This window comes from Tauraco erythrolophus, chromosome 2 (assembly GCF_009769465.1).
Source record: "Tauraco erythrolophus isolate bTauEry1 chromosome 2, bTauEry1.pri, whole genome shotgun sequence".
NCBI lineage: Eukaryota > Metazoa > Chordata > Aves > Musophagiformes > Musophagidae > Tauraco > Tauraco erythrolophus.
This window is the reverse complement of record NC_141466.1, coordinates 127,203,485-127,347,663: the sequence shown is the minus strand read 5'-3', so window position 1 is coordinate 127,347,663 and position 144,179 is coordinate 127,203,485. Positions and strand designations below refer to the sequence as shown.

General features: G+C 39.8%; 2 protein-coding genes across 5 annotated transcripts; both read left to right on the top strand.

Annotated features, from left to right (window-relative positions):
- The first annotated feature begins 32,953 nt into the window (after nt 1–32,953).
- On the top strand, nt 32,954–123,374 carry PLCB4 (phospholipase C beta 4). Of its 4 annotated transcripts, XM_009985044.2 has the most exons (37): nt 32,954–33,040; nt 36,938–37,018; nt 37,307–37,366; nt 38,720–38,863; nt 48,171–48,250; nt 48,810–48,863; nt 54,244–54,325; nt 55,464–55,564; nt 56,179–56,236; nt 61,092–61,200; nt 64,808–65,018; nt 65,664–65,757; nt 66,407–66,486; nt 66,935–67,019; nt 69,573–69,663; nt 70,570–70,665; nt 71,587–71,687; nt 73,405–73,440; nt 76,078–76,219; nt 76,853–76,937; nt 77,153–77,277; nt 79,279–79,330; nt 81,692–81,794; nt 83,536–83,700; nt 86,520–86,724; nt 91,036–91,124; nt 91,572–91,722; nt 94,526–94,575; nt 94,694–94,759; nt 100,664–100,779; nt 105,215–105,290; nt 111,012–111,187; nt 115,859–115,960; nt 117,718–117,775; nt 118,185–118,271; nt 120,358–120,394; nt 123,177–123,374. In XM_009985044.2, exons 1-37 carry the CDS (start codon nt 32,957–32,959, stop codon nt 123,263–123,265), a joined length of 3,621 nt encoding a protein of 1,206 aa, XP_009983346.2. In that variant the 5' UTR covers nt 32,954–32,956; the 3' UTR covers nt 123,266–123,374. The 4 variants fall into 4 exon arrangements, with proteins under 4 accessions (XP_009983346.2, XP_009983347.2, XP_009983348.2 ...); XM_009985045.2 differs by lacking the exon at nt 73,405–73,440 and having other exon boundaries at nt 32,957–33,040; XM_009985046.2 differs by lacking the exon at nt 120,358–120,394 and having other exon boundaries at nt 32,957–33,040.
- Nucleotides 123,375–126,894: 3,520 nt separating this feature from the next.
- Nucleotides 126,895–138,986, top strand: LAMP5 (lysosome associated membrane protein 5). The gene is made up of 7 exons (XM_086631123.1): nt 126,895–126,906; nt 129,552–129,648; nt 129,911–130,083; nt 130,335–130,466; nt 130,548–130,653; nt 132,180–132,368; nt 138,808–138,986. Exons 2-7 carry the CDS (start codon nt 129,609–129,611, stop codon nt 138,984–138,986), a joined length of 819 nt encoding a protein of 272 aa, XP_086487249.1. The 5' UTR covers nt 126,895–126,906; nt 129,552–129,608.
- Nucleotides 138,987–144,179: the final 5,193 nt, after the last annotated feature.

The following is a 144,179-nucleotide window of genomic DNA, read 5'->3' as shown; positions in this document are numbered from 1 at the left end:
AACTCTTAAGGATTTGAAAACTGTTACCATTGCGTGCAGTTTTCTAAAGATTAAAATACCACTCCAGTGTGGAGAGATTACTGGCCAAGGGACTGAATGTGTTGGAATCAGTAGTGAAGGCGTAGCGTTTTTGCAAAGGGAGGGATTAGAAAATGTGAAGGTGCCTTAATCCCACTGAAATTTTGTAGCTTTTTAGCAATTCCTAAATGGGAAGCAGGCACTGCAGGCAGTGCTGATTCCCTAATATTACCTGGGTTTTTTTTTCAGTTCCACAACTGCAGTTTTGCCATGCATTTATTTGAGGGGTTCTTGTAAAGTTAAGTTTATAAAAAATAAAAATCAACAAGAAGTACTTAAATTTGACCAATTTTTCAGATTTGGGCAGAAAATGGGGAAAAAACATCTTAAGATTTTATGCTTAAGTTGAAATCAGTTTTATTACTAAGCCACTTGTTGCTTCTGGGTAACACTGCCTATGGAAAGGTGCTCGTGCATACACGTACTGAAGAACAGTCTAAATAACAGTAATGATGGTAAATGATGTCAACTCTCTGCTTTGCCTTATTTTCTCAGAAGATTGTTAAACAGAGAACAGTGTTTTCTGGAGCATCTCCTATGCTTCAGTTACCATGCTTGGCTCTTGTTTCTTAACTGTAGGTGTAACAAACGTCTTTTGTGTAGAGGGAAGCACCAGACTCTGTAAACTTGCTTTTATGACTTGTGCAAATTATCAAAATGCACTCATGTTTTACAGAAGTTATTTTTTAGAAAGAAAAGTGGCAAAGAAACTCTGAGCACACAGCCTTTTGTATCTGAGTTCAGCAGAAAAGGAATTATTTTTTCCCCTCAGGCCAGTTCCTAAATTCCTGAAATGCAAAGCTTACACAGGGAGAGAATGGCCTACTCTTGTACAAACCAACTGACAGTTCCTCCTGAAAATCAGGACAAGTTAATACATTCCACATGTTCTCTGCCCCAGTTTTTCAAATTGATTATTTTGAAAAGCTAAGTAAGCCTATCTTTATTTTGCAGGAAATGTTTGGTGCCATTAGGCAGCAATGCTGTTGAAAAGAACAAAGCTGGAACAGCTTTTGATAATGTCATCTGAGAAATGGCCAATTGCTGTACAAGTGATACGAACAGGACTGTTTGTTCTCACTGAGTGCTGAGCACTTGAAAATTCACACGCTTCACTCATGAGCCTAAAAAGGAGTGAAACTCTTTTGAAGCCTTAAATATTGAGCCGTTTTGAAAATCCCTTCCTGTGTGTGTGAGACCAACGTATGCGATGTGACATGGTCATTACAGTAAGGCAGTTATAAGTGTCTGACCATTGCTTGGAGGGTTGAAGCTTTTGTGTGTTACTTGATTTTAAAAAAAGGGGAAAATCTGTTATGGGATTATTTCCCATGAAGCAATACAGTCTTTTTGCAGGTCTGGGCTTAGTGGGTTAGAGTTTCCTACTTGGATAGCAGGAGTTATGTCAGTGTGGTAAGTGGAGCCTGGGTGAAACGGTTACAGGCTGCAGTCTTGTTATTTCCTGGGAGAGACGAAGGTTTAATGAAATGTTCTGTAATCCATAACAGTGTTGAAGCACCTTTGTGTTTGTTAAATGGACAGAGGAAGCGCAGCGTACAGGAAAGTTATGGAGAAAGAATATTGTTCCATATGTTTTTAAGCACATTACTTCAGAAGAATAATTTTTCATATTTACTGAATCACGCAGATGGTTGCATAATTGATTGATGTTTTATAGGCAAGTATCCTCCCATCCATCTAAGTTCTTCCCTTCAAACAATGCCTTTTGACTCAATTCTGTTACTAGCATACCATGTTTGGCAATGTTTTGGTATGCTGAGTTTACTTAACCAAATATAAAGTCATGGCCTGACGAATACAGAGATAGAAATCACTAAGGTTGCAGCAAAGCACAGCATATTTTTTTGTATATTGCTGTTTTTTTTTACATTTTACTATAAAAAAGAATAATCAGATGTCTGTTTCCACTTCCTCATCTTCTCCTGGACTGTCAGCTTTGCCCATCATGCCAGTGACTTTGGCATTGATAGAGACTTTTGAAGGTACTGACCTCCACACCTTTACTGGTGAACTGTTTGCTAGTGGGAGGCACCACACCTGTTGGGAACAACTGATCTTGGACAGAAAAAGAAGAGAAAAGGGGGAACCCTCTGCCTAGGCCACATTTAGTGAATCCTTCAATGCTTTTTATTGTTGTTTTTAAGAACTGATTTCTCTTTCCTCCGAGAAGCAAGAGGGAGTTTTTGTACGGTAACCTCACAAAACTGGTACTGGAAAGGCAGATGCATAAAGCACAAACTAAAAAGAACATCAGACTGTCTGCATTAAACTGTAGCCATATCAGACCTTGGTTGGCAGGAATAAGGAGAGGCTCTAATCATATAGAAACGAGAGCAAGGACTTCTGGTGTTGGATGTCTCACGTGGATAGTCCGCAATATGAGGCTCGTAATTTAACTTTTTCACTTTAGAGGCGTGAATGTTGTGTTCAAGTGCAGCATTTGTACATGGAAGTGAACATTTGTAAGGCACGCTCTGCAAATAGCTGCATGGCTGACGACTTGTTTACCCTCAGCATGAATGTCTGCATGCAGAGTTTCGCAGGTGCAGCCAACACACAAACATTTTTCCCACGCTCTTGAGCTATCCCATCCTTTTAGATCAGGGCCCTGTAAATTGATATCTGATACTCTTGAGTTTTTTTAATTAACTTTGCAATGCCACCATAATACTGTTTGTTTGTTGCAGGAGTTTCCACTTTTAGGATCAAGTAACTCACTTAGTCCAAGAGTTTCACATTGCCTACATCATGAAGAATACCAAAAACTAAGAAGACACCAGTTCTTTACATACTCTTAAGAAGCGAGCATTTTTAATTGAGTGTTGATTTGTGTTTTTGTAGAGTAGAATAAAAACCCTGATGTGCCTGTAAGTTCTTCAGTTTATAAAAATGACTGTTGTGCTTCTGCAAGGGGAAAAAACCCACTGAAGTTAGTAAAAAAGTTACCTTTTGTAATTTGTTCCATGTTACGAGCCTTGATGGTGCTCTAAAGCATGCAGAATGAACAGTCTTTGGCTCTTATAGTTTGTCCTCAGTAAGGCAGTAAAAGTGGTATTGAGCAGTGATGGCCCTTTCTGTACATAAAATCACCCAAGTTTGACAGAGTTTCAGACTTTAAAAGACTATTCCTTGTGTACTCAGAGTTTTACGCCTAAATTCTCCAAAGATTTTGAATCATTGAGCATGCTGTCACCACTCCCTCTCTTTCTTTATCCTCGGAGTGTTAATATTGAGGTAGGAAGATGTTAACTCTGTATTTCTGCTGTAGAACTGCAGCATAAGCAGGGTTGCCTGGGGTGGCACAGGACCTCCAGTTAAACTGGGAATTAAACCAAGATTTGAACTGAATATTGGTAGGCATTACCTGTGAAAGGAGCCTCCCTGCCTGATAAACAAGTTTTACATGGCTCATGAGCAGTCAAAAATGAGAGGTGGGAAGAAGTTGGAATAAATGGTGGAGTCAGAATTTGAAGGACACAACTCATATTTGGAGAAAGGAGAAAAGGAATGAAGAAAGTACAATGATACAGGAAAGCAAAAAAGGAGATGGGTATGAGAGTTTGGAAAGGAGGTAAAGTGGCTTGAATAACAGCAGAGGAACTCACCAGTTCAGCAAAACAGGGAATCTGTGAAGAGCTGGGGGATGTCTGAACATGGAGGAGAGAACGAGCAGAAGAGGGAGATGTTTTGGGGAGTGTGTGGAAGGTACAGAGAGGGCTCCAGGGCTTTACACATACAGATCTTGGGAATAGGAGAGCTGCCTCACTTAGTGATGTCATTGAAAATAATGAGTGAAAACTAATTTCCGTCTAGTTGGAATTGTGATTTATCATAGAAGAGTCCCAACAGTAAAGCCAGTACTTTCTTCTGTGCCTCTGTTATTGCTGCTCTAGAGAATTGCTGCCTCCATCCTAGGGATGTGAGGTATGGCTGCAAATGTCAGAAAGATCAGCAGAAGGTCAAGGGCAAAAAAAGCTCAAATATAACTAGCATTTAGCTTCAACTCTGCTATTTCTGTTTCAGTCCTGAAAATATGACTTCTGTGTCTAAAGCTTGTCTGTTTTCTTTTGAGCTAGTTTCAGTTAAAGTTACTGGGCAATATCTGCAAACTTCATCTCACCTAAAGCACTATACTGGCTTTATCAGTGTACCTCATGCAGATAATTTAAAACCTTAAAAACCTGGTAGGAATATATAGCTTTTTTTTTCCTTCTGCAATGTAAGTGTTTTATTTCTTTAAAATCCATGTGTAGACTTCTCTTTTTGAAGTCTATGGGAAAACAGTGAAGAAAACAGCAGGGTCACATGAGGGAATTCCATATTTATTTTTGGCATTTAATTTCCATGAAGAGGAGGATGCTGTTGACGCAGAGCATCTTTCTTTTTTTTTTTTTTGTCTTTCCAACTTGCAAATGTTACAGAAGCATTAAGAGTTAGTTCCTTGTTGTCAAGATTCCAAAACAGATGTTTGCGTAGTAGATTAGATGTAATATTTGTTTCACTTAGAAAACAGCTTTTGGGCTGGTGTTTCATAAGCAAGATATGAAGCTGTATCATCAGAAAGTGCCACTTCTCAAATGCGTGTTGCGTATACAGAACTGATCAGCTTATAGACAGATCAGATACAGTGATTGAAGAGCTATGTGCAGGTCATTAGTAGTATAAAAACAGAGATACATGCAGTTGTAACTGTTCTTCTCTTTGTAAAGTATGGTTCGTTGTAGCTAAGGTCTCATGCTTGACTTACCATGCTTGTACCATTGCAAACCTCGGGAGGAAATGGCCTAAAACTGGAGAGTTAGAGCTTGGAAAGATAAAACATCGTATACAGGGAAGGTAACTGTTGTATTTCAAAATAAAACCCTCACCTGCACCATCTGAAAAATCTGCAGAGATGTAATTTACCACCTGTAGGAAATGACTCCAAAATACTCGTTCTCAAAGAAAATTGACTGAAGAAATGCTTTGGCTTCAACCTCCTATTTCTTTTAAAGGAAAATATCAAAGCAACAAATAAGCTGTAAGAGATCCCTTAGATTGCAGGGTCACTTTCTTCTTTTCCAATTGGTGATTAAGTTAGCAAAGTGGTGGAAGTAGTGGGGAGAGGGGAGGAGGAGTGTTAAAAATGTGCTGTCCTTTCAAATGCAGAACTTTTGGGGGACAGATCAATACTTGTTACCTGGTATTTCTGAGTTACAGGGCTAGGTGTTCGTGTTCCTTGATAGAGAAGTCTGTGATATTTCCAAGGGCTATCACAGCATCCGTAGAGCCTGTGTGCTACTCCGTAGCACCTAAAGCCGTTCTCATGAGTTCAGCTTTGACTGACCTCCTACTTTTCCTGGTCACTATCACAGAGATAGTTGGATAAACCCAAGAACAACGCCTGTTTTCCTACAGAGAATTGGAATGAGGGTTGGATTCATTGCTTCTCTTGATCCAGCTTTTGCAGGCCACTTAAATGGGAGTCTGATTAGACTCTTTGTGAGGAAATTACATATTTAACTGTAAAAGTGCAGATGTAGCTATTTTCAGAAGTCTACCCGCCCATCCTTGTACAGCTAAAAATGGCTTGTCTTGCCTCAGACAGAGGGATGACAAGATATGCAAGCTAGCTAGCCAGTCGGGCCAGGCTGTCTTGCCCCTTAAAGATTATACTGCTGGAATTCTTTTAAATACTCTTCTGCACAGAGTTCATGCAAATTAGCTAATTACCAGCCTCTACACAGGCTTCCCTGAGTGCTGAATAGTGGAACAGAATGATTTAATTTCTCTAACATATTCTCTCGGCGCTTTTGCATGCAGAATATGTTGCTCTAAAATATCCCTTGATACTAGATCCTTGGCAGTGTTCCAAAAGGAGTTCAAGTTAAAAACCACTGAGCATAATTCAAGGGTTGGTAAACCCAGATTTGTCACCTTCCCTGCATTGTCTAATTTTACTGTCTGTAATGCAGGCTTTCCTCGTCTCTCGCAGAGGTAGAGAGATGATCTTACGTAAGTGTTTAAACTGTGAATCAGGGATCATAGCTGGCACTGGTTATGCATGTGGTATTCTCTTGGGAGAGTAATTAAACTGAGGTGAAATGATCATATGAACCTTAATTTTTGCAAATTCAGTATGTTTAAAAAAAAAGGCTACGTAGAGTTCTTAGTAAATGAGTGTGATTGTCCTTTTTGCGCAGTGCTTACTCTGAAATGCATGCTGCTGTCGGAGACAGTAGTAGCGTACTTTAATTTCCCATTGAAATTCTTGCAAAAGAGTTTGTGTATAGGGTACAGGAACATTTTGACTGGCCGAGTGTAAATTATTTAAATCACACACAGTTTTGGGATGTGGCCAGATTTAAGCTAACAGGAAAAGGAATTTGGTCAAGAGGTTCTGTTTCTCCTCAGTAGTTGGGTCTGAATCCTAGAAACACTCTCAGTATGTGTTAAATCATTAATTTTACTGCAACTATCAAATAAATGTAAATACAGGCATGAGCACTGGCAAGTATTAGCCAACTAGTTCTATTAATTGAAGCATGCTGATGTCATTCAAGATTCCTTTAAGAGTAGTTGCATTCTTTAGGTGTCTAGGTACTTTAAAAAAAAATAAAACAAAAAAAGAATGCCTCGGGCAGGGAGGAGTAGTGTCTACACGTTACTTATGATAATATTCCTCTTGGCAATCAAGAGGAAGTTGTAGGTCAACTAATGATACGTTGTTGGTTGCCTGTCTGTCATCTTATTACAGTGTTTCAATGACCAGAGATGCCACTATTTCAAATTGAGAAAATTGATTTCATTTTCATGATATTTCATAGCTAAACAAAAACGGTAAACATAGAACAAAAGCATGTATTGGAAGTTCAGAAGATCAGTGTATTGTGTGTGTTTCTTTGCGTAGTAGAGGTTCCCTTTGGTGTCTTTCAAAAATTGTGGATTAAGGCCCCGTTTCAATTTATTTCAACGGCATCCAGAATCTCAGAAATACCAACACAAGCAGAATACTACCCTCCTCCCCAAAACAGAGTAGTTGCTAAGTGAAACTAGCTGTAATACGTGTAGTTAACCCTTTGTAAGTATTTCTAGATCACAGTAGTGACATCATAGTTGGACCTTGCTAATTGCATGTAGATCTGCCTCAAAAAGCTCCTGTATTCTCATTCTTCCTTAATTCCTTGCGTCTTTTTAATCCAGACTGAAGCTGGAATGAAAATTTTAGGTAGTAAATCTCATGCAAATACTGTAATTTATTTCAGTGACCTAAACATACTAATAAGGATTGTATGGAAAAGCTTTGGTCCCTACTTGGTTTTCTATTTTAAGCAGCTAAAAGCAGCAGTCTGGCACTAAGCTAAAATGAAGTGTATTTTGCAGCCCCTAAAGAAACCCCTAAAGAATTGTGTTCCTATTTTTCGGGCATCCTTATTTTTATAATAATTCATTTCAAATCAGTTAGACTAAATTTAAAAAGGAAAAGTATTTCAAAATTATGTAAACTGGAAACTATGTAGCAAAAACATCTGACAGTTTTCTTTCAAACTTGTAACGGCTTACTCTTTAAGCAAAATATTCCTAGTCAAGTTGCATGAACTGGGATGCTGGCCTTTCAAGATCACTTCTGTCCACTGGCTCAGCATGTGCTGATATCTTAGCTGTCACAGCATGCATGTTTTGTCATTTCAGAGCCTGCACATCTGAATTCGTCATTATAGGTCATACTGGAAATCAGTATTTTTAATTACAGCTTGTATTTCAGTGGGAGAAAAAAAATTGTTTAAAGTACTGTTAACTTGCTGGAATTCTCAAATTAATATCTACTGCTGGGTTTGCAAAGAGCCTGAAGGGAACGTAGCTTCTCTAGGTGTCCTCAAGAAATTGAGACAGGGCATTAATGCAAGTCCAGTACTAAAGCTAACAATCATGCCTGCTTTGGTTTTTGGTTTTGTTTTGGATTGTTTTGTTTCATTGTAGTCCTCCCCATGACTTCTGAATGAATGGTAATTACTGGAGTTTGTTTGATTCTTAATTGATTATGGTAAAAAAATTCTAGGAAGGATTTATTGGAGTACCCGGTGTTGGGCACAGTACCTCAGAGGAAGTATGGTCCCTGGACAGAGAGTTGAAAGGAGAGATGGTATGATTACAGTATGAGAAAAGGGGGAAAGACTGAATGAACTGGGATTCAGTACTAGAAACGGTAAAGTCTTCATGTTCAGATTACCACTTGAATTTTTGATTGCATCCAGTCATCAGTTAGAGATGATAGCAGCTTATCTGTGTCTGGTGCTACTTTTGTCTTTTGACATTAAGCATACTTGTGTGTGCTCTGAGATTGCCAAGACACAATACCCATGGAGTAGCAGTAAACTTGCACTAAGCAGTCGTGTTCGTTGCCTGGTTTCATCTGTGGTACATCTACAGTGTGACTCCTGTGAAGGGCAGCACCAACCAGCAGTGCGTCTGTGCAGAGACTGCTTTTAGATGGAAACTGAAAAACTTCATTGCCTCAAGAATTTGTTTCAAATTTGTCATTCAAAAATGCATGTAATTTCAAACAAAAAACACTAGCCATTCTAAAAGCGAGGTAGTCATTAGCCATTAGATATTATCTTTTAAGTAGTGTACCACCTTGTTTTGCCTGGGTTTTTTTTAAGGTTTCTTTTCCTTGAGCCTGGCCTCATAACTGTTCATTTCCTCAGTGGCCATTAGATGCAAAACTGTACTGATCCATTGGATATCAGCTGTACACTTATTTTACCGATGGCCATTGCTGCCACTTGTTGCGAATGTAGGGCATGGGAGAGCAAATGATGATTGCTCACGCTGCACCAAAACTGATGTTCTCACTGTTATCCTACCCGAGACCTCGCTGAGACATCCTGTTTGTTACATTGTGCAGCAGACATTTGATGTATGTTTACAAGCTCATATAGACCATGTCCAGTTTTGGTGCCTCTCTGTGCTGTGAGGTAGGTTGTAGGTTGCCAGACTTGTCCAGATATCTGCTGTACTTCGGGATAGTGCCAGTGGGATCTGCAGTTCTCTTCTGCAGATGCGTGAACAAACGTCCCATGGGAATGTTTTCTCTACCATCAGCCATCTGGAGCTTTTGTAGGCAGACTTGAAGAATTGCATCAGACAGGTAAAAATACCTATGCTTCCATGAGCAGTATGGAAGTACCTTGCCAACGTGCCACTTCCTGATTGTCTACCTACTTGTCTCCCAGCAAAGGTGTGGACTATGTCTGGGGCCCCAAAGGATCATTCAGTTTTGGATGCTAAACTCTGATGAGATGCCAGCACTCTACAACAAAAGCACAGACAGGAAAATTCACTCCAGCATCTTACCCTGAGTACTTAAAAGCATTGTGAGGCGTTGTCTGCTATGTTTCCTTGCTTTCCGCAAGGTGCTTCCAAGTTTCCAACTGATATTATTATTATTATTATTATTATTATTATTATTATTATTATTATTATTATTATTATTATTATTATTATTATTATTATTATTATTATTATTATTATTACCTTTGTAAGTTGTCACATTAATTTTTCCATACAGTGACAACCAGGCTATGAGGCAGATGAAGCTGCCTGTCCTAAACACTGTGTGGAGTGAGCATGTTGTCCACCGTCTTTCTGATTAGCTTTTAGACAGTTTACAGTCTCTCAAAATCATCATGGGTTAACCATGGGTTTTAAATACTCGAGAGGTTTCTGCAGAGAGAAAAGGAAAAATCCATCCACCATAGTGTCTAGAGTAAGAAATATGGAAATCTGAAGTGATGATTATTTAAACTAGGAAAGACTTTTCCAGGGTAAAGGATAGTGAAGCACTGGAATAGGTTGCCTGCGGAGCTTGTTGTCCTTGGAGCACTGAAGGTGTTTATGTGAAAGTTATTCTCATCTATCAGAATGGGGTGGGTTTGGCCCTTCCAGGGGCTGATTAGTGGAGTAGATGACTTTTCCAAATCTTCTCCAGAACAAGGACTTAATATTTTTTTGTTGTTTTTGTTTTGGGTTTGGGTGTCGGGTTATTTTGAGGTTTTTTGGGAGGAAGAGGTATTCTGATGAAAACTTTCTTTTAAAGACACATTCAAAAGACGTGCATTTCGCATCAATTTAGTACTGCAGAATTTGGTGGCTTGCTGTCTGAAAAGATGCACATTCCCTTTAAAAGCATATTTCATGATGCTAAAGTTATTATGTAGGTTAACAAAAAATGTTGAAGTTGTTATACATTAACCTTCAGAGATCTGCAAAACTGCCTGAAATCAGGTATTTACTGACTTATTGTGATTTAGTGTCAGTCATTTATTAATACTAACAGCTGTGTCCCATTGCCCAAGATTTGCACAAAAATTTTGGTGTAGCTTACTGACAAAGTAACAAGGTATCTCAAAACAATCTCTGTGCATTGAATAATGCAGGTTGTTTTATACATATATATGTGTGTGTGAAATCTGTATGTATATGTATGCGTGTATATATGTCAAATGTTTAAAAGTGCTGTTAAGACACAGGCCATTTCAAATGTGGTTGGCAGCACATCGGGAGATAAATATTCCTGATTGCTTTGGACCTTTTAGTCACTAAATGTTGAATTTAGAAAAGCTTACTCATTTTATAGAGAGAAATAATTTGAAGTAAACCTACTCAAAAGCTAAGATCTTACCTGGTAGCAGAAGCTGTACTTGTTAATTTTTTCAAGCATTTAGAGGACAGCAAGAGTTTATGCTGGGAAAAAAAAAAAAAAAAAAGATTAAAATGAAGCTTGTGTTTATTCTTCATAATTGTAGTTTACCACTAGTCACATCTTTTGCAGCTGATGCCGCTCACTTTGATATGCTGCTGTGCTTCCTGACCTCTTCCTATTGATTTTAGTCTGTCGTTTTAAGACTGCCCAATCTATTTGTGATGTTTTTCCTATGTTAAGGGATCACTGCAAATAGGAGTAGGAGACTTGCTACTGGTAATATGACTGGAGCCATATTTTCAAGCAATGACCATTCTGGTAAAGCACTCACAGTAAGAGTATCTAATAAAAGTGATTTAATATAGAGGCAATTACAAAGCTAAGCAAAAATTAAACTCTTACTATAAATTACAGATTCCTCTGAAGCATTTAGATTGTGAATATTTGGAATGTATCTTGGGAAAATGTTTTGGATCCAAGCATATTCAAAGCATGGAATATAAGAATGAATGAGAAATCTGCAAATTAACATGAAAATGGTGCAGATCCAACGTGATGAAGTTGTGAATTTTACTTTGACTCAACTATTAGAAATGACAATTTTACTAGCTGTGGTTGAAGAGTACCAAAATGAAGTAGAAGCAGGCTGCTTATTTCATCTTTAATTTGTATGATGTTCCGTGGGGATAATTCTTAAAATAGATTGGGATAAATCCCATGATGACAAGAACCAAAAATGTATGCTTTATACTTGGAAAGAGCTTCCAGGCTGTCCTAGAAGATTTGTTAGGTACTGTGGCAGCATGTGACATTCAGAAAGTTGACCTTACAAGCAAGTCAAAACTCATAGGAGAATTATTAGCAAGCATTTGTGATGTTCAGAGGAGCAGACCAGGGGATCCAGGTGAAAATTTGACCCCAGGAAGAAAATGGCAATGTCCTCAGTACCTTCAGGGGAAATAGACTTTCAGCCACCTAGCTCTGCTTTGATGTGGTTTTGACTTCACACGTTCCTTGGACCAGATTTGCAAGCATATTTAAACACGTAGCAGTGCAAGTAATGGAGTTTACTGGAGTGGACAGAAGGGTGTGAGTTTGCTGAGTCTCACAGGTGATTCTGGCCATTTCACTAAACTTATTTATGATGATGATTATTGTTATTATTTCCCCGTGCTCCTGTGGAAGTGTAGTCCGTGGTTTCCAAACCTGGAGATGAAGTAGCTGTATACCTCTAAATGAGCAGATTTCTCCCATTTGGCTATTTGGGAATGTAGATGTTTAACTGAAAGCACAAATGCAGTAGTTGTGCAATGTCTGATTAGGTGTTCTGGTGCAAAATGAACCCTCTGGTATATAAAATTAATACCATTGCACATCTGGTGGATGATAAATAAAATTATTCTCTGAGATCATCTCTGTTTTCTGCCATTCATAGCCTTTTTGTTGTCTGTGAGGGGGTCTGTTTTGCTGCGAGTTTTCTGACCATCTAATGAATAATGCTGTATATAGTCAAGTTTATTACTGTAGTAGAATTTGATTTTTAAATCCTGAAGAGATTTAAAGAGGAGTTTACAAAAAACCACTTTTTTTTTTTTTAAGGAGGAGTAGATGGTATATATAATATGCTGAAAATTAAGGTAAAAATCTAAAATCGGGCTTTTTTAATGTAAGATTATTGATTCCTCCTGCTGTATACATAAATCTTAACTTCAAGAAGCTGATTAAGTGTATGTTAGCATATGTTAAAAAAATAAGATTAGCAGTCTGTGAAAAAGATAAAGTTGTACTATTTATTGCAAGATTTGGGCAGAGAAAATATCTTGAAATTCACTACACTACATTCTTTAATCCTGAAATGTTTTTCTTTTGTAAGATACAAAGAAACAAGATTCTGTAATGTTAAAATGGGGTGAATGTATAATGTATCCAAGAATGTATTCGTGTTATTAATTATCTTTAATCAAGTTTGTCCTGATGTTGTCCACAATGCACAGAAACCTTCTTTAAGTACTACCACTTTCAGTTCATTCCTTGCTGTTCTTCTGGTTTTCTGCTTGTTATATCTGGATCATATTGATATTTAGCAAAATGTATTCCTGTTGCTTATTCTTTATTAATGGTTATGTACAAGAAAATAGTCCCCATGATTTGGTTTAGCAAAAATTGCATCTCTAGTGTTCTGTATGTTTTGAGGTAACATTTGTTGTATTCATCGTACACGAAACAGGCAACGCCATTCAGTGAGACTTGCTAGTAAGGCATAAATTCCATTTCATTAAGCAAGTGGGGCTGTCCTGGGAGGAAAATCTAAGGTTAAACCAGATCATATGGTTCTTCATCAAGGTATATGTCCACTGGGTTTTCAGTGTCTATGCCTTTTACAACTACGTTTTCTTGTCATACGTGTCTTGTTCAGCATCAGAACACTATTTTAAAAAATACTTTTTGACTGTATTCACATGGAAACTGTATTGAAGACCTTATAGATGGTAGATAATTAAGAGCTGAGCAAAATTTTCACAGCCAAACCAAATGATATTGGCTAATCTTTGCCTGGAGATTTCCCAGGTTAGTGATTCTGAATCCAACATGCCTCTGTCCTTCTGACTAGGTCTATATTCTTTTTTGAATCTTTTTTTAACCTATAAGATGTCTTCTATGAGATTCATTCTGCACCCATCTCAAATGCTTGGCAAGCAACTTCTTTTCCTCTTCCTCCTCTTCCATCAGAAGATGAAGAAAATATAATTCTACTGATGCTTCAGATGGCTCGTATCACTTGAGACATGCAAGGTACCTCAGAGAACATTATGCTGATGAGAAACATCTGTTACTGCTAGAGCTTCAAACTCTTTGTGCATCCAGAGCTGTATGAAACCATGCAACTGCCCAAGAAGTATCCAGAAGGAGTAACTAAAATTTGTGTGTATGTTTGCATTCATTTATTTGTCTCTGATCTTCATGATATTTCAGAGACAATGAAGTCACGTTTCCAAGTTTTATTTGCAACCATGTGGAAGCTGGATGCAAAGATTCTTGTTTAATCATGTGGTATCAAGGCCTTTGGGAGAAGCAGAAAATGTGAAAATTGTGATGAAATTGAGTATCTCACAATGGGTGTTACTAGTGATCCTCTGCCAGCAGGATGATCAGGACTTGCGTCCTTTGCACCTCCCAGGTGTCCCACCGTCCCACTTCTCTCTCACATTGTTTATGACGGAGGCACTGACCTCTTCCCTGAAGTTGACTGAGCAGTTTTATTTCATCTCTGTGTGTTGGCTGTTACCATTTATAATTGTTTGCTTACGTCTTTTACAGAATGAGAAAAAAATAGGTTTGACATGCCGTTCTAGAGGTTCTTGAGATGGGTCACTTGAATCTAGCAAGCAAGTTGCTTACATTGAAACATTGCCTTATGGGGTTCTCTTGGATCCTTCCTAAGAAGTGGTATGCAAGCTGAACACAGGTCAGAGTCAGTGGGGAAAAATGCATACTTTTTCACAGTTGAATTTGCTTCGGTTTCCTGAGTTTCAGTTTCAACTTAAACAATGGTTTTATTAAAGTCAACTTTCAATTTTAAAGGCTAGAGTACAAACCTGGGGTTTGGATTTCACCTGTGCTCTGCTGAAGTAATCTTACCTTGTAGTACCCCTGCCTGGAGAGGCTTACAGTTAGACAGAAATCTGAGACACCTGTGTTTTCACCATCTTGATGTGTTACATAGGAGCAGGGACTGTTTATACGTTGTGAAAATGAGTTTTTCATCAATACTGCCTGCACGGAGTAATTTATGGAGGATTCAGGAACGGCAAGCTGTTATTCTCAACAAAGACAAGCGTTCCCGAAGAGGCTTTGAGAATATTAGTGCAGTCTAAAAATCATCTCTGATTGCTTCAAAGATTGCTTTGTGATATTTTGAGGCTTTCAGCCAGCCTGTTTAGAGCTACTGCAAATGTACTGCGAACCAGCATTCACAGTAGAGTGCTGCAGCAGAAGGAATGTTTGCCCTACATACTGTAATGGGTAGAAATCCCCGAGATCCCTGGGCAAGCACTAAATGAGCTGGAAGCAGCCTGGCTGTAGCAGGATGGACCTCTGTGGGGCTGGGAAGCGGATCAAATTAACCAGCACAGTGAGGTTGCTTCTAGCACCTCAGAAAGCACTGCAGAACACCGCCAGCTCCAAGCCAACTCGCACATTGACGTGTTGCGCCGCCCGGCATACGTGTGCCCACTGTAGACCTGAATGAAACATTCATGAGCTGTTGTGGTTGAGCTGCTGCTTCTCTGTTACCAGCTTGTGGATCAGATATACCTGATCTTTGACCAGTCTTACCGCTGAGGGGCACTGCCTAGTTCTGGTTGGAAACATCGCTTAGTTCCTGCCAGATGATTTTTTTTGTGTGTGAACAAAATGGTGAACTGAGGCATCACGTTTTCTGAGAATCCTCTACTCTTGATGCAGGAAAAAAGGGATGTCTCTTAATACCCATGTGCAGGGAGGGAGGGGAATCTTCATTTTTATATTTTTTTTGTTTCATTTTTTAACATTGAGTAAAATTTTAAAGATGTAGCACACATTTTTCAATAATATTTTATAAACAACATTGAAAAAATTGATCTTATGACATGTCATCTCTAAAGCAGGCCTGTGGGGGCATGTTTTAATTTCATCCACAGGGATGATTACGGAGTGGATGGCTTTGCTCTCTGGTGTAGTATTTCTGATTAGACTTTGTGTTCCTCAAATTCAAGTTGTGGCACATGCCAGAGACCATAGTCATAGGGGTTCAGGTGGCATGGCTGGAGCTCTTATTTATAGTTGTGCCTTTTTTTAGCTTTGGATCTTGTGGTGGTTTTTTATCCTGATATGTAAACCTGGTTTATATCCTGGTTTCATACTTCTGCTCCAAAAAAAAGCCACACCTTCTAAGAGAGACAGGTTTGGATAGAAATGATGTTACCATGTGCCTATAAGAACTCAGTCTGAAAGCCAAAGGAAGTCCAATTTCTGTAATTGTAACTGAGTACTGTCCATTATAGAAGCTTGAAAAGAGCGGCCTTTGTTTCCTAGATCTGATAGTTCTGCCACAGTGATGGGTTTGAGTAACTTATTCCTTCTTATCTTGTGTGTGAATTTGGATTTCCGATGGGAGAGTGCACTTTTTCTGCTTATCACATCCAGCACCTGCATGATCTTATATTCAACTTGATTTTCCAGTATTGCCATCTTGGACTTTAAAATCAGTTTCTGCTTTAACCATAGCTTCAGAAACAGAAGTAAGAATAAATTTTGTCTGGTTTTGTTCTGCTTAGTAGTTCTGCTGTTTCTTTTTGTTCACACAGGGTTTATTAAAAAAAAATAAATATTGTAACTCTTGAAAATATGTTTCAATTTAGCAGCTATGGTAGGTGTAGCAGTGGGCTGTGGGTTTGCTTTTTTACATTACAGTAAGCAAGTTCTTAAATCCCACTATAAGCAGGAACATTTCTACTTAAAGCAGAGTTTGCAGCCTGTAAAATTTACAGAAATAGCAAACTTATTTGACAATTGGTAGATCAGACCAACACTCCTGAAAAAATGGACTGCAGAAAATGGATCACAGTGGTCTTTCCTAGTAGAGTGGGTGGGACCAGCTTGTCTGGCCCAGAACAGCAGTTCGCTGCCACCAGAAAAGCTGATGCTCTCGCTTCTCAGCCACACACTGCTGGTCTTTCCTTTATGCTGGTTCTGGTGACAACTCCTTTGTGACTGGGATACAGTGCACAAAGCTGGCAGAAAATAACAAGTGAATAGCTTTCCACTGCCTTATGGAGATAAACTGGCTGAGCTGGGATCACTTGGGCTAGCAGGAATGGGATCATCCAAAAGGAAGCAGAAGCGAGGGGTTAGGACTGCTCTTTTCAGTGAGAAGGAGTTGGATCAGCTCCTTTTATCATCCCTAATCACTCCGAAAGGGCTTGTTTTTTGCTGGCACGCTGAACAAGCAGCTGTGTGTTGTGTTTTCTTGGGTTTTCTGCAGTTAGGTTACTCTGGTCACCTCTGATAAGTGATTGTCTCCAGCACCCACTGGTAACAATTAACTTAGGGACAGTGGTGTGCACTGCTCTGCCTGTTTACAAAGCTATTAAGTATCTGTGCCCTTAATGTGATTAACTAAGGATAGTGAGGTGGGCACACTCAGTTCACACTTTCTTACACACAAATCTTTCTGCATGTTAGTTTCATACCACAGTGAACAATGTTATTGATTAACCCTCAATTAGCCCACGCTATCAACATTTGGGAGAAAACAGTAGAAATGCAACTTTGGAAGGGAAAGCTGTAACTGTAAAATCTGTTCTTTTCTGTGCCAGCCACTTCTGTTTCAGGAGAAGCAGTAGCCTCTCTGTTCCCCGTGCTGCTTTGGTTTCCCATCCAAAAACGCCTTGCCAACAGCCTGATATCTCAGTAAGTGCAGGCTGGGTGCCTGCCTTCAGGAGGCTTCTGCCAGCTGCTCAGCATAAAAAAACTTGCAGGCCACTCTGTATTGCTCGGGATGGCATGGGGCTTTCCAGAGAAACACCAGCTGGGCCGACTCCCTTTTCCCTAAATGTGCCATTTCACTCAGATGCCCAAAGGAACTTTGCATGTATGGAGCAAAGAAGGGATTTAATTCAGCAGTGCCATGATTGTGCACCCTCTGACACGGATAGGAACTGTACAGAAACAAAGATTGCAGGAGAGTGTGTTGACAAAAGGAAAGCTTTATTGATCTAAAACCTATATTTATTTTAAGAAAATAAGCAAACCCAAAAAAAACCCTGGCCTGCAACCTTCCTGCTCCAAGCTTTCAACTTGTATGATAGTTATTTCACAGAAGACTAATTTTAGATGTTGGCACCTTATTTGATCTGTTCTCCATTGTATAGTGTAGTTGTATAGTATCTTCAGCAATAAAATCACCTGCCCTCATGATGCTGAAAAACTCCATTCTTGCTTTTAACAGAGGGGAACATTGTGACTTGTTCAGGAAAAATAGTATTTTAGAGAGAATGGAAACCAGAAGTGCTCAGTGCTGGGCCGGTACCTTTACCGTACAGATCTTTCTGTGCAGAGTTTTTTAGTGTAGAAAAGCTGTCGTTTCCTTCCCTTGAAACAACCTTCCCATAGGTATTCCCAAGCCCTTAGTTGTTTTCCTGTGGAGTGATCAGTTGTCTCTTCTTCAACTCCTCTGACTGGGAGGGCGCTTTATGGTCCGATCGCAGAGAACAAGAATTAGTGAGGATTTTAGATGGGCATGAAGAGAGTTTTAAACAAAAAATTATCCTCAGGATGTTAAGATTGCTCTGGGAACAAATGGGGTACAGGAAGATAGGAAGTGGGACTTTGATACATGATTTGGCAGTCCAGTTGTGACTGTGCCAAAGTGATGTTTCTGTCACGTCACACTGTCATTCATTCTTTTGGCAAGTTGTATTTCCTTTGGGAGTCAGCTACAATGAGTGATGTCTGGGGATATAGTGTTTCTTCTCAAGCTTTTTCCATGGTATGCAACTTAGTTTCCAACATGCAAGTCGCACATGCTGAGGAGAATCAGATGCACCTGTTCCTTGACCATGACCCGTTCCACAGATGCAGATTTATAGAGCCTAAAAAGAAAGGGCTGAAGGGTGTGTACCAGTTGAGCTGGGTAATTTTACTGCCAGACATATTTTTAGTATAAATTGTGTACTTACATCTAAGTTTAGACTGATTGTAATTATATTAGAAGCTTTGTTACACAAAATTAAGCACCTGCTAAAGACTGAGGGCAACTAGGGACCACAAAGCATGGAATGCACTTATTCACTTGTGGTAACACTTCTTCTAATGTGCCCATAGGCATTTCTTGCCTAAACTCTGTCTTTACTGCCCGTTTCAGCAAAGCATCTTGCTCTTTATCAAACTTAACAGAGCTTCTTCGCTTTTTTTTTTTTGCTTTTCTTGTTCACTGGTCTGTGAGAGATGTTCTTTCATCTTCTTTTCCTCAACATCATCTGCACTTTCGTTATAAGCTCCAGATTTTTCCTTGCAAAGCAACCCTATATAGTATTGTATGTATGTACTGCGTGTATGTTCTTCATGTTTCCCTGGGCTCATCTCTAAAATGCCAGAAGATTTATAAAGATACTAGAAATTAATTTATTGTTTGTATGCAGAAAATGTGGTCTGCAGAAGTACAGCATGCACATTATTGTGCTTACCAAGAAAGATGCAAAGGAGTTTGCTAGCCAAGGGCAAAGAAGTCTCTTGTTTAAGCTTTCAGTCAAAAAACAGTCTAGACATTTTTATCACATTAAACAGTCTGGAGCATTTAATAGGTGTGTGACAAGAAGAAAAGCAGTCTGAACTAGCTGACCAGTTTTCTTATGGGAAAAGTCGTCTGGGCCCAGGTTTGTATTCTTTGCAGTGGTAATTATTATGCTGGAAGTGTTTAATGGTGATATATGAAGCAAAGCTGGTTTTAGACATGTAAAAAGGTTACCCTCACTTTTTATGGGGTCTGCTGTGCTTTGTGTGTGACACTGCTTTTGATTTTGATGGGTACTGTACTTGCTGAGTGTGTCTGCTACTTGTTCTGAAGCTGTAGGAGGCCAGAGTGGGTAGTGGCTGTGTTAGTTAAGCACCACAGAACACTTCAGCACGTACAGTTAGTGCAAATGACAAAACATTTGCTTTCTGTCTCTGCCAGGGTCTCTTTATCAATTTTTATAGTGTAACAAGTTGCATCTGTTGCTTTCCATTGCATCTGATGGCTTCCAAACAGGCTCCTCTGCCTTTAACCTCCACCCTCTCATGTAGAATCAATTCTTTCACCTTCTCAGGCATTTCACCCACGTGTCCCTCGATTTGTCTGCAGCATGGGGGAATGCTGAACTCCTTGTCTCTGGGAGCCCTGCCATCCCCACACCCAAGCTGTCACAGTAAATAACCCCATTCTGCTATTGTCTGGAATGTTGGCACTGTTCTTGCCACTTCTTTCTTCTTTACCCCACACACAGAGACACCAACAATTTGTTTTGTTGGTCTTCCTTAGTGTATATTCCACTCTGTTCCTTCATTTCCAGCCTTATTGCAGTAACCCTGCTTCATACTTGGAATAATCTCTAAAAATAGCTTTGCTTGTGCTGTCCCCAAACGTTTCCATTTCAGCTATTCCACACTACTCAAAGGTCTTTTCTAGCATTCTCAAAAAGGCTACCACCTTCCCTTTTCATTTTAGCTGTGTTGTCCTGCTCAGGCACTTCATCGTTCTGTCGAAGCCCACATCAGTGGCAGACATCCCATGCTTGCTTTCTGCGTTTTTTCTGTTGTTAATTCCTTCCTCCTTTTTTCAGTTCTTGTGCTCTTCCCCACACATCTGTTTCATTTCTTTCTTCTCTAATGATTGTCCAGAATCATATTCCAGCATGATGTGCATTCTCTCACCTTTCCAGGGAGAGAAGAGAAAGTGCTGCTTATCTTCCTACCTATATGAGCATATTCTATTATATACCTGTCTTGACATGAGAGCATAGGTATTCTCTGCTCATGCTACATGTGTCCCTTTCCACCTCAGTAGAAGTGGGTCCCAGCAGCAGGTGACAATAAACTGCGATGAGGAGGCTTGGAGAGGAAACAGCTCCCCTTGTTGTTTCCTGCTGTTCAACACTGAATTGCATCTTAATGTTAGGAATTTAGAGAAGGTGAGTCCCCAGACTCTGGTGTCTCCAGCTGGTCCAGAAAAATCTGAACAAATTGAACCTCTCAGTATGCTGTAAGGCCTGCTGTTTATTATGAGATGTCAAATAAATGTTCAAAATGGGCTGTGTATGCCAGCATGCCATACCAGCACTCCTGACTGGCAGACCAGCGCTCTTTTTTGTCTCCATACTGGACAAATAGGTTACATACCAACACTCTTATTTTTACCCCTTTTGGAATACTGTGTCAAATCATCCATTTGGAGCAGTACAAAAATTGAAATGCCTTTCTTCCAGAAAATGTCATATATACTATGAGTAGTTGAACAAGCCAAAATACACCCAGCAGGAAAATTTGGAGAAGCTGCTGGCTTGGAACGTTCACCCACTCCTCTGTTTAACAGTTGGCATGCTTGGTTTTACTCGATTTTTTTAAACAAAAGATACATTAATATTCGGAAAGATATTTTAGGGACATTGTTCTCAAGTAATGTAAACAACTGAATACCTCAATAATGAGTGTATTAATACTCTGAACTGTTTTATCAGATAAACTTATCTCGGATGTCTCACACAGTCTCATTTTACCCCAAAGAGACACCAGCTGTCAATTCGATAATGACTGATATGGCAGGAAACATAGCACAATGTCAAGAGAGTTGTTTCAATATTTGATTTGTAGAAACATATTGGCAGATTACACTGTTTCTCTGAGGCAGGGATTGGTGAAAGAGACTGATGCCACGTTTTATGCATCCTCATCTTCTGTTTATAGTTAACTACGAACTTATCAGCTAAAGCATTGGTGAAATTTTTTTTTTATCCTTGGTCCCATTGCCTGCACAATCTTTCTTATTCTGTCTACATTGCTTTTAGAGCTTCTGGGCAGTGGCACAACAGCCATTTAAAAAGAAGTCTGGCTGAACTGAATTTACAAGAAATGCTTATTCTGCCACCTACCTACAATAATGAATAACAATAATAATTTAGAGTTTAGAACTAGTTTATTTTCCTCTTGAATTTCTAGGAAATTAAAGCTATGAATAGCTGATAACCTGGTACATATCAGACATGAGTGTCCATGTTTGGACAGCTGTCCTGCTGTAAAGAAGGCTTCTAGATTTCCAAGTTATAGACTGCGTTTTATTTTTAGCCTTGCCTAGTTGTGATACATTCTTTAGAACTGTGGCAACCTCATCTTCAGAAAAATGACCAGTTATTTATTAGTGAGTTAACACTGGATGTTATTGGTGATTAAAGGTGTGTAGCATTAATAACTTCTAGCTCTGGAACACCTTACTGTCCGTGCTTTCAAACTCTTTATATAGATAACTAATTGGCATCACTAAGTGTGTAATTAAGATGAGTCTTGCTCTCCTGATTTTTTGGAGGGAAAACAGGAAATGGCAGAGTGTCCTTCCAGGACTCCAGAGCAGTCTGGCTGAACATCACCTGTAACCCAGATGCCTTGACTCCCAGCTAGCCCAAGGGGCTGTGTTTTTCCTGAACAATCAGTAATGGATGTTGTTTCTGCATACAACAGGTAGAATGTTTGGGAGTGAGGAAAATAGTCAAGTTGAGCCTATACAACGGTGTTTAATCCAGGCAGTTCATGATTATTTTTTCCCTGTTAGATGTCATTCCGATTCCTAGATGTACTTTTTACACAGTAACGTTGAAGTGCACACCATGAGCACTACGTGTGTTTATTTTCCTGATACTGACTGGGAGGAATCAGAGAAAGAGCCTTTATTAAAGACAATTAGTATGCTCTGTTTCTTTATGTGGTGGGTTGTTTTTTTGGTGTTTTTTTGTGTGTGTGTGTGTGGTTTTTTTTCTGTGTTTTGGACCTGAAATCTTGGCAGAAGAACAAAATGAAACCAACCAACCAGTAACACCAAGGCTCCGAGGGAGCTGCAGTCTGCTCCAGCCACGCATTAGCTAGGGCAGGTTACAGCTACTCTGCTGCTGCTCTTACTTGAGCTCCAAGTTGTGACACACAACTGAGGAAGGAAGAAAGGCTGCACCTACAAATCTCTGCTACCCAGGATTTGGGTTTACTGCAGCCACTGAGACTGGGTGGTCATAAGGGTGATGGATAATTTCCATTCCAACCAGCTGATTAGGCTGTGCCTGCATTCCCCTACCTCCTAGCTGAGACTTGGTTCAGGGCATGAGCCACCATGGGAGTGAGCAGGATAAACAGGGGAAGTAAAGGCTGATGAAAACAAGAAAAAGGATATCAGGTGCAAGGAAGGAGCGAGCATACTGATCAAATGCAGATACTAGGTCTATGATTCTTGCTTTTCATTCCATATTATCTTCTCTTGTTTAAAGAAGGGGATGCAAGACTCGCTATCTCCAGGGTGTAAGGTGGGTGCTGAGATGAAATCTGAGCAGCATTATGACTTCTAAAACAGATAACAAAAGTTTTCTGACCAGTGCCATGGGTTAAATTGCATCATGACAATCTCACCTAAAAAGTATAAAACGCCCTTTGTTTTCATGGTGAGTTTAGTTTGTAGGCTTTATTCAGGGTAACAAGAAATTTGTAATTGATTTAAACTTTCAACAAATGTCTGCTTTTAACACGCTCCCAACTGTCAAATAATGAATGCAGCTTTTTGATATTAATGCATTTTAGAGCACGGGAACGATTGCAAAAGATCACCTTAGCTTTATCTGAAACTTTAAACCAGCAATGTGGTGCTCTCCTGTTTTTTCAGAAATCATCTAGAAAGTCAGTTGGAATTGAACCCTGCAAATTATAATGTCACTTTCCTAATTTTAGATTTTAAAGTAACGTCTATGTTCCTCACAGCTTATTAGTTTTTAAAATATCTGTATGTTTTGAGCAAACTCATATTAAGTCATGTCAAAACTTTAATAAAGTTTGATTTGAACTAAAGTGTCTGACCATAAAAGGGATTATTTCAAACACACGGAGATTTAGAAGTTATTACAAAAATGTGATCTTGACCTTTCATTACATTTTTATTAATCCAAGGTCGGAGTCTGTGTCATTGTTTGAAAGCAGACAACCGTGTCCTCAGGATGTGGTCAAGGAGCAGCTGATATTTGTAGTTTGTTTTATTTTCGTTTGAGGTGCTAGGTTGTGTCATTTCCAAAACTTTTCCTTGCTCTTAAAAATGAAAGACTGTCGATATTAATCTAATTTGGAAGTTTATGTTGCCTTTTCTATGACATTTGTAGTTAATAATTCAGTCTCAAGAGTTTTGTGGTGGTTTTATGTCCTAGAATCCCTGAACTCTTGCGTTCATAACAGGAATGGTGCTTCCTTAAGGTTATTTGGTGTTTATCTGTACTCCCACCTGAATTCTTCTTAGGATTTTAATTTCAAACATTTCGTTATGTCTCCCTATCACATTAAAATGCACGAATCACTTCTGCTTGAGATCTTTTAGAGCACTAAGGCTCAGAAGGAGGTTAAAAAGAAGAAACCAAAGTTCAGAATGTCATAATCATTCATGATTTTCGTTAAAGTAATCAACACAAATACTTCGTACAGATGTACCTAAAGGGGAGTAACGCTACTCACTGACTGAAAAGATGTGTTATCTGTCAGCTACAGATTCAATAACAACAGTAAAAATTAAGTATGGTATTAATTGCCCAAAGAGCATATTGAAGACTGGTTTTTTAATAAATCTGATAAATGCCTTTCCTTTAGGGCTCATTGCTGTGATTATACAAGATGTCAGTTTTACAAGACTGTAATTTGGGTTTAAGTAATACAGAAGATACTTGAGATGTTTTACAAGTGCTACATATTTGTAATTTTTTTTAATTATTCCATGAAGTAGCCTTTGTTTTAACACTGACTTCAATTGAAAGCCAGAGTGAAGTGATTAAATGCAATAAAAGTCACTACTGGTTAAATCAAGAATTGTTGTATATATACATCACATGCTATAGCAATTTGGAAGAGATCTCAGCAACTATTACACAAACCATTGCTTTCATCAAAGTCCGATTTGTTCTCTATTACTACCTGGGGAGGAGATGGCTTCCAGGATATAGGATGCTTGACATTATACTAAAAGTAAATCTTGAACACCTCTTAACGCTTCTGCTTAACTAAAGATAAAACTGTAGCATCTTCCACATTCTGAGGCAATTTAATTTTGTATATGGTTAGTGTTTATTGCAGGAATGAGACAAAACAGGGAAAGTTCTAGGGAAAGGTTCTCATATGCTCACGTTGCGAAATGAAGTTCACTTGACAGGTCAAAAGCAAAAAGTTACTGTTAGGTGGATACTGATTAATCCGTGTAAATTCAAGTAAATTGTCATTTATTGTGTCTTTTGATGAGTCACATTGCTGAATTCTCTGTGAAATTGACAGCATTATGAGTGCGTGCCCTCCTGAAGTCATCCCTTGGGAAGATGAAGGCCTTTTCCTTTGCCTTTCACCTTTACTGTTACAAAATTGAAAGTGTGAACACCAAATTTTCTATTACCAAAAGGAAAGAACAACAATAAAAATAACTTTACTTATTCAGTAAAGGTTATCTTTTTGTATATATGGTTCATTATTTTTTTAACACTTAAGTTTTTACTACCTTCCAGTTATGATAGCTTTGCATTTTGGCTTACTATTCAAATCATACTTTTCCTAAGAATGTTTATAGATGAGTTTCTGTTACGCCATAGGAGTTTCCTTGTAGACTATGCATAAAAACTTAGTGTTTTATTTTAACACTTTGCTGTTGAAATTGCCAAGTTGCTTTTGATTTTTCCAGGTGTTTCAAGTGGCACCTATCTAAAGGCTAATTTTGGTCAACAAGTGAAGCTATTAGCCTTAGTTGCCAATAGTGGCACAGCAGGAGCAATCCTGTCAGAAGCTGTGTGATGGGTCCAGATGACTTCAGAGATCAATCCAAAAGGGAAAATATGTTCGAGTGACTCTGTGGTGCTGCTAAGCGTAGAAATAATTTGCCTTCTTGGGACTACAAGCATTTGTTCTGAGGATGAGATGGGTTAATTGTCATTCTGTTTTTCAGTGGAGTGATGTTCATGCCATTGAATTTAGGCTCCTTGATAGAGTGGAAAGAAAGGCGTTTAATTTAGGTTCAGATGATTGAGCTCCATTGATGAGAGAGGCAACCATGATCAGTAGGATTAGCATTTAAGCAGGTGACAAAATTAGATGGTTTTGTTGTTACTGGTATTGGTTTGTTTTCTCTTTTGGGGGGAATTTGATATTTATTCCACTACATATAAACATTTCTCTTGTTTGATTTTTCTGCTGATTCTGTGTTGGTATTAGTCTGATTAAGCTGTCTTTTAGCCTTATGACCATAATCGATGCTTTTTATTTTTTCTGTACAACATAAAAGATTATATAATTTATACAAAATAAATAGTCTATTTCTTGCATCAACTTTATTGAGTATGTAATGTCTGTTGTATCACATTTATTTTTGAGAATTAATGAACTTTGAGTTTGTAGTGCCTTCTATGGAAGTCGATTCTCTCAGAGTATTTGGAAATTTTCTTTTTTTCTGAAATGTTTCTGGTGCTGCTGTAAACACTTGCTTAAGATTATTTTGTATGAGGTTTGTGTGTGTGCACCGAGTTAAATTGTTGGTCTGCGCTGTGTAAGCCAAGGTGATGATGCCCTCCAAATTTTTTGCCCCAGTCTCTGTTAGGCAGGCTCCCACTAAATCAATTGATTTAGAAGTTTGTGAGGAATTAGGCCTGAGTGAATCATCTGACTGAGAAGCTTTCCTTAATGGCTTGATTTAAATATATATTTCTAATTGTCAGCACATGGTCTTGTTAACACTGTTGCAAATGTACCTTACCCAGAATGTTTACATAACCAGTATGACTCTTTACATACTGTTCACTTCTCAGAAAGTGGAATGCCCTTCCGGGAAAGCATGGGTGGTAAATGCTCATGGCAGCTAACGAGAGGTTTAGAACAAACGGGAAGGCTGGGACAAGCTGTAAATTAATAAACTGGGAAGGTCTTAGAACAAAAAGAAAAACACCTAGAGAAGCTGAGAGGTCATGTTTGGGTTCTGTGGTCTTCCCTAAGAATTCTACTTGTTAGAGATAACGGCCATCATCAGAGGTGATGACTGAACCCCAGTTTGGACCTTCAGTTAAGGCAGGAGCATCTCACGTTCAGCACTATGGCGTGAGCAGCTGTTGTTTTCTGCTGTCAGCAACAGCCAACGCTCCTTTCTTAGCCTGGAGCAGAGCTGTGCAGTGGGCAGCCTGGCCAAACTTGTGGGAAATGCTGAAGAAGGGGTGAGTTAAGAACAGAGCACTTCTAGTTTCGGACTAACTTCTTAGCTGCCCCCGCATGCCAATGCATTCCAGCAATTAAAAAGAAATGGAAAATGAGACCAAATGGAAAATGAGACCAGTATTAGCTAACACGGGTTGAAGCGCCTGAGGTCTGTTGTAGCTTCTGGGCCTTGTTTTTGGGAGAACTGTTTTAAGTTGCTTGCATTAGTTGTGGGAATAATGTGTTTTAAAATAACCTGCTGAAAAAAACCCACTCTTTTTAAAAAAGAGAAAAAAAGAAACAACAAAATTTGACCGTGGTAGAGCCTGGAGAGCTGTGAAATCTTGGAATTGCTTTACAATATAGTGTGGATACTGCAGAAATTCAGCAGTGTGGCTCTCACCATTGCTTTTGACAAATGACAAATGACTCGCACTGTAGTGGTTTTTATTTTCTAAATTTCTTAAAACTTACTCTGATGAAAGTTCTAGTGTAGAAACCAAAGGTTTGTGTTTAAAAAACCACCTTGTGCCTGCATTTTGCATATGGTAGTGCGGGTACACTTAAGACCAAATAAATTTGATGCTGAGGAGTAAAAGTGTGAAGATCTGAGGGTTTTTGCTGCAAATCTCTAGAAACAATTGTAGTACTTGCATATGAAAGTGCTTCAGAGACTTGTTAAAAAATAAAGGGGGCATTTTTAGAAGAATTTCAGTGTTGCATTGCCTGTTTAGCCTTGGACAGCTAGTTTCTCACTATAGTCCACAACACTGCAGGCTACTGATGTAGGTCTGGTTGTCTTTGCTTTGAAGAATCTTATTACCAAAGAGTGGTGGTGAAGAATATGTGTACTTCAAGGGGAGAAAGAGTGGGAAATGTGTTAGGTTTATTTTTTTTTAAATTGCTTCCTTGTATCTGTAAGAAAAATATATATGCCTGGGTGAGGTTACTAAACTCAGCATAGTGTTCTGTAGGTACTTATACTTCACCCTCAAAACCCATTCAGACAGTAACTGGTGCAGGTTTAGGTGGTGTGATTCGAAAAGTGGCAAAATGGAAAACACAAGAGTGTGGAGCCTCCTCACTTTTCACTCAGTAAATAGTGATTCATTCCAGAGGCAAAAGTAATAATTACAAAAAAAAATAATAATAAATCAAGTGTTGTTTTAATATTCAGGTCTAAGCAAACTGCGGAAATTGTGAGTTACTGTGTTTTAGACTGGGGGTATCAGCTCTAAGGAATACTGCCGTCCTTTCCAACAGTGTCTCAACAGTGACAGGATGTTTATGGGATCCGAGGAGTATCCTATCCATCACGCTAGCCAGCCCTGTGGGTTAGTTTAGAATATCACCTCTTTCCCCAAACATTTGTCTGCTTTGTATTAACAGAATCCTTTCCTCCTCCTGTTCAGCCACACCTTGTCCTTCTTTTGGTCGAAGAATGAAAAAAAACCACAGGATTTATAGTCCCTGCACCCCAGATTTAGCTTAGTACAAGCAAGCTTACAGAAGAGGAAGACTTCTGTTTTAAATAGTGCTATTCTGGCTGTGGTTAATTTTGTGTCCTCACTCTTTTGAGTACTCCAGATGAATCAAAAGGTTCTTTTTTTCCATGTGATCCAAATCATGTCTTCAGGCATAAATCCGTGTCTAAAGAAAGGGAGAGACCTCAAAAGGCACTTAACTACTGCACTTGAGAGACTTCACCTACTTCTCTCTTGTGGTCATTAAGTCCTGAAGTGTATTTTATATGAGTGTTCCTTCTGCTTTTGTGAATGATATGTATTCAGAGGCATTTTTATACTTAAGAAACCTAAATTGGTTAGAAGATTTTGATTTTAAAGGCTATTTAAAAGGTTTAAAATTAAAATTTTACTGTCTTTAAATTTAGTTCCTAAATCTTCTATCTCTCCCAGTGGAATCTTCACACATTTCATTGTCATTAAATTTCTTTAAAGAGAGTAGTTCTTGATTCTCATCATAGTGAGAGTATATACATGCATATATTTGGAACCATGCAAACATTAGAATGTCGTGTTTGTTCAGGTTGGATGGGTGGGGTTCTTTTTGGTTTTTACTTTCTTTGAACTGCTTAAAAATTGATGAAGATTAACAGAGCTCCAAAGGGTGACAGGGGAGTATTTTGTATTTTATTTTGATGATCTTAAAAGCTAACAGGGTTATGGTAGAATGGATTTTTAAGAGTGTAAGAAATGTGAGAGACTGAAAAGAGCTTTTCGAAAGGCAGAGAGTCTTTTCCTCACCTTCTGTACAGCTGCCAAAGCATATGGCTTGAAAATCCTTTTTGTTACAACTCGTATGACTCCTTGCTACATGTACTCAAGCTGTCTTTCCTCACACTTCATCTGTCTCTGTTCATCTGTAAACTATATTGACCTGTGAGAGAGCAGAGCTTAGAGAAGAGATTGGTAAGATGTAAATAACAATGAGCTTGAATCCCTGAGACAGAACTTGATTGCTTGATAAATTATGAGCAATCAAGCGTGTTTTCTTGCAGCTAAATGCAAGGTTATGCAAATAAGAAGAAAGACTGTAATTCTGGTTTGTATGACAGAGGGCCGTGCTGGGCTACTGTGTCCTGGTCCAGACCCCTGACTTCAGAATGGCAGCTGGAAAAGTGGAGAGGGCTTAGGCTGACTCCAAGATTTTAAAAATGTGCATTGCAGAAGAAACTGAAGAGCTCGATGTCTTTAATTTATTAGCGATGAAGTAATGAGATAACTTCATCATACAGTGCAAGTACTGTAAGGACGTGGAGCTGCTGGAATGGGTCCAGAGGAGGCCACAAAGATGATCCGAGGGCTGGAGCACCTCTCCTATGAAGACAGGCTGAGAGAGTTGGGGCTGTTCAGCCTGCAGAAGAGAAGGCTCTGGGGTGATTTTATTGCAGCCTTCCAGTACTTAAAGGGGGCCTACAGGAAAGCTGGAGAGGGACTTTTTACAAGGGCATGTAGTGACAGGATAAGGGGCAATGGCTTTAAACTGAAAGGGGGGAGATTTAGATTAGATGTAAGGAAGAAATTTTTCACTCAGAGGGTGGTGAGGCACTGGAACAGGTTGCCCAGAGAAGTTGTGGATGCCCCATCCCTGGAAGTGTTCAAGGCCAGGTTGGATGAGGCTTTGGGCAACCTGGTGTAGTGGAGGGTTTCTCTGCCCATGGCAGGGGGGTTGGAACTAGATGATCTTTGAGGTCCCTTCCAACCCTAACCATTCTATGATTCTATGATACCCAGACGAGGAGAAGATGTCTGTAAAGAAGGAATTTTTACGGAGCTGTATTTCTGTGACTGGCTGATGAAGTTAGGGAAGTTCAAATTGGTAATAAAGTGCATTTTTGTAGTTTTAAGGTAATTAGTCTTTCTGAAAGATAAGTGTCTGTTCAAGCACTCTTAACATCCAGGATTCAGAGTGCCAGATGCTGGACGAAATGTTACGATATGTCTTACACAAGAGTTCAGAGCAGTTGCGGAGCTTGTAAGTTTTAAAATCTGTGTGTGTATGGAGTGCAATGTCAGTAAAAAGGGGTAAAGGCTGTGTGTATAGGCTGGGGAAATAGTATTCTTCACAGTCTTAAAAGTGTCATCACATTTCTTATGTTTTAGCACAGAATGCATCTGCTTTTCCCAGAAGGGCTTCACATACTGGCAGCATGTATTGCTGCATGAACTACCTGTCATATTTGAAGTCACTTTTCTTCTTGGGAACATTCTCATAGTAAAAGCCCTTTAAACAGATAAGAGAATGGTCAATATGCCATAAAAATGGAGTGTTTATCACTTCAGGTATGTATGGTTTAAGTTTCCCTTAAATCTAAGGGATATTTTTCCAAGACCTTTGTGGATTTGTTGTATAGTATGGGTTTTTGTTGTTTCTGGTTTCAACTTTGTCGTTAACAAAGCCTGTGAAGTCGGAAAACAGGTTTCTGAAGCTGTGTTCCTCCAAGTGTAGCTTTGCTCCAAGAGCAAGCACTAGGTTTTCAAGGTGGTGTGATTACGCTGAGCTACTGTGTGAAGTCTGTGAGCTGTGTAGGACAAGATGTCATCGTGCCACTGCAATGGGATGGCTGTCCTATTACACAGCTTCTTCCATGGAGTGAGGAAGAACCAGCTCTATGCTGATCTAAACTGGAAGAGACCCTAAAATTATAAGTGTGTTTTGAAAACATAATATCCCATGGTCCTCATGAAGAAGATATTATTACTCCTTTACAGAGTGGTAAGAGCCAAATGCACAGGGCTGGCAAAAAGAAAAGGGGCTTTTGATAAGATACTGAATGGAACTGATCACTTCTTGGCCCTAGTTCCTTGTTCTCTGTTTTATTCAAAGCATCTCTTCATCGCAAGGAAAAAAAAAAAGTACAGCTGAGTAGTCTTAAATATTGTTTAGCCTTTTTTTTTTTAATTGGACAGTGCAGATATGTTGATTTAAGTTTTCATCCCATTTTCAACAAAAGTGAACGCTTAATGGTGAAATATATACAACTGTCAATTTGTATTTTTGATAGTTATGGAGAATGAATTAATTTATGTTATTCCTAAGGCTTGGAAACATGGTAATGTATTTTTGATACTCCTGTATCAATGACCAAAAAAGAACAGAAGATAGAGATGGGCATCATCAAAATGTATTTTGAATTTTTTTTTACTAGTAAGGGTATTTTTTTGGTAAAAACCTATCAAAAGTAACTGTTCTTAAAGCCCCTGTTGGATAGAGTCTTTTAACAGTATCTTCTGAATTCTTTTGTTCTTGTTCTTTTTCTTGATAGAATATTTTTGATACAAATGAAAATAAGACAAAGAGGGAGAATACTACAATTTTATTTTTTTTTTAAACACTTCCATCTATTCTAGGTTTAAAGTTCAGTCAAAGTAGAAATTTCCATCTAAGAACATTGTGGAAGCGTTGTTACCTCGTTGGTCAGATTTTAGACTGCTATTCAGACTTCTGGCATACACAAACACTACAAAGATGATTTGCTTTGCATGGATTACACAGACTGTCACGCTCTCCCTTGAATTTTATGTATGCTTTTGCTTCTTCTCACTTAGACTTTGCTTGGGCTGGGCGCCTGCATTGTAACGGAGTAAGAACCGTACTGATTGCGCTGAGCCCTGTCTCGTGCTGCTAGAGATGGTCAATAGTAGATGAACGTGGTCAGTTGTCAGAGGAAGGCTGGGGCAAGCAGACAAGAACAGGGTAACGTGGTGTTCACCTGTGAGACCAGCAGTACCGTGTGAGGTCAGATTATGGTGACCGTGTGCTGTGTTCATCCTCAATATACCATTTCACAGAACGATTTGCTGACATCTGTGAGTCAGGTCTTACCTTGCTGCTGCTAAGTGTATTCTTTCTCATGCAAGACTTTCTGGTCTGGAACAATGCAGATAAAATGAAGTTCAGTATTTCAGAGTACGTAGTTGGGACGTTTTCTGGTGTAAAGCAGCATAACCTACAAGGCACCAAGGTGTTGGAAAGGACACTGAATACTTTGACAGTCTTTATTGTAAGGTCTATATGTTATGACTTATGTATTATATAAATTGTTTTGTTCACATTCCTAAATGCACAGAAACACGCAGTACTACTGGCTAATTTTATGTAATGGCCTATATCCCTAAACTGTTTTTTCCCCTATGAATTTTCATCTCTTGAGTTATGTATAAAATACCACTGAAAATACCCAGGACTTTATTAAATATAAATGAATTTTGAAATACAAAACACAGAGGAAAAATATGTTTTGCCTATGCAGGCAATTTAAAATGTTAAAAAAAAAAAAAAATCTGTTTATGTAGGATCTGATGCTTTCCTGTAAAAAAGAAGCACTCATGTATATTGCAGGTTGCAGTATTCCGTGTCACCTAGGGCTGCATTAATCCCAGCCTCCTTATTCTCTGGAAGTGATGTAGCAGATACTTAAGTGAAAGCAATGTTACAGTGCAAGTGTTTTTTCAAATAATTAGGTCCAGACGCACATTTTACAAGTCTTTTATTTTAAAATTATTAAACAAAAATACTCTTACGAGGAAACATCTTGATTCGGAAATGCACTGAGACTTTTTAATAGTTCTGTGGGAAAAGAAAAGCTAAAAGTCACTTTTTTCTTGCTTAGACTTTGAAATACTACTTGTAAGAGACAGTAATTGAATTCTGTTCTTTCATTCCATTTCAGGTTTTTCTTCTATAATCATGGCCAAACCTTATGAATTTAACTGGCAGAAGCCAGTTCCCTCTTTTATGCAAGATGGAGCTGTGTTTGATAGATATGAAGAGGTAAGAGGCCACTTTCATTTGATTTCCTATTCTCTTTTAAATATGTAGATGTTACAGAATATTTCATGTTTTACTTTAATTGTACACAAGTAGACTTTCAAAGAACTCCAGAAATGTGTGAGGGGAGGAAATACCAACACGCTTTTTTGCTGCTGCACAGATTTTTGCTTTTAAAAGAAATAACTTTAAAATAGATTTAATCCCACTGATTTGAAATAAACCCTGAGGAAGGGAAAAGGAGATTTGTATCAAAATATCTGTAACAGGCATAAAGCTCTCATCTTTGCAGATTCATAAAGCAGATTACTGAACAAAGTGAATCTTTCCTTTTTTGTACATTTGTCAAATGGAGGGGGGGAATATATCTTTTTTTTTAATATATAGACTGAAGACCTGCATCTCACGAGGGAAGGTAAGACAGCACAAAACATTTATATTCTGATTCAAATGCATCATTTGAGATCTGTAGTGGTTTTATCTACTTTAGAAAATCAACCTGTACTCTATCTGAAATATGATTACTATGATCCCGCTTTCAGCTGTGCTTTAATCCAAATTTACTAAAGGAATGCAAAACAGGACGTTTTACACAGACAGCTGAAATAAAGTGCTGAGACATTTATCTTATACTCGGCACTGATATGCTTGTGAGAATAATTTTATCAGGGTCTATTTTTAATCTTGTTTGGACAGGAAATCCCTAAAAGTTGCAGGTATCTCAGTAAATGCCTTCAGGGATATTAGTATTTTCCTCTTACCTTTTGAAATGTAAGTAAAAGGTATTTTTTTATCAGAGGCCTGCCAAGATAGGGATGGTTGTTTTACCCTGTGTTTTCAGTTTTGGAGACAGATAAACTAAGGTGATAGTAGTGGACATTGAATTCCTTAGAAAGGAGGTTCATCTAAGCTTTGTTTTCTTCAGCAAATATTGTTGCAGAAACTCAGCCTGTGAGGATCCAAGTGAGGGGTTATGGCCCATGGTTGTTCTCTTGCACCTTAGATGAGAAACAGACAATGGGCAGATAGAGAAAAGAGTTTAAGTGCTCAAAATTTGGTGTGAGACCAAGAATGCTCGGTGAGGCACCTGGGTCCTTGATGTAGTGAGAGGGAGAATGAGACATCTCGAAAAGTAATACTTTAGCACTGTAGGTCAGTGTACCCAGCAGCACCTGTGCGAGACTAGATAATGCTGGGCAGATGAGGGGTGGGATGGCAACCCCTGGAGTCCTGCTCCTTGCAGCTGAATTTACTGCCCTCCAAAACCCTGTGGAACGGGAGTCCTCCTTGCCACCTATGGAGCAAAATATTGATTGTCCAGCCACGTGACGTTCTCTACCTGCATTGCTTGCTGTAAGTTTTGCTACGGTTTACTCCAGGTTTGCTGTGCTACTGTTGGAAGCCTGGTTTATTTTCTTGAAGGAGACTCTTCTGGAAACAATAAAAGGCTTTCACTTAGGTAACAGTGTGGTTTATCTGCAATTTTACAGGAATCATCAAGGGCTGTAAAAAAAACAGTGACTCAGAAGTTAAGATCTGTAGCCTGTAAACAGTGAGAACTTGATAGTGTGGCTGTTTGATATTATCAGATTTATGATATACATAGGCTATTATTTAATTGTGTTGTGGTAGTAACTAGATAGCCTACCTGAGAGAGAGACCATTGTATTCGCTATGCTAAGTGAACTAAGGTCATACAGCTGGTCAGTGCAGAACTGGGGCTCAGGAATCCTGGTACAGGGTCTGGGTGGCTGAACGGTTCCAGGACAGCATGAGAGGTCTTTTATGTGCCCAAGTTTCATTGAGTGGCTAGAAAAATCTGGGTCATTGTCATGTGGAGCAGTGCCTTGATCCATCTTTTGCTGATAGATGAGTCCCTTAACCAGAAGCATTACAAAATTATGGGAATATGCTTTGAACCAAGCATTATGATGTTTGACTGCTGAAAAATCTGAGCCTAGAACAGAGTTATCTCAGCAGAATATTGAAAATAAAAATCAATCATGATTAGGAATCTTACTGGTCATGGTGCATCTACGTGGACTGATGGTAGATGCTTTTTTTACCATAAAAGAAGACAAATTGCAGAAAGAGTAATTTGATAGAGTCAAGGCTGGGGTGGAAGATCAGCATAAGTGCAGTTTACATAGATACCTTTGTGAAAACATTTTTGGTATATCAAGAGCTTTTTGATAGACGGGGACACAATAAATGCCAGAACATTGCCTGCCTTTTGTTGTGTGAGTAGTCTTTCTGGGAAATGCAAGAGACACTTATTTTGATTGGTAGCTAGCTAGCTGTATTTTTATATGAAACAGTACTCCAAGGCCTGTAAAACTAGTAAATCTGAGGTGTCTGGCAACAAGTAGGTTTCATGAGGGATGAGCGCTAGGGCGAAGGCAGGAAAATAGAACTTATGGTGAAGAAAGATGGGCAGAGTGGTGCATGCTGGAAGCTCATGCATAGTGATGTTAGCTCAGACTAAGCTGCATCAACTTTATGCTTTCTGTCTCAGCTCCCTTGCCTGTAAAATTAACATAGTTGTTTGCTACTTGCCTGGAAAATTGCAGTGTGTCAGTCTGTAAAACCTGTAAATCTCCTTTGAGGACCTAAAATATTGTCCAGAAGTGGTAGACACCATTCAATATTTAATATGTTCAGGAAAAAGGAGCAATTATCCTGAACACAGCATATCCCCTTTGGCTGCACCCATCTAGGAGGGCTAAAGGACAATACCCAACTGTGGATCCAGGAAATTGCTTGCCTTCATGCCCAGTGTCAAGTTGGGATAAGACCTGACCGGAATGTGACCATTCCTTAGCCCATCCGATGCCCTTGTTCCATGGCAGAGGCCAAAAAGGCACCTGTGGCTGCCCCCCGATGTCCTGCATCCCAGGTCAGGCTGAGGGGCTGCTTGGAGTAACCCAGTGAGGACAAACTGCCCTGGGTAGACTTACTGACTTAAAAGCATGCTCCATGGATTGAAGGCATTGGAGTTTTTGCCTGGTTTTGTTACCTAAATTCAAATTGTCCTGTATGCAAGACTGTGAAAACAGCTGTGTATATTCATGTGCTTGCTGCCTGTGAGGACATGGCGTTTCAGAAAGGTGCCTCAGTCTTTAACACAGAACAAAGCACTGATCTCTGAAGCAGTAAGCAGTGCTGTAGCCTGCACACATGCTTATTGCTTTGTAATTAAGGATGTCAGGAAGTCCTGGATCCTTTTTTTTCTTCAAAAAGTGATTGATTCTGCACAGTGTTATCCTGCATTTTAGCTTAATTTATGGTGCGTTAGTTGAGGCTGGAGGTGTGTGGAGGAAATTTCTTTTTTAATTCAGATAATCTGATTTTTTGCCTTGTCTAGTCTCTTTGGTATTCCATTCTTTCTTGATTTCTCTGCAAATCAATATCTTTCCAACTCTGCTTGCCAGATACTCTGGCTACAAAATGCTCACAGCATGCATACTGTCATAGTCTAACAGAAAAGTGCTTCCCAAATTCTGTATGTTAAAATGAAATGTGGTCATTTGATCCTGAAGGTGTTATTGGCAAATTATGTATTTTTAACCTTTACGTAATGTGAAGCATTTAAATTTCAGTAATTTTTTTAAAGTTCCATCTTGTTAAGGTTTTTTATTAGGAAAGAATCATTGCTTTTATTAAACAAAACAAATCTTCATAGTTGCAAAGAAGTAGGAAAATATGAATTAAGTGCATCTCAATGTCTCAAATGGGAGCATAAATACAAATCATTAAACATGATCGTTACTTCGGGAATAGCAAATTGTCCAGGAAGGTATTTGGGGAGAAATGTAACAATCTTTTATTTTTGAACAATAAATAAATTTATTACATTTGTCAAACTGACTAAAATAATGGTCTATGTTTTCTTTTCTATAGGAATCTTTTGTCTTTGAAAGCAACTGTCTCTTCCAAGTGGATGAATTCGGCTTTTTTCTGAGCTGGAAAAGTGAAGGAAAGGTATATTACAATTATGTCAGGAATGTATGTTAGATACTATTGCTCCTGCTTTATATTCTGGCTAGTTTTTTAAGATCTAAAATACTTTGTTAGTTTTAGTCTTATTCTTTTAGAATTGACAAAAGTGAAGTATTTAAGAGGGAATTAATTGATATAAAAGAGAAGTATACCATTTAGTGTTAATTAACAGTGTTTGCAAATAAGATTCATTGTTTATTTTTGCTGCAATTCCTAATGGAGCCATATGTCAACAGACCTTTGAACTTGTACCTTTTTTTGCCATTTCAGGAAGGACAGGTATTAGAATGCTCCCTGATCAACAGTGTTCGCTTTGGACCTGTACCAAAGGTACTCTATAGTTAGTTTATACTCCTCGTTTAAACAAAGAATATTTAAACTGAAGGTGAAATGTAGGATGAAGTTCACTTCTTTAAAAAAAAAAAAAACAACAGCAACATAGCTTTTATTTTGCAATCACAGTCTAAAATTCTAAGTTTTGAAGTCAAGTAATTTGGTGTGATTGCAGTGGGAAGGTTCTATCATCTGATCTTTCTGATGTAGTGCAGTGCTCAGATTTCAGGGTGCGGTGAAAGCTCAACATCGGACATTAAGAGTATATATCAGGAGTTTTTACTTATTTTATAACAGTGTATTGTGATACTTGTTTTAGAGATCTGGAAAAAAATGTTTCATATTCCAAATTTTGTTCTTATTTGTTTAAAATTTTTGGTATCTTCTTGCTATATTGACATAAAACATAGAAAGTTTTATTTGCATCCCTCTCTATAGCGTTAGATGGTCAGAGAGGGCAGTTGGTCACTGTCTGCCATTTTGAAGAATATCAATAGAAGTACTAGCTAAGAGTTCTGGAGAAACCCAAAACTTTGGAAATATTTTCAGTGGTATTATTCAGAAGGAATATGTAGAATTTTCTGAGGTGAATTGTGGGGTTGCCTCTTCCTGACCTTTAGATTAGAAGATCTGTTCTGAAGCAAGATATCTGTTAACACCTCTGCATTTCCACTTCCATATGTTAAAAGTGTTTCTGTGTTAACTGTAGATAACTCTCTCTTAGTAGTTCTCTTGGGAATCCATAGACTAAAATCTTTCCCCTGTAGAGAAGGGGCATGAGGAGTGGTGGTGCAGACAACTCCCTGCTGCATGTGCCGACAACCATACCAATATACTTCAGATTTCACCTCTGTCTTTACATAGGTGATTTACTCTTTATGCCCATTAAATCTATAGCCCTTGACCCTCAGCAGAGGTACCAGCTTGTATGACGTGTCATTAAGAAACATCCAAAAAGTCACAAAGATCATAACTCTCAGTAACTGTGGACTTAACTAGATTGAAATGATTTACTGAGAGATTGATACTGTTCCTCTATTTCCAGTCTTCGGAGTGATTATATATTTTTTCTTTTTTGTGATGAAAATATATGTAATTTCTAATTTAATTTTCTAAAATATATTTAAAGTACTTCATTTAGTTTTGAGGTCTCACAATTGTCTTCCTAATTGTTAGAATATATTGTTTTTCAGGTTTACACACAGTAATTCTAAGTGAAAGCACTCATTTAAGACGATTGGCAAAGGTTTAAAGGTGTTATGTATATGGAGATGAAAATGCATCTTTACCATAGTGTGTTGCATAACAAAAGTATTGCAAATGTAACAAGTTGTTTGTTCTGTTTAACAGGATCCCAAAATACTAACTGCACTTGAGGCTGTTGGAAAATCAGAAAATGAGTTGGAAGGACGGATAGTATGTGTTTGCAGTGGCACAGATCTGGTGAACATCAGCTTCACTTACATGGTAGCGGAAAACACAGAAATAGCCAAGGTATTTCACAATTAAACAGTGTGTGGGAGTTGAAAATAAAAAGGAGAGCTCCTCAGCCGTACTCAATCGTTTTTCCTGAGTAAGTCAGCCTGCTTGGCTGACTGAAATACTTGTTTTAATGCCTGCTGCCGCACTCTACAAAAGGACAGCAAACATCCATTTGGAGCGTTCCGTAACATGTCTGTGTGCTGTGGCGAAAGAAAATAGTGACTTTATCACCTTCTGCGTGCATGGTGATTTATCAAAAGTAGACACTGAGACCGTTAAATATAGGACACAGCATTCCCTCAGCTGTTTAGTATCTTTGTGTGGGGCTTGTGCAGCAGACTGTGACGATTATGCAGTGGGTCTGTAACACACAGGCAAGTGCAATTGCTTTCGTTTTCCTGGTGGATGGAGCTCAGCCCTCCAAAATCGTGTTCAGTGATAACCTAATTGTATTGTGTGGTTCGTATTATTTGAAAAGACAAAAGCAGGAAAGGAAATTCTCTATAGCCAAGGGGATTCCAGTGTACCCAGGTTCTTTTCTGTTTCCCGCTGACATGGAACAATCTTAAGAAAACAATGGTGCTTTTTTACACGTCATCTTTTCTGAGAGCTTGAGATTGCAGTTCACAATGCAAGTTCTGTGGCTCCACCAAGGCCTGGTACTCAATCTTTCTGCTGTAAAATGCTCTGAGAAACTTGATCCAGAGTACTGATAGTGTGCTACTAGCTTAGATCCAGAGATTCAAGGGATTTTAAGAATACACATTTTTTACTTTTCAAATTGTATGTGCTTACAGTGTATTATAATGTGGTTTGCCTATGAGATAAACATGGGTTAGTGATAAGTAACACAGACCTGCTAAGTATTTGTTTGCTGAATGCAGCATCACTTAACCCCTTGGCGGACCTCGTTGATTTTTCATTTCTTTGGATCCATATCTCTTTAAACACTGGCAGTACTGAGCAAACTCCATGATAAGAGAAATATTTGTCTAACTTACGTGAGTACACTAAATTGATTTTACTGTGTATATTTTCAGCAGGCTTTCAGGGAAATAACGTGCCACAGTTATGTTTTGAAAACATTTAAGAAGCAAAGAAAAGGAGATGCTAGCAGCATTCACTTTTATATTTAACGCAGCAGTGTCTCTGATTTATTCTGAAAACAGAAAATTGGAGTTAAGTTTCTTAGCCACCCTAGATCTCAATAAACTGTATTAGACTAATGGGTTTGTGAGGAGTGTGTTGGCCAGTTACATAGCCTGTTGCAACAGGTGAGCTAATTATATTGTCTAAAAGATCTACTGCTTCATTAACCACCAAGGTGCTTAGCAAAACTGGTGTGTCATGCTGTGGTCAGCTTGTGGGGAGACTCTGAGAGGCCCATAAGTGTAAGAGTCCTGCATTTGGGAGTCTTTCACCAAAATGTATATCCAGAACTTGTAACAATGGTGATCCACCTGATGTGATACGTTTGAAGCACCAGAGAGAGGGTAAATAGATCAAGCCAAAAACAATGTAGAGCTTTCTGAGTTGCCTTTGCTGAGGATATGAGAAGTAATTTGGCCTGTACTGTGTTGGCCTTTTGTACGTAGCAAGTTCATCAACTTGTTACTGTACTTCTGTGTGAAAAGAAATTTTTCATAGAATCATAGAATCGTTAGGGTTGGAAGGGACCAACCCTTTTCTAGGAGTTGTCTGCACATAGAGCTGTTCCTGCTTAATTCTTCCTGGTTTGTTCATGACAAGGCATCTTTCTTCTGGGACATAGTAAATCTCCTCTAGAAATGAGTCTTTGCATGCCATTAAGTAGCTATGCAGCTACTAACTGCAGTTTAAAATAGGCTTTGAATTAATCTACGTTCAAAAGTAAGCCCCCCATGTGAAATGACAGAGGCAAAAGTTTGGAGAAGGGACAAGGAGTGTATCTTAAGCAGCCCAGGTATGTGGAAGTGATGCATCTGTAGTGATTTCTGCTGTTTCCCTCCCTGTTGCTATGAGGAAGGGGAACATCACTTGCTGTAGATCTTTTGTTCCTCCCTCGGATAAACTGAGGTCAGCATTGGTTGGCACCTGATTGGGATACTTTAAAACAAGGGAATTTAGTGACAGATCCAAATAGAAAAACCCAGAACCTTTCTGCCCAGAAAGATGACAAAAAGTTTTTCTGCTTCCGTAGATAATAATTTAGAATTGGAAAAAAAAAAGTAATTGTTACTTGGTGAAGGCTGGGTTATACTGGCACTGAGTAACCATGACAAAGAGGAGAATTAATGCAAGTTCTTGGCTTCTCCAGGCTACCCATGTGAGGAGTGATATCCATGGGATGGAGATTCTGCCAGGTGCCATAGGACAGGGTGGCAGAGTGTGGGGCAGTCCCTTAGGGGTGCCCCGACGGTGGCAGGTGGACATGTGCAGAGCTGCTGCCTGCTGTGGACAGAGCTGAACCCTCCCCTCCAGTCAGGGCTCGTCACAGGCTGTCCGTCATGATCTGCCATCGTCTCTGCTCTGGGGCAGCCCCACATTCCTCTGCCTCTTGTGGCGATGTGCTCAGCAGGTCTGGCCAAGTCATCGCTGAGCTTCCAGTACAGCTATTCCAACAACAAGAGTGTGTTTATTATCTCTCCACTTGTCTCCAAGCTCCAACTCTGGTATTTACATTCTATCTACTTAAATTTTATTGGTGTTTTCAGCTGAGAAATTGGTTTTCCTTTCCACTCTTAAAACAAAACAACCACAAAACTGGGTGTACTCTGTCTCTGATTGCAAGCAGCTGTCATGGTCCACTTCTAAAGCAAGTCCACTGTGGTAGTCAAGAGTGACTGTAAAAGGTGGAATTTAAAACCTAATGTTTGGAATCCTGATAAAATCAGGTTATATAAATTGCTGTGAGCTAAAATTAAAACACACGCACATATTAGAGGTGTGAGCATATGTGTGTATTTTTCTTTTTTGCTTCCCAGATAAACTTTCTATGGCCTAGTAATCTGATAATCTGCTTTCCTCAATGTAGGACATTTGAAAAAGCCAGTGAGTGTTTGTGGGCAAATATCCTTGGGGCAGAAGCGATGTAGTGCTGGTGTGAGGCCTTAGCACATGGCAAGTGGGCTGCCTATCCAAAGTTGGCGTAAGTCCGATAGAGCTGTTGTAGTTCTGCAACCCAAAACACGGACTTCTTGTTGTCTTTGCTCATCTACTTTGGCAATTATTAAGGAGTTTAACCTTAAAGATTAACCTACGTGAAGTCAGCTTTTTTTACATTCTTCTGCATATCAGGCAGATGTGTCTTGGCAGTTGTTCTTTCCCAGAACCAGCTGTGTTGTTGGGAAGGACCATCTTTCCAGCTGATAGTTTCTGCCCTTCTGCCAGAAAGTACTGTTCCCACTGCCGTGCTGGCAGAGGACTTTATGTGAACACTCCTAATTCACTTCAGGGAAGAGCCATAGCATTAAGCTCATGGTGCCTATTTAGGGACAAAGCTCACACTGGTGTTTAAGATAACTTGGCTCTGAGAGGTACTGATGCATACCACTCCTCTGGTGGTAGGTAGGAATGGGAACTACCACAGGGGAGACAGAGCGGGAAAGAAAATGGAGTAACCTTTTACACTGGCATAGCTGGATTTGGCAGAAAATAGATATTTTCTACAAGTATGTTCCTGAGATAGTGAATCACACATTGATGGCGAACCTGTGAGGCACCAGAATGAACAGCACGTGCTGAAATGCTTTATAACTCATATGTTGACAAACAACATAAAGGTAAAATTCAAGCTTTATCATACAACTAATGTTATGGCATTGAAGATGACAGCAGTTGAAAGCATTTCGTTTTGACATTCTTAAACTTCTCAGCTTTTCGGTTGGAAGAGTATTTTTTCATTTTTAAATTTATTTGTTTGTTTAAAATGGTTAAATGGACCATTGTGGTTTTGGTAGGATGAAACACTTAAGGCCAATCGTTTCTGCCACTGTCTCTGCTATATGGCTCTTTTTGACTTACAAAAAAATTTGTTTCAGTTGACTCTGATTTTTCTTCCATGAAACAAGCTATTAAAAATTTGCTGAAATCATATTGCTAGGAGGGCAACTGGAAGGTAACAGAAGATTCCCACAGGAATATCCCACAGCCGCATAACAGAAAAGTTCTCTTTTCCCATAGCTTTGGTTTGTTTTTATGTTTCAAAGCAAAACTTACCAAGGAACCAGCAGAACATGCTTGAACAGAGCTCTAGAACTAGTCTACTAGCGTCCTCTGTGTCCCTTTATGTTAGTGTATGCCTTGTGTCTCAGCCTACGTGACAAACATTTCTTAACTATGACCGACTTAAATATATGACCACTACTATCACGTTCAGGTAGCCCTGTGTCAACTATGCCATAACATGTTCTCTAGAGAAATCTTTATATCCCAGCCAGCCCGCAGTTGAGCGTCTGTGATTTCGATGTGCTCGCTTTTCTGCTTTTCCATGCTCTTTCTTGGCTACACCACTGCAGAATTATCAGTAAATTGAAAAACTTCAGTCCTGGTTCTCCATAGTCAGGAGGTTGGTTTCACTGTGTAAAACTCCACTATGTTTGTCTAAGTTTGTGTACAAAAGAGCCAAAGTGAGTTTTCCAACTTCTTTCAGAGTAGACCCCACCAATGCTGAAAATCTCATTCCAGGGTGGAAGGCTTTGTTGAAGGGTGGTAGCAGTCTGGACACATCAGGCAGCTCCCAGTGCAGAACGTTTGTGTGAGCCTCAGTTTTCCTGATGAAATGGAAGTCGGAAGAGTCCCTTTTATCTTTGTAACAGAATTTTCACAGCACTGTCCTGCAAGTCTGAGCTGCAGTTGGTAGGGAAAGGGGATAGGTTTTCTGCTGTCAATAGTCTAGTCTCCTTGGTTTTGCTGTCTTACGTTAGAGGTAAGGTAATTTTCGTGGAACAGGAATTGTTTCTGACACATATGCATTGAGAGAAGAGGGACATCTACTGGTCACAGCGTCGCTGAGTGAGGGCAGAGTACCAGGAATCCTGCCAGGCCGTATCTGCCTTGGTAAGAATTGGGAAACGTGGTTCTGTTCTCTGTGGCTTTCCTGAACCTTCAAGCTACCAAGCCTTTGGCTCTGACAGCCAGTCACAGGCACTGAATACCAAAATCCGAGGGCAATGTCTCCTTGCATCCCCAGCTTTCTCGATGCGTGAATTAAGTAGAGTGCAACTGTGGAGAGACTGCACTGAAAAAGTGAAGGTAAAATCATCTGAAGAGGTCTGGATAATATTAACCTCATCTATAAACAAGCCATGGATGACCTTGTCTAGAATTTCATGAGCTGTAGGTTGCAGCAATTTTTAGCCTTTCATAATTTTTGCCCTTTTTAACCCTCCTGAATGAAAGGTTGATGGCTAAAAGAGAGCTGAGAGGTCAAATTTATCTGTGAGCCCTGCCACTGCTGCCTGTGTTTCATCAATGAACCCCAGCTAATGCAAGGTCACCAAGTGCCTCAGAAGCCAAGACTGAGAGTGCTTCTTCAATCAATTTTTCTTGCACCTTCCTCTTATAGAGATGTTCGACAGTGTTGGATCTTGTTAGAGAAAAACAACAGTCTGCTTATTCCAGCCTGCAATGAACTTAGATTTTTGGGGTTTTTTTGGCCTCTTGTGTCAGCCTAAGGGTCTATGTTTAAGGTGTACTTGTCTTTAGCTTTGTTTCATTTCATAGTTGTGTTTCTCTAGGGTTAGATAGCAGGGCCCAGATTCCTCTTTTATATAAATCTGGAATAATTCTTGTTATAGAGAGCCATTGAAGAGTTACATTGACAGATTAAAAGTACTGAGCCATATTTTGAAAATTGAAAAATATTTAGCACTTGCATCAGTAAGAATCAAACATATCCTGTATTTCTATCAAAACCATTTTGTAACCCTACTTTCTGTAAGACCCTAGTGGAGTGTTTCCTATCTACCTCATTTCAGAATTTCACCTTGTTATAGGATTTTCCTTCTTTGGAGAGGTAGTGATTTGGAAATGCTGAGCATGAAAGAAGAGAATTGAGGCTCTTTATCCCTGTTAACTTACATAGATTTACAAGTCTTTCAGCTTCATCTATAAAATAAATATGCCCTGTCATAGCATACAAGCAAGGCTGCTGCTGTATTCTTCATAGCATGTTAGCTGAGAAAAATCTGAACTCTTCTTTCATCCCTCGCACAAGGTCATCAGACAAGTGTACATTAAATCTGGGAACAGTTTGTTGTCAGGAAAGCAATATATTGCCAGCTTGACATTTGTCAGAGTATTCAGACTTTGGGTGTTTTGTGAATATCTGTGCGCCGGATCATGGTGCCTTAAAAGTGATTATGAAGATAGTTGTTATTTGGAGACTGTTCTGGCTCAGAAGGACATAGAGTTTGAATGTGTGTGCTGAGCCTGTATATTAATCTATGAATGAGGAAATTTTTCATTTCAAGCCATTTTGCTCCTATATAATACGATCAGAATCCAGAAGCTTTTTTTTTTTTTCTGAGCTCTCTTATTTCTAGTTAATTTGGGGCCAGCTGGTAATCATGGGGAATATCTGATGAAATGCTCCAGAAACTGCTTTAGCCCCAAACTGAAGTACAAGCAGGCAGATGCTACATTGTGGTGCAGCTGTGTGGTGTGGAACAGATAGGCAAACATGTCTCTTGAACTGCTGTGTCTTGCCCAGGGGACATCATGCCAATGTAAAGATGATTCGTAGATGAGCAGGGGCTCTTAGGTTACTCCCTTGCTTGATGCCAGTAGAGATGTGATGCTTTTGTGGCTTGTCAGTGTTTGACTGTGGTTCTGTGCTCTTTTGGTGTAAAAGAATGCAGTTCGTGATTTGGAATCTGTATCAGGAAAGGACATTATCATTGAAAAAAAGATTAGGAAGTCCTCTAAAGTGGGAATCATCAGAACAATTCCTGCAAAGAAACCACTTGGTAAGTGGTTAGTGTATTGATTTCTGTCTATACTTGTGTTTTTTTCCTAGCAGTGTTCGTTTTTGGCAGCTGTTCTTGATGTACAGAAGTAACTTCAGAGCAGAGTGCTGGGTAACCTTACTTTTAAATGTTAGATTTTGATATCTCAGATGTAGTTGCAATCCATTGCCTTCAAATCAGAATGGATCTCAGTGTGTTTATTTGCTATTGAAATGGTGATGTTGCCAGTACTGCACCGATGGTGCATTTTAGACAGAAAAAAAATGGGAGTTGTGAAAGACTGAAGCTTATTCACAACATACATTTTGCATAATTTAATTTTGCAAGGGTTTTTTGTTTGCAGTGCGTATGCTAATTTACTTTATGGGCCAATGTTGAAAGGTTGAGGAGGTTTTAAGGGACTGCAGACTAATGCAGGTCGTACGAGGATAAGTTTTTATATAGCTGTGACAGTTTCAATGCAGCGGTAATGTTAATTTTACTGTTTTAAAAAACCCAGCCAAACAACAACCAACCAAAAAACCCAAATGACAAAAACCCAAACGTAGATGATTGGTAATAGTTGAATTTGGACAGTTCTAGGAGATTGAAAGTAAGACTTGTTCAGGCATTTATCCTGAAAGTGTCACAAGCACTATTCCTATATCATCTTGGGTGATGGAACATTTGTAGGAAAAGATAAGTGTCCCCTAAGTCTGTCAGTGGCTTCCAGTTACATCAGTTCTAATAAATAATATTATCTCTCCCCGTGAACGTTGCTTTCTTTATATCCCTAGGCAGCACATCCGTACTATGACTACTAAGTCACCTTATTCATGCAGTTGGGAAAAGAGGAATGGGAAGGCAGACTGTTACTGGTGGGTTGTTTTCAAGCACAAAAACATACCTGAGAAAACCCTGAATGCTAGCTTTTCTCATAAGTCAGACTTCTGTTTTCGAATGATTCTCAGATACACCCTTGCTCTATTTGTATATGTATTTTATGCAGTACTTCTTAAAGATGATAATTCAAAAAGGACTATTAAATATTAATAAATGTCTTAATAAATGACTACTTTTCCTAAAGCAAAATAGATTTATAAGGTCCATTTTTAAGGGAGTCCGATTAATGATTTCTTGTTCAAAAGAAGTTTGTGACGTGCTTGTAGTGTGTCATGAGTACAAGGGTCTGTTAAAGTGTGTTTCTCTGCTGAATTGACACCTTAGACATTGTTTTAGCCCATAGGGATTTAATGCCTGTAGTTTACAATATGCCATTTACAAAAGACATTAGTATTCCTTCTATATAAATGATGATTTTTTTATCTGTTTTGCAGATGTACAGCACTCATTCATGAAAAAAAAAAAACAAAACAAACAAAACAACATATACTCATCTGCATCTATTTATAAGTGTCAAATTCTGGATCCTGCCCAAGTCAGTTCAAGCTGCATGCACAGAATTTGGCCGGAAGCAAGAAGCTTCTTTATTCATAAGGTTAATGTTAAGCAGTGGACCAAATCCCATCTCAGTTCCACCAGTGTAAATTATCTGTTGAGTAATCCTGGCATTACAATGGCATAATTGAGATTGAACTTGGCTCGCAGTTCTTCCTATAGCTTTATCCTGCCAGGATTCTTGCCGAAATCGATGAGTGTTCATGTTAGGGCCTAATCCTTAAGCTTCTTCTATACAGTACTGCAAAGTCTAGATACAAGCTATAGTAGAAAAATATATCCGTAAAAAGCAATTAGATAAGTGCATGCTGTAATGCTGCGGTTGGCTGGACTTCATCCCAATGATTACCGAAATGTTTTGCTTTTTAAGGATGAAAGCCAGAAAGCAAGCAGGACTTGAATATATAACAGTGTTAGATGAGGTCAGCATCACAGAACAATTGTGTTTCCCTGTCGTTTGCTCTAGCTTATTAATATTTTGTTTCATTCCTTTTCTAAAACTGGGCCAGCTAAATATGTCATCACATTTTGTATAATGTTGCTTAGTAATAGCAAATATTGCCAGTCGCAACTGAAAGGGAGGCATATGTTTATCCAGGCTATAAATAGAAGGCTTAACAAATCAATCAATGAACTGCTTGCCTTTGCTGGCAGTAAACTGTTTTAATAGCACCACTGATGCTACATGGAGTACTTGGAAGAAGAGAAAACACAATCACTTTGTTTAGTGAAGGATGAAATAGCAATGTGTAAAATGTGGCTGGACTTTTCCATGGTGTTACAGGCTGTGAAGTGGGCAGTTTTTCTCCTCAACTCCAGTTATTAACATTACCTATAGCTGCAAGGAAGAAGAGCCTTCCCCCACAACAAACTTTGCTACTTTTTCCCTCTTCAGTTTTCCTGATTTGGTGTTTCTATATTTTTGTGTTTTTCAGCAATGGGTAGAAGGGCTTGGATCCATCATACATAACTTTAGAGCTAATAATGTCAGTCCGATGACATGTCTCAAGAAACAGTAAGTTACTTACTTTCCTTCACTTTCTCCTTTATTTTTCTGTTCTTGTGTTTTATTTCTTGGAATTTTAAAAAACCTAATATTTTGTTTTTCATAGTTCAATATTTGCAATCACAAAACAATGTAATAAAGAAAATAGTGTTAAATGAGTTTAGGATTTATCTTTCACTGTAACCAGAAGAGGTCTCAAATCTATATGGGCACCTGCCCAGGAGAATTTATAAGACCATTTATAACTGTTCATTTGATTTATTGATATTGTATGTTTTAATTATTGTCTGGTTTGTTCTTTCATTGATGCATATGCAAACAAAGCTCCATGGGTTGGTCTTGTCTTCACACTTGTGTTAATAGATGGACCAATTCTTTCAGGCTGCTTTTTGCCTTTACAGTTACAGAACTGCTCTGCCACAAACACTAAAAGGTTACAGAAATGTGTTTTTATTACAAAACAATTACTCGTTTGTACTCATTTCACAGACATGGCAATAATCTTAATTAAGTACCTAGATCGCAATTTTAAAATAGTATTTTTGAAACATTTCATTCTTAATTTCAGCTGGATGAAGCTGGCCTTTCTAACAAACACAAATGGGAAAATTCCAGTTCGGAGGTAAGCACAATTGGGAGTTCAAGTTTTTATCAGATACTGGTTGTATGATGTTAATAAAATTCTGTGGCTTAACAATTAAATATAATATCATTTTTATCATTAATACTTAGGTAAAAATTAGTACAGAACTAGACATACTTAGCTGAATTCCATGCCTCTTTGGTAAACTAGGCAGGACTTCTTTTTTCTTAGTGCATTCTAATGAAGAAATAAGTGATTGTTATTGTTTTCAAAGTCACGTAGAGATAAGAGCATCAGTTTTCTCAGCTTAAAACTCCTTAAACTCTGGGATGGGTTTTTCAGTTGTAAAACTTCATAAAATACTTATAAAAAAAAAAACATTAAAACTTGCAGGCCAGTTAAGTAGAGGACAAAAAGGTACATTTTAAAATGTAGTTCCTTGTAAAAGAGACAAATATAGCTCTGCCAGAAATGCTTCTGCTTTTATAGGAACCCCCAGGATAATATTTGGTTTTCTCCATATGGTAAATGAATTGTTGGGTTCGTTGTTGTCAGTAACAGGAAAACTAGAACAGTGCATGTTTTTCTATATAGCTATTGACTATTACAAGTTACTGATTGTCAGTCCTCTCTGGCTGGGCAGTAATTCTCCTCCTTCCTGCTCTAGAAATGAATTCTTTCCTCTTCATGCAGTATGTGAAAACCACACTTTTGGGGCATGCTGTTTTTTCATAAATAGAAACTCACAGAAGGGAGCAAGAAGGAGAACTTTGTAAGATAAGCCTCACAGAACACTTTTTCAAGGGAGAAGGAGAGGATTTTACATCTCTAGAATCTGCAAAAAGACAAAGGGCCTGCCGTGCTGCCTCCCAGGCTTCTTCAGCTTCATGACTCACATGACACTGACAGTGTTCAAGGCTGCTTCAGTGTATTAATCTTTCAGCTTTCACATGCCAAGCCCCTACTTACTTCTCATACTTGAACTAAACTGCCGTGAGGCACCTTCTGTACAAAAGTCCCACGAAGAATATCAGCTGAAAGGTAAAGATGAGGGAAAAATACTACAGGGGCAAATTCATTTTTAAGACTTTAGAGCTTTATGCCTGAGTTTGAACATAAACCTTTATTCCTCGGTATGAATTTCTAGTGCATTGTCTTGTCTGAAACTGTTTCTGCCTTGAAATACTTTTGCCTTGCATTTAGCAAGGCATAAATTCTCTCCATTGTGCTACAGCACACTGATTTGTGGATGCGGACAAACTCACATATTGCTAAAGAGAGTCCAGTCTGCTGGTTCCAGTGTATTAAATCTTCCTGCCAGATCTGCAGCTTCGATTTTAAAGGACTTAAATAGTCTCTTGAAGTCGAGTAATTTTTCTTAAAAATGTTTCCAGTTCCAGTTTTTTCAAATTTGCACTATTTCCAGGTTGATGTAAAGTGATCTCTAGCAGCTTAATTTATCGCAAAAGTAGTTTGCAATATAAATTTGTAAAGGATCTACTGTTCCATACTGTGCAGAGGAACCTGGTTTACATCTGGATGCCCCAAGGAATGTGCTGTCTTGTGGGTGAAACGTGGCAACTTTTGGGGGCTCATCCAGGAGGCACTGTTTAACCTGCTGAAAAGGACTAGGAGAGATGTCAGCGAGAGGCTGGAGGAAAGATGTAGAGGAATGTGAGTGAAGGGGAAAAAAATCAGTCTATTCCATAGACCTACATTGGAAAGAGGGTGAATCAGAGCCATGATGGAGGATGGCAAGATCGTGAGAGTTGCCTGATCCAGCAATAACTACTTATTGTGAAGTGAGACACAGGCACCCAGGTGTCTCGCAGCACTGGGTGGCCTGGGATGTGGGGGGACTTCACTGCATCCCTCCTCCTCCCACAAACACTGCAGAGAAGGAGCATGGAGAGATAAAAGAGGGAACAGAAAGAGGTAGATGCATAAGGAGAAGGTCATGTGGGTGAGGAAGGCAAGCCAGGAAGCACTGGGAGGTGTGGGCAGAATGGCTCTGCTGTGCAAAATGCACTGAGTTTCATGTTGTTTACCCAAGCCTCCCCTCAGCAACTCTTTCCACTGGTTTTAACCACTGATGCTTCCTCTTCAGCTGAACTGCAGATTGCTATGGTCTTTTTAAATACAATGTAGTCTAGTCCAGCCCTGCTTCATCAAAACTCCACCTCCTCCTGCTGCTCAGGAACCCCTGTAGCAGTTGCTGTAGCTCTGAGGATACAGGTAGGAAGATTATTGTCTCAGAAAAAGAATACCTGGCACATCTATTAAGCTGTAGGAATGCGTATCACAAGATCGCCTTTAGTTCATTTTTACGCAGAAGTGCAGTAAAACACTGAGGAAAAAAAGATTGTCACCTGGGAAATCAGAGCTCCTTGCATTTCTTTGCAGGTTTAAGACAGATTTTTACAGCTAGCACATGGCCATAGGAATGATGAGCCTTGAGAAGGTGAAACTCCTGAGGCTGTCAGTGGTAAAGAGCGTAAATATTCGTGACTTCTCATTAGTACAGTTGGGGTTGCAGATTCTTCTCAACTACTTCTGGATTTTAATATACTCTGGGGCATATATCTATTACTATCAACCTCTACTGCCAGAAATTCTGGCAGTTAGTAGTGTGAAAACCTTAGGAGAGCACCAGCTTTGTCTTTTGGGCTTTAACAAATTTTAGCAGTCTTAGTCTAGAACTACATCTACAGATCTTACAAGGACAGGGCATTTGGTAAGATGTTTTTTATTTTCAGATTTTAATGCTATTGTAAATGGTGGCTGAAAAGGTCAGCATTTGCTGAAGCAAAATCCTGCTTGGTTTCTGCAGCTTTCTGTTGGCAGAAGATGGATTTTCTACATGTGCCAGTTGCACCTGTTCAACGAGAGCCTGATTAGACATTAGCTTTTGCTCAATCTATGCTTATCCTTTGGATAACTACATTTGAAAGGATTTAACCTATTTTAGCTTCTAACTATGAAAACATATTAAAAAAAAAGAAAAAGCTAAAGTACGATAAATGAGGATTAAATCTGTTTTACAGTAGTTTAATTAAGTTAATCTGAAATTACACTTTTTTAGTAAATATATTTTGTATCGATTACTCCACAGTGCTTGGAAGAAATCTGTTTCAATACTTAGATGATGGTTGGAAATCATAGTTTTAGATAATTTCTTGTACAGTGTAGGCAGTGGTACCTCCAATTCTAGCCAAACTGATAAATTCAGTGGAGCCATGAGAAAAGATTGATGTGAACAGTTTATATGTTGGCTTGAGTTTTGAAGTAATGGTTGGAAAGTGGTGAAGGTCTGAAGTAACCAAGTCATTTAGTGCATCAAGAAGCATGATAGATTCATGCCCCTCAGTCCCAGATTTGGAAAGTGTTTTAAATATTGATGAGGAAGTACATTGATGTGTTACCATAAAAAGCCCCAAACCACTGTAGAACACGAGGAGTAAACACCTGTAGGTGTCTGTTGACCAGTAACTTGCCTGCATCTGAAGTACCCCAGTTTTCTTCCAAGGGGTACAACACAGGGAATGTAAATCTGCTGGGATGAAGTCTCTTCTGGTAGAGAGAAAAGTAGTTTTATTTACAATATCCTTAGCAAAGTGAAAGCGTCGTGTTGTTTTTTTACAGTCTCTTTTGATTCATGCAATCTTATCTACACTACTGCTCTCATTACAAGTTACTGCTATGTTTGATGTCATCTTTGGTGAAATAAAAAATAGTTTGGCATCAAAAATATGTTCCCTGCAGCCATGGAATCTTGGCTCACAGTTTCTGATTAATTACTTACGCCAATGTTGCGCATTTGACATGACATTTATTATTGGGGCCCAATTCATTAGACCAGACAGAATTTTTTACAGGACTGGAGATAGGTGGTAAATTGTAGAGCTAATGTTTCTCTGTTTTAGACTTAGTAGAAAAATAGACACCTGAGATTTTTATTTTTTTCTTTAAGAAACAAGTCCTTAAACTTAAACTCAGTCTGTATTTTAATAAAAATATCTTGGTATTTATCAGCTTTGGAAAATCAAATAACTTATTTAGGTGCCTAATTAGGGACATAGAAATCTAAGTGTTGTCAAAACTCAGGAAAAAACAAAATTGGCCAAGATTTGTTAAAATATTATTTTATCATCTAGATCTTTGACTTCCTGATCTTAATTTTATTAGTATGGAAATATTTGCATAGGCAGTTTAGAGTGTTTTGGAGAGTAAAGCAACTGTGAGTTGCTATGGCAACAAGTAACAGCAACAGTTTGTTTCACATCTTTCACCATGTGAAATTGGTTAGTACGCATGAGACTAACAAAAAGTCTCAGCAAATGTTTGTCTTGATAAAAAGCAACATATTCTTATCAGGCAGCTATAGAGTATTTCCCAACGTACAGCTTTTGTTAGCATTAGAAGTAGATATTGGATACAGACTCCAGTTTTTCTCTCCAGATTGAGACACCAAAATCAAGGCGTTGTGGGACACATCATTTTAGCTTAGACCCTAAAAAGAACTAAGGAGACCTGTCAAGTTTGGATCAACTTTTCCAGAGTTAGAGATTATTCAGACTCATCTCAAGTGGAAGCAGAAATAGACTAAACGCTTTCACATTAATCATACCAAATAGCTAAGCTTTAATTGAATTTGTTTAATTTCAAGTGAAACCATCTCGTCAGTCTCATGCATGGTGAAATCACTCCTGTTTTGTGAAATGAAGTGGATGTTAATCAGTTTGGTGGAAATATCTGAGTGTCAGCTGAGACCTACTGAAATGAGTTGTGCATAGTATGTCTAGAAGAGGGATATTCATAAGGTGAGGGAGCATTCGAAGGGAGGAGTGAGCACTGCAGCGGGTGAGGGAGCAGGGAATGAGATTCCACATGCACATGGGAGTCTCTTGCTAACAGTGACTGCTTGAAAAGTAAGGAGGAAGGAAGCTGTCGTTGGGAATGGTTCATACCTACCTTATGGGTGACTTGGGAGGTTAATGCTTGGAAAGGAAGGGAAGTCACCACAACCAGGAATAGCTGAAAACATGAGTCTTCTCACTTGTAGAATCTGTTAGTTTTTAAACACTCTTTTATCTATGCATAGATTTTAAAAGCCAACAGAATAATGCTTTGCATGGCTCTGTATCCCAGTGTGTTGGAAGAAAACCTCTCTTTTGTTGTTTTTGCATTCATTATTTTGATATATTTTCTAAGGGATCGCTTGCAGGCAGAGCAGTGCTGCTCTGTGAAGCTTAGAGCACTTTTTCAACGGCACTATTACTTGGAAGATGCTTACATTCATCGGTTGAAGCCAGAGGAAAATGTTGGCAGTAAAAGCAAGAGAAAGAGAACTGATTGTTTAAAAAGTGACTAACATTTCTCCTTTTTTTTTTTTCCCCCACCCCACTGTTTTTCATTTTAGCATTACCAGAACCTTTGCATCAGGTAAAACAGAAAAAGTGATCTTTCAGGCGCTTAAGGAATTAGGTCTTCCCAGTGGAAAGGTATTTAGTGATTTTGAATAACTTTTTTGTACGCTAATAAATTGATGAATCATTCACGTGTGTAGCTGTGATTTAAGTCATTTGCATCACATAGAAACATGCTTATTGTTCATGAGTAACTTCATCTACAACAATCACTGTAGGTTGTTTACTAAAACCAAAACGTAATTAAATCTGTATGAAATAGTGGTCCTTAAACCTCTTGGATGAGACTTCCCTTCTTTTCTGTAACAATCTACCTTTCATGCATTTATACAAAGTACAGGAGCACAGAATATGCACATAATACTTTTTTTGTTCCGTACTATCCTCTCAGTTGCATTTCTTGAACTCCTCCTGCTCTTTGCTCCCTTCTGTTGGAGAACTGCTGTCCTGCTCTGTCCCACTCGCAGCAGGAGGCCCTGCCAACAGCCCCAGAGAGGTGATGGCTGGTTACAATTGCACCTAATTTTTTCAGCTTTACTCGCTGCCCAATCTCCCTTCTTTTATTTTGGATCCTCCAGCCCTTGCTTCTTGGCCTGAGTGCAGCAAGTGCCTGGTGAGGGGCAGACCTGCGGGCTCAGAAGTTTGCTGTCTCCAGCAGGGGAGAGGGGGTGTAAGAAAGACATGAATCCGCAGCTGTAGCAGTGCCTGGCACCCGAGGTGAAATTTTTCCTTGCTGCTGTGGTGCTTAACTTGTTCAGAGGAGGACACGATGCTCAATGTGTTAGCTCATGGAAATTTTACATGCCCCTGAATGAGAGCTGCTTTACTTTTTAAGACCATTGCGCCAAACCTGGGACTTTTTCCTCAATGTTCTTTGGCTTCAGTGTAAGTATCCTGAAGTTTTTACACTATTTTGGAATTTTTGGGGTTTCTTAAGCTTCGGAACAAAAAAAAACCATCACTGTTTTCCAGTTCTGTGTTTATGTAGAATTGATATTACTGTGAGGTCAGAATATAAGCACACCAAACAGATCTATGATAAAGATGAATTAAGAAGTGTTTTCAGAAAACACAAAAGAAACTAGGTAAGCATATACTAGGAAAAGAGCTAAACCAGTTTGCAGTTGCTTTTTCTGATATAAGATATGCTTTTGAGAAAAGAGCATATAAGCTCTCTTTTGCTGGATAAATGTACCTTTGTATTTCATTGCAGAATGATGAAATCGAGCCTGCAGCATTTACTTACGAGAAATTTTATGAGCTCACCCAAAAGATATGTCCCCGGACTGACATAGAGGACCTCTTTAAAAAGATGTAAGTTCAAATTTAATATAATCTTGCTCTAAACTCATTTTCCTGTATTTTTAGTCCATATCTAATAGTGACAGAACACTGTAAAGATTATCTAACCTTGAATCCTAGTAGCATCAGCAGTATTTTAAGACAAACTCAAGTCTATGTTTTTTTTTCCCTTCCTTACCTCTCAGATTGTTAATGTAAAAGTTCACTCTGTATTTTGGAGAAACTTTTACATGAGTAGTGGAAGCACCTGGAACTTTTTTTTTTTGCATTGGCTTTACTAACTACTGTAATTTTAACTTGCTCCTTTAGGTGATTAACACAGTATGTGAACTAACTAAATTAAATAAGAAATTTGAAATTTTAAAAGTTTCCTCAATTTATTCTCAGCTGGAGGACTTACATGTTGTTTTATGAAGTGATGTTTAAGTTATAGGAGGTATGGGAGATATACTGTGCTGAGCATAGACAGTTAGTATGTTTTCTGTGACTATTCATGTTGAGATTGTAGAACTACTTCAGGTAGAAAAGTAGGTGGTTTTAAAAGTATCAACAATGTCAACATGTAAATCATACCTACTGTAGCATCATATATGAAAACTTACATTCTCTAATAAATTTCTTTTCAGCAATGGAGACAAAACTGATTATTTAACGGTAGACCAATTAGTGAGCTTTCTAAATGAAGTAAGCTTTTTCATACATTAACTACCATACAAGTCTGTCTGCAGTGGCTTGCTTCTTCCAATCTTTCCATTGCATGAATCATGCCATTATTTGCTATGCTTTTGATCCGCTGATCTTTCCATTATGGTAACATCCAGGTGCAAAAATCAGCTCCAACCTTGTATGTTGTTGTGCTTTCTACATGTTGGCTTTGCAGATTGCATCTGTTGATTACTTGCTGTTGTGTTATGTTGTGTGTTATGTATGTTTTATACATTTTATACTGTTACATTCAATGCAGTTTCAACTAAAATACACCCTGTATTTTATTATAAGTAATTACTTCACCTGTAGGCAACAGCTAAATATATCTGCTGATCCTTCTGAATAGAAAAAAATGAAGTAGGCTTTTCTAAACAGTGGTTGGATTCTTCTCGACAGTATTATCTCAATCTATTACAAATCTAAGAGCTAAGAGGATATTTTAAGAGTTTGTATATGATTTTTAAAATATTATGTGTCCATAATAAGAGGAAATATTTTTATTGCTATATTTCCAGAATACAGTTTTTGGCAAGAGTATGTAATATTTCTTAAAAACATCATGAGTGTGTGAAGTAGTGTAGTTCAATAAATAGTGTGGAGTTGGCTCTTTTTCTGTTCCTAAAGTGCAGTAAGTTATAGAAGACTCACTCATTCGGAGTTGCAACAATAAATGCACTGTGTAGATTTGACAAGAACATAGACATGGAAAATAGTCACATTCTACTTGGTTTTGTACCAGTAGATTCTTGTCATCTGGAACATGCATAGCTGCTTTACCTCTCTGCATGATCTTTTAGGGACTGAATGCATTACCAAAAATCTCTCCATCTTAAGTTATTTAACTAGTTATAAAACTATATTTTATATAGATTTTTTAATATACATTTATTTTTATATCTTATACTGCTATATGAAGATTCAAGCAGTAACTTCCCTATATGTCAAACTTGGAATATAATTTTCTTTTTCAGTAGGGAATGGATGCCTTACTCTTCACTAAACCTGAATTACACGTAGAAAGAGTATTCAAAAAGAAAAGATAGCTTCAGGATTAATGGTTACATACTCGGGGCCTTAGTTCGTATCCCCACGGTGTTCTCTGGTAGGAAATTGGAGCACATGCTTAATCTTGCTATTGTGACATGTTCTTTTGTCACAGCTATTAACAAAGTTCAGTGTCTAAATGTTTGCAGGACTGGGCTCATAGCTAAGGCATGTCATTTTTGCTTCTGCATTAAAGAGAGAAAGGATAATGTTGTGATTTAAATTATAAATTATCCTCTTAAAGTACCTCAGCCCCCTAATTCTCTTGTAATAGTAAATACGCTTCACAGAGCCCTGTCCCTATCTTGAACCATATTAGCTTCTGATTTTTAGTGTTAATCCTCATTTTTCAGTAAATTACTACTTTATCATTATTTTAAAATTGATCTCTAATTGTTTTAGTTTAAAGTGTGCTTCCTTGAATCCCGAGCTTCTGAAGAAGAGCTGCCAGCAATTACAAGAACTTCTGAGTATCTCCAGTAACTGATAAAAAAATAAAAGTTAAATTATTGTGCTCTCAGTTTTGTATTGTTTTAGCCATTCTTTTTACAGAATGAGGAGCCTTATTTTATGGGCAGTATTGGAAAAAAAATGCATCTTGTTGACTACATTTGTATTGACACAACATGTTTTACAATTGGAAATCTTGTAGTTGGCCCTTTAGTTGGTGACCAGAGCTGGAAAAAATTAGTCAAGTACTTTTACAGAGTAGGACATTCGTTCTGATGACTGAAACTAATGCCTTTGGCTCTGTGGTGGAGGTCTTTTGGTCTCCAAATAGAGTTTAAAGTTTTGATCATGATTTGAAGGCACTACATGACCCAGAATCTCCCTCCTGAAGTGATCATTTCTGTCTCCTTGACAGCTGGCCAACACTGCAATTAGCAGTGGTGTTTAATGCTGGAAAATATAAAAAGATTATTATCGTTATGAAGGAGAGGGGAGTTACTTGGCAGAGCAATTCTTCATGAGAGTCTTTAACCTAAATTATTTTGAATTCGGTAACCTCCAAGGCATGCTGCAGAAGCTCTAAGCGTTATGGGTTTTTAAGGGAGCACGAGGATACGTTACTGGGTATGAGTGGAGAATGAGCTGCTTTCCTGGAGTTTTTCCAAACTGCTGTCTCTATTTGACTTTTAAGTGCTGCTGGCTGACAGCTGGTTTAATTGTGTATCAGTATTAAAGCTTCTGGGAAGTTTTTAGAAATTTAATTATTGTCAGGCACAGAGTATTTTGTCTAGGTCTTCCTTTTTTAAAGTCAAATTTTGAAAAAAACAAAATGTAGTAGAAAAAGAACTGAAAGCACTGCTATTGAGATTTGCTCCTGCCATTCATTTGCATCACTAAATTAATAAACCAAGTAACTGTCAAAATGGAAATTTAGTAATCTGACCAGGATTCATTCTTTCTTCTGGGAAGGAGGTATGAGGAGATTCTTTTCTGGCCTCTTCTTTCTCACTGCCCTCCCTCTTTCCCTCTTCCTTGTTCTTCTAACTTGTTCTTCTTCCTTTCCTCCCTTCCACTCACTTGCTCTTCTTCCCTCCTTCCGATTTGCTCGCTTGCTCTTCCTGTCTCCCTGTGTTTTTCATCTCCACAAAAGGATACCCTTCTTACTGCCGTACAGGACAAATTCAAGAGGCAAAATTGGTTCTGGCACATTATTAACTGCTGTGCATCTCAGTTTGTATCCATTCAGAGGAGACTGGAGGCCAGGTTGGGGAGCTTAAATGATCTTTCTCTCTTTGCAGAACCACGCAGGCTCTGGATTTCTCCCCATGCTTTAGATGGTTCCCTGTTATATGGTTAAGAAAGTCTAGTGTAAGGGTGTCCTGTCTTATATGGTAACTAGAACAATCAAATGCAACTTTGTCAGACATTCACAATTAGTCCTGGGGCATGTTGTCTTTCTGGATGAAACTTCATGCTTTTAGTTTTGGTTAGCTTTTATTGCAGCTTTCCTGCGCCAACAAGCTTAGTAGTGCAGAACGTTTCCCCAGGAGACACTAGTAAGCATTCCTTTTTTCAAGTAAAACTTTGTCAGTCGTCGATTTTGCTGTATTTTTTAAACAAAGTAAACATAAAGACATGCTTTTGTTCAAATGGATAATTGATAATGAGCGATGATCATTGCTACAAGAAGAATATTTTGCTCTTAGCTCCTTCCAGTAACTCAGACTCTTTCTCAAGAGGAGGCTTTTTGCTTTATCCCATTTATTTTCTTCCGTTTCTTATGACTAACTGTAGAAGAGAGAGAGTTGGGAAGAGCACTTTTCTTGAGTTAAGAACCTTCCCTACTATTTCTTACAATTTTTTCAAGTGATGTATTGTCACTAATGGTATAAAGCTTGTCATTTGTCACAGTAGACTCTGCTGTTGCATGCCAGTGTTGTGTTGCTGTTGTGTGCTGCTTAGCAAGTTGTCCTGCGTCCATCTGCTTTCATATCATATTTCATCTGAGTTTTACTTAGATATCCAGGCAGCTGATCTGTAGTGAATGAAACTGCTCTATTTTAGATGCTGCAGACTGTCAGTAGCATTACCTGAAAGATCCCTCCTTAATTGCATGATTAAATTGGCGTTAGTTGTAATTTCTTGGAATTAATTAAGCACATGCAGCAATGTATTGATCGTAAGAAAAGAGATCAAGTGCTTATTTTTGATTGGATATTGATTTTTTTTTCATGAAAAAATGTCAAAAAGTTTACACATGAGGAATTACAGCGAATGCTGATAGTGCTGTGCCAAGCCATATCAACACCATCCTGTCCACTCCAAATTACTGATCACCAGTATGGGGGTGGCCTGTTACATTTCTGAATTCTGCTTGAACTAAAGCTTGAAAACTATGTACCTACTGGGGTAAAAGAATGTTTTCACAGTCATATTTATTTCTTTATGTTTTATTGCATCTGCTTACATGCCACTACTCCGTTCAATTCCGTTGTTAATTTTCTTTTAATGGAGAATCAGGCACACAGTGTGCAGCTCTAATCCAGCATGGAGAGAAACAAAAGTTACGTAGCACACTATTAAGTGAAAACTTAAAAACTCTGAGTTTTAGTAGTGTGTTAGAAGTCACTGCTAAATTGTATCTAAATATTACATATATTATGAAATCTTAATATTGTAAATTACTGTGAATTGAAGAGGTGATGCTGTGAAGCTCTTAAATTATACGTATTTCTTCTAAGAACCTACGCTGTTTTTTGAATAGTTAATAACGCAATGTTTCCATGATTCACAAGTAATCATCAAGTAGTAGCATATTTCTAAATTTGGGTTTCAAATTCTGTATTTATAGTATAGCTTTATTTTGCTTTTCATTTTTACTTTAATTGTAGGTATTGGTGAAGACATGCATTTTTGCAGAGGTGATGACAGTGCCATCAGTCAAGTCTGTCAGTTTACATGACCTACAAAAAAGATTAGAAAGAGAAAGAATTTACAAAGATGATACATTTAGCTATTTATTTTCAACATTTCATTTGCACGTATACTACGTGCAGTCATTGTTTTCATGAACAAGCAGCAGTAAGACCAGTTATATGGTTGCACTGGATTGATTTTTTAAAAAATATTTTTACAATCAAACTGCCTAGTTTTTTTATGAAAGATGTTTGTTTTCTGTCTAAAGCTAAAGTTACCGTTGAATAGTCTGTAAGTTTTAGGGCTTTTTTTTTTTTTTAAATGTCCACTTCTTTCTTTCTCATCTGCAGTAATGAAATGCTCTTGGATGATAGCCATGCACTATATTGTTTTGCTGAATTCCATTGTTTTCTAACCTTAGCATCAACGAGATCCTCGGCTCAATGAAATTTTATTTCCCTTTTATGACACAAAAAGAGCAATGCAGATAATTGAGACATATGAGCCAGATGAAGACTTGAAGAGTAAAGGTAAATGTGGGAGGGAATTCAGTATTCACTGATTTTAGACATTTGGGGAATTTGTTCCAAAGCATCCAAACTTCTTTTAAAAGGGAGCTTATAGTCCTTGTGGTCAGGGGGAAAGCACTTGTGAACTAGAACCACCTAGTGAACTAGATCAAGTGACTGATCTGCTTAAAGTTATCCTCCCCTCAAAATCCGTGATTTTTTTAGAAGGGTTATTTCCCTGATCCAGGTTACAGCGTGGCTACAAAGACAGCCATCCTGATACGAAATGGGAGAGGCTAGGATTGAGTAAATAAGGGACAACACGGAGACTCCTTCTAGCAACAAGGCTATGTGTGTGTGGCTGTGGGCAAGGTCTCAGAGAGACTGCAAAGCTGTACAGATACTGTGTAAAAATAGAAAAAATATTAAAAAATTACTATATGAGCCATTGGATATGCATCCACCTTCTTATAACATAATCTGTATAGTGCTTGAGGGCAGCAGCCTAGCTTAGAACAGGATATTTTATGTGAATGAATTGAAAAATGTTCTGTCCAAGCAAGAAGATTGCAGGAAGTGTCTCCACACCATTCTTGGACTACTTGTGCCCTGAGCTCCTATGGGTGTTCAAGGTGTCAGTGGTTGAACTTTGCTCCCAGTTCTTACCCATTCTGCTGAACAAGCTGTACTGGGATCAACCACAGCAATTAAAAATGTTGCTATCCTCATCTGTGCTCCCTGCCCTTTTGCTGAAAGTTACCGTCATCATCGCGCACAGAGGAGACTGCAGCCTTGCAAAGCCCATCAGAGACCTTCAGGCATCGTAACAGGAAGCCACTTTCACTAGACATTTAGGCTAATATATGAAGCTAGCACTGGAGAAGCCGAGTAGCTTTTACACATCCTCTGATGCTGCCCCTGCTGATGAAGGACATGCAAAGCAGACTGCAGATGGAGGCAATATCTTAAACTGCTTCCATAAAGCCTGAGGCAGCTCTTGCTCGGTTCTGCAGCCTTGTTGGGTTCCCTGGGTGGCTTCATGCTGCTTTATGGTCACAGGCATTGGCACCAACAATGCCTCCCCCAGCAGCACCTGCCCCTTTCGCATTCTTTGGACCAGTGTTTGGGAAGAGTTTACAGTTGTTTTCCTCAGTTTATAAACTTAAGGAATCCTTTTGGAGCTGGATGTGTAGTTTTCACCATTCCTTATTGTACTTTAGTCCTTTTGACCAAACCACTAGAGGAAGAGCTTGTATTGCATATGCTACTCTAGACACTGTGTCGTACACTGGGTTAATAGATTGGTCTTTTAGTTTTGTGAAAACATGGACTTTTCTGGAGTCACCTGGGAGAGAGGGAGATATTTCTCTTATCTAGGAGTAATTTATAAACATTATGAGGATTTTCTACTCACAAGCAGTGTAGCTTATTTCTCTTCCTCTGTACATGGAGTAGAATTCTCCAAGTATTAATTACTTGATTTTAGTGAACTCTGTCCTTTTTTGTTTGTTTGTTTTAAAGGCACTCATTTGTGATTCTTCTTGATACCAATGTATTTTACATATTTTCCAAAATAAGGAAGGTATACCAATGTAGCTGCCACCTGTTTAGAATGGAAGATGTAAAAACATGTTTTATGGAAGTGGAAATTAATGTAGAACTGGAAAACAGTGTTCAGTAATTCACAAAGAGGAGGATTTTCCAAGCACCAAGCTGTAGCAAGGGCATGATGTTGGCTTATTCTTTTAGCCAATAATTGAGCCTTGGCTACTTATTTAGCTTCTTTCTTTGATTTATATTTCTAACAGTTTTTAAATAAATATGGTAAACCTCCTGCAGGGATAAGGTTATGGAGAGTAACAACAGAACAGGAGCAGTGTCCTCTTACAATGTTACTCCATTGATCATATTCACTGATGCAGTTTTTATCCTAATGCAATCAGTAGGATAAAGAGATGATTTCATATAAAATGTTGAACCTTAGCATGTAAAGAAGGCAAGAATTTATCTCAGCAGTGACTGTTCTTTGCAGTCTCTTTCCCCTTCTTCTTAGATATAACTGCTGTTGAGCAAAATGATTAAGCTCAACATCTTTTTTCACTAAATCACGTAGTTTAAGAAACAACTCAGTAGCAATAAGCTACTGACTCTTCCTCAATTACATTTCAGTAACAGAAGGAGGAAGTAAAGCTGAACAAGTTAATGCTGTGCAGTTCAGTGACTGGAGTCTGCTCAGGAGCACTACAAAAGCAAACTCTTCCACCTGGTCAGTGCATGTCAGAAATCCAACGGCCAGTCTGTTGAGCACGTGGAGCTCTGTTAAGTTGCTGAAGTGTCAGCTATTGTTTGTCTAGGACACCTGCTCGGCTGTGACTTTTTTCCACTGGATGATGCACTAAAAGTGCGTATCATCTGAGATATTTTGTGATGATACTTTTAAGTTTTCAGTGATAAATGAAATAAAAAAATTCTTAGAGTTGAAAATTCCATTTCATCCCCTTTTTTTCCTCTTCCAAATCTCAGAATCAGCAGAGAGAATTTGAATAAGACGTTCCAGAACAGCTCACCTCTGGCTTGACACCAAGCACAGAAAATCTAAGCTTCAGTAGAGGATTTTTTCAGAAAGCTAGGAGCAGAATGAAAAGCAGGAATACTGGAGTTCTCTGTATAAGAGAAAAGTTGTCTTAAAAATAAGACTGCTGCAACCTGTGCCTTAACAATAGCTGAGTGTTCATATATGACTTTAGGGAAAAAAAATCTCTAAATTAGTGCAAGATAACTATTCTCTGCAGTGACTCGTAGAGAGTAATCCCTTCTTCCCTACCCCAGATCGTTTTTCAGTCTCTTGACCACTTTAAAACTGATATTGCAGTATTGATTATTCTTACTTTATTTTCACTGAAATTTATCCCTTGATTTTTTTTATACTTTACAAAGCATATAACAGCAGAGAAATAAGAGAAAGGTGTTATGAATTCTGTCTGAACGTCCTGTGTTCATTGTAGAAAATGGCTTGCGTTTCATTATAAAGGAATAAACCTGTATTTCAAACAGTAAACTTGAAGTTAGATTTTCCTAATGCTTTGCAAATGAACACACGCAAACGTTTTCAGGTACAATTCCACTTGTTTTTGTCAGCAGAGAACAGTCTCTGCACATGCTGTGAGCTGATTAACAGCGACGTAGCACAGTCAGGGCAGGGTTAAATAGGAAAGAGGGGAGCAAAGTACTGTAGAAGCCTGGTACATGCAAGCTCACAATTTCTGGTTCACCGAGTTCCAGAGCCCAAAATTGTAGGCAGTGTTCTGAGGAGATAGCAGTAATTTGCCTTCTTCACATCCTCTTCATGCCTTAGGTCTACTACTGGTGAGTGCTGGACAGAGGATATTGAGCTAGGTGGGCACCTGATTTTATTTCTTTTGTTACCTGGAAACACAGTGGCAGATTTTGCACCAGGGGCGCAGTTGCTGGTCAGCGTGGAGCACTGGAAGGGGAGAGCTTCTGTTTGCTTGCAGAAGCCTGGGTAAACATAGCTTTTGTGCTAGGGTTCCTGCTCTGTGAGACAGTCTGATTCCTACCCACTATAAATTTCTAGCACTAATTTGCTATGCTTTCTTCTTCCTTCTAGGTGTCATATCAAGTGATGGGTTTTGCAGATACTTGATGTCAGATGAAAATGCCCCAGTTTTCCTAGACCGCTTGGAATTGTACCAAGAAATGGACCATCCTTTGGCTCACTATTTCATCAGTTCCTCTCACAATACATATTTAACAGGCAGGCAGTTTGGTGGCAAGTCTTCGGTGGAGATGTACAGACAAGTGCTTTTGGCTGGATGCAGGTTGGAAGCAGGAGATAACAGCCTTTAATATTTGTGAATCTAATACTTTAAACCTGCATAATATACCTTGGTGGTGGTATATATATATATATAAAAATATATATATGTATAAATATATTAGTGTAGTAAAATACACATAGTTAAGTCCCACTTTTTCTTACAGAAAATGTTGAAAGGCTGTGGCAAGTAGAAATTAATGTCAGGAGAGAGTTTTTGAGAAAGATAACAGAAGTTTGATCTCAAAATGACAGTTGAAGAATTTCAGAGGGCTTTCTGCTCTTGTAATTAAGATGTTTATATGTAAATGGGAATTAGTTTATGATTTCCTGCTTTATTTCTTGTCGTACTGGAATGTGTCATGGTTAACTGAGTAAGAGAATGAATTAGAATAGTGTTACAGTGCTAAAAACGTAGTTCAGGTGTAAATATATTGACTCACACGTACTATATTTAAGGTAGTGTACTCAAAGCTACAAAAGCAGTCTGAAATTGAAATTGCACATGTGCCGTTTAAAAGGAATTGTGTAATGCCCCAAACTGCTTTGTAACTTACTCCTCTGAACAGCCCTGCTCAGAACGTGTTCCCAGCAGCTCATCTGTACTGAAACACTGAGGAAGCTGACATCGGTTTTCTTGGGTCTTTAGGTGTGTTGAGTTGGACTGTTGGGATGGCAAAGGTGAAGATCAAGAACCAATAATAACACACGGAAAAGCAATGTGTACAGATATTCTTTTCAAGGTAAATGCCTGACCTCTACACCTGGCAGGAAGCCCCAGTAGAACCTCCGGACAAGAAAGAATCCATGCAGGTCACCCTCCCTTCCTCAGCACCCAGGCACTGCTCCCTTGTAACAGACTTAACAAAAGGCACAGCTATGGTTTCTTATTCCCAGACCTTAGAGCTCATTTCCAACTCGCCTCGTATGCCCCTGTGTCATGTCTGCCTTTCCACAGAATCTGCAGGAAGCAGGATTACTTCTTTTGCCTCATGTTTTCACATCCTGTGGCTCTTTGCACCACAGAATAGATATCTTCTCCATTGTCTAAGAAGTTCCTCAGCTGTGGAAAGTGCCTGAAGATGCAGGGTTTATTGTGGGAGTAGAACTCCTCCCTGGCAAGAGAAGACAGCAGCAGATCCAGGGTAGCGCTGATGTGTTCTGGGCGAAGCTGCCACCACTGTTGCAGGTGCAGGGTTGGGTGCTGAGTCCAGGCTGTTGCAGGGGAACGGAGAAGAATGAGCATACAGTTTGTTCTAGTTCTGGCTTCACTTGGCACATTTGAGACTCAGCTCTGTGTTTCTCAAAGAGGGGTGGAGAACAAAAAAATCTCTTTCATTATGATTATAATTTGATCTGTTCTAATTTGAATCCTATTATTGCATTTTAAAGGATGTAATTCAGGCCATTAAGGAAACAGCATTTGTTACATCAGAGTATCCTGTCATTCTTTCGTTTGAAAATCACTGCAGGTATATAGTGCCCTTTATTTTTGTTTTTAATAGTGTAATATGTGAAAGAGATGCTACAGCTTATAATTTGAGCGTACTTGAAAACCGTGTAGGGATATGCAGGGATACTGAATGTCACTTGGAAAAGACTGTACTTTACTAGTCAATCTTTATCTAGCTTAATAATGGCAATATTTTTAACTGTGGTGAATGTGTGAAATATATTTGAATGTTCCATTAGTTGTGTGGGTTTCAGTTAATCTACTTTTTGGGGCTTATTAAATTCATCTGTGTCAGATAATGGACTTTTATTGACAGTTTAATTACAGGAAAGTAATACTTCTCAGTTGAGAGCAAGTGGGCAGTATATAATTTTGGATGTCTACATTACTTAGTATTATTCTGTTTTGCTGAGTAATAGTGATTTATTTTTTTATATTTAAAAATTAACCAACATCATCTTTTCCAGCAAATATCAACAGTACAAGATGTCAAAATACTGTGAAGATCTTTTTGGAGATCTCCTGTTGAAGCAGCCTCTAGAAACACATCCAGTATGTTATATTCTGCCAGTATTTTTTTTTTTTTTTTTTATGTTAGCTGTATGTAATAGAGATGATAAACTGGGATCATATCACCTATAGTGCTGTTCACTGCCAGTCCTGTGCTTTCAAAAATGGCTAGTGATTTTGGTTGTCTACACTTTTTGGTACAAACTTGTCCTTATCTGGTTTGTTTAATCTCTTCTGTACAGGGCTCTGGCCAGCAGCCTGGGGAGATCCATCCCCTTGATGTGTGATGTAATATCAGCACCTACATAAAATACACCACATACATTGTATTTGGAGGTCATACATAACTCTGAAATTGCCAGTCACTGTTGAAAACCAATTAATTATAAATTGCATGGTCTCAGCTGAGGAAACCTCTTCTTTCAGCTGCACTTTGCATGCTTCATGCTCCAGATCAGGTCCTGCAGTCTAGGTGGCCCCCACTACTGCATTAAGAATTAAATTAAGCACGAAGAGTTCCCTGCAGTCTCATGTGGACAATCAAGTGCACTGTAATCTGCATGCACTTCACTCTCCTGCATGGCAGGAGATAACAACAGACACTCCTTCACAAACGCAATATTTGAGAATTCAATAGCTCGTTACCCAGTGCTTGCAGCTGCTCCTTCAGGCCTCCCTTACTCTCCTGAGCAACATGCTCACTGTCTGCCAGCAGCCATCTAAAATCTGTGGATGGTCTTCAGTGCTGTGGGGGACCATGGCAAAGAGGACCCTGCCTTACCTTTCAGCTCCTGTCCATGTGAGCCTAGCAAAGGAGGCTCCTGGCGTTATCATCTCTAGAGCTGTGATTTTCTTAGCTTTCCTTGCGTGTTGCAGGGACAGTAATGCACAAGGCTTGGTGAATTCAGGTTGTTGCCCTGAAATTGCGTCCCAGAGATCTAAATCTGTAGTGTTCCCCTGAAATGTATGTAGCACCTTGCCACATTCCTCGCAAATGACAGCTTCCAGCAGCTTTCAGGGAAGTGTAAAATAGAACTGGCCAAAGGCTGCCATGCTGCTACCTGAGGGCCCAGTGTTTAGTCTCAGCTGCCTGTGCTCAGCACTGCTGAGCCTTCTGCATTTTGTCTCCATTCCTTCTCATGGGTGAATTCAGTCCCCAGCTGCTCACAAAGCACATGGTGCAGAGACAGCAGGAAGAGCTTGGAACGTGTTTGACAAGCGCTTGGCTTCTGGTACCTCGACCAGTTGACTGAGGAGGGCATACTTGGGAGAGACGTGGCGCTGGCTGAAGCAGATTCGTTTTTAAGTAAAAGCAAATATTTGTCCCAATGGGCATCCAACTATATCCTTGCTTTTGAGGATGCAGACTGGCGTCCTGGAAGCCTGGGGATAAATGAGCTCTGCGGCACTGACATCTAGTGGAATTACAACCCAAGCGCTCTCAGGAAAAATTGTGTTTTCTCTTCATCCAACATGACCTTCTTGACTGAGCTAGCCTGCTGGTTGTAGATAATCGTTACCCTCCTGCAAGGAGGTTCGCACCCATTCTTGTGACGTTGGGTTGGTTGATTTGAGTTTTTTTTGCTGGGTTGTTATGTGTCACCTCTGCTGCTTTTATTTGGTTTCAAGTTATGGTGCTTTGTTCTTTTGTTTCCTCATCTAGAATGCTGCTTCTCTGTAGCTCAGAGTTGGATTTAAGGATAAAAGTGTCTGAATGTTTCTTCTAAGAATTTTTACTAGTCCTGGAAATATATTCTACTCCTGTATCACTTATGGTTCACTGGAAACCACAGTCCGCTATACCAGCAGCTCCCTGCATAGTATTCTTAGCAAGCCTGAGGTGGAGAGGGTTCTAATTACTGTATCCAAATCTCTGTTTCTTAGCCTCAAAGTTTTGATGGGGCTTGAATCGGAGGATTTTGTACTTCTTTCTCAATAATATTTTCTCTCCTTCCCCAAACTGGAACAAACCTTTTAGTAGTACTTCCTTGTGTATGTGAAACTTGCCATTTGCCTTTCACAAGTACTGAAGATGTGACCCTGTAGCCCTACTGGCAGAAATAGTCCTCATTACCTAGGTAAGGACTGGGTAGTTTTCCATTCACCAGTGCCAGCCCATTTCTACTCTGTAAGTATGTGTGTGCTGCCTCAAGCTGTAACTTGCATTGTTACGGCTTGAGGGACCATAAAAGGTGACTTATTTAGAGATCAAATGGTAATGGGCTAAACTGTGACTTGGACTGTGTGTGAACCACAGGGAGAGAGGGAAAGGAGAAAGTCCTCTGATGAAGAGTGACTGGTCACATCCATGCCCACTGCTAGGCAGAGGAGAGGGAGAGATGTTTTGACGAGTACAGCTGAGGATGGCATAGGCTGGAGGCCAGTGTGCTGATCTGAGTACAGCTTTCACATGGGATAGGGAAGAAGCAGAGGGGAGAATGTAACTGCAGTCACACCACCTCCCAGGGTTGTGCCTGAGGTGGCACTGCTTGTTCACTGCCTCTTATCATTGCTGTCCTAAAGTCAAAATCCCAAACAGGGATACAGAGAGGCCAAATAGCTATTATTAAAACTTTTCTTTAAATTATTTTACAGCTTGATCCAGGTAAAGCCTTACCTTCTCCTAATGACCTCAGAAGAAAGATTCTCATCAAGAATAAAAGGCTGAAACCTGAAGTAGAAAAAAGTAAGTAAAGCTTGTCAAGTATTAAAGTCCAGACAGATGCAAATAGACTTTATTTATTCAAGTTTCCAAATTTCTTGTGCTTTAGTGTTGAAAGAATATGAATTATACGTAAATGAAGCTTTGTTTGGCCTTGTGTTTCATTTGAGTGCCAGAGTCTGGGCCTTGATATCAGCATGTAGCATAGGCATAGATAGACCTAGAAGTGTAATCCTGGGACTTTTATCAGCTGGCTGGTTGAGCTAAAATATCAGGCAGATAGAATCTCTTGTAAATTCTGCCTGCAGTGGTATGTTTGCATTGCTGTGTTTTTCTAGGATAAGCATAAAATGAAATGGAATTTCAAATTGCTGCTCTTGCTATTGTTGCCAGTTCTGATATTTATCTTCTTTCAGTAATAATAATGTTGCTATATTAGTTTCCAGTATGGCTGTAGGATAAACCCTGGTCCTTCTCCATTCCAAGATAAGCGGGCAGACCTTCCACTGACTTCAGTCATACATGATTGTGTTCCTACTGTCTAACCGAAATGGACGTGGGAATACAATCGAAAATCCAAGCACTTTGCCTTCACTTGCGTAGATCGAGCACCAAAGACATAGCTGTCTACTTACTCTTTGAAGAAGTAATATGCTTGTTCCAAAAAACTTTGAAGTCTATGGAAGTGTATTTCTTAACTTCAGTGAGCTTTGGATACAGCCCTTGCTGGTCAGTTTTCAGATCTAACAGTGAATGTCTAATGATGCTCTTGCTCTGTAAAATTTTATTGCTAACTCAAAACTTAGAGAACCCATTAAATGAAAGTAGCTCTCGCGATCAGAGTATCATTTATGATTGTTCTCATGTATTCCTTTGTGCTACAAACTGTTCATGTCATGACTAATATATTTTTATTTTTCTGATTAACAGAACAGCTTGATGCTCTGAAAAAGATGATGGAGGCTGGGGAAACTGCTGCTCCTGTAAATATCCTAGAGGATGATAATGAAGAAGAAATAGAAAGTGGTGAGGATTTCATAGAGAAGGGCTCTCAAACATTGCCTATGGTAAATCAGTAGCTGTGGCTGGCATGAGCAGCTAGTATGCACGTTATCCACATGCCAGTGGCAGCAGCAGTAAGTCTGAGCTCAGTGCAGGACCATTTATACAGATCTCCAGCCTTACCATCTCATCTCAGATACATACCACAGTGGCTCCTGGTTCTGTGACAGTCTGTGGTAGGAATGTAAGCTCAGTTGGTGGTCTTAGTGGTAATTTTAACTTCCACTTACTGTTCAGAAGTCATACTGGAGCAGAAACCAAGTCAGATTTTCAGTGTATGTATATGTGTGTTTGTGAGAGAGCCTGAGAGGCTGTGATCTTTGCTTTGAAACCATATTTTGCCACTGGTTTTAACACTTGTGTCAACATCAGATTGGATTATTGCTTTATACTTTATAAGGATTTGTGTTCGTAAGAGGCCTTTTTAGCTTATTTGAGTACACAAAATTCTACAGAAAATCACCTTAAAAGCAAATGAAAATGATTCCCCATAGTAGGGTGACATCAGGAAACTCTAATAATGCCCATGAGAGGCCTGGACACGAGCTACTTTTTACATCTTTAAATAAAGAACCCTGTCTTCATTTCTTGTTATTTCCCCAAGCCTATCAGATTGGTTTTATGCTTTTGCTAAGCAAATTACTGATTTCCTAAAAAATATAGTAAATAAAATTTCTCTTACTAACCATGTCTAAGCTGTAAGAATCTCAGGCCTTAGCTATAATTTACTACTAATATTTGGAAATCTAATACCCTGGATTTTATTTTGTTTTTCAAAAAATGCCAAAACCAAACCTATATATTCAACTGTCATTGGTTTCATGTCTGACACAAATCCAGTGGTTGCTGTGTTTGTTGTGCTCATCCTGTTTCTTTTCTGTGCAGCTGACCAAGAAGAAGAAGCTCATCCAGAGTACAAATTTGGAAGTGACCTTACTGTAGATGATTACAGCCAAAAAGAAGCTGTTGCCATCAGTGTCAAAAAGGTGGGATTGCTTCATATATATGTTTCTTTGGAAGCTTTCCGTGGAGGTGGGTGTAAAAAACACTGTTCTGTAGAAGCATCACACGAGTGTTGTTAGAAGAGTAAAGGCTGAGATCTTCACCAAATTCCTAACCTTTAGGTTCATGAGAAGACAAAATTTTGTAGCCCAAAATACTCTCTGCTTGTTCAGGTAGACTTACTGAGGAAACAGAATCAGTATGTAGGGAAAAAGTATACAAGTAGAGGGTTTGATCAAAAATACTAATTAAAGGCAGCAAGCAGCTTCCTGCTCCTGCCTCTGATATTTTACTTTGCATCTCAGTTGCAGAGCCCTAATATGAGGTGGAATATCAGCTTCCTCGCTCAACAGTGGTTTGGGTTTTTTTGCAAGGCTGCATCCGTGTCTTCATTACAGGGATTCTTTGGGTCATTTTTTATTGTTAACTCTTAGGGTAGATTTTCCCTTTAACCTACAGTGATGAAGGCAAAATAGGACAATCGTTCCCCAGTGGGGTGGTATGGCAGTGGGGCTATACCAGTGAGCCAGCTGGCAGAGAGCGTAAGAGTCCCCACTGTTCCACTCATACCTGATTTAGTACAGTTTATCAGTCTGCTCAGTAAATTCAATATTACTTGGCAGTAATTAGATACAGAATATTGGAATTCAGAACTAATCCTGCTCTGGCGCTGAAGGCGTTATTGCTGCTTGGTACAGAAAAAAAAACCCACATGTGAGCACTAACGTACCTTATCATATCATGCTCCTCTGTCACTCAAGTATTTTGACCACTTCTTGTCTCCTGCCTGACTCCATTTGGATCTTACTCCAGATAGAAGTATAGGTATGGAAAATCTTTCATAGCACGGATTGCCCTTGCCAGTATGTCTCTAGCAGTATCACCAAGGCATCAGACCTGCCTTCTTGGTATCTCTTCAAGTCAACATCTATGCTTCTTCAGGACTTTTATGAATCCTCCCACTGAAGTATCATTTACCTTCTTTGCTCTAGGGCTGGTTTCACTTACTAAGTCAGCTGGTCCTTAACGACATGAGTGTTTTGGGGTTTGGGTTTGTTGGGTTTTTTTTCCAGATTAGTCACTCATCCTCAGCATATGCCCTTGGGTAACTTCTCTGCTTCTTTGCTGATCAGTGACTTGATCTTTATTCTTTAGGAATGTACATTCAGTGCCAAGTCAATATTTATCTGTCAAAGATTCTCAGTAGTGGCAGCTTGTAATTGAAGACTGTCAGCAGACTGTCTCATTGCACATAACATCTTGAGATAGACCTTTTCCAAATGTGGACATTTAAAGCACTGTTTACAGCAGTCTTAACCCTTAAGTTCTCAGAGCTTGGACGGTTTGGATATCCAAATCAGATGATCTTTTGTGTTGTCTGGGTGTGTCATTCTTTCATTCTTCTCTGAAACTTGCTGTCCCCAGCAGCTAGTGATAGCACTGGTTTGGGCTTAACCATTTGACATCCTCCCTCCTATTCCTATTGCAAGCCAGCTGTTGAATTTCATATCTTATGTACCCAAATTTGAAAGAAACCACAGATTTTTGCAATTGTATGGGACAGATGAGCCACACAGGAAGGTGGAAAAGGATATACTTTTTGCCTAATGCATTAACTTTTTGAGGATTTTTTTTTACCTTACTGTGAGTGTTTCCTATTGCTTTTTCTTTGGATAATGTATATATATTTTTTTCCCTTAGGCTGTTGAAGATTCTGAGCAAGAAAACAATAAAAAGGTGACACATAGGATGTTATGTAGTTTGTTTTATTGCTTTATATATAACATACATATTACTTACCGTGCATTTGTAGTGATTTAACAATTTTATGCTCAGTTTCACTGCACCTACAAAGTAGTTCTGAAAGAGACTCCTACCTCCTTTTGTCCTCTAGGACTTCTGCTGCTGTGCTTTTATACTGGGGTTAGGGCTGCCAGAAGATTTGAGGACAGACAGGAGTGCATGACTTTTGCCTGCTTAGAAGTGTCTGATCTCAGTCTCAAATGTCGTGGGAAACAGCAGTTCTTTAAATGGCTTTGAGATGTATCATCCCTGCTTCTTTACTTTCCTCTTCCCTTACCTTGACTGCACTTTGTTTCCCTCTCTCTTTTTCTTCCTTTTGCTTTCCCTTGGGACTTCTGCATTTATCTTCTCCCAGGAATCCCCTCTGTAAGACTATTCCCACCTCCTTCCACTCTCCTTTTTCTCTTCTCTCATTAAATCTGCTCCCGTTCCTAACCACGCTTTATTTCAGTCTGTGTTGTTTTCTAAGTGGGTTCTGCTTCTTTTCTTGAGGAGTGAGAAGGTGTGAATAATGTAGAGAGATCAACTTTCCCCTATTGTTTTCTCTAGCCCCTAAAAGGGTCATGTGCCGTTGTAACCATTCCTTTGTTTCCGTAGGCTTTAGGAAACATTCCGTCCTTACCTTTTCTAATTCATAGTTTTAAAGTTATGAACACTGAAAAAAAAAGTGGGTCTACAAGTAAATAAGATAAAATCAATGACCAGTAAATTGTCTTAGAACATTGTCTTAGAGCTAGTGCGTCAGTAGTGCAGTCATACAGCTGTAGTCTGCAGCATACTATTGCCTTGGCACTAAGGCATGCATAATCTCCTCTGACTTCGTTTTCACTGTGATTCATTACTTAGACATTTATGGAACAAGACAGTAAAATATAAGTAGCAATGCTGAGCAATCAGGAGGACGCACATTGAAGGATCCTGGATTTTAGAAGATGGGTGGTCAGTTCTTCCTCAATTACTGGCCTTCCAGAAATGAAGACACTGAAAAGGACTAGTTCCAAATTTGGCCTGAATTTTATCTAAAGTCTATTAACAAATATTGCCTTAGTAACAAAAAAATGCATCTATTCTACTACTAAAGGGATATACTATTTGGCATATTTAGGGGACAGATCTGTGAACTCTCAATATGTGGACTCCTGAAAAGCAGTTGGATTGAGCCCTGGTGATCAGTGTTAAAATACGATATCAGTTTGATTTCATGGGCCACTGGAAGTTTAATTCTGCTGAAATGTACATAAAATAATATGTATATGGATTCATTCTGGTAACTCAGCTATTCTATGCAGTCGGAAAATGATGTTCCTTGTGACTGTAACTGTCTTATCAGATCAAGGCATAGATTGTTTCACTTCACATGGAATTCATGTTTTGAAATGTGTCCACACTATATGGCAGGTAGAGGTACGTGCCCATAATACTGGGAAGTAGTTTCATGTTTCCTTCCCTCTGCCATCTCCTGAGTAAATGAGTTGCAGTAATGTACGTTTTGTGAACAACATTCTTCTACGAGAAGGGGCTTTGCAGTGCTTCCTGTTATTGACTCTTTCATGGTACGTAATGAAGGAGAACTTTCTGACAAACATGAGTTGCATTCTGAAAATAAAAACTGCACCGTAAGAATTTTTGAGTATACTCAGTACTTCCTTGCAGAAGTTCACCACCAGCCTACATTAGGTTAGATTTTTTGGTAGCTGGTTCACTGGTAGGCGAACAAGAAAAATGTTTGGGTGGGGGAAAAGCCAGAACAGTAAGCCTTGCAGAGTTTGCTTAGATTGACAGAGATCTTTTTTTTTCTTTCCTTTCTTTGAGTGAAAAGAATGTGTTTCAAACTGGTTTAGAGAAGGAAAAAGTTGGACAGGTAGATCCACGTGAGAAGTGCTTCCTATTGTGGGTTTCTAGCAGATGAGATACTTGTAGAAAACTTTTGAAGTTCTGTTATAAATACAGTGCAGCTTTGTGTGAATGATGGATTCAGATTTTTATCAGTTTAAGTGGCTATGAATATGAGCTTTGTACTGTGTCTCTTGTTGGTCTTGTGACATCTGTTTCTCCAATAAAGGTTGTAATTCCTATATTTTGGTCTGCTTTTATTAGTAAAGATTAGCAATTGAACCTATTTGTGTTTTGATGTGGAGAAAGTTCTACTCAGTACCCACTGTGCATTGCCCCACCACAGTTGCTGTCAGAAAAGGGATATTAAACCACAATTCTTAGGAATTTATTTGGCAAAGGTAGATCATTATCTCCCACCATTATTCAGTCTGTTGTAATATTTCTCTTTTATCCCCAAGTTATCCTACTAACATCATGTAATATTTACCCGCTGCTTAGGAGCTTTTCTATCATCAGTTTTCTTGCATGCATTCTGTAACATTGAGAGTGTTTGGTGCATATAGCAGTAAGAAAATAAATCTTAATTTGTGACATTAAACTTCCACTTTTCTTGTATTAATTTGCACTTTCTTTAACTTTCTGCAGATTCGGGTCTAATTTTGTATCACATTTGAAAACTCCAACAATAGTGTTTGAATACACAAATAGTGATTATTCTTTTTAATATGTTTTCAGGGTTTAGTAACTGTTGAAGATGAACAAGCGTGGATGGCATCTTACAAATATGTAGGTGCCACAACCAATATACATCCATATTTATCAACAATGGTCAACTATGCTCAACCTGTAAAATTTCAAGGTTTCGATGTAGCAGAAGGTAACATAAAAGGTTGAATGAAATAAAAGTATTTACTTACTCTAGGTAGTTTTTTAATCTCTACATTTTCTGAGTTTAGAAATGGTGTAAGACTTTGAGTTTAATGACTGTCATCAGTATATTTTTAGATCTCTGTTTCCTTGAATGTAAAGTTAGCATGTTGTTCCATTGGTCATCCACATGGAGTCACTAAATTACTGGGAGAATATGAAGCCGTTGAGGTCGATTATATTCTCTAGGCCTTTCCAACTAAACTGCTTTTTTTAATTCATCTTTCTGTAAAGTAAGGTGAGCGTGGTTGTCACAGTGGTCAGCAGTTAGCTGACACTTTCATATTGCACACTAGACCATTTATCATGTTGTTTTGCCTTATCTAGCCACACAGCACAGGCTCTGAATAACAATTTTGTCCTAAACAAAAAATGAAAGTTTTGTTGATTTCCCAGGAAGTGAAAGAAAAAGGCAAGTCAGAAATATTACATTTCTCTTCAGTATAAATTGATTCTACAAGTGACAGATAATGGAGAAACAGACCAGCATTTGCTATATCCTGCTATTAAGTATAGTGCATGATTTTGCATTTTGATTTGCCATTACAGAAGTGTTTTAAAATGTCTTGTCTTTTCTTTCTAGAACGTAATATTCATCATAATATGTCCTCTTTCAATGAATCAGTCGGACTAGGGTATTTGAAGACCCATGCCATTGAGTTTGTGAAGTATCCTTTCACCTCCTCATACCACTTCTCTGCTAGTGCTACAAATAAAGAAGTGTGCCGTTCTAGATTCAGTGTTCTGCATCTATAAAGGAAAAGGGAAAGTAGCTCATAGGATGAGAAATAGTAAGATGAATTTAAAAAATATTGAAGGTACCACGATATGACCATACATTTCTATGATGCTTTTATTTCATTTTCCTTGATTAATTCTACAGTTATAATAAACGACAAATGAGTCGGATATACCCAAAGGGAGGCCGAGTGGATTCCAGTAATTACATGCCTCAAATTTTCTGGAACGCTGGTTGCCAGATGGTCTCACTGAACTATCAGACCCCAGGTAGGCAGCAACGACCAGTGAACCTCAATCCTGAAGAATGGCTTGGGCAGTAACTCTCAAACAGATGCCTTGGATTTGCTTCTGGCATTTTTTGAGGAAACAGACATATGGCTAAATAATACGGTGGGGTGGAATTACGGAAGCGTAAGAAAAGGAGCAATAAAAAAGCCATACATGGAAGGAAAAATCAGACCCATTTCATGGAAAAATAAGAGTACTGTAACTTCTCACATAAATGATAATGGCTTATTAATAAAATGTATTAATTACAGGGAAATCACTGTTTTCACAAAACACAGCTTTGGCACAGTTGGGTGCGTGTCTCCAAAGTAAAGATGAAGGAGTGTACAAATTAAGATGGTAAAAAGTAATGACTATGTGCCAAATGCATTTCTAGACCAGTTATTGTGAAGTGTTAAAGAGTTGTGATCAGCATCAGAGAATGGTGTCTGAGATCCCAGCTTAGAGAATGATGCCAGGGAATGTAAATGACTCTCCGGAGCATAAGCTGAGAGGAGATGTATTGCTCCTGTTCAGTGAAGCTGTGAATATAACTAATAGGGTAGGGGTTTTTGTTGTTTTGTTGTGTTTGTTTTTTTTTTTAATTAATCTAGGAGTGTCTTCATTCACATATGTAGTAGACCAATTTTCAATTTTCTTTTTCTAGCTGTGATAGTGCTTTTGTGCTTCGCCCCTGCCCCCCCACCCTGACCGGTGTCTGCAGACACTCCTAATGATCATACCCTGAGTTCTGTCCTGCAAAGCTTTGCACTGATTTCCCTAGCTGGGGAGGTGAGAGAAAGCTGTATTGGGATAATTACTTGTAAAGCACTCCACTGGACATGGTTTGGAGGTTGGAGCAGACACACAAGCTTCACTCTCTCTCAACACTGCCTCTGCCCACTGCATGTCATTCTCAGCCCCTTTATATTGCAATATAAGAATGTTAATTGTATCATTGGAAGTGAGCAACTTTCCTGTATTAGTCCTCTATGATCCAACTGTGCTGACAGGCTGAAGAATGACTGAGGAAATAGAAGTTATGGCTGCCCATTAAAGCGAATAAAAACTGATATAAGCATATGAGAATCTTGTATTTTGTGTAACAGAGAACATACAAAAAAGAATTTGTTCCCTTTTGAAGGCAGAGTCTGTTGGGCAAGAGAACACCCTGCGTTATCACTGAACAAGGTTATTGTATTCTAGTGTAATTGGAAACCTGCAGGAAACATTTTTTTATAAAGTTTGGGAAAGGGTTGGAGGGGAATGGAGTTGTTATGTGTTTGCTATCTGTCGTTATATAAAAGCGCCATAATAATGCATTGAATAAAATTCAGATACTTTAAATGTTGAAACTAAGCAATGCTGCTGTGATCTCTGTGATTTCATTTTGTAGCATTTTATTCAATTAAGTCTGTAGAAAACCAGTGTGATATTCATCTCACCTTCTTTAAGACATCAGGATACAGACAGCTTCATCAGAGGTGGTTGTCTACAGTCGTTGTAGAGAAATACACACTTTTAGGATGTCCCATCTAGTATATTTTGTATGTCTGTCTTAGAATGAGATAAATTGCACTGCTAAAAGTGCCTGTATCCCTCCATTATTCAAAGTAGTTCTACATCACTAGCCGGAATGGCGACATCTATACTGTAGACACCACAAGGTAGGTGCTGGAAATCCCTTCCCAGGTGTTTAATATGCTGAAAGTCTGATGCTTCTCTACCACCTGGGTGCATTTGAGTTCAGGGAGAGGCTGTTTTCTGTGCACAGCGTAGACTTCAGCTTGGTAGATAAAGCTGTTACTACTGAGAAGAAGTCCAAAGTTTTCCTATTGCTTCCTTTTATTTCATAGATGTATGTGTTTTATACGCATTAAATTTAATTTTCATTTAAACTGATTATTCTGCAAAAACAGTCCTATTTTCTTTTTTAAAAAGGATTGTTCATGATCTGCATTATTCAGAAGAAGAAATCATAATTTTTTCCTCTCTTGACAGATTTAGCGATGCAGTTAAATCAAGGAAAATTTGAATATAATGGATCATGCGGGTGAGTGATATGATTTAAACTGTTGTCACTGTGTATCAGAATCCTTTATTATGATTTTAATAAAATTTTGTCACTGTTAATTATGTGTTACAAAAGAAAAATGGGATGCTAGGTGAAGAGTAGAAATTAGCAGAATTCAGAGAGAATTATCCCCTGCAAGGAGGTATTCTGATGAATATGCTTTTTAATTATGCCTAGTTTTTAAAGATGAGATAGAAGAGGCTTTGTGTGCAAATTATGAAGGAGATCATTAATACTGTACGCGCTTATTTAAATACATCTTCAGCTTCTGTTCTCAACCTTTCTTTGAAGATATGCCTCAGAACGGAGATTCATTGCACAGTTCACAGAATTGCCAAATTTCCTTGGACAGATTGAGTCTGAATGCATAGGGAGTATTTTTTTTTCATCTGTGTACTTTAGTTGGAGAATACTTCACAGAGAATATTTCACAGAGAATACTGAAGTGTTTCATCTCTCTAAGTTCTTGCTCATGACTTTTGCATGAAAAAGGATGCTCAAGTGATGTTGATAGATTTTTTTTTTTTCAAATGTTGAGTTTGTACCTTAATAGGATAGACCGATTCTTAACATCAAGAGAAAGGAGAAGTTTGATGAATTATAGGAAGTGGCAGTCCAGAAACACATTAAAATCAGCAAACTTATCCTGGGAAGGAAAAACTCTTTTACTAATGTGAACCTTATTCAGAATCTTATTTTACTGGTATGAATAATAAGATTCACTCATTTATTAATGTGAATCTTATTTATCTTCAACTTAGAGATGAAGTTTGGTAAAATTCCTCATCTGCAGAATGGGCAACGTAGTGCTTTGATACTCCATACTTTTATTTCAGTTGTGAACTGAAATAAGGAGGCTGTCGGGTTTGACGAAGGTGCAATCTCTGGTCATTTCAGTCAGAATAACAAATACAGAAGAAAACTAAAGCTTTTTTTATGGCAGAGTGTGATTCCTTTCTTGTTCGACCCACAAGTAAAAGAGCACATATTCACTCTCGCCAAATGCTCTGAAGGACAGACATCATTATCAACTAAATTACTTGATTCTTATGCCAGTCTTCTGGTATTACAGTAATATAGTGGTATATTTTTATATGCATAATAAATGTGGTGCTGTTTCAGGCACACAAAACATGCAGGGCAATGAAAATAAAAAATTACATTTCCTTTTGTCTGTACTCCTTTTTTCTCTGACTTAGTTTTCATGCTGGTGAAACAAGATAGGGTCACTCTAGCTTCAGCATTTTTTGTTTCAGCAGGCCTGAAGCAGAGGCTAAGGATGTTTCTGACAGTTCCCTTCTGCCCATAACCTACTTTAAATTAATAAAATATTGTGAAATCACTCGTATTTATACTGTAAGATAAAAGAGGCGTATTACTTTCCTAAACAGAAGCCACATTATGAAAAAATATGAGAAAACATTGACGTCTTTTCCATTGGAATTTTTCCAGCATTTTTTAATTATTTCTGAATTCTATCTAGGCCTTTATAATATTACATACCACTAGAGAGACTAAGAGTGGATAAAAAAATCCTCTTCTAGCAGCTGTTGTCTGTCACGGCTGCAGAATTAGCAAGATGACTCCAGTTATACGTTTTCTTCCACCAGTGGAAGAGAACCCCCGTCGTGTAGCACAGCATTTCTGTGCTCAACTGCTATTTCATTCTGATGGCAGAATCGTTGGGTTTTGATTCATCAGAGCACGTATCAGCTTCATTGATATGTTGATCCAGAGTATAGTCCTCAGGGATGTAGTGTAAGCGTTATTATGGTAGTACCTTTCCTGCCACTATAATTAACAATCTGTCAGCACTGACATTATCAGCTGTTTCCCTCAAGGTTTTATAACCGAGATGAAAAAATTAGCTTCAAGCTGAAATTTATTGTATGATTCTTGACTCCATGAAACTACTTCATTTAAAAAAAAAAAAAAAACAAAATTGAATAAGCCCTCTGTATTTTTCCAAAGTGTTAAAAAATTAAAACAAATGAGAGCATCTACTTTTTATTATATGATAACTCACTGTATTTTTAAAATGTGTTATTAAATTAGTTTGAAGTGTCCTTGATTATATTACCTTTATTCTCATCTTGAAATCCAGGGTTGATTTCATCTCTCAGTAGCTGGTAATTAAAAATGAAGATCAACATTTTCCTGTATTTTAGGCAACTGTAATATTTCCTTTTACTTCCTCGCACTTGAAGCTAGAATGATAGTCTGTACTTTACAGTGCTGTAGGAGAGTTCATTGTTTAAAGCTAGAACATCCTTTTTATTTGTATTTAATACAATTGTAATAGCTGCACAAAAATAATTTTCTTCTTTTTCTTGAAATAAGGTATCTCCTTAAACCAGATTTCATGCGACGACCAGATCGAACGTTTGACCCTTTCTCTGAAACGCCTGTAGATGGTGTAATTGCTGCAACATGTTCTGTACAGGTAAAACACCGAGAGACAAACTTCTGTAATCTTATCACATCCAAAATCACTTTTAGATGTCAATAGAAATAGAATATCTACAGAAAATGTGTTTGGATTGTGATGATTTCATCAAATTGTTTCCATTGTGTTTTTTTCTTATTGCTGGCTCAGACATCTATGTTTACTTGATCTGAATGAAACACAATAGAATTAGAAATGGTTTATTATTGCTCATTATCACTGAATTTTAAACCTTCCCGTGCTCTGTTTGAGTTACATCAGCCTGAATAAGTGAGTGAAGTTCATTTGTGTGGACAGTATGAAATGATACAAACATCGCTTGTCACCACAGAGGAAGGGGGAATATGTGCACACATGGACAGGATATTTTCAAAATAAGTAAAGAAAAATGGTTCATGTGATGGAAAGCCTTTCTTTGGAGTTATCTATGAGTAACGAAGTCCATAAAACTTCTGTTGTAGCTCTAAAGCATGGTTAGGTATCATGTTTTGGAAAGAGGCTGACAATTGTAAAACCTGGTTTTTTGACTTGACACTCTGCTCTCTTTGCTGAAATACCCTGTGTGCAGCTTAACAAGACTTAAGCTTTCAGTTATCACTTTCCATGTGCAGCATGGAAATTTCAAACTCTCTCTGACCAAGAGTTCATTGTGCATTCTGGACGTTTAACTAAGTTTCATTTGCACTTCCAGAAGAACAAAATCTTTTTATTAATGTTGTTTTTCTTTAATGTTAACGACACTACAATCCCTTCAAGAAGGAAGTGGGATCTGGTGGTGAGAACATAAGTTCTATCACTAGAGATAGTTGTTAAATCATGGGTTTTGCCACTTGCTCTTCTTGTGTGACTAAAACTAGTAAAAAATTCTGTGCAAATTCTGTTACAAAAGATTGGAGTGAACTGAATCCAGTGATGATACCCCCCAGCCACATAACTTTTCAGGTTTGTTATCCAGTGTTCCCTGGAAGAATGTTAGATCATGAAAAGAAAAGGACTCGAAATGAGCTTAGGTCTGTGAAATTCTGTTTCAGTTTTTTTTCTTCCCTCCTTGATCATAGTAATGAAAACATTAGCTGTATTTTTAAGTAGTAGATCATCTTGATGGAATAAAATTTTTCCCTGGAGTAATCACTTGCTATGGCTAAATTAATCTTGACTTGGAGTAAAATTGCAACACATCTTCATATACATAACAGTATAGAGGAGTAGTGTGGGGTTTTTGTTTGTTTGCTTTTTAAGCATCTTGCACTTGCCAGACACATAATATGGAGTTAGAGAGTCATGTGATTGGTTTAAAAACCTTTCCCTAAGTGAAAGCAGAGTAATAGCTTCCTTTCACCTCTTTGTAGTCAAGGCATATAATAGAAGACAGTTTAAAGTTGGGAATAGCAGTGCCCAATCTGGTTGTGTCATTCAGTGTTTTTCAGTAATATAGTCAATGCATCTGTGAGACATTGGCTAATTGGGCTGATTGACTTACACTCATTGTGCTGTGGTATTAACACTCGTAATCCTTTCAAATTAAGGATATGTTTAAGGTCTTACCACAGAAGCTTTTCTAAAGAAGTGCAATTTTAGCACTAAATATACCATTTTCATCTGCTGAAATAAATGTATCTGTTCTGTAGAAAGTATTTTTCAGACTGGTGTCAATAAAAAAATACCAGTATTTCCAGTATTCATAAAGTGCTGTGTACTTCGTATTGCTTTTCCTTACTGCTCTGTTATTATGTTGCAGGTAATATCTGGTCAGTTCTTATCAGACAAAAAAATTGGTACGTATGTAGAAGTGGATATGTATGGTTTACCCACGGACACGATACGTAAAGAATTTCGAACACGCATGGTGATGAACAATGGTCTGAACCCTGTTTACAATGAAGAATCATTTGTGTTTCGAAAGGTAGGATATTTTGAAAGCACAGTTTGTGGTTGCCAGCCCTTTGGCACATGAGCATCCTTGCTCACCTGAGCCATCCCTCCCTGCTTCAGTCTGACTGCTCACATGAATAAGTGCTGCTCCCATGAAAAAGGGTTTGTAGGGTTCCTGTTTACTATAGTAAACAATCTAAAGCTGAAATAAGCTTTCAAGAGGTTGTTTGTTGTTTTTTTAATTTTTTTTTTTAAATTTTGCTTTGGTTTATTTTTCTAATGGATAACCTCTGTAGCTGTCACATGATTATTTTTGTTTGTTTCTGTTTGGCTTTTCCCTCCCCTTTGCCGCCTCCTCCCACTTGGAGGTAGCCACCTCCTCCGTGGCCATGCCTGTGTTCAAGGTATGCAGTCTGCTCAGAATGAGCCCCCGCTGCTGGACACCATCATTCCTTGGAGATTTCTTCTTCCCTGCCCTGGCAGTGGCTGCTATCTTGCACTGTTCCTTCAGCCCAGAGGGCAGGTGAGATGCTGCATCCAAAGCTAAGGTCAATGTTATTACATGGAAAAGTTGGAAGGGTGCTGTGTGCCTCAGACGTGTTGCCAGCTCCCTCCTTCAGTAGTCCATGTGCATCATGTACTTTTTTTTTCTTTTTTCAATAACAAAAGAAAAACAAACCTTTTTTTCTTGGTATGGGGGATTTAAAGAGAGAGATCAATCATCCGTGTTCAGTTTTTCTCTCTCAGTCTTTATATATATATATGATACACACATATATATATTTTTATTTTCTTTTTTTTCCTGTCGGCTGGAGTTTCATCCAGACTACATGTGTTAGCAGTGCCGTCTTTGATAATGTCTGTTTTGCGTGCACCTGTTTTGTTGTCGTGCAAAATCGTTGCTCTTTTATTCCAAAGTGACAAACTTTGCTGAGTGGTGATAACACTTCACGCTTGGGTATATAACACACATAATCTGCTTTCTTAACAGTATAACCAGTTTTCAATAGAAACGTAGTTAATGCAAGACGTTTTTCTGGACTCAGATGTGTTCAGGAATGGATGTCACTGCAGGTGCTTCCCTCTTTGTGTGAGGAGGCAGAGGGAAGATGCTTAGGTACAATGACAGTCATGCTGCCCATGGCTTGCTGGCCGTATGGCCAGCATCTGCTGTTTTCTGATTTCTTAAACCAAAACGCCTGTAATCTATAGGGTGCACACAGCTTCAGCCTAAAAGGGGGGTACCTGTGTAGTGTGGCATGGGTACAGTGGCTGATACCAATATTCCTCGGACTTTCTGCTCTACTTGGCAATGAACAATTACATGGTCACACATTCTCTTGAGTAACTGTAAATCAGATTTTTTTTTCATCTTAGGCCCTTATCATACATACCCAGGCTTAGCATTGTAATCGAGACATACATTGATGACTATACAAATGAGTGGCATAAACACAGCAGGAACAATTCCTCCAGTTGAAGGAAATGAAGGCGTGGGGTGCACAGTGCTAAAACGTCCTAAGGGTGGAAGTGCCTACCAGGATACCATAGAACAAATTAACAGAGAGGGAATGATAAAATTTTTAGTCCCCACTCCTCCTCCCTAGCAAATCTGTATCTGAGCCCATCATATCATGAAAGATGTGCTGATTTGTGGCCTGTAGAGGAGAGATCTTACCTGCCCTATTTGGGTTACAGTGTTCTCCTCAAGCTGATGTTTAATCCTACACAGTTGTTCTCAGGTAATGTCTTTGATTGTTCTTCTGTCATGTTTTCTTGGTTTTATTTTAATTAAAATAAAGCTTCAGTCATTCTAACCCGAGTTCTGTGTTGTCACTCTGTTGTGTATGGGGGAGGAGGGGGTGAGTGCTGGTGGTGACCTGTGCTGGGAGTGCTAAGTTATAGTAGAGTAGAGCAGCATATCCGTGAATAGCTCAGGTGGGTTCAGAGACCAAAAGCATACTTTATTTTGTGCACTCTAAGACTGAAAATGAAAGTGGCAGGGGAAAGTCAAAGAGAGCTGGTAGATGCAGTTTACTTAGGTCCTCCCTTTTGTCCCATATGCATCGATGAACAGAGCCAGGTAGAGGTGGAGTGGGAAGACCTTTCCCAGCAAACAGTCATGACAGGCTGGCAGAGAGGCTGCATCTCTCAGACTGTCTTCTCCTCACTGGTCCATGCATAGAGGCAACACCTTTGTTCCAGGGAAGGCAGGGTATTTTTTTGTTACTGTTTTGGTCAGTCCAGGTAGGAGATGACAGATGCAGATAGCTGGCAGCATCCCTGTCCACCATGCATCCCACGTACCCTTCATGTCGTGAGTACAGCACACTCACTTCTGGGGCAGCACACCATTTCAGCAGGTCTGTCACCCTCTCCTGCCCTCCTCTCTCTGCCTCTCCCCTTTGCAGAACCCATACATGCCCATCAGCTTGTGCTTGCACTTTTTCTGTTCTTCACTGCCCTTTTGGATACATCCCAAGTCCTTCTGATTCAGCACTGTTTACCCTTCGATTGCCTCTGTATCTGTCATTTCCCAGGTAGTATCTACCCACGTTCTTATCTATGTCACTACTCTTCAGTAATGAAAAATAAATATGCAAAATATTTAGCTAGTGTAACTGTAAGCTGCAGGATTTGCATATTCTGAAATCTACCCATTAATTAGGGTGAGAAAAAGCTTTTATAGGAAAGATTCATCTCAAAGGGTGCAGTTTGCAGGGAGTGACATTATCTTACAGTGACGATAGTCTGTTTCTGGCATACAAAGTGAATGGTTCAAACATGGGAGGCTGGGAGGGTGCTACTGTGTTAGAGTAATTGATTTTTTTTTATTTTATGGCTTTCCAGGTTATTCTTCCTGATCTTGCTGTCCTGAGAATAGCAGTATATGATGACAATAATAAGTTGATTGGTCAGAGGATCCTGCCTCTGGATGGTCTGCAAGCAGGTTACAGACACATTTCCCTTCGGAATGAGGGCAACAAACCACTCTCTCTTCCAACGGTTTTCTGCAACATTGTGCTTAAAACATATGTGCCTGACGGTTTTGGAGGTGAGATAAACCTGTATCTCAGTGTGCTGTAGATCTTGAGTGTTGATGTGGAAGTACTGAAGTACTGTGGTGTTGGTATGCCAGCTAGAAGCAGACATGCAATGCTGGAGGATTGGAAAGATTCAGTATTTTAACTCCTTGAAAACCTTGCATATTCAGTTAAGAAATCAGCTTTCAGAACAAGTGACGGCCTCAGTGTTAATGACACTTATCTGTTAAATCACAAAATAATATGGAAAATAAGCTAATACTACTTAGCTCAATTTGATTTTTCTCTGTTGACATTTTAGGAAGATTCTTATTTTGATTTTTTTTTTAATTACATTTTTTAGACATAAATATTTATAAGATTAATGTGTACTTTAGCTGTTTGGCCTATAGGTATAAACTATTGATGCAGTATCTAGATGTGTTTTTTCAAACAAAACCACTTTTGTATTCTTGAGAATATTGCCATATTGTTAAAAGCAGACAGAAATAATTTAGCATCGAAAACCTTTCTGCATTTTTCTCTTCCAGTTTTACATGTTTTTAGTGTGGTTTAATTATTTTTGGGTTTTCAGGAAAGTAATTTGTAATGTGAGCCACTTCTGTGATCAGATTGGCGGTGCCACGGTCATTTATACTGAAGAGTGGCAAATTGTGGATAGGGACAGATGAGAATAATCATTGCACCACTTAAATCAGTGTAATGGGTGAGTTCACCCTGAGGGTGTACCTCTGGGAAATGTTTTCTTTGCTGCAGATGAAAATCACTTGTACGTTAGACAATATGTAAACCATTTAAAAGTGTAAAATAGAAACTGCACTAAATCTTAGTGCTCTGATTCTGCAGCAAAATAAAGTTCACCTTAGAGTTGATAGGTAAACCGTTATTGATAAAAATAATGTTTTGCTCTTCGCAAAAACGATTTAAAACCTGCTGTCTAGGCCAAGGATTGCTGCCACTTCTCTGAGTGTCATTTCCATAGTCCAAACTGGAGAAAGGGAAGGCTCACCTAACATATTAGATAGTGTATCTTCAAGTCTATGTTTGCTGGGTTTTATCCAGGCTTTAAAAAAGATAAACAGGCCTAGACTTCAGTAACAATATTTCCTGGAAAAAGTTAAGCATTTACAGAAGCGTTTGTGGTGTTCATACCTGAAATCCTGGTTGCTGGCATGTCAGCTGGAGATTTGCCACAGGTCTTGGAACGCTACTGTGCCTTTATGCAGCATGTTCCATCTGCAGTATTTAACTTCAGGGACTTGGTCTCACGACAAGTGTAAGCTTCTGCTTAAGCTTGAGATTCTTGAGGCAGGAATTGAACCATGAATCTAAGGGACACATTTAAGCATGTGCTTTAATTCTTCCCTGAACTTAAGCTTTTGACAGTAAATTACTCTGTTAAAATAATTTCTGAATTAGGGACATGCTTCTGATTTGGGATTGATGTTTTTCTGAATGATACCACGCTTTTTCTAAGAGTAGAGTTTAAACTTAGCAGAGTTTGATGTGTCTCACTCTGCTGAGTGTGCTGGTCACATAGGGAGAAAATATTTTCTAATTTAAACTGCATTATACAAATTCAGAAGTGAAAGACTTGTTTTTCAAAGAGAATTTGAATACCAGTTCAGAATTTGCCAATTTGATCTACTGCATCGTCAGCATTTCTACAGATGGTTTGTCTGGTAGAGGTAAAGACATAGAAAAACATTACTACCCCTAAGTAACAGCAACATTACAGTAAAATGCTACTAGAATGAGAAAAATGGTTGTCATAGGTTACTGTCAGTGTTGGAAAAAACAGATTCTGTATTAACATGAACTAAATTAATTCAATTATTAGTTCTCCTTTCCCTTCCCAGATAGTTTTGATGTGCCTCGTGTATTTTTCTCATCGATACAGAGCAAGAACATGATGAACAACTGGGAAATAACTTTTGACACTCGGGTAGAACCATTAGTATTCTGTTGGTGTGTGGTTTTTAATTACTTATCATCTGCAGTGAATCTCTCATTGCTTTATGAGCTATCATTAGGATCTCTACGATGGTTTTAGTAAACCTGTAGGAAGGTATAGCTCTATTCAATAGCTTCCTATTTTGTTTTGTTTTGTTTTATTTTATTTTATTTTGTTTTATTTTATTTTAATCTGTATAAGTAAGTTTTAAAAACTTACACCACCAAATAATAACTAGAATGGGTGATGCATTATAGGCTTTAAAGGATGCATAAATTTAATTTTCATATAACTTAGTAATTTCTTGTGTCTTATTTGCATCAGTTACTCTGTTCCCAATAAAACACAGTACTGGTGCAAATTAATGCAAATGAAGTGGCATTCTCCAAAGAGAAGTTTCTATAATAGAAGTCTGTACGTAAGTAAGAAAGACTACTTAGGTTCGTGCTTAGAGTCCTCCGTAATGTCCTCCTCCAGTGATTTTCCTAGTTTTATTTAATTGCAATTTTTTGTACAAAATGCTATTCCCCACCCCCACATTACCTCACTGGGGAGAAAGAAAAACGTAAGCAGAGGACAAATGACAATGTGAGAAGCAGTGATGAGTCACGTCCCCCTTGTAGAAATGCTCAGCCTTTGGTGATGTGCTTGTATGGTTAGTAATGCAATTTACAAAGGTCTCGCTCTCCCAAACATGTTAGTCATTTTTACCTTGAAGCTCGTGATAATCAGGTTCCATTTTCAAATGACACATCATATTAGTGGGGTAGTCCTGGATTTTCATTGAAGAGTGCATGCCAAGGACAAAAAGACATGCTTACTAAGTTAGGGAAAGGGGAAACAGTCAGTGCTGAGCTACAAGACCATTGTTATGGCTGAAAATAAATTCTGCATGGTTTTTGCATATGTGAAGTAAGTTTCAGAAGACATTGTTTTGTCACAACAATTATTGGAGACAACCTATTTGTGTAGATAAAGAGAGCTGTCAAGGATAATGCTATGTATTTAGCACAACTTTTGTTGGAAGGAGAGTCCTGTCTGTGCTCTTTTTGCTTGAGAAATGCATCCAGTGACTTCAGAGGAACATTTCATAGAACAACGTAGGTTGAATGGGAGATGATATAGTCCAGCCTCTAGTTTGCACAAGAAGAGTAGCAAGTTTGTTCCCAAAGCTTTTGATGGGTTGGATGTTTTTACAGACCTGGTCAGTGGACGAGCTTCTCTGTCTTGCATCATTATAAGCTAATTTGGAAAATGATTGAAGAGATGACATGAAATGTGGGCAGAATTCAAATGATGATGAAAACCATGGGTGTCAGAAATGTCCTTGCAGAAATAATGGCCTCTTATGCTAGTGAGACCATGTAGAATATAAGGGTGCAAAAGCATTTATCTTTTACTCCTAAGCTGCCAAAAATAGGGCTTTGCAGTGTTCTGCAAAGGGATGGCTTCCTTGCCAGTGAAGCGCTGTCCGTGGCCCTCCTAATGGTCGTGATAAAAAAAAATGAGTTAATTAAATGACAATATTTTGTAGTGGTGAGTCAATCAGGCTGCAGCGTTCAAAGTTCCTTTCTTATGTTACTGTTCTGACAAGGAAGGCTGATTAACTGAGACCAGTGACCCTTTTCTCCGTAGTACTGAAGTGAAAGTTTCAGAGGGATCATCAAAACAGATCACTGCTGTGGTCTCTGAATGCATTATTATTGTAGGTGCTGAATCAGTTTAATTTTTAAAATCATTTCTTGCTGTGGAGGGCATCCTTTGCCATTTGTGAATTCTTTGACTGTTGAAATTAAGCGTGGAAAGAGATTATTCAATATGCAGGTAAAGATGTAAGTGTCTTTGTGTTCCTGTAAACCTATGCTTGCACATTTACCGCTGCATATGGAAAACAGATTCAATAATCTATATGGTATCCGGTGCTGAGTAGTGCTATGATACCACTAGTGGTACTGTACCACGTGCAGGATTCAAATATTGGTCATTATGGTTCATGGAAAGGCCATTTCACAGCCTGTCATGTTCCAGACATGGAGCATCACCAAGGCGAGTGAGAACAGATTTCCCCAACTGCTTTAACCACCCATCTGAAACTACTATTTATCTAGGAAATATAACAGCATTTTCTACAGTTCCGTGCAGTCCGAAGTCAGTCAGCACCCCTTGAATAACCAAGAGACAAAGTTGTTAGTGCTTTGTGACTCAGGAGGTCCCATTCTGGTCTCAAATTCTAGTGTCATCAACTGGGAGTAAGTTAGGGTAACTTCAGTCTGAATGGAGTCAATGTGTTTTTCCTAAATAAGGTACCTGGATTAATACTACTCCCTTGAAGATCATAAAACATAGATTTTTTTTTTTTTTCTTACAGATATTGTGGATGCTTTATCAGATCCAAAGAAGTTTTTGTCTATCACAGAAAAAAGAGCAGACCAAATGAGAGCTATGGGTATTGAAACTGTAAGTAGAACTTAGTGACAGACACAGCCCATTTATGTTCATGCCATCTTCTTTTTTTAAATTAAACTGGTCTTCATCCAGTCGATGCATGTTACCTTATCGTTTCTCATTTTCAAATAAAAGCCTCTTTATCCTACCCTGAAATACTTTGGCTTATGTTAGTTAACGTGTACTAAAATACCATTTGCTAACTGACTTTTCACAGATCATACCGATGCATCCCTTAGAAACAGAAATTTTAAGAAATTAGAAAGGACCCATATTTTAGTAGGTAGCTGTTTAAAATAAGTCCCAAGCTCTTTACTGGCTGTAGTGTTGTTTGAAAGTATGTTGCAATTTTCTTAATTATATTTAAAGTAAGCAAGGTCAGAAATTCCCCATACCCCAACTTTCATACTACAGGTAAAACGACCATTAATTTACTGTGATGTGAAATGTTTCTTTCAGAGTGATATAGCGGATGTACCAAATGACACTTCAAAGAATGATAGAAAAGGAAAAGCCAATAATGCCAAAGCCAACGTAACGCCTCAGAGTAGCTCTGAACTTCGACCAAGTACCACTGCAGGCCTTGGATCTGGGACCGACGCTAAGAAAGGTAGGCAAAAATCACGTGCCCCTCCCTCATTTCCGAAGTGATTCAGAAAATCACAGAGAAGTACTCATTACTCAATTTTAGTTTTGCAGTTCTGTTCTTTCTTACTCTTTTAGAAGGTAACTTCTTTTGCTATCGAGAGTGGTCTTTGTGTAATTGCAAATAAATTTTGTGTGTTACTAAAATGGCTGTATAAATCCAATGCAGCTTTATTGTACTAAGTGACCTGTTTGTGTAGCTGTATACCTACTGCCAATAGTAGTAACCTTTAGTTTACTAAAGATCACTGGAGGAATGCCAATAGGAATGACTGTTTTCTGGTATGCTCTGCAGAAACTCTTCTGCTTTTTTCCTTCCTCCACAAATCCCTTGGCAGAGTTGCAGATTTAAGTAATTAAAGGTATTTAGAATTCATTGGATTCTGTAGAGATTTCCCAACAATTAGAAGTGTTTTCAATGTGTGGTTTTACTCTGAATAGTGATTATGGAAATGGCATGTTTATAGTAAAAAATATCCATATTAAATGTGCTCATTTATAAGTGAATAAGTATTTTTCTTCCTCACTATTCACCATTCATTCTACAAAATCATCTTATAGAGTCAAATGGGATTATTTGTTTCTCACATATCATCACAGGTATTGAAGATTAAGTGAGAAAACAAATTTGTTCAGCTGAATGAAACACAATAAATACTTCTGTTAATGGGCCCCAAGAATTAGAATGTAGTTCATTCTCTTTCATCCACTTTGGCCCAAAGGGATTGATGGGAGTGAAAAGGAGCACTGGCTGCTCTTGTTCTTAAACTTAAGCAGACGTGGCTGAGTACACACATGTGAAGGGATCTCTTGAGAAACAAGATGTCATTTCTCTGGAGTCACTTCGACAATAAAACGGGTCATCTCTGGCACCTGAAGTCTTTCAAAGTTCTCCCCTGGTGTAAAACTCACATTATTTTATGCAGTAAGATGTTTTCAGATTTCATGTATCATCACCAAGATGCACAAATACTAATTTTATTGTGCATTAATTAAGCATGGAATTTGCTGAGGTTGGCAACTAATTCCCGATTGCCATGGAGTCAGACCTGGTGAACAAAGTAAATGAGTCTGTGTTTTAAAATAAAGTCCTGAGGAACTTTGTTTAGAACACAGCATGCCTGATGCAGCCCTGGTCTTAAACTGTTTCAGTACTTACCGTGTCTGCAACCATTTTTATCCACATTGTTGCATGTTGAAATAGAGCTGTTTGTTTTTATGTCCCATGTAAGGATCCCTGTTTTCTAATGCTTAGCTCTGTGATCTTTCAAGATCTGAATAATTCTACCATTGTTACACTATACAACTCGCCTTGCTGTTAGAAATCCAGCAAGATAGGGTGTCTGGGAAAGGCTTTCAAATGCACAAGAATGTTGGGGTTTTTGTTCTCTGACTTTCAGTAATAGTTAAGTGATTTGTGTTTTTGAAAACTTTAGTCTCTGTCTGTGCCTAAATCTGTTCCAGTCTCATTTACTAATGTTAATACCACATATAATTGAGTGGATCTTATGCTTCTAAGAAAATAAAAAATTTGTGTTCCCTAAGGAGATTGCCTACCCTTCTCCCTTTTTTTTTTACCGCATCTGAGTATTCTCCAGTTAAATTCACCTTAGAAGGCAGAAAGTCCTTTTCAAGGCAGGGGGAATCTCAGAGTCCACAGACACTATTAAGAGCAGTTAACTAAATATGTTTGTAGTGTATTTCATAGATTTCATAGATTTCTAGGTTGGAAAAGACCTTAGAGATCATCCAGTCCAACCATCCCTAATCCCCCATTAAACCATATCCCTAAGTAGTTCAGGGATGTGTTCATTTATGTGCAGGCAAACATTTTTGTGTAAAAACTCAGAAAAAAACCTATGCATTACAACTCTCATGGCATTGTATTGACATTTTTATTAATGATTACATGTAGGATGTGCTTAGTAGTTTAAAAAAAATCATAAAGTGTCACAAAACATTTATTAAAGCATAAACATGAAGTAAGGTCGGGTTTTGCTTGCATTGCAGTTAAGGTGATCAAAATATATTTTCATTCATCTGAATAGTACTGTTAGACTTGTGTGATAGAATTGATCGTATTGAATTTTCATTAGAATTTTCACTTCTTATGATTTTGTGTTTCTCCTCCATTTTTAACTCTCATTTAGTCTTGGAGTGTACTTTTGCTCCTTTTCTTACAGCCTGGTATTAACCAAAATGCAAATTTTACCTCCCTTAACATACAGGCTGCAGCTAAATTTTCACTCCTATGATCTTTGTGTTTTAAATTGAGGAGAAGAAATGTACCTAACCTCGGTTAACCCTTTATGTAGTCATGTAGAACCTTACCCAAGAAGCCTCTCCCCAAAACAGTGGTGTCAGAGCAATCTCCAGCTATGGACCAAAATTCTGTAGTTTACACGATTCAGTTCTAATGTACATAAATGGTCTGATGTGTTTTCAGAAAAGGAGCTTTTTCAGTTCTCAGATTATTGTGTTTTGACACTTCAGTCCAGAACTGTAAGAGATTAAAATACACTCATCGATTGAATTCTTTTTGCGCAAGGCGATTGATTGAGCAGTGCATTTGAAAAGGAAATTAACTGTATCTTAGCTATATCTTGATGGATAATTTTCTCATTAACTTGTGATTATTTTTTGTGTGGTGAAAACCAGTAATTAATTGCTCACCTAAATATAGGTTTCTGTGGTAAAACTTAAATTTAAACTGTGAGATATAGTAGTGGGTATGAAGTTTTAGATAAACTGTATCAATACCTTCCTAGGTATAGACCTTATCCCTCAAGTGAAGATAGAAGATTTAAAGCAAATGAAGGTAAGTCTGGACACAAGCTTTTCAAGACGTGTTCCTAATTACTTGTTTTAAGCCAGGATTTTGTCTGGTTAAAGTCAATATGACCACAGAAGAATTGATTCAACTTGTCTTTTTGTAGGCTTATATAAAGCATTTAAAGAAACAGCAAAAGGAGCTGAATGCCTTGAAGAAGAAACACGCAAAGGTATGATCGTTAAAGAGCTCTCTGAGCAACACACTCTAACTGAAAAAGTTGCAGCACTCAGTAGCACAGACAGCTCTTAATTAAATAGTAGTGAAAAAATAAGGAACAGTAGTAGAACCACCCAAAAAGGCGTATGTGTTTTAAATGTACTGAAATATGCTCCAGTGAGCAAATTTTCCCTTTAGCAGCACTTTGTATTTCTCCCTGAGTTTGGGTGCAGATTTGTTTGACCCGTATAAGCATCCAAAGCTCACCTTTTTCAGGTAATGATTTTTTTGTAGCTCCCTCTTGCATGACATATTGACAGGCAGCTTGGAAAAAAAGGCAGTAATGATGTGAGAGGGTGCTGCATCGAAGGCAGGCACTGGAGAAACTGAAAAATTGCCAAAGAGAACTAGAATATGTAACTGAAAAATGAAATGCCCTGTTTCTCCTCACTTATACCTATGTTAACCCCTTTATAGTCAGCTTTTTGTCTGGTACTGTTGGCAGTGATGTCCCAAGCACATACAACACTATCACAAGTATACCTTACATTAGAAAATCATAGCAAATTTTCTCCTGCCCTTTATTGTTAGAAAATCATTACTCTTGTTACAGAAAGAGATATAACAAGTGAGGAAAATACCTTAAGTTCTAAACTTTGCCAATACATATAAATCCATTCTGGGCTTTTGGGGACAGTTATTCTCTTGCTGTCTTTGATTGCAGATTTCATTGCAGATCTGACATATTGTAGTTGTCTGAGAATTTTAAATATCAAACTTTGTTTTCATGACTGTTGTTTGGGCATGGGATTCTGTCTCTACAATGAAGTATAAAGACATTACTTTCAATAATTGGTGCTTTTGTGGAGCTCAGTGTTAAAACTAGTATAAGGAAATTAAATAGTTACATTTCAGACTCCTTACTGACTCTACAGAAGGGAAACAAGTGGTTTCTCCATTTTAGTGTTGTGTCCAAAGCTCATACTCAAGAAAAAGTGTCTGTCATCCACACTTCCGGGCATGGATGATTTCTAGACTTTCATACAGTTGAATTTTTAGCAGGCTTCTATTTTCAAACTCTACTTTTTGCTTATTGGACAACATCCAGCAGTTTGCTGTAGCAGCTTTTTGGAAATGAAAGTGGTCCCATGGTTACATAGAAAACAGCCATACTCAGTGATCTATGTCCCTGATACATGACCAAGTAGTGTAATCTACTTAGCCAATCTTAGCCAAGACTGTGCTTCCTAATGTTGAAAAATTGATCCATCTGTTCAGGCTTGCACTTGCTCCCTCTAATTTGAGGAAAAAATTGACAGCCACAATCTGAAAATGCTCAGAAGGGCTTTCAGCATTAGCTCAAGCACAGCTATTTTAGGTCTGAGCCAGCCTGTGTCCTGCTGCTCTTAAGTAGAGTGCAAGTCTGTCCTAACAAGAAGGTGCCTTATTAAAGGCTCCAGTAAGGGCAACGTCTTGAATTTGGAGAGGAGAGTCTGAGAAGAAAAGTGTGGCTATATTAACTCACAGATATCTTAGGGAAGTTCTTGGTGTACTCAGCACTGGTTTTAATGCATTTTATCAACTGGGATGGAGCAGGAGAGCTATGCAATTAGTTATCCATGATCAGCTTGAGGAAGCCTATTAAGCAGACTGAACTTAAGAGTTCCAGGAATAGGTTGCTCTCATTTAACTGTAGACACTCCACAGATCTGGAAGAGTAAGTAAACAGAAGGGAATTGTTCGTGTCATTTAAGGAAATAAAAGTCCAATACTTTTCCAACTAGAGTTGGCCTTGGAAAACACGTTAATGGAAAAAGAATGCTTGCAAGTGTGGGAGAGAGAGCAGGTTGAGCGGAAGGAGCTCTGATCTAAGCGAAGTAGGAGCTGATCTGGTAGCCCTGGGCAGGGCTGGCTAAGGAAGACGGCAGCAGTAAGGGTCCCTTTTGCTGGTAGCATCCACTCAGTGTAGAGAAGCATTAGCAGCTCCACTGAAATGCTGGCTGGCAGAGGCTGATTGCTCTGTATGAAAACATGTCAGTCTGTTTTCTCAGGATGTAAGTCTGTTAGAGGCACCACATGTCCAGGTTAATACAAAAATTAACTGGTGCGAGTCTGTCTATTCAAGATGCAACACTCTCGATGCATTTCATTGATGCTATCTTTCTTTTTATATACTTCTGTTCAGTGTTTCAGCCGTTTTGACTCCAGCAGCACAACAAAATTCTCCTAACACCCTTCTGCATATTATCACTAATTTGTTTTTCCTTCATGACATAGCTCCTTACCACTGTAATACCCAGTATACACACAGAGACACGTGACATACTGTGACTTCACTTTATGATGGTGGTATTAATCTGGTTTTTTAAGATAAGGATGTTTGGGCAGGTCGAGGTACAATCTTCACTGTTTCTTTTTTCACTTTTATGTAGGAAGAATAACACGTCTAGTCTAAGTAGGATAGAGATCACTAGATTGGCGGGAAGACAACTGCTCAATGGTTTCAGACAAGACAGCGATAGTCACAAGTGCCTCCTCAAGGAGTTTAATATGGCCATGGACAGTAACCAGAATTGCATAATTACCACCTAAAAATATGAATCCCAGGATTCATCTCCTGCACATTTATATTGACATTGAATATATGTACTATGATCCGGGAGCTGGAGCACCTCTCCTATGAAGACAGGCTGAGAGAGTTGGGGTTGTTCAACCTGGAAAAGAGAAGGCTCTGAGGTGATCTTATTGCAGCCTTCCAGTACTTAAAGCTGGAGAGGAACTTTTTACGAGGGCGTGTAGTGATAGGACAAGGGGAAATGGCTTTAAACTGAAAGAGGGTAGACTCTAGATTAGATCTAAGGGAGAAATTTTTCACTCTGGGAGTGGTGAGGCACTGGAACGGGTTTCCCAGAGAAGTTGTGGATGTCCTGTCCCTGGGAAGTTGTGGATGTCCCATCCCTGGAAGTGTTCAAGGCCAGGTTGGATGAGGCTTTGGGCAACCTGGTGTACTGGAGGATTTCTCTGCCCGTGGCAGGGGAGTTGGAACTAGATGATCTTTGAGGTCCCTTCCAACTCTAACCATTCTATGATTCTATTTGGAATAAAGACGAGTGAAAAAAAGAACGTTGAAAAAAATCTCCATTTCACAATGCAAAAGCGACAGTACAAAAGACTATGGGACTCTAGATTAATAAAGTTCTGCAAAATGGATTGTTGGTTTGGAAATGATAGTTTCTTTATTTCCTCGTTTTTGTATCTTGTAATGAGACTCCTCCAGTCTTCGGTTTTCAGTTGTATACGGGAGTATTTGTTTTGCTTTAGGGGGATACCAGGCAGGAATAACAGTTTGTATCATAGGAACTTACTTCCTCTTCTCTTCAACAGAATGAATTGTGATTTCTGCTTGCCCCCCCCCCCACCCCGCCTTCCCTTTTTAGTGAAACTATATATGATTCTTTACTTTTTTCCATGGATAGTCTTGCTGTGATCAGTTAGGTGGCCTCTCAGAACCCTAGTTGAAGTGACTTCAGTTTGCAATATAATCATTAAATGTAATTTGTGAATATATTTACATAAAAAATGTCTGGATTCAAACTGCAAATTCAGTGGACTTGAGGAAATTATGAGAGACCTAGCTGAGGAGACTCTTATCTGCAAACATATTCTGAATCAAAGAACATGTTGCCACTTGAAACTTTGTTTGCATCTGAAAACTAAATATACTGAGGGTGTTTTAAGATGTTACAAAACCACTTGTATTTCTTAGAATCTTGATAGAAGTTTGGGATGCAGAAGTTTGTGATGAATTTTCCTTTGAGCATAGACAGAAAATGAAACCCAAATCAGCTAACTCATTTTAAATAAGAAGGTCATATAGTTCAAGGGACCTCTGGTAGGGAGTTGACTTCTGGTACTGCTCTTTGTGCCTCGCATGTGGAGGTTGTTAGTCTTCCTCTTCTAGCTCTTTATATTGTGTAAAAATAAATGCATGTTCCATGAGCTGGATGATGAGGAGGACGAGGGAAGGAAATGAGAGGGATATTGTCCACAATATGTTTCAGACACAAGAGCAGTAAGTAGCAATAAGGAGAGTCTGCAAAGGATTACAGTGGGTTTGTAATAGAGAAGGCTTAAATCATGGTTGTCTTGAGGGAGAAGCAGGGATTCTAGCTCTACGTGATGTGCCCTCCCAGGTTATGCAGAAGTGTCACGTGTACAGGTGTCTCATGCTTTGCAATGTTTGCACTTAGTCTTTTATAGCAAGAATTGTATCGTCCTTTTCATCTAGGGGAGAGTGGGTAGTTTGAGAGACACTCTCAATCGCTCCACCTGTGACTGGTTCTGTCAAGCTTATGTCATTCTTTTCACTGTCCATATTTTTTTCCTACCTGTTTAGTCAGTGTAAATACTCCCTGGTGAAGCTGTCGTGTTTTAATATTGATGGAGTCTATTTGTTTCCCTTTAAATCCTCTCTAGAACAGAAAATTCAGTTCCCCACTCTAAATACAAAATTTGGAAGCTGTACATGTTCCCTGGGGGAGTGCTTGGCAGATGTTGGAGTGCTTGGGTACAGCCCAAGGCTAGATTTTTAAAAGCATCGCAACATTTGTATTAATGTTTTGGTAAAAGTGAATGTAAAAGTTTTCAATTAGTATTTTTAGAGGAAGAAACAGTGATAAGGCAAACACAGGTGTATAGAAAATAATAACTAAGAGCAGTAGAATAGTGAGAGTAGAACAAATACAAAATGAGCTATAAAATAAAATAGAGATAAAGTCCTGGAAGAGGTCGTATTAATTAATGCAAGGCTTTTTGTCATGATTAGATAAAATGTGGAGCAATTGGATATTAATAAAATAACATAAATTAACAAACTTTTTTTTCCTATTGTAATGTAAATTCAATATTTAGTGCTCTTCGTGGTAGTTAAATATTTGCATCATTATGAGCAGCTTTCTGATAAAGGCGAATACAAAGTCAAGTTCAATAATGAAGTCTACATGTAAGTGCTAAGTGAAGTGTGGTGTTTCTGGTACAGTCCTGTAATGGAGAGGAACTGTCTGTACACCAGACTCAAGTGTGTAACACACGCATGAGTGATTCGTCTTTTCATCATAGGAACAATTTTTTCTCCCCCTTTCATAGATAACCTCCTCTGCCACTTCACCAGTGCCAACCACACAACTATAACAGTGACAGCAGGTTAGCATTAATGTGAAGCACTTCACAGGTAGCCCTTTACGTCCAGTTTATCAGCATGTGCTGTATTGTTTGGCAGGGGAAATGGGGGCAATGGTTATTTGCAGCAGTCTGCATATGTAGTTGAAAGTTGTACTGTCACTTGCAAAGGGAGAAGCTCTGCAACAGGTGGAATTTCTTAACAATAAGATTTCTGCTGTCATTAGGGGTCACAGGATGGATCTTCAGAATGCCAGTTGTTAATAATTTGATTTTTAGCTATTGTTTGGACATGGAGCTGGTTGATATGCAGTGGCCAAGGGGCTAGCACTGTATTCAGTATGACACACGTAAAGGAAGGGGGGCTGGGTTGAGTTTTGTTCTCTGCATTCAGAAACTTTGAATGATATGATCTGAGCTTGTAAATCTGATTTTTTTTTTTACATTGCACTTAAATGGATGTTTATTCAAAAATATTTTTTTTTTCTCATCCTTCTTTTGTTTTAAGGTAACTGTATACCATATTTTTAATGTCCACTACAGATGTTAATTTTTCAAAGAAGAAATGTTTTCGTGCTTATGGTGGAATATCTGGAACCTTTAATACCAGATGGCTAAACCAGATTAAATTCCATTGTCAAAGTTATCTGTTTGTACACCGCACTGATATTTTTACACTGTAAGAAAACTAAATATTAAAAATCCAGCAACCTAATTGTAAGGTCCTACTGTTTTCCAGGAGCACAGCGCTATGCAGAAGTTGCACTGCACGCAAATTGACAAAATAGTGGCACAGTATGATAAAGACAAGGTATCATACGAGAAAATGTTAGAGAAGGCAATCAAGAAGAAGGGGTAAGATACTATTTTAAATTTCTTTTTTTTAGACTGAAAATAGATTTTATGCTTTTGTGATCTGGATTAAAACATTTGTAAAAGGTCATTCATATGAATGAATTGCAGCTTGAACCAGCATCCTACATCAAACTAAGTATGAGCTGCTTGAAGGCTCTAGCAATGGACCATAAATGTTGTACTCTCTTTGCCTTTCTCTAGTCTTCTGTTGTCAGAGTTTGAAAACTAAAAGCAAAGGAGTTGCCTCAAATTTCTATTTCTGTGATCTGATCTGGTCTCACTGCATTCCCCAGGGAATGTTACTGTTGTGTTCAGTGAGAGTAGACCAAGGTCCTCAATATCTCTAATGACCAGAAAGAAGCAACAGTTTGTTTTTGGGAGAAAGCTGACTTCGAAGTCCTGAACGTTTTAGAATAATAGAGTTTTGCTGTGCTGTCAAGTTGAAGTTTCTTTTTAACAAAAAGATTTTCAGATCCTCAGCTGGGATAAATCAGTATTACTCCTTTGACTTGAGTGAAGCTGTTTTAGTTTACAGCAGCTGAAGGCCTGGGACATTGTCCGTGCAAATCTCTTAAGTGTCACGGAAAAGTTCCTCGAACATACTGGTGACTTTATTAAAATCTCCCTCTTGTAGTCCCATTTGGGATAATGTAGCAGGCCCTGCTGTTGCCTTGCTGCTATGGTGTAATCTGGCAGCAGTTTCTCCTTTCCACCTTTCACCCTATGACTGGTATTCCAGAGACAGTGGTTTATACTGTAATACTGGGACCTAAAGCAGCAATTAATTTAGTTCTAGATAAAGCTAGCTAGTAGTCAGGCTTGATTTCATATTGTTGTCATCTGGCAACAACTGGCAACCAACTCACTCACTGAATACTGAACATAGATGCCTCTTTGGCATTGGATTCTTCTAGAAATACTTTTTGTTTTCTAAATTATTTGGAATGGCAGTAGTTTTTCAGTGTGCATGTTATAAACTTGCAATGGAACAGAACTAGAACTGTCAGAAGTAAACAAGGTAAGGAGATTTCTCCTTACTAAATTATGAAAAGCTCACAAACTCTTTGAAAAGCTCATGTTGTGGTGGGTTTTTTTTGTCCAAGAAGGGAAATCTGTGAGCACACAAATACTTCTAGTCTAAGTAGTTCCTTCCAGAAAATTACAACTTCTCCAAACAGAGAGGGATCAGCTGCAGGACAAAGTAATTTAATGTGGCTTTGATTCAATTTTCATGCAATATAACACAGCAGAAGGTTATTTATATAGCTGGATTTATAATAACAGTCAGTATTTACTACAGTGGCAGTGAACTAAGCCCTGGACATGGCACCATAATTATCATGGGGGGAGAAAGGCTTCCCCGTGCTCTGATATTTAGGGATCTCGTATCAGAAGAGTCATGGATCAGTATTCCTGTTGGCCTGAGAAGCCAGTGCCTCACCCTGTCTAGGCAAAACAGCAAGTGAAGGTATGTCAGAGAGTTAAAGGTGGTAATGGCTGTCCCTGTACAGTAAATAGTGCAAAAAACAGGGTAACAATGGTTTTCAGAGTAACCCAAATGCGACAAAGAATAAAAGCAGTTGATAATTTCATTCCCAGTTTAAGATCACTTCATTGGATACTTGCAGTGTCTTTACTTAATTTTATAACATTTCTTTCGTGGACTCTAAAGCCTTTATGGTAGTTTTAAATGAGCACTAAAAGTTTTTTTTTTTAAAAAAAAAAAAAAAAAAACAAAACACAAAAGTTGGAAATGACTACTCCAGAAGCAGATCCAACACCCAGCCAAACACTGTTCTTCACCACAACTCCATACTTTCCATGCTCTCCAGAGTTCTCAGTCATCTGATGGCTCGTCAGTGTTACAAGAATAATTATTGGTATCTCATTAACAACCAAGTCAAAATCCAGTACAGCACAAACTTTTTGTGAAAACACTTTTTAATTCTGTATCAAAGTGTTTTAAGGGCTTCCTTCAGGTAATTGTGTATCCAGCCTGGAAAGCCCCTTCAACAAAGTACTTTGGCACACACTTCTCTTTACCCCAACCGTGCGGTGTATTTAAGGACAGGCTTAAAAGTGAACACGTTGGTTGAGACTTAAAGACTTTATTCAACTGAAATGATCTGATTAATAAGGGATCCTGGGTTCAGTGAATACAGGAAAGTTGTAAAAGAACATACAAAATGTGTTTTAAGGCTTTTGGATAGGTGTATAGAAGACTTTCTGATTTTGTCGTGCAGTTTTCCGTGGTCCATTTCTGCCACATGGTGTGACAAATGTCAGCTGCATATTGTTCAGCAAAGTAGAATTTTTTAATCACATGCTAATTCACTGACAGATGGACAGGATTTTGCTCCCTGTGCTATTTCTGTTGTACGCCTCAAATGCCTACAAATCTCGAAGAGGCTTATGTGGATACGTAGGCTCATGTTCCCACTCTGAAATGGAGTTGAGGGCGCATAAAGATCCTTCTGATTTATTGGGACTGTCCAGAAATTCAATTGTGTGTGTGTGCATGAGCATGGACGTGTGACATTGGATTGGGCTGCCCCAGGGTATCTGGTCCCAACTCTGACTGAATGGTTTAACCCTGGAGTATGCCACTGCAGCTGGGGACAATTCTTATGTCCAGCCTGACTGGAAGTTGCCTTGAGATATCATGAAAGCTGCATTTCCAGAGAAGGGATCAGCCAGTATTTTGATGTCTGGGATTCTGAAAAGTCCAGTGATTGAACCAATTAGACTAATTTGGGATAAAATATGTTTGATTCTCCTAAGAAGCAATCTCTTTCATAGTATATGACAAATCACATATGAATTATAGCCAGACTCTGATCGCAGCTACCCGCATGCATAATCAGAGACACTTTCTTTGCAGCTGTTTCTTTTTCAGGCAGAGGTAACAGTGGTAAGAACCTGTCTCTATGCCTTTATATTATTAGTTCCAAAGTGTCAAATGAGTGTTAGAAATCTCTACAAAAATTTCCTTGCTATGACTAGAAAATAAATGACTTCTGGTGGCCCTTGGGAATACAAGTCACATCACAGTACTATTTTCAGTAAGGGCTTTCCTGATACTGCTTGTTGATAAAGTTTTCTGCTAATTTCCAGAAGTTTAGCATTACTTTGATATTAAAATAGGATTTAAACTTGTTAAGAGTTTCATAAATCTCCTTTTCTAGAGCAAACACGGATTAATGTTGCTGCAGTCAAGCAATAACCATTCTTATTAGGGCCAGCTTCAGATGATAAAACGAACGTGGCTCCATCCACTCAGTGAAGTTACACCATTTTACATCAGCGGATGATCCGACACAGAAATATTAGAGTGATGTTAAAATAGACTCCTCTCAATACATTGTATTATTCCAGACAAAAAAACAGAGACTTCCAATGTGTGAATTTGTGTTCTTGTGTAAAAAAACTCTTCACCGCAAAAAAAAGGGAACAAGATGATTGGTGGAGATGGAGCTTGTCAGCCTTCAAAAACTTATTGACTTTGGTGAGACAGTAATTGAAATTCCTGTTGTAGCTGCAAAGGAATAGTTTTTCTGTGCATTCATCCCACCCAATAATTTGGTTTAGTGAAGGAAGTGCTGTGGGTGAGAGGTAGAAATCATCCATCTCCTATCCCATAGGCATGTCAGGAGACCTTCAGCATGAGCCTTCTATAGGCATTTTACCAGCCTGTTCCTGGGAATCACGGCCTTCATCCTGCACTAAACAAGCTTTGCAACTTGCATTCAACCTCATTGACTTGACCCAAACAAGAAGGCCATGCTCTATTCAGCTTATTGCAGGAGCAAAGGCTCTCTTCAAGAGTTGTTGCTTTCCAAGTCATATAGGGTATCTAATGGCTTGGATTCATCCATATGTGTTGATATGGTCTGCAAGGCTAATGAGGCCCCTTCTTCGAAACTCATTCACTTCCATTTCCCACAAAGGGGCACTCAGACTTTCAGTGGGTGTTCCAATTTAGTATGCCCACATTGCCCTCTGAGGTAGTTATTCAAATTACTTCTTTTTCTCCACCTCAAACTAAAAAAAAAGCAAAAATTACTTTTAAAAAAAGAGGATAAAATCATGGCAAGGCAATGAATATGCCTGTAAGTTTTCAGGCAGAAGCTGGTTTCTCTTGGCAAGGTATTTTAAGCCTGAAAAAGGAACCAAGTGCCATAAACAGAGATGCTTGACATATCCTCGGCAAGAAAATAATTGCTGGACCAATCTACAATTAATCGTGTGGTGTTTGAATTGAATGACCATTAATCCAACAATATTTTGTACGTTGTGAATAAATTGCCAGAAGAAATCATTTCATTCCAATACGCTGTAGCACTTCAACTTTGATTAACATTTTAATTAGTACGAGCTGACTGAATGGGAAGATGTTTAACTTGTGGCACACATTTGCAATTTTGCTTTTTTTTAGAGGAAGTAATTGTCTTGAATTGAAGAAAGAAACTGAAATTAAAATTCAGACGCTCACATCAGATCACAAATCTAAGGTAAGCAAACAGCCAATTTTAACACATGCAACATCTGAGAGATTCTGAGACCCAAATGGTAGTTAATTTTCTTGGAAGCATATGAATGATTTTCAGCAATAATAACATGTTGAAAAGAATAGGAGTAATCGAGTGTCTAAAAGTGTTTCCTAAAAAAATCTTAAAAATCAACGTCAATTTCCTGCCCTTTTAAAATTTTTGAAGAAAGTGCAATATTCATGCCTCATGAAGTGAAACTGGTTGTTTTTGTCAGTTCTAGCAAAACAAAGACAATATGTGCTATATGAAATTTGGATGGTAAATACTTTCCCAAAACATATACATAAAGAAGTTTCTTTTTCAGTTTCCATCATTATCACCATGGACAACACTTGCTAATCTGTCTCTTAGGGAAGGAGGAATCCAAGTTGCTCTTGAACCAAGCTCCTTCTTATTTCTATTTTTTTTTTCTCTCCATTGCTCAGTTGCCTTGTTTTCTCCAAGGTGCTGGAGAATAAAAGTGCTCTGAGATTCAACCTCAGTTCATTTGAAAAACCTATTGTCAAGCTGTGATTCATGGCTCACGTTGAGTTGCTTAGAGCTGCTTCCTCTGTACTTCTATACCACTACTGTGCTCACCGACTACATATTTCCTTTGAAAGTTTTATCTACCACCTGTTGTCATGCTTTCGAGTTTCTGAAAGACATCCAAACTAGAGGGTGACAGGTGAACTAGAAGGCACATCCAGGTACAAAATTATCTGGAGGGAGAAGAGTACAAGAGTCTGACCACAGTAAAGGAGAGTTACTGTAAAAGCTGAAACCTGTGAAAAGACTCAGACATGTACAGAAATTACAAACAAAATCAGCCACATCTTTGAGACCAGAATAAGTTAATATTCATCTTTTCTGCTCCTAATTTTATGCTTTGGTTTTATTATTTCATGGAGAGAAGATCTTAGTTTTCTAAACAAGGTTTGTTTCCTGTTGCCACCTCCTCAGCCAAAGACATAGGAAAAACCCCAGGAATAAAACCTAGTGTGTTCTCTCATCTCCCTATCACCTTCTCCTATGAAAAGTCCAGAGTAATTTCCTTAAATAAAAGCAAATTTGTTGACAACTTAAAAAAAAAAAAAAAGATTCATTCATTTCTTAGTGAAATAAACTCTCTGAGGAGCACTAGCTCCCTAGCATCCAGACATAAGCTCCAAAACTCATTTGAAGTTACATTGTGTAGAAAATTCTTTGCTGTGATCTCTGCTTCTCACCTGTGTCATTCACAGTCTGGAGTGAAAAGGTGTGATTTGTACACAAGGGACATCCAAGCGTTCATTAATCTTCCAAATCCAATAAATGTGACTCGTGTTTTCCCTTTCCACGAATGTATGCAGTTTCTGAGCTCTGTTCCTTTTAAAATCCCCCTTTCAAACCAGTTCCCTTCAATTTAATCCATACCTGGGAAAAAGATTGATTTTTATCCACTCCCATGTCAGGTTTTAGGATAGCATTTTCAAAAGAGACTTAAATGTAAGCTCCTTTGAAATGCCAAGCCTCTGTGTGTTGGATAATTCCCAAAGAACTCCTCTGCAAGTCCTCTACCTCTGTGGTTTTCTCTAGGTCAGTGATTTTCTGTCTTGCTTACTGAGGTTCCATCAAAATTGTCCAGATTATGTACCTATTTTAGTGCTGTCATAGACTTCTTTTGTTTCAATTGCCATGTATGGGCCCTTGAATTATTCCTGGAGATCATTCAAAGGTTTGCAAGCAACAGGTTGGAAAACAGTGCTCAAGACCGTAGGGAAATTAACTTTTATCCTAGGTGAAGGTAGGTGCAATTAAATTAGATTAAATTCTGAGATGCTGAATGCATTACACTGATATAGTGGGAGTTTGATTAATTAACAGTGGTTCAGCATTTCTCAGCGTTTGGCCCACTAATTTTGATATCAGATTGTACCATAATTCAGCTTTAATTACAGCTCATGTCCTCCAGTGCAGCTTTGTGTCACGATGTGCATGTACACCTTTAGCACCAAAGAGTCATTTTCATCTACAAAAGTCTTCCTGTCATGAGGAAATATCCAACCCAAGTTTGGCATAAAATATTAAAATTAGATCTGAATGTCTCAATGTGTACTTCACACACAATTAACCTAGCAGATGCAAATCACTCCTCTGCATTAGAAAAGTAGGTCCTGATATCAAGCAGGCAGAGGATGAAAAGAGTGAAAGGAAAGATTACTTCAAAGATTATTCCTGCTTGAACTTAGTGACTAAACAAACATCTCGCATATATGCTGCACAAAAGAAAGTTCCTTATCAAGATTTTAATTAGTCTCTTAGGCCCAGTGTAGGAACAGATGAAAGGACAGGATTGCAAACACAGTCTGCAGAACAGTAAAGAGAGAAGTTAGCTAATGGTTTTTTCCTTATCCTTTTGGATAAACAACACTACCTTAATAGTGGAAAGTAGGACAAGAGCACAGCCCAGCACAAATGAAATAGTCATTTTAACTGTGATGCTAATAAATTGGAGAAAAGCAGGGATGGACACTGAATTTACTACATCTGAACTTTGAAGTGTTTCACAAATCTGCAGCAAAATTGGATTTCAGATGATTTAATGGTCTTGAGTTCCAAGGTCGTCTGAATCTGAGTCAAATTGGGTATTTCAAGTCTTGTAACTGGTGTTTGGCAAATCCCTTACATCCTTCTCATCAGGTTATATCTTGCTGTACCTGAAATGAGACTTCTAGCTTGCAGGATATTTAAGGAAAGAAATCTACCCTTTCTCTCCTACCCCTAGAGGAAAACTTGTTTTACAAGGAGCTGTACCTGCTTCTTAGGCTGTGTGCTGATTTTGAAATTAGTAGCGTATCACTAGCACATCTATCCATGAACACAGGCAAGTGTTTTTGTGATTCTTACTTCCTGTCCTCTCAGATTAAATACTTAAAGTGCTGCCATGCTCAAATCTCCTTGCAGGTTTCTTCTTTGGTAGTTGGAATCGATGATCCTTATGGGTCTCTTCCAACTCGAGATGTTCTATGATTCTTTGGTTTCAGCGTACCTGAGAGAGAGGGTTCCTGCCTTCATGGTCCTCTGCGGTGTGTAACATTAACCATACGAAACCAATGATCACGTTCTTCGTTTGCAAGGGACCCTTGAGTCTTTGTTTCTCTGCGTTTGTTTGAGCTTTGTAAATGCTCTTTGCAGTTAAGTCACAAAATACTTGCTTTCACCATGGCTTCCACTATTTATACATTTATTTGTTTCACTATTTTATTAAGTCGTGATTCTTTTTTTTTTATGCAAAGATTGTTTTGCATTTCCTCTACAGGATAAGGAGGCTTTAACTAAAAGCAAACTCTTTTTCATTTCCTGGAATGCCTGCCTGTCCTTTTAGGGACAGTTCCTGCTACAGTTTTATTCATGTTTGAAAGGGGACAGAGCCCAGTCAGAGCATTCTCTGCAGGAATGCAATCGGAGTCACAAATCTGTGTAAGGAACCATGCTTTGGCTCCTGTGCCAAAATGGTTGGTACACAGTGTTCATTTGCTGCTGGCTCTACCTGCTTCCTGGGTCACATAATAGCACTTGTCTTTTTAAAATATTGATACTTTCTAACATTGTGACCACATAAGTTTTCTGAGTATGTGGTCCCTCTTCTGCTGTGGTCCCACTTACACCCAGTTACTCAGGTCTTTGGATCTACCTGTACCTTTTTTTCCTCCAAATCATGGATGGAGATGACTTCATCTGGAAACTACATTGAAAATATATAAGAAATTTCTTTGTCTGAGAACGTCAGCCATGACTGACTTTTTGCTCCCCTAAAGTCCACTCTAGGTCTCCTTGGGGTTGATAAGCCAAGTGAGATCACTATTGAGAGACGATTCATGCAGCCTAACCAAAGTGCCTAGTTATTTGAGGCCCTGTAGATATGAGAGGCTTCTCCAAACAGCATTTAGGTGTGATAAATCCTGCTTTGAAACTGCTCACCTTTTCGCATCAGCCATACAAGGAGCTTGAACTAAACTTGGTCCTAACTTAAGTGCTGTAGGTGGGTGCCAGCGGTGAGCTGGAGTGCCTGCCCCTCAACCTTTCAAAAACTCCATCTGGAAAATGAGTGTCTCTTCCTTACCAACATCTAGGCATTTATTTTGACCTGTTTTGAAGCTGAATCCTTATGCTTTTCTGGCTCTGAAGGCAGTACTGCCTTATGAACATCTTATTGAAGATACTACTCCCACTAACTGCTCCACATCTTTCAGTGTATTTATCACGTCATAGCTGATAGGCTCTGGCTTAGTAGTACACTTACCCACATGCACAAAAATAAGCATGGCTCGTTTTGCTGGAGGTCCACTCACTCTTAAACACCCTGATGAATTAGACCTATATTAGTCATATCCATCTCCTGCCTCAAAATGCTTTTGTTGTTTTGTTGTTTTCTGACAGCTGCAGAAGACTCCAGGTAGCTCTCTGTCAGCTGCTTCTGCCTCCAATCCTATCTGTTTTGGTATGGAACCACTGTTTAACTACAGTTAAATGCAAGTCTGGCTTTCAGGTAGCAGTAGTCGCCCTCATCTGTTACAAAATTATTCGCTTTTTTTTTTTCATTAGGAGTCCAGCTTTATCACACAACATGAGCTTTGTCTAAGAGGGTCTTCTGAGGAGCCTCTCCAGGGCAGAATGGAGACTGAGGCTGTTAAGGTCCTCACTTCTTTCCCCATCACCAGTGTGGGCAGGAGAGTCTGTTCTGCATTATGCAGAGCCCCCATGTGAGCCCACACCTAAAATACTGGCATTGGTGTCTCACTTTCTGAGCAATATGGTGGCAATTTTTGATTTCAAGAATAAGGTTTAGCTTTCCTAGGTGACCCAGATGCTATTAGTTACCATAGTAGCAGCTGAAATGGCTACCTGAAAATAGGTTTCTGGTGAGGCATGTTTTGTATACCATTTATGGAAAAGTAGGATAGCTTATCAAAATACCCAAAGATAATTATTAAAGAATGATAAAATATATCTATTAGCTTCTTTTCTAAATTGTTGAGTGCAATGCATTATTATAACAACAACTCTGGTGATTTAGATTTCTTCATGTTTTCTCTTGGGAACTTTCCAAAACTTTAATCTCATTATTCTTGTGAGTCTTGGGAGATAAGCAAGACAGTAATACTTGTCAGATTCCCTGCTGACTTAATGAGTATAAAACAAAGATACGTAGCTGATCTTCAGATTCATGTTGTATTAAATACAGGATTTCTCTGTAAACTGACTGTATTTGTAAAACTGTCTCCACAAAATCAAAGACTGTAGCTAAGCCCTCAGAGAAATCCTGCTCACTAGATTTTTTCCATTGTTAATTTCAATACTTTTAAATTTTTTTTTTTCTTGGTAATCAAAAATGAGAAACCATTTTGTTATGAACTTAGTGTTAGAGAAGGTTTTAAAATAACAGCGGTACGGTCAAGAGCATAAATGCAGCCAATTTATTCAAGGCACTTTAGAGAAGAGAGGGGTTGTTTTGCATCTGTTTTTATAATACACGGTAGTGTCCTCTGTGGCTTTGTTACTCTGAAGCAACTTCATTTGTGTAACTTCATTTTTCACGATTTAGCTGCATTCTTTATAATCTTTTTTGTGATTGTCTCTACATCATTTCCAGCAGCAGTAATAGTTGATCTCCTAGCGTAGCTGAGAACCTGTAGCAAAGCTGCTATTACTTCTCTACAGGTCAAAGAGATTGTGGCACAGCACACTAAAGAATGGTCTGAGATGATCAATACGCACAGCGCTGAAGAGCAAGAAATCCGCGATTTACACTTGAACCAACAGTGTGAACTACTGAAGAAACTGCTGATCAATGCTCATGAACAACAAACCCAGCAGCTAAAATTTTCACATGACAGGTGAGCGGGGTAGCACTACCTGATAATGAGGGCTTGGTTTATGTCTGCTTTGTATAATATTTTGGTTTCTTGTGTTGATAGCTCCTGCACTGCTGTCAAAGTTATGGGGCTATATATGCGCGGTAGAAGTAAAATAAGGGATGAGACAAGAGTTAGATGCAGGAATGGGCTTCTTAGCTGGTTTAGTTTGTCTGAACTTCATTAAAGGCAGCGGATGTGATGAAGCAGCAGTAGTTTTCATCAGCTGTGGGTATGCTTAGGCTTTACCCAGGAACTTCAATAAAGACGCTGGAAACTGAAAAGTATTAAATATGAAAATATCCTTTAAAGTTGCTAGCAGTTGTGGATGCATGTGTTTATAGCACTGGTGATTATAAGGAAGATCCATGAAAAGTAAGATCATAAAAACAACGGGTAGCAAGATAAGCTACATTAAACTGATGTATTATCTTCATACAATATCCTATCGTAATCACTGGGAACGCAGAAGATATTGCATGACACTACTGTCATGTTGCTTTTGTAATTAACCATCCTGCCCATTTGAAATTAAATAAAATTAAATACACATCGTCTCCACAGTGTTAAAATGGCAGTAAGTAGAGGAATCATTTTTTAATGATATGATCTATTATGCAAAGCAGCCTAAAAGCATATTAATGCAGTATGTGTGTGTACATGCATTCATACATCCATATATATATTCGTATGTAATTGTCTTCAGCATCTTTCACATAAAAAGTAGGATGAAAAAAACAATAAATAAATCGCATTTGAAGATGGAATTGAAATGATTTTTTAAATTCCTGAGTGAAAAAACAGCTTATCTTTGCATCAGAGAGAACACATGCTGGGACCTGCAAGCTTTCCATCCAACAGAGAATTGTCCCAGCAAAAGGCTTTTAGTGAGCTCATCTTTATGTTAATCTCTGTGTTAACCCATGTATTCAAGCTATCCTGCAATAAATACCCAGTCAAAAATGAAGTCCAAAAATTGATAGATTATAATACAAATGCATCATTCAAAAGATACTAGCCAGAGGAAGATGCAGTCCTTGGTACTGTATCTCTAAATCATTTGACTGCATCAGCCCAGAGACATCCCATCACTTTGTTTTTAAAAGTCCTATTTTTCTGTCCTGTTTGAAATTCACTACAGCACTTAGAAGATGATTTACTAATGTATAGCCTGTTTGTGGAATAAGACTTTTTTTGCTCATCCTTTTGAAAGTAAGTTTTTGTTTTCTGTACATATTTTCTTATTCTCATAACTTTACTAAAGGCTGTCATTGTAGACAGCTATTATAGCTACACTAGGTTTGTTTTGGGGTTTTTTTTAAGCTTTTTGTCCTCAGTTTTTGTCTTTAGGTTTAGAATTGCTGTATCTCTACATTGTTTAAACAGCCTTGTATAGTTTCTTGTAAATGATTCTTATATTCTTATTAATAGATCTTGCTCTCAGTAGAAATCTTTCGCGTTCAGACCATGTATTGTTCTATTTTCAGAGCTACTAAGAACCAAACCTCAAAATCTACATCTAGATAAATACTGGCAATTTTTCTTTTCAGCTGTCCCAGGAGTAACAAGCTTCAGAAGTTTTTCATACAATTCACACAATTAGTGTGTTTCTGCTTATTTGGGAATTCGTGTGTAACCCCCAAATGTGCAGACTGGGGACTTTCCTGTTTAAAGCAAATTTAAGACTGTATCTGAATATGTGATATTTCAGAAGAATTTAGAGTGTAAAATATTGAAATGTGAATAATAATGCCACAAAGAGACTTTACACTTAATCACTTGTGAACTTTTTTATAGAATATGTTGTGTGTTAGGGATACGTGTGCATTTATCTCTATAGGTGTGTGTAATAGCCAAGAGACAACTCGGGTAACTATAGGAAAAAAGGATCTATCTGAGAGCAGCGCAGGAGGTGGACCATGCTCTCAGCATGCTGTTCGTGCTGCTTCCCTCTCTGTGAGCCGAGGTAATGAGTTAGCTATCACAGCAGAGGACACAGGGCTGGTAGGAAAGATCAGTAATCTAAAATGATGTAGTTATCTGCTGTAGGATAGATGCTTTCCCTCCATGTGCAGTACAAAAAGCAATTACAGTTTGTGCTTTGAGCTCATTTAAAAACAAAGCAGAAGACAGCAGATATTACTAAAAATCTGAAGCTTATTGAACTCCAGGGGTGCTGTCCCCTCTGCCACCCTGGACTTGGCTAGCTTGACTGACTTGGATGTAGTGAGCTTGCAGGATTTCAGAAATAGGGAACATGAAGCTGTTATTCGCAAGCAGCATGTGCTCCAGATAAAATAACATGAGAGAGAGAGAGAAATTATGTGAGTGGGGTTTTTTTTAATAGCATTGATTTCTAGTCATTCAAACAATACTGGTGACATGAAATAACATGTTAATGCACTTTAATGTCATCTAAATAGATGTATAAATTCCAAGGATAGACTTACATGCTCAAAGTTAAGTATCCCTTTAAAAGACATGTTTGTATAAATTTCAGAGTTGCAGCCAGTAGGAGATCAGCAGTTAAATCTCGCAGTTCGTGTGCCATGTTCTTCAGAATCCTTTTTTTTTTTTTACCATCCTGGCTTATCTACTTCTTCCAGATAACTCCAGCTACAGGTGTCACCACCACTCGTGAGTGGGAGGATGTTCTGTACCAGTGGCTGGCGCTGCCGCCAGGGCAGCACAGACTGGACTGGAGACTCAGCATGAGGCCCCACACCGGGCAGCTGAGCCATGAACTGGCACTAGAACTTTGGCCCTGTCGTTGAGAAGTGCTATTTTAGAAATAAGGAGCGGTCCCTACAGGTGCTTCTTGGTGATTTGAAAAGGAAGAAAAGATTTTTCATTTCTTCTGTTGGTAATGCTTTTTATTTCTTGCAAGCAGTGAAGACCCAGTACACCCAGAAAGACCCAACAGCAGCGCAACTCGGAGCTAGATTATAGTTTGCAGAATAGAGAAACCGTTGTGTAAAGATGTGTTGGCTCTTTCAGCCATATCCATGGCCAAAGCCTCATTTTTAAATCATCAGTGATGCACAGTAGTCCTCTAATCCTCTTAACTTCTTTTGCTCTAGAATTATATCTGATGCAAATAGGCTAAACCAATTTGAACACCTACACTTAACTTTTTTCATATCCTTGAGCACATTAATAAAAATAAAATATTTCGGTTCTGCTCTTAAGATAGTGTGCTTGAAAATGACTTCAAATTAAGTATAGAAAATAAAAGCTTTTATTTGGAGAAAGGACTATTGGAATGAAATGTGCTCTTGACACAAGATCTTTTAGAACCCAGTCTAATTTTTCCTGTGATACCACTGCTTTTACATCTGTATTCAGGAAATGTTTCAGGAAGTGGAGGAAATAAAAAGCACTGCATTTCTTTAATAAAAATTTTAAGCTGTGGAAAACGTAAGTCAAAGTTTCCTCATGCTACTTAATGATTAATTTCTTTTAGAGATGGAAGCAAGCTAAAAAAGATTCAGTGACAGCATTTCATTAAATTAAGCACTCTGTTATGTGCCACACCTCTCTTTTTCTGTGCATACAAATTACTTAGAATTTTGGGTTAGTAAGTACAGTAATTGTTTAGTGCTCCTACTTAAGATCATGTCCAGAAAAAGAGACTAAGGCACTGCCTGAGCTTGTGACGGGTAACTTCAGATGCTTATACACTTCTGGGGACTTTATAATGGTTATTCACTGCCTAATTTTCATATAGAATTCCTATTTAAATAAGCTCTTAAGATCAGGAGCTGCAAGTGCTGGAATGCTAAGCAGGCAGAGAGCAAGAGTAGCCTTCAGGGACGGCCTTTTCGGAGCTTGACTGGCTTACCCAGAGTGACAAAAAGCCTTCCCTTCCCTCGCAGTTCATAAGCCATTTCTGAAAGTCAGCATCTGGGCTGTAACTCCCAACAAAGAACCGCCATCTCTCTCTCTTTTTAGAACAACAGGATATTTATTTACCTATTTTCTATTTTTCTACTACACTGGCTGAAACACTGAGGAGGTTTTCCACCTCCTGAGTCAAACCACACCACTCAGGACATTACCCCTGGAAGGTGATTGCCACCCTCCTGTTAAAGCTATCTTGTTTCACACAAAAGGCTACAAGGTTCACCAGGCCAGAAGGAGAAACTGAACACAAGTCTGACCATGGTCTAAACCGTAGGGCTCTTTTCAGGCACAAAGTAGAAGTCTTAAAAGGAAACCTGTCAGCTCGTACCACAACTAACAAGTATTTTTGCTGTTCATCTTGCAGTTATGTTCTGAGTGCAGGATTTGTAAATTCTTTAGGCAGTTTTAAAAGACAAATTTTATTTCTAAAAGGCTGATAGTAGCTCATACTCAGACAACTCATATATTAGGGAGAAAAGGGAGTATTTTATACCCTTTTATAACATTCAAAGTGTAAAAATGCTTTAAACTGATTTTTCAGATTATATTCTCTGGAACAAATGGAGATTTCTGAGTGCTTGCTCAAATTATAAAATCTGCCCAAAGGAAGGCAATTTTCACATGGATTATTCTTTCCTCTTCCTTAATGCTTCAAGGACAAAATTAACCACGGTGTAAAGTAGTATCAGGAAACCAACCTCCATGATAATTGCATCTTAGACATTAATGAGTTTGTTTGGTTTTGCCTAGGGAAAGCAAGGAAATGCGTGCCAACCAGGCTAAAATATCTATGGAGAACAGCAAAGCCATAAGCCAAGACAAATCTATCAAAAATAAAGCTGAAAGAGAGAGGTAAGTATCACATCTCCCTTCTTGAGGAAGGAAGAATGCTGTCAGAGGCTAACAGGTGAACTTACGGATTAATTCTATTAAACTCATGCTTTTATGCATGGAAACAATGTCTAATGATTGTGCCGAATGTATTTTAGATGACCATTTTAGGAAAACCGTTGCTTTTCTCATATTTATCCTTGTAATGAATGTAATGCCCTGATCATAGAAATAAAATGGTTCCTAACTTTATCCTCATCAGCTATGACTGACTGCTGCAGGTCTAATCATACTATTAAATTGAAACACATCTGTAAGAGTTCTAATGGTTGTACATAAAATGCATTATAGTTTTTTTTGCTGTTGCTTTGAAATGAGGGCTATACTGAAAGGGAGTCTGAGGTTTGGTTCTAGCTGGAGTTAGAATAACCGGAGAGGCAGCATCACTAAAAACACAGGAGGTGGTGCCAGTGAAAAGCTTTCTCCCTCATCGACTGATGACACAGAGGAGAGCTGGAACAAAGGAGGGAGTGCTAAAAGGGATGCTCATCAGCAGAGAGGGTGATGGAAGAGATAGGAGTGAAGAAGCAGGTGATGTACTCCACAACAGCACGTCTGTTGCTTCTCTGCTCCTAAACCGAACTGCAGCTCTCTCCCTCGTTCCGTGCTGGCATTGGAGACCTGGCCAGCATCCAGGTTCAGCAAACCAAGGGCACTGCTGTACTTGCAAAAGTGGGTTATTCACAGCACGTTTAGAGATAACAGCCTTAATTGACTTGAGAGACTAGAGAGACACTTGCCAGTACCAGCTGCTGAGACTTTGGAGGATTGGTCTGCATGATAGCTATTTTAGGCTCCTTCTATTTATCCTAAAAGTTTCCAAATAAATAGATAAAAGCAGAGTCTACATGATGATGTCTCATAAGCCTTCAGGGTTTCCCCTTCACTTTGGTCTTGCCATCTGGCTCATTCCTTCCTCTATTACATTCCCTCCTTGGCACTGGGCTATTTTGGTCAAAAGTCTTGAACTTGTTCCCACTGAACTAAGTCTCTGGAGTGTTACAGATTCCAAGCTCATTAGGAAGATGAGTTGTCGGAGCCCTTGGTGACTATATGCTTAGTTAATGCAAGACCTCCACTAATGATTCTCAGATAAATCTGTTCCCAGACTTGAAAGCAGTCTGAATGCAGTTCTGGTTTTCAGGCTTTGTGATTTGTCTGTTTCAGCTATTTGAACTATTTTTGGTATATTTCATGATGGAAATCTTAGGAAGAGACACTTTGCAGTTAGGTATTTTATGTAAATACTAATTGTATACTTATCTTTTTGCTTAAATAACAGCTTTAAGAGCCTTACAGCATTGGTAAGCTGTAATTTTACTTAGGATCTTCAGAGGATTTTTCTATTACCACTGTTAAAAGACATAGCACGTTTTACATACCAAAATAAATTGACAGCAGAGTGCAGTAAGGGATATACAAATTAATTCAACATTTTTTTTAAGTTCTGTCCACCACTCGAGTAGAGGAAGAAGCAAACTTCATTCACAACAGTCTTGGTCTTTTTCTTTGCAAGTCTTCAATCATACTGTCGTTGTACTTGGAAACCTTTAAACGTACAGGTACATAGCCAGAGGAGTGCACAATTTGACATTATTCCCACATGGTACAGATAATCAGAAACCAAAATATACTTTATGAGTTTGTGATTCTCTCTATTGTAGCTTTTGAGTTTCTTTTTTTCCAATGAGTCTTCATGGATGTTTGCATTTTTTTAGGCGAGTCAGAGAACTAAACAGCAGCAACACAAAAAAGTTCCTGGAAGAGAGAAAAAGGGTAACTATAACCTTGACAAAGTCACTGGGCACTATTTCTGGATATTCATTTTCATTTCTCTGTGTTGAGAATCCAGTTCTAGTAAAAAAACAGATATTTGTCCTTGCTTTGTTCGACATGCTAGATCTTTTATGCTACAAGTATCTATATATAAAGAGGAAGTGATTTTAATTTAACAAAATTGCAATATTATGTAATATATATTATGTATGTAAATATGCATAATGTAAATATATTATTATATTAATAGCTCTTCTTAAGATTGGGTGATATAATAGGCCTTTTGTGATGTTTTGTGCCATCCAGGCAGGGCAACACAGTGTATGTATGTACATGTTTCAAGTGAGTTTTTATTTTGCTTGTTAATAACATGTTACACGTCCCCTCCATTATGTTCTCTTGCTTACAGCTGGCAATGAAGCAGTCAAAGGAAATGGATCAGTTGAAAAAAGTTCAACTTGAGCATTTAGAAGTCTTGGAGAAGCAGAATGAGCAGGTATCTCATTTTAAAGGCTTAAAAGAAAAGCAAGCTAGTGAAAACAGTAACCAGAATCAGGCTGAGTAGAATGCTTCTAAATGTAAGTCATTACTGAACTTGAGGAAAATGACCTTGTTCATGGTCACTCGCCTACTTAGGGAGTTCAAATGAAGAGGTGAGGTGACTTAAATAATGATACAGAACCAGATTTGTTTCAGATAAGCATATGAAAGCTAGACTGCATAGCCAGAGCCTGTCCTTTCTGCTGTGCAGCCACGTTGATACTCGTTAGCTGGATACGACAGTCATAAAAGGCCCAGCATATCCATTTCAATTACTCCCAAAAAGTACCTCAAGCAAATCTGTTTCCTTCATTTTGGAACTTACATTTCTAGTGCTGATTGGAAAATAGAGGTGAAACCTGTGCACAGAGTGTCTCTGAACTCTGAGAGACAGACAGTTTGGGCTGAATTCTAGAGATGTATAGTAGCATGGGGAGTTTTATCTGTACTGGTACACCCTTTCCTAATTAAAATACCTTATTATTTTCTGCTAGTTTATAGGCTCTTCTTTTTTTTTAATTGAAAAACTGCTTGGCAAGAAAAGAAAAATTCTGATCTTATTTCTAGTAGAGGCAACGCTGTGTTCTCAGCAGTTCCCTTGAGCTTTAATAATTGCATGAAGTTGCTGTACTGCACTTACACAAATATACATACCCAGCAGTTCAGTGAGATGGGAGAGAGGGGTGCATTTAATGTGCATTTAATACCTATTACTTTTAGGGGTTATGTACTTACTTCTTTGTTATTTAAGGTTCAGAACTTGAACTCCCTGGCAGACATTATAGTCTGAATTAAAGGCATCTTTCAGAGTGGGAGGGAAGAAAAGAGTACATGTGAGTCAAGTATTTCCACTGTCAGGAGAGAGTCCTACAGCCCCAAAAGCTGCATCCTGGGGATGGAACTTCTAGGGAGGGTAACAGCATTTAGGATTGCAGGCAGCTGCCACCACTGAGCCCCAGCCACCATGGCTCTTCTGATTGCTCCACCTCCCTTCTGGTCAACAACCAAAATTCCTCATCTCTTCCCTCACAGGGTTTCTGTAGATGCCATCTCTAACATCCAGCATGAAGGGATCTGTCAGTCAGTCTGCTCCTGAGAAGTATTTGCACATAATCCAAAGGCAGGGGAGGCAGGCACCCCGGGGACGCAACTGGGCTGCAGCAGATCTGTAGCATCACTGCCAGAGAACTCCCTGTAAACTGTGCTAGTCAACAAAAAAAGATGGGCTTGAGCCAGAGATAGGTGTTATCAGTGGTTTCTTTCCACAGGCTTCAGAGGGCTTTGGATCCATTTTTTAAAAACATAAGGACAAGAGGGAATGATTATAGTTGTGCTTTTAACCACAATGTGGTAAACACCTTATGTATAAGGGGAGGGAGGTTGCTGGGAAATAAGTGTGAGTAATTAAAAGAGTCACCTCTTTCAGCAATTAGATACTTCCCTTACTTGGATTTACAGCTTCCACTGCTGAGAGATGGTAACAGCCTACATGAGCTTGCTCATCCTCTGTTTCAGCGCAGAGATGACACCAGCTTAAATTGTCGCTGATTAAATGGAGTAAGATCATGCACATGCTGGTTATCACTACCAGGCTACAAAGATAGTCTTTAACAACTTTTTAGCTCGCTCTAATTTGATCCGTCAGAGCGTGTATTTTCATGCCTGCTGTTTTGACCACTTTTAGCCCCAAAACTCCACCAGTGCAAACCCCAGCTGGGTCTGGTTTCATTGTGATACACACTGATGTATGAAATCTAGCTGGATCGATATAAAGGTGATATTTATGTAATGAGAATTTCAAAGCATGATTATTTTTTTTCCTGATCAAAAAGGAAAGAAATTTTTCATACAAATATACGATGTAGAAAAGTAGAATTATGGATGGAAACAGCCTTCAATACAAATTGTTATGGATTTAAATTTGTTTTGGTTTATGTATGTTTTTCTTGCATTAATTTTTCAATCTCACTTCAGTTTTCATTCATTTAATTTGCTTCTTGTTGTATTACTCAATTTTGACATTATTATTTTTGTACAAACAGCTTTTGAAATCCTGTCATGCAGTGTCTCAAACACAAGGTAGGATGGACGTATAATAAGCAAACTATTATTTCAGTGTGCTTTCCTTCTAAATTAAATCATTATCATTGGAGCCCTCCTTGTAAATGCAACCGTTGGGAAGTACCATTGACATAGTGAACACAGTGTTAATCTTGTTTGCACACAGATACTTGATCCTGACACAATATTAACAATATTTTGGGCTTTAGCATCCCAAATTCAGATGCGTATGAGCAGTGATGCGCAGAGGAAATATTTAGAGATTAACTTGTTTTGTACGTTACCTGTCATTGCTAAAAGATACGCTTAGAGCTCTCAGCTGTGTCTCTGAGAAGTGTCTGTTGATCTAAGAAAACTATTTTAGTGTTAACATACATATGACTAACTGCTAATGCTGATAAGACAAAGTGTGTCCACATACATCAATATGGTAATAAAATGAGTAATTCCACACTAAGAATAGCAAAATATAGAACGGATGGCCAAAAATAGCTTTTTAGTGTCTGAAGAAGAGAGGCTGCCAGCACTTTAAAATTCACTTTAAAATCCAACACGTTACAAGGTATGGCAATTATATTTACCATGTGGCTGTGCTGCTGTGGCTTCCTAAATAATCGTTACAAGAAATCTCTGTTAACCCTTGTCTTACCAAGGGAAAGAGTTGTATTAGGCTTGAACATCCAATTATTCAGTGTTGCCTGATCTGAATTACTTTCTTGGGTTGATAACGTACTTGTATGTTGCACCACTGTGTCTGACAGCACCCACTTTAACAACATTTATTTCTAGACATACATGAGGAAAAACAGCATTCATAAGGCTAGGAGAAAAAAAAGATACTATTTTGCCTGTCTTAGATCTCACTAGAGAGCAAGCATCTTAAAGCTGAGTCCGTTAGCTGCCAGTCACTTCATGAATTCACTGTACATTCAACACTGCCTTCCAGAAGGCTCTTCAAGGATCGTGCTTGTGTGTTCACATCAGAATGCACTGTCTGAACCAGCCTCAGACGAGCAAAACTGGGCATCCTGGTCCTGTGCTAATGTGTTCTTTGAAACCAAGTTATCTCTAAAATAATTCCATATGCCGTATATCGGCAGGCAGAATATTTGTAGGACACTATGTGCCAGTAGTTAAGTCACAAGCTTAAAACCTGAAATGTGTGAGTCACTAAGAAACAAACACGGTGTTTTGTTTTATCTGGAATTTCATTTCGCACACAGGCAAAATCCAGCCAACATTTCAGAAGAGGTTGTACATATTGATTTATTTATTATGTTTCCATATTTTCATGTTAAAATTATTTCATTACTTTCAAGCTTTTAACTCATTTAAATGGAGACCGTTGATTAATTTTTAATCATATTTATGACAGTTGCTTTGCTATTATCATAATTACTTTTTTCCCCAAGATGATGACGATGATTGTGAAAATACAGGGCTAGATTTTTCAAGAAGGCACGTACGTCACATCTGCACGAACCCACATTTACCTTGCAAAATTAATAGCTGTGCATCTCATTACTTTAGATCTACATCTGCCCGATTGCAAATACGTGTTCGCACATCCAGAATAGGTGACTCCTTAAGTAGGAGCTTGTATAGTAAAGTTCCCTGTCTAAGCAACACTTACCACTTTGGGGGGAATGTAAGTCAAGTAAATCAAGTCCAGTAACCATTCTTCCCTGCACGATGGATACAGAGCAGTTACACCAAAGAAAATATTAGCTTGGTTTGCTGCTTCCTAAACCTGTCCTAATCCTCGGGAGCTTGGTTGTAAAGATAGATGGGTTAGCCTGCCCTCTGGGTCGACATTCAGAGTCCTTTGGGTTATGGATTTGAATAACTTCCCACATTGAGAGCCTTCAGAGAAAATTAAGAGATGGTGCCTCCCAGTTCCTTTAAACGGCAGCGTTTCAAACCAAAGTGCGTTTTCTAATCTGTAACTGAACCACAGGAAGAATTAAGTGTGTGTGTGTGCATGTCTGTGTGAGAGAGGGAGAGGAAGGGAATTAGAAAAGCTCTCTCTAAGCAGGGGATTCCCAGGCCAGTTACCATTTATATTCAGTGCTTTAACTCTGCTTGCAGAGCCCGAGGCATGCAGGGTTTATAGCGAGATCTGGCGTACATTCATTGCTGTATTTTGCACAACGCGGTTGGATACAGTTTCAGGTGGATTCGGTGTGTGTAATTCCACGGAGCACATAGCAGTAGTCTAATCCTGAGGTGAAAAACACCACGTCTGTAATCATAAGGATCTCCAGGTCAGATGGAGATTATTTTAAAATAATTATCATTAAAAAAATTGTTATTCTAAAAATCTTGCCTATTGCCAGGAACATGTTACACTGATGGATTTTTGTCATTCATTGTCTTTATGAAAGAAATGAGTCCAGATCAGAGATGAAATCTCTAAGGAGGTAACACATCACAGTACTCACACAACAGCGGTGAAGCATACATTCCCAAAGACATTTCCCCTCGGGAGAAACAGTTGAATCGGCATCTGCCTAGTTTTTTTCCCCAAAATTGGAGGTTCTGCATTTTCCCATACACTTCTTCAGAAAGTCAGCCCGTGAGTTTTGGAATAGGATCAACAATATTTCCCAAGAATTTGTAGACATAAGAATTACATCTGATTTTGAAAACAGAATGACACTGGGGGGGGTGAATGTAGTGTTATTACATGTGTCTTCAGTGTGTTTTGCCTGTATTTCACTCAGACACTATCATGTAAAACGTGCTTCCTTTTGAACAAAAGGTCTAATGCAGTGCTTCATGCGGTTATTTTGGATTGCAGGCAAAGGAGATGCAGCAGATGGTGAAGCTGGAAGCAGAGATGGATCGCAGGCCAGCAACAGTGGTCTAAAGCCTCAACAAGCAAATTGAAGTTGGAGAACACAGCATCCTTAAAATGAGAGCAAAATTCAAAATACCATTGCTGAGGCTGAAAAGTGGGCTTTTTTCTTTTGTTGTGTTTTGCGGGGCAGTGGGCAGTCAGGTTTTTTTTGGTTTTTTTTTTAACATATAAATTGTAGCTACGGACCACCAAGTCTTAAGGTTTGCGTTATTTCTTTTTTAACACTGGGCACTGAATTTCCTTTGTTGGATTTCCATAAGAGTTTCCTTTGTTCAGAAAAAACCTTCATCGGAAGATGAAGACAGTTTTTTAAACTCAGTCCTGAATTCCTTTCTGTATCTCAACAGGCAGCTTGCCTGCATCAGAATTACACAATCAGAGCCTTGAAACACAACAGATATTTTTAACATCATCTCAAAAGGCAACAAAACTGTAGTCAAGTCATGTTATTTACCATTTGTGTTCTCATGTGTGATATATTGTGTAGAAACCCCATGCTGCCAGGCAACAACTCGTCAGATGCTCAGCACCTGATGTCATCGAGCCCGCTGAACTGCATCTTCTAAGTCACTGTAATAATCAGTATAGTAAGGAGTTGAGTTTGGGCAATTTTAAATTATATTTCAAAGTATTTTTCAGGCAGCAGACAGTAGGCAGTATACTCAAAAGTACAATATGTACAAAGTCATCGGCCAAATTCATCAACTGTAACAGTAACTTGACAGGATATTTCTACAGTCCAGTGATGTCATTCACAAGTGCCATATCGATTCTATCACGTCTGAAAGAAGCCGGTATCCTGTAAAAGTTACTGCAATGGTTAGCACGAGGGAAATACAGTGTATTTGTGCCAAAACTGATCAGTGCTCTAAGGAATTACATATTAGGCACTTTAAGAAAAGTTTACATCCTACATCGCTTGTATAGAAATTGCATTTTGATCCTGTTGCTGCAGATCCCGGATACTACAATTCATTGTAACTTTAAAGATTGTTTAAATGGCTTTTGGCAAAAAGTTTGTAACTGTGAAAATGTAAAAAGTATTTATACACTTCAGAGTCACAACATTGTAGAAAATCACATACATGTTGCCACGTGATAAAATTAGTAAACAGAAATGCTAAGAGTATGTTTGCATGTGATACAAATGCTACTAAGACTGTAATGCCTACTCTATGACCACAGTCATTGTACTAGCTGGTAAATACTGAATAAATGTATGGCACAGAATATTGTTTGATTAATTACAAAGACTTTTAGCATAACAAGGTCTCTATATATGTGTGTATATTAATTACGTGGGCATTCTTGATACTTGTAGTAAAAGAAAAGTACATAACTAATTTAATTTTACACAGAAGTATTTATGCAGATTTTCAGAATTTCATATCAGGAATAACCTTTTTATGTCCATTAGATATAAAACCAATTTGCTAATGTGTTAATTTGCATGTTTCCAGAGCTTGCTGTAGTTATATTGCAAAACAATGCATGTAAGCATTCCGCTTGGAATTTGTCCATGCTGCCAATTGAAAGATGACTGCATGGAAAACTGGTAGTTTAGAACAAATCAGATTCCTGATTTCAATGTACTAAGCACCAATTACTTTGTTGTATATGCTTGTACAAACAAATTCTACATATTCCTATAAACAAAATAAAGGAAAAGAGATGATTATGTTATTGTCAGTCCTGAGATGAAACTTTCAACTTCTCTAATAAAAACCTGAAAAATTCAAAAGCTTTAGTTTTGACTGCAGTGAATTGTAGGGTGGCGGTGTTATTACTCACGAATTTTTAGTAAGTTGTATTTCCTGTAAAAATGTGCATAGTGTAAATACATTTCTGTCACAGCTTAATTACTCAAAGGAGTCTTACTTCTTTTAAGTGATAGAAGAATTGTGCAGCGTTGGTCCTCACAGCACTACAGAACTACCCGGGTCCAGTGTAGCAGCACTACCTTGAGATGCAGCATCCTGAGTACAGTATAGCAGCACTACCTTGAGAATGCAGCTGAGACAGAGGTCAGTGAAGTCTTTAGGTGTTTAAGGCAGGATTTAAACAAAACGTGTGATGCCTGTTCAGAATTCCCATTCTGATGCTACTTAACCTACAGAGGCACCGCCAGCTCCTTATGATCGATGATGTTATAAAGACAAGTTGTGTGTGTGCATGCACTACTGGGAGCAGCTCTCCCTGCTCTCTAAGCTTGGCTGGTCCTCTTCTTGAGGGCTAGAGGGAGGGAGCTGGAAGCAGCAGTAGTCTCAGAGCATGCTGGAGAGGAGCTGGCATCTCAGAGGAAAGGCAGTGGGGTTTTTGTGGGTTGGTTTTTTTTTTTTTATTAAAGTGTCTTATAAAACAGAGCTGGAGACAGTGCTGCAAGCTGCAATTTTATACTGTTGCCTACTGCAGTGGTTTCTAGCCAGTAAAGAGAAGCAAATAACAGACCAGATAGAGAGGGAACCAGATGGTAAAGCATTGAACATTACTAGTTTTCTTAGGCTCGCTTACAGCCTGGCTGGAAACCACTGCCCTGCCTGTTAAAGAATTAACTGGGAAATGGAGGACCTGGGTTCAGTTCGCTTCCCTCTCTGAGGACAATCAAACCTGCCTGTCTTAATTCCCTGGTGAGTATCCTAAGCATCAGGGAATAAGCTGGTTTTGGAAGGCAAGAAAATACAGTCCACAGCCTCCTTTTGAGTTTGTGCTTGCTGCTCAGGCAGGAGCACAACATTTATCAAGTCAGAGAGAAAATGTGCTCCTGTGAAACCGCAGAGCTGGGTAGTCTCAGCTTCCCGGCTCAGCTCCCAGAACTCCTACGTATTTCATCCATTGACAATTTAGCATAAAACGCAGACAGTAATTTGAAATTAAGTGATGAATTTTGTCAGCTAAGTATTTTGAAATACTGTTTAAGTAGTATTTGATTCAAAAAATATTTGAAGTTTGGCCGTAATGTAATGAGGTGAGAATTTCCATTGAGATGAAATAGGCTAATCAATTTGAACATTGATACTGAGTTAAAGCAGTTTAAAATGTCATTCTCTGCCGGGGTGATGGATTCCACTTCACTGAAATTTCATCGAGAGAAGTGGCAGATTCTGCCTCTCTGAATCTCTTCAGATAAATTCAGTGCAGCTGTGATGGGGAGGGTCATGACACCCTGGCCTCACAGGCAGCCCACTATTCTTTCACCTCCAGTAATTCCGGGGTTGGTCATTAACTTGCCTGTTTCCAAGTGGGGGTCTGTTTAACCCCTGCCCCACTCGAGTGCAGTCAAACTGCATTGCCAGAGACCCAAAATACCCTTGGGGGCTGATGTCCTTGCAGACTCCGCATGCTGTTGCCCACGGGCTGCCAGTGGCAGACGCATCTTGGAGCCGCTCAGCTGGAAAACCCTGCTCCCAGGGGTGTGCCAGCAGTGGTCCCAGCACTGCGGCCCCGCTGTCACCGCGCTACATGTTTCCTGCAAGGAGGCTGGTGAGAGTTATTGGTGCCTGGTAGCTGGCGGGGAGCAAGGGGGATTCAGCCTTCAGAGATACACAGGCAGTCTCTGCAGCTGGGCTTAAGGGCAGGTTGCAGGGCTGGATCCAGGTGATCCAATCTGTGACCATAAATTGGCCCTGGTCACAGCATTCTGGGTCAGCTAACGCTCCACTGGCTCCCTCAGGTGAGACTTTTCTGCTCTGTTAATGTTTTGGGGCTTTCTCGGTGTTAGGAAATCTCAGGCCTTTCCTTTATTTGCCACGGAGAGTGGGATGAACACGGCTCTGCAGGCTGGGAGTGAGGATTGTCACTGAAGCTGAAGGGTTTTTTGTTGTGCTGTGCAGCTGGCGGGTGCCAGGAGAGCATGGTTCTGTGCCTTGGGGGGCTGTGGGGCAGGCTTGCCCATGTCTCTAACACAGCTGCTCTCTCCCAGCTGCTCCCTGTGGTACCCTCCTACACGGGCTGGATGCAGGAGCAGCTGCTCAGGATCATGTATTTATGCGGAGGCTTAGATTAGAAACCTCAAAAAATATTGGAAATTAAATAGGGGGCTAGAGGAGGAAATAGAGGCTAGTTAAATACTGAGGTCATCAGTGAAAGACCTGAGGAAGCCAGGCATGAAAATCACCATAAAAATACAGTCTGATGCAGTGAAAGAGCCTCATATAGAAGGTTATAATTTTTTTTTTCCTTTGTATAGTCCCCTGAAACTCTTACCCCAAGGTCAATTCTGTGTCATGACTGACACAGGTTTGGCTCTATTTTAGGGGGCAGGAATGACTATCATGAAACAGGAGAGAGGGGGGAAACTGCCAAAATATAATATTTAATATGTACAACAAGCAGATGAGGAATCTCAACAGAATAGTTACAAAAATCAGTATGTTCATTCTGTACCTGCCTTTATGTTTCAAGCGCAATTTCCCAGCAAGAAAACCCCTCTCTGCAGGTGTGCCCTGACAGAGAAAGGGCAGCTTCCCAGAGGCAGCTGCCCACCATCAAAACTCACCTTGTAATGCCTTGCTTCGCAAAACCCTGGGCCGTTTCCTCCAGACTCCTTTTCCTGAACTAGAAATGCGAATTGCTAGTGAATCCGTGTCACGGCATGTGCGCCAAATAGCTGCTATCCCCTTTTTACAGAGAAAAAAAAAAAAAATATATATATATCTCCTTGGTGTAGGGGTCCTCTTCCCCGCTGCTCCTGGAACTTGTGCCTCTGTAAATTGTAAATATTCGGATGCGCTTTTCGTAGCGGGGCGAGGGTGGCAGCGCATTCAAGGACCGTAAAAACTCCCGATGAGAGGCGGAAAAAATATTTCAACGTCGCATCGCCCGGCGAAAGGGAAAGGCGAGAGCCGGGTGCAAGGTGGGGGGGTGTCGGTGGGGCCAGCGCTGCCCCGGGAGCCGGCGGCGGCCCGCGGTGCGCCCGGCTCGGTCCGTCCGCCGCCGGCAGTGCCTGCCGCCTGCCGGCCTCCGCCTCGCTCCCTGCCCGGGGGAAACCGGCAGCTCACCCGGGCGCTCTGGGCTGGGAATTCGCCTGTTCCTCCCCGGAGCCCCCTCTGCGGATAATCGGGGGCCTGTTTTACACTCACACACAGACCCCGGCTTGAGAGGGACCAGAGGGGCCGGTTTTACAGGGAATAAAGAGGATTGCCGGGCTCGGGACTCCGGCAGCACTACGCCCCCCGGAGCGGGCAGGGCACAGGCAGCCTTCCCTGTCCTCTCCTCCCCAGGAGGCGGCAGGGATGGGGTGCGTGGGGCCGCGATGCCTGCGTGCCCCATACCCTTGAGCCCGGCAGGGACAAACTCTTCTCAGCGCCCCGGCACAGCTCTGAGACGCACCCCCAGGTGTGCCCGACACCCCCCTCCAAATAACGCTCTGCACAGGCACGGCCTGGATTGTCGTAATACACCTTCTCGGTGCTGTCGGGACCGCTCCCCTCGCTACGCGATGGTATGGTTTATGGTATGTCACCATATCTTAAGAGCTCAGGTGTGTTGACGGCCGTTTACAAAAGGGTGCCGAGTTTGCTCCTGGCCTTGCCACACAAAAATAGCTGCACGTTTCTTTCTAAATTAAAACACGAAGCAGCTGCTCGCCTTCACCGAAATTACTGACGCTCTGTGAGCAGCCGGCGCTGGACTAGATAACCCCTCCTCCATCCCCGCCGCTTGTCCCGCTTTAGCGGCTCGTTCGCCTCTCCGGTGGTGCTGGCGCTGCCCGGTGACCGCAGTTGTCCCGCGGGAACAGCCGCCTGGCGCGGCACCGGGAGGGAAGGGGGACTCGGGCCCACGCCGTGCACAGGCGAAGCCCCTGTGACTCGGGCCGGTGCGGGGCTCACCCCGGGGTGCGGGCCCGTTCCCACCCCCTGTCCTGCCCGGGAGAGCGAGGGGTGCTCGGTGCGGTTCAGTCTCACTCCAGCGGCGCGTCGGGGCGGCCCGGCTGGCCGGGGATTCCCCCAGCTCCCTCCTCCGAGGTCCTCGGTATCCGCCGGGATCCCCGCGGGGATCCCCGAAAGCCCCACCGCGGGGGTCGGCGGGGCCCCAAACGCCGGAGGAGCGGGGGGAATCCCTCCTCCCGCCCTGCCTCCGCGTACGCCCCGTCCCTCGGCGTGGGCGCCTCCGTCAGCTCTGCCGGCATCTCCCCTCCTCCTCCTCCCCACACACCCACACACTCTTCCCCGTCCCTCCTCCCCGCCACTCCGCAGCAGAGTGCTTTTACAGCCTGTGCAGCTCCTGAGAAAGGAGGTGTTTCAGCTTTTTTTCCCCTCCTTTTGTGTTTTGTGGGTTTTTTTTAGTATTTTTTTTTCCCTTTTCTTTCCTCCGGAGCGGACCCTTTCAGAGGAACAGCAGTAGCCGCGGACACGCCGGGGCCGAGCAGGGAGGATGGCCGGGGGGCACCTCCCGGGGCTGCTCATCCTTTTGCGTGAGTACCGCGGCGGCGAGTCGCGACACGGAGCCCTGTCGCGATGAGGCAGCCGCTGGCGCTGAGAGAGACCCGGCGCTTCTAGAGCACCGATCCTGCTTCACCGCCACCGGCTGCCTTATTTCTACTGCCTGCTGTATCGCGACAAAGGAAGCCTATTCCAGCGGGCTCGGGGCGGGGGTGGTGGTGTTAAGGTGAGCCGGGAAAGGCTCAGGGCAAAAGCCCCCTGGCTCAGCGCCTCTCTGCCCCTCTCTGCCCGCAGACGCCGCGACTCGCCTGGCTGCCGAGCAAGAAGTTGAAAATCTCTCCGGGCTCTCCCCTAACCCCGAAAAGGACATTTTCGTGGTGCGGGAAAACCGGACGACGTGTCTCATGGCGGAATTCGCCGCCAAGTTCATCGTCCCCTACGACGTGTGGGCCAGCAACTACGTGGATGTGAGTGGGGTCCAGGGTCGGGGCTGGGGGCGGCCGCGGGAGCTGCGGGGCGGCCGGGGCTCGGGTTCGCAGCGCCGCAGCCGCTGCGTGTTGTCACGGCGGGACCGGTGGTGGAGGGGGGAGGAAAATCCGCCGGTAGTTTTGGAAAGTCCTTTATCCCTCTCCGAGCATATTCAGCCGGGGCTTGGGGGGGCTCTGGGCGTCCGGGGGGGCCCGGGGCCGCCTCTCTGAGCCCCGTTCCCCGTTTCTAGCTGATCACGGAACAAGCCGATATCCCGCTGTCGCGGGGCGCCGAGATGAAGGGCAAGTGTGGCACTAACGAGTCGGAGCTGGAGATCTCCTGGCTGGAGCAAGCGTACACCCTCAAACTCTTCTTCCTGAAGGTACGGGGCTCCCCCTGCACGCCCGGGAGCTAGGGGTGCACGGTGGGATCGCCGGGGTGCTGACCGGCTCTCTCTCGGCAGGAGGGGCACAACACGTCCCGGGGACCGGAGGCTTTCTGGAGGCTCAGCCGGATCCAGTTCACCTACGACACCGCCGAGCGCACCTACTTTAAGGACGCCGTCAGCCGTAAGCGCCCCGGGGGGACGGGATTTAAAGCAGATCCCTGGGGGCTGGCGAGCGCGCAGCCGGGGCGGACGCACGGGCATCCCGCGGGCTACTCGGCTAAACGCTGTTTAACAGGGAAAAAAGAAACCCTAAACCCGCCCGACAAAACCGGGACCAGGTGCCGGTTTTAACCGCCTATTCTTTTCTTTTCTTTTGTTTTCTTTCTTTTTTCTTTTTTTTTTTTTTTTTTTTTTTAAACCCACGTAATCATTATTTTCTTTTTATTCTTTCTTGGTTTTAACCCCCCGCAGTTGCGGCGGGAAGGAGAGTCCAACCTCTGCCCGTTTTCTGTGCTGCTCCGTGTCCCCCCCGGCGGGACCCAGGGGTCCGAGGGGGTGGGCAGCGGGGGCACGAGTCCACCTGATCTGGAAAAATTTGTCTCCTTTCCTGCGGGAGACGTTTTTTAAGGTTAATTATCTCTCCGGGTCTGATGACGGTTGAATAGGTGGGAAAGCAGCGGTTTCCCAAGCTAAGGAAGAGATCAACATCAATATCCATACCTCTACATGCCTCCACACCCAACAGCCTCTTCTTTTCTCACTGGGTTTCCTTTATTTTGTCTTTCGTTTTGGTTTTATTTTGTTTCTATGCAGAAATGAGTTGTCTTGTATTTAAAATTGAAATACTGTCATTTGCAAGGTGTTCTTCCGCAAGATTTTCGAATTCCAGTAAGTGGTGCATTAAGAGTTTGTGGCATAAGGCACGCTGGACATGGAGCTATTTTTCCATTGGTATTTCTACTGTTTGCATGCCCAAAACATGGTGATGGCCATGCCTCATCACCCTCTGCAAATGTGAAACACTGATTGCCTTTCTGTGCTGCTGGAGGGGAATAAAGAGCGGGAGGTGGAAGGCATCCCTCGTTCCACCTTGCTGAGCCGCATTCGGCCTCCATTTATGAAACAAGCTTGATGTGATGGGAAAATATTTTCTTATAATCTATACTTGGGTGAAATGGTCATGTTGTATTTTCAGGAAAGGTGTTATGGCCTGTTTTGCGTTGTAGTAAGGTCCCCAAATCGTGTTGCACCTTCCGACCTGAATTCAGAGTCCAAGTGCAGCTGCAGGGATTGCTGTTTCCCGAACATAGGGAGTACAAGCGCAGGCCGAGGCTGAAACCTGCATATCCATCAACAGAAGCCATTCCTCTGACTTTACGGACTTCAGTGCTATGACATGAGCGTAGCTGGCAGCGGCAGAGCCAGCTCTCCCGTTTGTGCCGGCAGGACGGCGCGCTGCAGCCATCTGTTTCTGCTCGCAGGCAGGCGACCCCAGTGCGGGATCTGCCATGGCTGTGTGGGGGTGTCGTGCCGAAAGCATGGTCCCACCCCAGGAGAAAATGCTGCTTTGAGAGCAGTGGAGTGTGCGGCCGCCGCATTGCACGCCGCCTGCGTGCCCTTGTGTTCGATTCATTAGCTTTGTTGATAAAGTCACATCAGTCCCCCGGAGACGGGACCTGACCTCTGCTGTTTTTGCCACTTGGCCAGCCGGGAAGCACACAGCCAGCTCGCACCGGCTCTCTGCTCTGGTCACCCCAGCTGGGAAGTCCTATGAGTGCCAGGCGCAGCAGACCATCTCCCTCATCTCCAGCGACCACCAGAAGTCTGTGCAGCTCTTGCTGTCGGAAGTGCGTGTCCAGCCCTTCGACATCACTGCGGATTTTGTCTTCAGTGAAGGTAAGGTGCAGGCAAAGGCATGTTCTGCATCCCTGAGATGCTGACGCTGCCGTGGCCTTTGGGGGTGTCACAATGTACTTCAGGAATTTGGGTCCTATCTTTATCAGAGCACCTTCCCCTCCCTCCAGTGGGTTGTCAGTGCTCCCTGCAGTCCCTCCAACCCGTTCCCCGCCTCTGTCGTCTCCCAAAAACCTTTACAAATTCAGCTCAGCTGATATTTGGTCAAAACGTGGGCTGTCATTGCATGTACATTGGCAATACAAGTTCTGTAAGGACTCATCTGGCTGGGTTGCCAGCAAGCCCCAGAACTGCCTGGTCCCTGGGAGCCCTGCAAGGCTTAGGTGTCACCTCTGCAGCATGGAAGGTGGTTTGGTACAGCTCCAGGGGCTTTTTAGGGCCACAGCACACTGAGGAAAGTTTGGCGCAGCTGTGGGAGGAAACACCTGCGATGCACGTTGCTGGCTTCAGTTTGATTAATGCTCATTGCAAGGGTGAGGGAAGCATAACAGGGGCTTCAGTGAGGCACCTTGTTCACTAAATACATGGGATGCTCTTCTTCATGTTGGGTTTCTTTAAGGTTGATTGTGGATGAAAGAAAATGTGAGTTAAAGATATCAAAGAGTTGTACTGAAGACAGGAGCAATGCTGCCATGGGGCAGAATTCCTGCAGGTTTTGCCCTCCTTTATTGTGAGGAACCCGTGGTGCTCCTCCTCCCCACCTTCTCCCTGCCTTTTCCATCAAGTTGAATGAAGGAGTGTAAACATGCTCACCTGAATTAGGGCTTCAAGACTAGTCCCCTTTTTATAGTGCCATCTTAACAAATTAGTTAACTCCATGATGGTAACAGGGTGCAAATAAAATTTGTAATAGCTGAATCTTTTAATAACGAGCTAGAAAATGGTAGTGTGATTTTCAAGCCTAGCATTAAAAATGTGGGGCTTTATTATTTGGCGTGTGGGAAATATTTTAGAACACGATAAAAAACCAGCACTGACTACAGAGCTGAGTGCTTATGCTCATGACTCACATTCCTCTAACTGGTGTAGTAAATACCTGCTATTATGTACGCTGGCACTGGCAGAGCTCTGCGTGGCTGAATTACTCATGGCAAGGCCACTGTAGTATGGAGTAGGTTTTATCTGTGGGCACAATTTATTTTTTTTTTTCTATCGACGTACTACCACGTTTTACATAGGTTACAGGAAGAAAAAGGTAGAATTCAATAGTTTCTTATAATTTTTTGTTGGCACGTCTTCATCTCTCCATCCTCCCGTGGATCCAGACTTCCTGCACTCAGGGTTTGGCTGAGCAGACCTTGGAGGCTGAGAAAGGCAGATTTAAAGCATGTGGCTCTGGACTCAGTTTTAACTGTTGTGTCTCTGATATCAAACTTGTCAAGTTGGAGAGCTCACAGGTAAACCAGCCAAACTCGGGGTTCAATTGCCAAAGGGGACTACCTGCCTTTTTCATGATATGTATGCTCCTTCATATCAGACAGTAAATCTGTTTGTTTTTTCTTTTTAATCTGTTGTAGTTTGGGTGTGTTTTTCTCCAGAACAGAAAGAGATCCTGGTTAGTTTAGCAATCTTTGAATGTGTGTAGGGAATTCCTCCTCCTGAGGAAAGTACAGTTTCTCTCTTTTTCAAGCTTTCTGGTTTTTTGTTGTTGCTCTTGTTATTCAGTGACACTTCTTTTTGTTTAATTCCACTGGAAGTTAGATAGCTAAGAGCACCTGGAGAGGATAGTCAGAAATGCCCAAGAGGTCGTTTATCAATGAAGCTTCACACAGGGCTCTGTCACTTCTCCCAGCAGCACGTCCCCACCAGCCCTGTGGACCAGCGTGTCCTTGGCACATGCATGGCAAAACATGATCCTTTGTGGGGTCTGAGAATCACTGCCAATCTTAAATTACAGTAATTAGCCTTCTCCTTTTTGGTTCATTAATTTCCCATTAGGTAAAATTCCTATTAATTATGAACAAGCTACAGAACATTTTAAAATATTTTCGAATAGAGGAAGAGACTTGCTAGAGCAGAAGAATCACCGAGACACAGGAGGATCAGGACTCTTTTAGCACAAAGAAATGGGGAGAAAGGTTTTGTTATTAGTCCTGACATGGTCCTGTCTGGAATAGATTAAAAAGCTTGTAGGGAGTGATTGGGTTGCTTTTATTTTTTGAATGCTTAAACTCATATGCTAGAATATCTTTTTTTCTAAGACATTGCTTCCAACCCTTACAAATACATGTCTGTATACACACACATAAAGGTACATAAATCTCTCTCTATATGTACCTTTTTAATACAGAAGCAGCAGAACACTTTTTCCATTCAGAGCTTGGGAAATTTATTTTTTTTTTACTAGGGAAAATGTGTATATGTTTTTCAGCTTAAAAAAAAATCAGTAAAAAGAGAACTGGAACAAGAGGGTGTGAGGAGAACATTTAAATTGGCAAAAGAACCCCACAAAAATTGTCATGTCTTTTGATTTTAATGAAAATAAAGCAAAATACTAATACAAAGGCTGAGGATTAGAGACCAAGATCCTGGGAGGTCTCATCTCCCTCTAAGTCACCCCAAACAAGGGCCACGTTTTCTCAAGGATCCTTGGCACCAAGTAGCTCCTTTTTGCAAGGTGTGTGACCACGTTTAAAAAAGCACCCAGTCTTTTTATTTTTTTTCTTTTTTAAGCTAATCAGTTATAAACACCCATCTCAAAAATCCATCCTACAATGCCAGATACCACTGGACTGTTTTTCCATCGCTTCGAACAGCCCCTGTGCCGGTCCTCAGGCTTGCAGTTGTGACTGCGGGAAACCACTGCTTTATTTATTTATTTTTTTTGCCCGCTGCTATTTGTTCTGCAGAAGGATGCTGAAACAAGAAAATGGGCCTGTTGGGTGGTTTCACAGCCTAGTGCTGAAATTGGACGAGCACTCACCATAGAAACCGTGGCGGTACGTGAGCCTGGGTGCTGTGCGGTGTCGGAGGAAGCGCAGCACAAAAGAACAATGAGGATCGTACCTAAATGCCTCCTTTGTATCCGCCCGCGGTCTTTGTTCGACAGGTCCGGGGCTGCGGGGTGGCACAGCTGGGCTCAGCACCTCTCCTGCAAAGGGATGTCCTCGCTGGGTTCAGGGTGTAGCAAAACTCCTGGCATTACCTAAATTTATCCCATAGTTAAAATTTGCCAGGGACCTTTTCGCTTTCATGGACTGAGGGTTGAACCCAGCGATTTGGGAAATGCTACGATCCCTGTGACCTGAAGCAAAACACTCAGGAAAATTTGATGGAAAGGTCTGTTTGCCTGCAGAAGGCATCGATTTAAAATACACAGCAGTCCCCAGTGCGACAGTGTTTTGTTCACTGTGCATCAACCAGCCCACCTACCTGCCCGTGCTGTGCTGGGGTTGAGTGTGTGAATTTGTGTCTGCTGTGGGCTTTATGCAAAACTTTCTTCCCTCCTGCTCTCCCTTTGTGTTTTCCTTTGCTGATAGACCAGGAATGATCCCTGTTACCTGCCTCCCCACGGTGTTGTGGACCTCCATGCCTATGCAACGCATTGAACTCTTGGGGTGAAAAATGCAGTATAAAAGTTAAAGGACACAGTTGCAAATTTGAAAATGTTTTTATTGTTAAATGATGTGGTTTAACGTTGTGCGAATGTTAAAATACAAAATTCATTCTCCAGGCAGTCAGCCTCTGGAGAGCCTTAGTCCCTCTCCAAAAGCGTTTGTGCTTTGCACTTGCCTGTGCTGCTGTGCTCGGTCCCCCACGGCCCCGTTCCTGTTCCTCCTGTGCTCTGGAAGAGCAGAGACTTTGGTGATCTGCTCTGAACGCAGAAAGTGGATGTGTCTGGCGAGGAGAAGGTTGGTAAGGTTGAAGGCTCTGCTGTGCTCTTCGCTGCCAGGGCAGAGTGCTTTCTGCCCGGGATGTGCAGCAGGGTCGAGCTGGGGAGAGCAGCAGGGTTTGTGGATGTGCTGCTGGAGACTGCAAGCTTTGCTTTGCTTTTTTTTTTCCTGTGGGCTTTTTTTTCTTTTAATCTTCTTTAAAAACTGTCAGGATAAAGAACTATTTTCCTTGGCTGCTTGCAAGAATTGACACCTTTTTGAGTTCTGACTCAGATGCTTAAATACAGCCGTGGCTTTTTATGGACACCAGAGCTTTGGTTGTGTCCTCTGGCACGTTCCGTGCTCTACAGCCAGTTTGCTTTAGCAAAAGATGGGAATTCAAGTATCACAAGCAGATGCGTTAGAGTTGAGTTAGTCCTTTGCATCGAAGTGCTGGTGCTTTTTGCTTTCCCCTCTTCACTGGCCGCAGGCCCCCACGTTCACCCCATTCTCCTGCAAACACAGCATCATTCTGGTTTAAGGAAAGGCCCACGGGCAAACCCGCCGTGTTTGAGCACAGGTGAATGCCCTCGGTTGGGTTTACGGCACTCTTGTTTCAATTTTCTGTAGGGTTTAAGCTCAACCACTTCCAAAGCAAAAATAAGTGCCTGCAGGAGGAGATTGCAGCAACTGGAATGAACTGCTGCTCATTGGCACATCCGCATACCCTGGCCTGTGGGGCTGTCTGCTGCCATGTGCTGAGCTCCTCTGGCACGGATCCTTCCCGTAGGACAGGTGCTGCTTCGTGCTGACACGTGGGTGGTGGGGTCGGGGGGGGCAGAGCACCCTGCGTGGCTTTTCCTACAGTCAGGTCCGGGGATGCCAACCTGCTGCTCTGGCTCTGCCTTGGCACTGCAAGTCTGGTCAGGCCTTGGCATCCTAAACTGGGTGGAATTTCATAAAGCTCTAGAAATTCAAATTTGGGAGCTAAATAATGATCAGGGTTTTTTTTTTTCCCCCCATTCTCCTTAATACAAACAAACAAAACCCCTGCATTGCAGCAATTGCTGAATCGCCTGTAACACAGTCCTGGTGATTAATCACTCCTCTGGTGAAACAGTGAGCAACTAGAACTGAAAAGGACATTTTTTTTGTTAGACTATATTTTACTTTTGCTTTTATGTTTCACTTCGTTTACAGCTCGAAACGTTTCCCCATGGCATCTCTGCAAACCTGGTGCTGGGAGGATGGCTCCGCTCCGGGAGGCGATGGAGCTCCCGGAGGTGCCGGCACTGCTGGAGATAACGTCCCTGCTGTCACCTCCTGCCTGGGCCTGGGGAGTCTCTGGGTTTTTCCTGCTCTTTGCCACATGCCATTAGATTTGCAGAGCGTTTGCAGTTCATGGGTATAGCAGATCTCGGCGTCTTGCAATCAGCTGCCTGGGGAACCCATCTGGACGGTCTTTAGTGATGGGAGGAATTAGTGGTGCCCTTTGTATCTGCTCATCTAATGTGCAGCTTTTTTTTTCCTCCACTTTTTTTTTAAGGTAATTGCTGTTTTCATTATTTTGAGCACAATTCTAGTACTGTGAAGATGATGATCCAGGAGCCAGAGCATTGTCCCTCCTGTACCCCATAACCTTTATTTTTTTTTTCCCCCCCAGAGTTTCTTCTTTTTGGTCTGGCAGCCCCATCTCAGCAGCATCAGCTCTGCCTGTCCATCAGCACAGATAAGCAACAGTGTCGTGGGGGAAAAAAAGTAAATCGTGATCCTGTCATTCAGGCCTGCAGTAGATTCTGGAAGTGTAAGGGAACTGAACTGGAATTACCAGCGTAACGTGTTTCCTAACCTCGGTGGCCTTTGCAAGCTAAATGGAAAAGTGTTTCCTGTTGTAGCTGTGGTTATTCTTATTTTCCAGTGGTTTATTAGACTATGACAGGGACTCGTAGGTCAGGGAGAAAAACACTAGGGAGGCTTTTGTTGCTTCTGCTTATCTTTTGCCATATTTGACGAAAAATATGGGATGCTAGAATGCTTTTTGACCACAGACACACATGTGCTCTGCCAGTGCTGGTAAACTCTCCATGGGGAGCTCACAGAGAAGGCAGGGGGAAGAGATGCTGTTAGATCTCTGTCAACTTGCAGGTGGAGGGGAAAAGTCTTTGAACAGTGATCAGGGTGAGTCTGATGCCGGATTAAAGACTTGTTGATGTTGAGGTCTCGTGATACCATATTTATAGCTCTACAACTAACTAAACAAAGCAGATCTTCAGCCACGGTCAGGAAACTTGTGCTTTGGCTGTCCTGTTTCTAACGAGGCCATTGCTGTACTGGTGTGGTGGAGAGGCCTGAAGAGGAGCTTACGGCTGTGAAAGTGTCCCACCACGTCGGCTGATCTGGTAGATGTTACCTCTCCCTCCAAATCCTGCCTTGTGATGCTGATTTTGCTTTTCTCCAAAGCAATGGTTTTCTCCCTGGGACTCTGATGGACCTCCGGCACAGAGCCGTGACTCCGGGAAGGTCGGTTCACTACTCCAGCAGGAGTTCAGATGTGCAGTGTCTCATTCACTTCTCTTTTTCTCTCTTTCCTTTTCTTCCTTTCCTTGCAGAACACAAGTGCCCGGTGGACCAGAGGGAGCAGTTAGAAGAAACTTTGCCTCTGATTTTGGGCCTGATACTGGGGTTGGTTATCGTGATCACCCTCTGCGTTTACCATATCCACCACAAGCTGACAGCCAACCAAGTGCAAATTCCTCGGGACAGATCTCAGTACAAACACATGGGATAGGGGACAGGATCGAGCAGCCCAAATATTTATCAGGTAGAAAAAGCAAAAGCACTTTTTTCTAAGGGTGAGGAAAGGTTATGGGGGGGCGAGAGACGGTATTCACAACACCTAATTGTGGGTATTTCATGGAGAAACACGAGTTAAGGTTAGACTTAAATACAGACAGAGCTGTCTCTGTAAGAAAATTTGGAGCATCTGATTTTAGGAGCTCGACTGTGGCAGTAGGTGGTATGAATACCTTCTTAAGCAGCTGGGCTGATCATCTGGGAACAGAAATGCTTCACATGTCAAAGTTTAACACTGGGGGCAAAATTAGCTTTTTTCCCTTTTTTTTTTTTTTTTTTCCCTCTTCGCCCCTCTCAAGAGACTCTTACCTCCCTGATGTGTCGCTCTTGGCAGCATTCAGCCCTCTCTGTTCCTCTCCATGCAGGGAGCAGGGCTGGGGGACAGAGCCATTACAGGACTCAGTAAGGTTCTCTAACAAAGGTACTTGAGTTTACATTCATGTTGAGGAAAGCATGAAGGCAATACAGGTGTGTTTTAGGGGAAAGAAAAAAAACAAAACACCAAATGCCAACACCTCAAGCTTATATAAACTGGAGTAACTCCAGTGGAGCAGATCGCAGCCCGCTGAAGAGCTGACCCCATGCTTGAGGCTGAGTGAAGAAAGTTTGTTTTTGCTTCTTGAGCCACATCTGACCTAAACTTTAAAAAATAATAATAATAATAAAAAAGTGTATTGATACACAAATTATAAAGTGCCATGCTACTGCAAGTCAACTGAGAAATGCTTCTGGCTGGACATCCTGCACGTATTGTGATTGTCATTGAGATGTTACATTGCTGCCTGCAACAGTTATTTTCACAATGAAACAAAAAAAAAAACCCAAGAAAACAGAAATGTTAAAGTTACTATGCAGATTATTCAGGTATAATCTAATGTAACAGAAAAAAATATAAGGGAACCCTTGAAATCTATCCTTAAATGTAGATGATTTTTAAAATTAATTAAAACATGTATGTATATAATACTTGATTTGCTATCTTATTTTGAAATGATGTAATGCTTTTTACTAACTCCATGATATCTAATGGAATCGGTGCAAAAATACATGTTCTGAATGGATGTTAAATGCAGGATTTATTCTAGCGGCATTTTTGGTGCAGATGGTTTGGTGAAGACACGGTGGTGGTTCAGTATTCTGTGATTTGTTGGTTATTTCTAATATTCTTTTAATCTCTGGGCTGTTTCTTTCTCATGTGTTTTGTGGGCAGTGACATGTTTCATTCTGGTCCTGTCCAGTTCCCACTGAAACCTTTGACTTCCCACGGCAAGAGTTAGTCCAGACCTTGTTAGTTTAGGGTATGGAAAATACCTTCTTGTTCTCAAACTGGTTTGATCCAAACAGGGACTCGTACAGACGCTCCTCTTTCAGTTTAAACCAGGGTAATAAGCAAAGAAAAATAGTATTTTCAGTGTTGAGAAGTGCAAGAGGTGAAACTTAACTGCTTTTTAGTGCTGCAGCCTCCTCCAAAATTTATGGTGGGTTTTTGATGAAGGTGGGTGCAGCAAGAGCTTTCCTTTAGTCCTCCCTTATTCCTGGTCTCATTTCTATGTTACACTCGGCTTTTTGCTTTCTTGCTTGGAAGTAAGAAGCAAAATTATGATGCTAATGATGTTTTGTGGCTTTGCCCTTTTCTTTTAAAAACTCCAGTGAAAGTGTTCTGGGCGGGCTTCAGGCTGACCAAGTGTCACTGCCTACAATGAGCTGATTATTATTTAAAAAAAAAAAAAAAAAAAAAAAGGAAAAGTTTTTAGAGACAGCCAGAAAAAGCCATGGGTAGCAGGAGGGTGAATAAAAGGATTAAAGGTTCATCCTTAATAGAGAGGCCACAGTTATCAGCTTTGTCCTGCCTCGCTCTTGTCTGCCCTCCAGCCAGAACAGCTCATCCTGGAGCATCTGCTCCTGTATTTGACATTTTTATAAAAATAAAAAATAAGGAAGCAAACAGCTGAACTGCAGATGCCAAAAGAGCCCCTCTCTTGTCATTTGTCTTCTGAACAGCACGTTTTGGCAAGGCGGCTGCAGGAGCAAGGCTGTGGGATGGCGTGGTTGTGCGGGTGAGCAGCGGTGGGGCAGGACGTGGTGGCAGATGGGGATGGAAATTGCACCATACTGAGACATCCCAAGCAGTAAGAGGCTGGTCCCCACCCACCTGGTTTCGTCCCAGTGAGCTGCAAGTCTTTGGTGTCAGTAGGAGCAATTTCTCCTGGATAAGTTGAGTATAATTAGAAATATAGAAGAATTGGGACATTGTCTGCGAAAAATGGGTGAAGAGAAATACTTTGTGGCTGGAAACAAGGAAGAGGATCCTGTTTCTCTCCTGTGCTATCTGCTTCTCTAGGGGAGCCCACTGGGGTTTTTTTCCTGCCTCTTCCCGACTCTTACCTTCATCAGCACTTATCCCTCTTTTTTCTTTCTTTTCTTTTTTTCCCTTGCAAACCGTGGGTTAGCTTGCATATCCAGTTGGATATGGAAACTTTAAATGGGTGATCTAAAAAAGAAATTCTTCCCTTTCACTTGCCTTAAGTAGCAGCTTTACAGAGATAAGGAACTGCACATTGCAGCATTTTTGTAAGCGTGTTGATTTCTGATGGCCCCCTCAATTTTTAACCCAATGAAGGGATGACCGTACCAGTAGTGGACTTGCATGTCTCAGCTGCTTTCCATGACCCCTGAGTGCATCCAACCTTGTCCTGATAGCCAGTGGAGATGCAAGGTGTTCCAAAATACACAACCAAGCAAGGTTTTATGCTCTTTCCTCTTGGCCTCCTGCTTTTGCTTTGTGTGATGGCTCCTTGCACAAGCCGTTGGTGGCAATCTCGTTTGCACTATAGCTTCTTATATCCCGCAGAAATCATACTTATTTTGCAGAGCTGGTTTGGAGGCAGGAAGGATCATCCATAGCTGACGAGGGGCTGACAGATACTTAAAAAAATGGAGCAGGAGGTGGGAAACCCACTGCTCTGCACCCCTGCAGCATTTCATGGGCTACATTTAATCTTTATCGTCCCTTGGAAGCCAAAATTCAGGGTTTACATGGAGCTGTTTGAAGGCAACGAAACCTGAGCCTTGCCTTAGCTGCCTTAGTGTCCCTAAAGAGAGGCAGTGGCTGGTGGATGGAGCTGCTGGCTGAACTTGTCTCCAAGCTGGTTCCTGGAGCCGCTGGAGTTTGTTGTGTCTTGTGTAAGTAAAGCTGCAGGTAGGTTTTAGCCCCTTGTAGGTCGCGTTGCTTCCCCGTTTGCAGAAAGTGAGCAAGACACACCTGGAGTAACGGGGAGACTCTCTCAAACATCTACACGTATTTGAAATGGAAAAATGCTGATTTATGGTTGACTTTGCAAACTAATTTTAATTCAATCTGCAGGGGCCCTGTAAGGGCAGTCACAGCAGAGCCTCCCAAGGAAAACACCGTCTTCACTGCTTGTAGGAAACGGTCCTTGACTGATCTCACTGCTTGAGCATTGGCCAATGCATTGAAGCGGTGGCATCGGCCATCTGCCGAGAGGACAACCCCCAAAAGCTGATGCTGCTCTGGTGGCTCTGGTCTGCCTATGCAGCCCTCAACCCTGTGCCCATACAGCTTAAGATCTTTTGCTGCTTTTCATGTCAGATGTTGTCTGTAGCCGGTACTTGGCGTCACCTTCAGGTTGAAAGTGTCTGTAAGCTGTTGGGAACAGAGTTGGGTATTTCATTTCTTGGTTTTCTGAAATAAGATAAGAAATAATTTCTTGCTGTCTCAAAATGTTTTTCCTCTCACTTTTTTGAGAAGAAAGGAAATGGAAACAATGATTTCAGCTCAATCACAGTTTGCATTGTGTCCTAGACTGAGGTATTTTAGTTCTAGAAAAAGTTATTTAAGATGTTGAAAGAAACCCCTTTGAGTCTTTCGATTCTTTCCATATTTTTGCTAACAATTGTTTACTGAATTTGATCGGAATTTTCCATCGATTTAAGCTTTCTAAGCCTATTTTTGAAAAATTATTGATGAGAGGTTAAAAAAAGCCATCCAGCTTCCCTCATGGCCACCAGACGATAGCAGCGCTTTTATTGTGAGTTCACTTTATATTTAGCTTTCGTTCATCGATGGCTTATCACGAGCTAGCTGCAAACTTGAACACTTTGCTTTAGAAATGTTTATGAAAACATTGGTAGAAGGCAGATAAATATAAGAAACTTATCACCCAACTGAGCTCTGTAAGGACCTGTAATAATTAAGCACTTTCGAAAGCAGCTGTTAATGACTTACAAAGTACTTATGATTAGAACTTTAATTATAAAGTATTGATGTATTTATTGCTGAGGAAGGGAGTTACGTAGCCAGTAAATGCCCTGGCCTCTGCTAGTAAAATTATGAGTATTTGTGAATACTTTTAGAACTGGTGACCTCAGAAAAAGCCATCCTTTCTTAGTGACAGGCGGGAATTGGAGTAACCAGCCATATGTGGAGCTCAGCCTCAGCTGGTGCAGCAGATGAAGACATCTTCTGGGTGGATGGATGCTACCAACATCTGGTACCTAAAAACTAAAATGTATATATTTTTTGTTGAAATGCCCGACAAGGGCAAGACCGTGCAGCCTATGAGGTGACAGTGATGGACAATACAGCTGCTGCAGTGTGGGTACGACAGGGACCAGGATAAGTGCTCAAGAGCCATCAGGTTGCAGGAGACAAAACCTGGGAAGATCTTGCAGAAGTTAACCAAGGAACAAATTTGCAGAGAGGGTGATGAACACGGCACAGTCAACTGTGTGGCCCATGGTAATTGGTCATGTTTTTTTCTCCACTTTTTTTGCCTGGGTCTGGCTTTATTTGAGGTTCTATGGGCCAAACAGCCAAAGTTAAACTTTTTGTTTGTTTGTTTTGAAGCATTTACTGATGTCAGCAACCAAAAATAATATAAACCCCTCATTTATAAGACTTGAAGGTGCTTGAGAAAGCAAATAATATTGGAGACTTATTAGCTGACCGATGATGCTAGTGAGGAGCCTGGGAGGAATGGTTTCAGTAGGCAGGGGAGCTGAACAGTTATGAGCCAAAAATTAAGGACAAGTAAGGGAAGAAAAAAGTAAAAGGGATTATTTGGGCAGGCAGGGGAAGGAAGGTGGAAGTGTTTCAACTGGTATGAGC

Excerpts from the sequence above, each read along its gene's own strand:
- PLCB4 (XM_009985044.2), top strand. The coding sequence starts at position 32,957 with ATGGCCAAACCTTATGAATTTAACTGGCAGAAGCCAGTTCCCTCTTTT. Across the intron at positions 56,237-61,091 it reads TAGTGAGCTTTCTAAATGAA|CATCAACGAGATCCTCGGCT; the intron begins GTAAGCTTTTTC and ends TTCTAACCTTAG. Across the intron at positions 71,688-73,404 it reads TTGCCATCAGTGTCAAAAAG|GCTGTTGAAGATTCTGAGCA; the intron begins GTGGGATTGCTT and ends TTTTTCCCTTAG.
- LAMP5 (XM_086631123.1), top strand. The coding sequence starts at position 129,609 with ATGGCCGGGGGGCACCTCCCGGGGCTGCTCATCCTTTTGC. Across the intron at positions 130,084-130,334 it reads GGGCCAGCAACTACGTGGAT|CTGATCACGGAACAAGCCGA; the intron begins GTGAGTGGGGTC and ends CCCCGTTTCTAG. Across the intron at positions 132,369-138,807 it reads GGATTTTGTCTTCAGTGAAG|AACACAAGTGCCCGGTGGAC; the intron begins GTAAGGTGCAGG and ends CTTTCCTTGCAG.